General features: G+C 40.4%; 4 protein-coding genes across 6 annotated transcripts; 1 reads left to right on the top strand and 3 right to left on the bottom strand.

Annotated features, from left to right (window-relative positions):
- Positions 1–24,885: 24,885 nt before the first annotated feature.
- Positions 24,886–39,974, bottom strand: MTG2 (mitochondrial ribosome associated GTPase 2). Of its 2 annotated transcripts, none has more exons than XM_060771992.2 (7): positions 39,835–39,974; positions 36,268–36,456; positions 33,638–33,785; positions 31,207–31,322; positions 30,816–31,034; positions 29,053–29,191; positions 24,886–26,359 (listed from the first exon to the last, which is right to left on the bottom strand). In XM_060771992.2, exons 1-7 carry the CDS (start codon positions 39,841–39,843, stop codon positions 25,965–25,967), a joined length of 1,215 nt encoding a protein of 404 aa, XP_060627975.1. In that variant the 5' UTR covers positions 39,844–39,974; the 3' UTR covers positions 24,886–25,964. The 2 variants fall into 2 exon arrangements, with proteins under 2 accessions (XP_060627975.1, XP_060627977.1); XM_060771994.2 differs by having other exon boundaries at positions 36,268–36,452; positions 39,835–39,959.
- An 8,157-nt stretch (positions 39,975–48,131) lies between these two features.
- On the bottom strand, positions 48,132–86,967 carry SS18L1 (SS18L1 subunit of BAF chromatin remodeling complex). The gene is made up of 11 exons (XM_067468217.1): positions 86,571–86,967; positions 72,299–72,375; positions 66,790–66,874; positions 65,226–65,370; positions 62,328–62,525; positions 60,625–60,789; positions 57,505–57,606; positions 54,611–54,703; positions 52,592–52,711; positions 52,278–52,405; positions 48,132–50,658 (listed from the first exon to the last, which is right to left on the bottom strand). Exons 1-11 carry the CDS (start codon positions 86,637–86,639, stop codon positions 50,632–50,634), a joined length of 1,209 nt encoding a protein of 402 aa, XP_067324318.1. The 5' UTR covers positions 86,640–86,967; the 3' UTR covers positions 48,132–50,631.
- A 3,140-nt stretch (positions 86,968–90,107) lies between these two features.
- PSMA7 (proteasome 20S subunit alpha 7) lies at positions 90,108–101,947 on the top strand. Its single transcript, XM_060771996.2, has 7 exons — positions 90,108–90,295; positions 96,421–96,547; positions 97,078–97,202; positions 98,337–98,459; positions 99,346–99,465; positions 99,810–99,872; positions 101,400–101,947. The coding sequence occupies exons 1-7, from the start codon at positions 90,200–90,202 to the stop codon at positions 101,493–101,495; spliced, it is 750 nt and encodes a 249-aa protein (XP_060627979.1). The 5' UTR covers positions 90,108–90,199; the 3' UTR covers positions 101,496–101,947.
- Positions 101,948–108,420: 6,473 nt separating this feature from the next.
- LSM14B (LSM family member 14B) lies at positions 108,421–135,345 on the bottom strand. Of its 2 annotated transcripts, XM_060771997.2 has the most exons (10): positions 134,964–135,336; positions 121,530–121,693; positions 119,709–119,844; positions 118,778–118,894; positions 116,052–116,222; positions 114,281–114,358; positions 113,453–113,614; positions 113,185–113,338; positions 111,210–111,390; positions 108,421–109,763 (listed from the first exon to the last, which is right to left on the bottom strand). In XM_060771997.2, the coding sequence occupies exons 1-9, from the start codon at positions 135,082–135,084 to the stop codon at positions 111,219–111,221; spliced, it is 1,275 nt and encodes a 424-aa protein (XP_060627980.2). In that variant the 5' UTR covers positions 135,085–135,336; the 3' UTR covers positions 108,421–109,763; positions 111,210–111,218. The 2 variants fall into 2 exon arrangements, with proteins under 2 accessions (XP_060627980.2, XP_060627982.2); XM_060771999.2 differs by lacking the exon at positions 114,281–114,358 and having other exon boundaries at positions 134,964–135,345.
- Positions 135,346–144,179: the final 8,834 nt, after the last annotated feature.

Below are 144,179 nucleotides of genomic sequence, written 5' to 3'. Positions count from 1 at the left end.
GTATGTGTACTGTGATCCACCCTAAGTCCTTTTCGGGGTGAGAAGGGTGGAATAGAAATAAAGTGTTGTTATTATTATTATTATTATTATCATCATCATCTGCCAGTCTGTCTATCTGTTTTAGAGCACTCACCCCACCAGCCAAAAGGTTCCCCACCCTCAGACTTACAAATGTAAATAAGACAAAAGGCTTAAGAAAAAGGAATGGCAATTGAGGAAGGGAGTCAATATAATCCAATGGATATTATCACTTCTTCTCTCCTTCTGAGGCCAGGGCAGTGGCAATTTGGATGGAGAAGAGACCCTTTCATCAGCCTCTGGATCTAAGCCTGATGACATTCCCCTCTGGTGGGATGCAGAAAAAGCCTTCTCCATTAGACTACTTGTGGTCTGGCATATATGGAAAGAAATGGTACTTCAAGTATCAAGACAAAACTCATGATGCTAGCTACCCAACTCCAACTGGACATGCTGGCTGGAGATAACAGATCTTGGGGCTCAAAATCATGGCCCTAGGTTGTTGACGTTGCCATATGTACTAAATATCACTTGTTCTCAGAAGAAGGTACACTATCAGGAACTATAAACTTACACAGACTTTGCATTTTAATATTTGTGAATGTAAGTGGCCATTCTGATCTCTATACGAGAGTGCATTTTCTTGATTGTGAAGGACAGAAAAACACGTCTTTTCTTGATTCTTTTCATTAATCCTTTTCTTTCTTTTTTTTTCCAAAAACCAACCCAAAGCCCATGACCTACTCTTAAGGATGAAAAATAAATTCAGATGAACCCAGTAAAAGGTCATTTGGTTTAATAAAATGACATTTCACTAGTTAATTTTAAAATAGGTGATAAATGATCAGTCTGCTCAAGCAAACGACCATAGCAGCCAGGCGTAGGTTTCTGATTTATATTATACAGGAAACAAGAGGAAATGAATGGTCACAAAACAGTATGATTTTATGAATAAGATAATCAAAACATGGATATTTTGCCTGTAATATTGCAGATGTCTCCTCCCCAACCACTGCTTTAGCAATTATATTGTCTTATGCAAATAACACTTCTTTCCACTTGTGCGAAATTTGACTGCATTTAGGGAAAAGATTGACTCATCTGGATTTAAACCGCAAATAGCGAATACTTCCGTCAATGGCTAATTAACAATACATGGACAAGAGATGGTTGGGATGTATTTGTATGTCCTTCTAAAACAAATTGACTTAGAGGAGGGTGGGGAAGTAATTTTGCTTTAAAAGTCATTCATGCTGTCCTTGAGAAGTCAAACCTGGCCAGATGGTCATTGAGCTCTTGTTTGCATCCAGATTAAATTACTGCACAGAGATACCTTTGAAAGATTAAGTTAAAGAATTATGGAATCACAGAGCTGGAAGTGATCAGAAGGATAATCTGTTTCAGTGTCTTTCCATGCAAGAATGCATAACTTACGTAGATGATCCCTCATTGGCCTTCCAAGTGTAGTGCCTTGGTGGTGGATACATAGGTGTCTGTGGAGCCCTACTCTTGATCATAGAATCATAGAATCAAAGAGTTGGAAGAGACCTCATGGGCCATCCAGTCCAACCCCCTGCCAAGAAGCAGGAATATTGCATTTAAATCACCTCTGACAGATGGCCATCCATCCTCTGTTTAAAAGCTTCCAAAGAAGAAGACTCCACCACATTCCAGGGCAGAGAGTTCCACTGCTGAATGGCTCTCACAGTCAGGAAGTTCTTCCTCCTGTTCAGATGGAATCTCCTTTCTTGTAGTTTGAAGCCATTGATCCGCATGTTCTTCCACATTGAGGGGATCGGTTTGCAGGTGGAAAGCGGTCCCTCTCAAGGTTGGCTTGATGTGCCTTCCTCTTGGCATGTTTCTCCCCTTCATCCTCAATTTGTGCCTCTTCAAATTCCACAGCACTTCTTGTCATAACTAAAGCACTCTGGAAAGACATCTATCCAATTTCTGTTTAAAGGCCTCCAAAGGTCTACTGTCAACCAGCTCTTACAGTCAATAAATTCTTCCTCATGTTTAGGTTGAATCCTTTTTCTTGTAATTTCAATTCATTAATTTGTGTTCTAGTTTCTGGAGAAGTAAAAAAAAAAGTCTTGCTCCATCTTTACATTACTTCCCATCAGATATTTATATCACCTCCCAAGTCTTCTCTTCTCCAAGCAAAACATAGCCAGATCCCTAAGTTGTTCTTCATAAGGCTTGATTTCTGGGCCTTGGATCATCTTGGTCACCCTTCTCTGAACATTTTCCAGGTTGTCAATATCATTCTTGAACTCTGAGGTCTAAGGAAAATGGTTTAGAAACTACTGCTAAAGCAAGATGAAATCGTGAGACAGTTAACTGAAGATCTTCAGACTGCAACATATCAATGCAGATCGTCAGTTTGTTCTTGCTCCCAGTTCAAAGAATCCGATACCATTCTAAAAATAACATTGAATCCAAGATATCTCAATTAATTATTCTTCCCACATATGTTTTTTAGCAGAGGACTGCAGGAATTCCTTGATCAAAAGCAGAAGTCTGTATCACGTCCCTCCCAATACCAGAGAGGTGGTAAGAAATGGGAAAGGAGGGGAGAACGTTATGGACACCTGACTACTAAAATGATCAAGGGTCTGGAGAACAAGCCCTATGACGAGCGACTTAAGGAGCTGGGCATGTTTAGCCTGAAGAAGAGAAGGCTGAGAGGAGATATGATAGCCATGTATAAATATGTGAGAGGAAGCCACAGGGAGGAGGGAGCAAGCTTGTTTTCTGCTTCCCTGGAGACTAGGACGCAATGGAACAATGGCTTCAAAGTACAAGAGAGGAGATTCCATCTGAACATGAGGAAGAACTTCCTGACTGTGAGAGCTGTTCAGCAGTGGAACTCTCTGTCCTGGAGTGTGGTGGAGGCTTCTTCTTTGGAAGCTTTTAAACAGAGGCTGGATGGCCGTCTGTCAGGGGTGATTTGAATGCAACATTCCTGCTTCTTGGCAGGGGGTTGGACTGGATGGCCCATGAGGTCTCTTCCAACTCTTTGATTCTATGATTCTAAGAAGGAATAATAAAATAATCTTATCTCATTATATTTTGTCAAATCCTGATTCTCATTTCTAAGAGTTCCATACCTCCCAAACACAATAATCCTCGGAATTGAAGTGATAAAAAAGTTCCAGTGCAGAGGAGGAAAGCAAAGAGTTGTGGTGGGCTGGTGGGAGGCAAGAAACTACGTGTAGATCATTATTCATGCAACTGGACACTTTTAAGAATTTATTGTTGTTCTTTTAATACATCCAAGAAAATCCAGCATTTTTACCCGCAAACTAGTCATGTTGAAAGAAAAGCCATCCATCTGTCTTACTCCTACTACACAACCACTATTTTCAAATCAGTCATGATATAAGTTCTCTGAGTGAAGTAAAAGTTGAAAACATTATTAATAATGTTAAAAGCAAGAAAACAATAAAACATCAGATAAAAAAGCAACAGCAAACCAATGGCAGGCAACCAGGATCCCGTGATAGGGAAGGTGATTAATTAATTCTGTGGGTGGTGATTTGTTGTTTATTCATTCAGTTGCTGCTGACCATTTGTGACCTCATGGACCAGTCCACACCAGAGATCTCTGTCAACCGTCGCCACCCCCAGCTCCTTCAAGGTCAAGCCAGTCACTTCAAGGATGACATCCATCCATTTTGCCCTTGGTCAGCCCCTCTTTCTTTTTCATAGAATCATAGAATCAAAGAGTTGGAAGAGACCTCATGGGCCATCCAGTCCAACCCCCTGCCAAGAAGCAGAAATATTGCATTCAAATCACCCCTGACAGATGGCCATCCAGCCTCTGTTTAAAAGCTTCCAAAGAAGGGGCCTCCACCACACTCTGGGGCAGAGAGTTCCACTGCTGAACGGCTCTCACAGTCAGGAAGTTCTTCCTCTTTCCTTCCATTTTTCCCAGCACTCCAGGGCAGAGAGTTCCACTGCTGAACGGCTCTCACAGTCAGGAAGTTCTTCCTCTTTCCTTCCATTTTTCCCAGCATCATTATCTGCCATGTGTGTTTGAGAACCAGGACATCCATAGGGAGACCAAGGTGCTGGTTTATAAAGCAATTGTCCTCCCAACCTGCTATATGCCTGCGAAATGTCAACTGACTACAGACATCATACGCAACTCCTGGAACAATTCTGTTAGAGCTGCCTCTGAAAAATCCTGCAAATATCTTGGGAAGACAGGCGGACAAATGTTAGCATGCTGGAAGAAGCAATTGAAGCAATGCTCCTCCGACATCAACTCCTCTGAACTGACCACATTGTCCAAATGCCTGATCATCGACTCCCAAAGCAGTTACTCTACTCTGAACTCAAGAATGGGAAATGTAATGTTGGTGGACTGGAAAAGAGATTTGAAGATGGTCTTAAAGCCAACCTTAAAAACTGTGGCATAGACACCGAGGCCCTTGAGTGCTCTAACTGGAGGTCAGCTGTGACCAGCAGTGCTGCAGAATTTGAAGAGGCATGAATGAAGGGCAAAAGGGAGAAACATGCCAAAAGGAAGACATGTCAAACCAACCCTGACCAGGGCTGCCTTCCATCTGGAAATCGATGTCCTCACTGTGGGTGAAGATGCAGATCAAGAATAGGGCTCCACACTCACCTATGGACCCACCGCCAAGACACCACATCTGGAAGAACAATAATCCTCGAGCTACAAGGGATAACCTAAGAAATTGTATTTGTCATGGCATTCCCGTCTTGGGTGTCCTTTTGCAGTTTCGCTCATGGCATCATTGAGGTGCTCAAGCTCCAGCACTGCGACAAGGTAACGGTCCTTTGCAGGTGACCGTAATTAAATTTAAAAAAATTATAATAATTACATTTTGGATCAGTAATAGAAGCTATTTCACAGTAAACATCTGATGTGAGTCTTAAGTGAACCAGTCTTCATCTTTGTTCGTAAAGGGGCAAACACCCTGGGAATCTATTCCAGTCCAACAGAACCAGTTAACTTAGATATTTGAAGAGGCGTCTGCCTGCTATTTACAGAAATCTTCCATCAAATGTGTTCAATATATAACACTAGAAAATTCCGGCACAGTTGGGTTTCCTTCAAGGGAACATGCAGTGGAATCTTTCAGTGTCTGGGTGAAAATAAATGTATTCACACCTCTGCGCAATGGAAAGGATAAAGTGCAGGACACTTAGACGCAAAAGCAAAGTGAATGATGTCAAATGTTTTTGAGCTTCATCATGTTCAGGTTGCTAGAATCCATGACCAATTTACTTACTGGGCAATTTTATTGATTCCAACCAATTTACTGCATCCAGGGATGTATCTGCGGAGGGGACAAAATGAAAACTTGTCTATCAAAGAAGAATGCTCCCCTCCCATGATTTCACTTCTGAATTTCTAATATTGCAGTAATATTGAGCATTTAGAAATACAGTTTAGACATTCAAAGAAAAATGGCAGACAGAAGTGACTGGGTGAATGACAGCACAGCTAATGTGGAGGGTCTAGAAGTGAAACATTTTCACCCTCTGCAGTGCTAGAAACTTAGGACTTCATTGCAGGCAATCTTCCTCTCCCCAGTTTCTAAATACCTCTAAAAGAGTTCCCTGATGAAGCATCACGGAGCCCATCAAATGATGCAAATGAGCCCATCAAACAATGCCTTGTGGACATGAGCCAAGTTAAACATGAGCCAACAATGCGATGTGGTGGCAAAAAAAGCCAACGGGATTTTGGCCTGCATTAATAGGAGCTTAGTGTCTAGATCTAGGGAAGTAATGCTGCCCCTCTATTCTGCTTTGGTTAGACCACACCTGGAATACTGTGTCCAATTCTGGGCACCACAATTCAAGAGAGATATTGACAAGCTGGAATGTGTTCAGAGGAGAACGACTAAAATTATCAAGGGTCTGGAGAACAAGCCCTATGAGGAGTGGCTTAAGGAGCTGGGCATGTTTAGCCTGAAGAAGAGAAGGCTGAGAGGGGATATGATAGCCATGTATAAATATGTGAGAGGAAGCCACAGGGAGGAGGGAGCAAGCTTGTTTTCTGCTTCCCTGGAGACTAGGACGCGGAACAATGGCTTCAAACTACAAGAGAGGAGATTCCATCTGAACATAAGGAAGAACTTCCTGACTGTGAGAGCCGTTCAGCAGTGGAACTCTCTGCCCCGGAGTGTGGTGGAGGCTCCTTCTTTGGAGGCTTTTAAACAGAGGCTGGATGGCCATCTGTCAGGGGTGATTTGAATGCAATATTCCTGCTTCTTGGCAGGGGGGTGGACTGGATGGCCCATGAGGTCTCTTCCAACTCTTTGATTTTATGATTCTATGATTCGTGATGCCTCATCAGGGAGTTGTTTTAGAAGTGTTTAGAAATGAAGGGGACAGGACACAGGGAGAAATCATTTTCTGAGCTCGTGATTCATGTGGAAATTGGAGAAAATGGGGGGAAACATGTGAGATGAAAACTATCAAATTTGCCTGTCTTGAATTGGTTCATTGATGTGAAGTAATGGGTGTTCCTATGGGTGGTCTCCCACCAAGGACTAACATTTCTCTCTAAAAATCCTGCTTCATGAGCTCAGCATGATAATGTCTTTGAAATAAATTAAATAGTAGGAATACCACAGTTTCATATTATCACCACTTTGTTTTCCCTGTCATTTCTCCTTTATTGTAATTTTGGATTTTGAAATTGAACTACTGCTAGCATTTTAACTTTGTTTTCCCTTCTTTAAAACCAACTACAATATGTTCTAATGCCTAGTGGGTTTGGGCATCCACGATTGAGACTAAGTAGATTGAGAAAGAAAGGAGAGGAGCCCAGAGAAGGGCTGTCTACCTTAACAACAATGCCTTCTGTCTCCTCTATGGATGGTTGAGCTAGAAGTGGGAGGAGGCGATCTTTTGTGATGGAGTAAGTAAATTCTTCATCGGGTTGTTGTAGGTTTTTTCGGGCTGTATGGCCATGGTCTAGAGGCATTCTCTCCTGACATTTCACCTGCATCTATGGCAAGCATCCTCAGAGGTAGTGAGGTCTGTTGGAACTAGGAAAAGGGGTTTATATATCTGTGGAATGACCAGGGTGAAACAAAGGACTCTTGTCTGCTGGAGCTAGGTGTGAATGTTTCTTTTCCACCTTGATTAGCATACTGGCCCTGCCTGGAGCAAACTTTTGTTGAGAGGTAATTCTTCATCTTCTTTAAAGACGGAATCCCACACAAAGAAGCCAGTTCTACACACAAAGAAGACAATTTCTCCCACTTTCCACCATTTTCCCCATTTTCCCCAGCTCTGTCTGATGAAATCCTTAGAGGCTAAAGGAAAAAAAATCATTTTGAGACCAGATTTCTTCCATGGGATGGCAATGCCCTCATTTTGCCTCTTACTATAGCTTCAACCCCCGATGGCAGCCTTAATTCAAAGCCTGACAGCCTCCAGTATTGTGGTATTACAAATGCCATCATCTCCACACAGCAGGTCACTGGTGGTTGTCCATGCTGTCTGTGGGTAACCAGAGTTGGAGTTCAGCACATTTGTAGGGCACTAGGCTGTAGAAAAATTACTGACTTATCACTCTGCTCTCCATGTCTATCACCCATAGCTGTACTTTTCCTTTGTTGATACTGTGAAAGCTAGGTGTTTTCAGTAGCATAAGGTGGGAATGTGAACTTAGGTTTACTTGTTTTTAGAACTTGCAAAATTTTGCTTTGGGCTATAACTCTCAGAATGCACTTTTTTATCACGTTAGGCTCTGCAAAGAGAGAATGAGAAAATATGTCATGAGAAGACAGAGTTTATTTATTTATTTATTTATGACATTTATCTTCTTCCCCTTCTCATCATGAAGGGGATTCAGAGCAGAGCACAACATACAAATGGCAAACATTCAATGCTGGGACATATATAGATTATACACATACATAAACATTAAAATCATTTATCTAGACATTAAAATCCACTGTTTAAAACCGTCTTGATCATCTGCATCGAATCTAGTTGGCATGGTAAAGTTTTCTATCGCTGCTTTATTGCACACAGGGACATAAACAGATTCACCCTGCATTATGGATTAGAAGTCCTGAGGTACCATCCAGGAATAACATCTTGGTCAGTGTGGGCTATATAATCCATGCAGACCAGTGATTCCCAATCTTTTTTTGACCAGGGACCACTCTGAACAGGGACTACTCTCCAACATTAGTACAAAAAGGGTTGCAAATTAGGTTATGGTCAACTTTAGATTCAGTTTGGTTATTTGGGGTGCTGATTCACAAATTGCATTGGATAAACCACATCAGCTCTAGTTTCTGATACAGAACATATCACATTCAATCTGCTCGCCCACAGAAAACCATATTTGATAATCTAGAACTGATGTGGTCTATCCAATGCAATTTTCTAAATCAGCACCTCAAATAACCCTGGGAACATGCCTAAAAGCAAAGACACCAAGGCACTTTCGCTTCCAAGCTTTGCTCAGGGAAAGGTAGGAGGAGGAGAAGCAGCAGTCAGGAGGCTTATTGTCACGTCTTTCATGGGTAGTCAGCCTCTCCTCTATCGACATCCCCGTTGCCTCAGCACTATGAGATAGTTTTGCAAGACCCGTTGCTCTCACTACAACAGTGTAGTAATGGTGAGGCCACGGATCATATTTTAGTTCTTGGGGACAACTGGTGGTCCATGGACCACAGGTTGGGAACCACTGATGTAGACAAGCCTGGCATTTCTCATCATGTTGCATTTCTCAACCTGGCATTTCTCAACATTTATAAAATGTGTTGATGACCACAAACTAGGATAATTTGAAAGGCAGATAGAACAAATTCATAAAGGGTAAAGCTATCAATGGCTAGTAGTCACAACAGCTCGGTGCCTCCTCCATAATTAGAGGCAGCGTGATAACAGTTGCTAGGGAGCAATTGGAGAAAAAGAGCTTTTGCAGTTATGTTCTGTGCAGTGATTTGAAATCACCTTCTGGCCAGAGTTTGGACAAGGATATTGACAAGCTGGAACGTGTATAGAGAAAGGTGAACCAAGGGGTAAAAGGTCTGGAAGCCAAGCCTAGTGAGGAATGGCTTAGGGAGCCAGGTATGTTTAGCCTGAAGAAGAAAAGGTTGAGAAGGGGCAAGATGATTATGTTTAAATAGTTGAAATGAGGACATATTCATAGAATCATAAAATAATAGAGCTGGAAGAGACTACGTGGGCCATCTAGTCCAATACCGCGCCATGCAGGAAAATCATCGAAGGTGGAGCAAGCTTGTTTTCTGCTTCTCCAGAGACAAGGACACCGAGCCGTGGATTCAAACTACAGAGAAAGTATCTAGTTCAAGGGAAGTAATCATACCACTATATTCTGCTTTGGTCATGCTTTACCTGGAATACTGTGTCCAGTTTTGGTAATCACAATTCAGGAAGGATATTGACAGGTTGTAATATGTTCAGAAGGGGAAAGCCAACCTAATCAAAAATCTGAAAGCCTTGCTCTGAAGGAGCTGGATATCCTTTGCCTGGAGAAGAGAAGGTTATGAGGTGACATGATAGTAATTTTTAAATATTACAAATAATTTCATATTGAAGATGGAAGAAGCTTGTTTTCTGCTGTTCTAGAGACTAGAACATGGAGCAATGGATTCAAACATCAAGAAAAAAGAAGTTCCATCTAAACACTGGAAAGAACATTCTTATAATAAGAACTGTTTGGCAGTAGAATTTACTTCTTCCAAGTGTGGTGTAGTCTCCTCTGGAGGTTGCAAACAGAAGCTTGATGGTCATCCATCAGGAGTGCTTTGATTCTGTGTTCTTGCAAGGCAAGGGATTGGACCGGATGACACTTTTGGTCTCTTTTATACAATCTATGTTTCTATTATTCTAAATTATTCTTTTGGATTACAGCTCCCCAAATCCCACATCAGCAGTAAGGTTCTTGGAGTTTGGGTTTAAAGAACTCATTTCTCCAAGCTTTGCATCTGTTGGGAAGAAACAGAACACTGAGCTGCAAAAGCTTTTGGTTTGTCTCAGCATGTCTCTTTTTAATTTCTTGTTTCTCAACTAACATGTTTTTGTCCTTCTGAAATTGGCCTGATTTACAATGCATTTAATTTTTTTGTAAGTTGATTACTTTGTACTTAATTACTGGCAGCTGAAAATGGGAACTTATTTCAAATGCAAAATAATGAGCTTGAAGTGTATTTCCTGTGGAATTAAATCTTTGATGACCTATTTTCTCCCATGAAATTCGCCATTTGATGCTTCAGCCATTAAATGATGAATGGTCAGGTGTCAGTTGCAGAATCTTGTGGTTTTCCGCTCCAGGCTTCCTCCTTTGAAGCATAGCCGTGGAGGATGACTCTGAGAGCACAGTTTCCTGAACATTACTGATCCACTTAACTGTGTTCCAATCTAAGTCCATATTTAATTACGTTACTAACAAAAACATTATGAGGAACCTTTTCAAATTCCTTACTGAAACCCAGATAAATGACATCACAGCATTCCCACTATCTACTTAGCTACTAACCTGATTGAAAACTGATATAGTTTTGTAGGAGTCATTCTTGAAAAACCTATGCCGATTTCTTAGAAATTATAGCGTATGGTTCATCAGTAATAATAATAATCTTTATTTTGTACCCTGCCACCATCTCGCCAAAGGGACTCGAGGCAGCTCACAGAAGGACTCCAAGTGCCACATGCAGACAACAATACATAAGTATAAATACAATGGCAGAAGTATAATCAACAATACATAAAATTATAGAAATTTGAAAATTATAAAATTCCTAAAACGCAGTGGAGCCTGCCAGCTATTTGTCACAACAATCAATCAAAGCGCGAGCCAGTACTATCAATGATTCATCACATTAGCCATGGATTACTCAAGTTCAAACTTTAATACCTTGGGATGTAGTTAATCTCACCCTACTGATTTGGACTTATTTAGGTTAGTTAAGGCCCTTTCTACACTGCCATATAATCCAGATTATCAAAGCAGATGATCCATAATATCTGCTTTGAACTGGATTATATGAGTCTACACTGCCACATAATCCAATTCAAAGCAGAAAATCTGGATTTTATATGGCAGTGTAAAGGGGCTTGAGTGATTCCTGACTATCCATCTTATTTTGCAATACAGACCCCTTGACAAGATCTCTGCTGCTGCATGGAAGCACACAGTTGTCTTTTTCAAAGAAACCTGAAGCAAAATAGGTATTGAATAGTTCTGCCTTTTCACTGTGAAGTATTAGCATTTTACCATCCTTACTGAGCAATAGCCCCATTGTCTCCTTTGTCATGCTTTTGCCATACATGGATCTGAACCACATAACCATCTACAACCAAATACAAGCACGCTTTTTCATTTTCCTTGACAATCTTGGGCTCATGTATACCAGGCAAGTCCACACAGTTACCCTGGACCATTCTCAGACCTACAAGAAGAATTGCTGAATATCAAGCAAAAAGTGGGCGCTAGAAACAATATCATACAAAAGCTGACTGGCACAACCTGAGGGCCACAACCAGATACAGTGAAGACATCTGCCCTTGCACTTTGCTACTGTGCTGCTGAGTTTGCATGCCCAGTGTGGAACACATCTCACCACACTAAAACAGTGGATGTGGCTCTTAATGAGACATGCTGCATTATCATGGGGTGTCTGCACCCTACACCACTGGAAAGATAACACTGTTTACCTGGTATTGCACCACTTGACATCCACTGGGAAGTAGCAACCAATAGTGAAGTGACCAAGGCAGTTTTCTAAGATCTACAGAGACACTTGCTGGAGCACCTCAGCAAGCTAGAGTCCAAAAGTGGCAGGCTCAAACCCAGAACCTCAATCAATGGCTGATACCAAATGAGAGACCCCCTCCTGCTTAATCTGGGACCATTGTCCGGGTAGCATCAGCCTGCTGGACTGTCAGCTTCTCTATCACGGTTCCTGGTCAGCCACAGAGCTCTCTTTGACTTCCTGGCAATTGTGGTTGCCTCTATTGATGCCAGAACAGAGCACACCCACAACCAGCAAGGAGGAGGAAGTTGATCTACTCCTCATTCTTTCTGGTTGGGTGGGCACCCTCTTCATTGATCACAGATTGACAGGTAGTGGCCAGATGTTTGAACAAGTTTTGTGGCCAGCTAGGAGTGGCACTGGCAATGACATGAGCATGCACCATCTTTTTCCCCCCTGCAGTAATCACAATGATAGTGGTGATGTCTGTCTGGACACCAGAGTAGGCCAAATTGGACCTGATCCAGCTATCCAGACTGCCCCAAAGCCAAACTTCACAATATCCTCCAAAGCAGGGCAAAGTTGGAGTATAGCCCTGAAACCCAGGAAGACTTCCCAATTGAGACAATTCTGATTCTAACATAATGAGCCACAAGTACATAGCACATTACCCATCACTAGGCCTTTCCCTTCCTTCTCAGAATATGATTAATGTATCCCCACTGCACATTATTAGTTCATGGAGCAATGGTCTGAAAATGTGAGCTGACTAAGGAAAGCACACACACCTGAGAAAGGCACACTGAAGAAGAGAAAAAAAGAAGCAGGCGAATCGGATGAGGAAATATTGGTGGCTTATATGATTAAACTTGGGCAATCTCATTTCACACCCGGGGACTGAATTTCTTGAGTGGCAAAAAGAAGGAAGGCCAGGACATGACTGGTCTCATTTGCACAAGGAAGGTGGCGGAGTACTTGTGAATATTTTTGTAATGCTGTTGGCACTGAACCTTACAGAAGAAAGAGTTACTGAATCATGACCCAATGGGATGAAAGAAGATTTGGGTGACATGAAACAGGCGTGTTTACTAAGAACAGCCAAGGCAGGCACCTGAAACCTGCTGCTCTGACCTTGCTTAGTCTTCTGGTTTGCCTGTAGATCAATGCTTGCCATTTGGCCAATCCGGGAGAAATGAGAAGGAGCCAGGAGAAATGACGTGGTTTGCTTGGCAACCACGCAATATTTGGCAACTCAGCAGTCACCTTCCTGCAGCTGGATTGTTTTTTCCAGCTTTGCTGTAGTAATAAACACTTGTGTTTAGTACAGAGGTCTAGGGTGTCCTGCTAGGATCAAAATTAGTTGCAATCAGCTTAGCTGTTGGTTTTGCTCAGCCACACATGCCCTGGTTTTCACCTGTGACATGTTGGAGAATATGCTTTTATCGTGTCACAGGAAGATTCTATTAACATCATTAAGCATTCATTAAGCACTGGTCATAGTTATAAAGAATATGCCATTTCAACAAAACACACACGTTGCAATGTTCTTGTCTTGAGATTTCTTCCCATTGCCTTTAGGACTGGAGAAAAGAGTCCAGGTCTCGAGACATATTTTCCCCCTTTTCATTCCACGAAATTATCATATGGATCCCATCTCCTCCAACTGTCTTGATTTGACAAGGGTAATCCCAATTAATCTTCTATTGTCCTACTTTTTCAGTTCTTTTACAAATGTTCTGATGGTTTCTTTCTCCTCCTATTTCCTCCCTTTATCCTTAGATGACCCCAGTTGCTGCAAGATGAGTTCAAAGTGCAAATGTTTGTCTTTCCCAGAGGACTCAGGCAAAAGCAAACCACTGCAAGCTCTCTGTCTTACCAAACTTGTCATCATGATTCTGTTTAGCTGCATGTGCCTAAGGAGATTATCACACTACACTGCTAAAGTGTTTCTATTCCACTTTAAATCCTATGGCTGTCTCCTGCAGAATCCTGGGATTTGTTATTCTCAATCAGAGATGTCCTGGGCCCAACTAAACTACAACATATATGGCTTCCTCCACAGGAGGTAGCCTGTGCCGTCATGCCTGGGGGCTATAGCTCTTAGTGAAAGAGGCATGGACATGACATCTTTCCCCAGGGATTGCTTCTTGCCCTCCTTTAGGGAAACTGGAACTCTCAAAGAGCCAAACACTATAGATAACTCAAAATAGGTTTTATTGTTCACAAAGAGTTATCTCTTTAAGGCAATAAGCTGGAAGTTTCAAAGGGGTGAAGGAAAACATACATTACAGTCTCTGGTTGTCTTGGGTCCAAGGAGTTTTGCAGCTGAGAAGCTTTTCCAGGTCCCTTTTTCTCAATGGCTGTGAATGCCAAATGGCCTATATTTGAAGACACAAAGTTTTCCTCTGGTGCCAAAGGAACTGGTTTGAAGGTGCTTCCCAATGTTGTTCAGGTTGATCTGAACATGAAGCATAAGTCTCAGAATTGGTGCTGAGAGGTAACTTAATCAGGGGCTTTTAGAGCCAAGTCCATCTGGTAGAAAATCTGATGGTGGAATGAAAAAGGGAAGCACTCCCCTCCTCCAGGAAGAGGTGGAGCCAAACAATTGAGCTGAGAAAGCAATTCAACTGGTGCAAACAACATTGATTGACAGCTATAAATAACCAATCAATCCAACTATACATAGGCAGGGTAAAAAGGCAGGATTAAGCATGATACAACAGTTTAAATCTTGCAACTAACAGTTATACATATAGGTGGCGTCACTCGCGCCGTCACATAGCCATATAGGAATAGCAACACTTTAATACAACAGTGTGATAATTTCCCAGTTTTTATCTGTGGTGTGTTGGGATCTCCCTCCTATTCCAAACTACAAGCTGTACAATTATTATTATTTGATACACAAGATAGGTACACAGCAAACAAGATCACTATGCTGGCTTCTGTATTCGATCACACGTCGGATACTTCCCAAGACTGTGTGATGTATCAGTAAATAATGCATGCAGAACCAAGCAGGGTGGCCTTTTGCAGCTGACAGATGGCCATTCTGTCAGCGCTGATTGTTTTTAAGTGCAGGCCAAAGTCTTTAGGCACTGCAGTATGTGTGCCAATTACGACTAGGACTACCTTGAATGGCTTATGCCAGAATCTTTGCAATAACAATTATTATCACCATCACCATCACCATTATATTTATACCCTACTTTTCTCTCCTCAAATTTATAAGAAAACCTCCCTCACAAATCACAACTTTTTTTAAAAAAATGCCAAAAATGCCATGGAAAACTCAAGTGTAGAAATTAGATCCTGTTTTTGTCTCCTCCGAGTAAAACCCCTGGTCCAAAAAAGTAAATGAAACTACACTTCTCGGTTGCAGAAAATGGTGTAGGGATCAGAACTGTGTGTGCATGGCCAAAGACAAACCATAGACATATGCAGTCTGGTCTTTGTTTGTGTGGAAGATAGTTAGCAATTAGGTGTATCATTACAATCAGTGCAAAGAAGCTATTTATAAGTGGGAACATGATACTTAGTGGCTGATGGCAGTAGATTGCATTTAGTTCAGAAAATTAGAAGAAAAGAAGCTTTAGTTTGAAAGAGAGAAATATTTATTTAAGTTTCAACACATCCCGATATATTTGCTATCGGATGGAACAAAGCCAATATCCTGATTCAATGGATGCACGGTATTGGTTATCGAAACGTCAAATGCAATGGCTGTTCCAATTCTGATATGATGTTTAATAATCTAGTAAGAGTGGAAGGATTCCCATCATTGAAATGTAAAATTTCTTCATAACACCAACACACACAAACACTTTTGGGATTAGTTGATAGAGACTGATACTGGGATGTAATTGTGGCATTTGCCACAGTGACAATGCTATGGAGAGACCAGAGTAATAAGTACAAGCAAATGTCATTTTCTTTGGCTTTAAGAGTCAATAATTATTTCAAATATCTATAGATTTCATCATTTTTACTGCATTGGTGGTCATTTGCTATCAATTGACTTCCTGTCTGTTCCTTATCTGCAGTCTTGACCACCTCTAACCATTCAGCTTGATGCTTAACTATAGTATGGATCTCTACAGTGGTCCAAAAACTGACCCTTCCCATAAATCCCATCCATCTTGGAATTCTGGGAGCTGAAGTCCAAATAATTTGGGGGACCGAAGTCCTGTTGACAATAGCAAACCGCCTCCAAATTAATCTATCAACAAAAACCCTATTATCGGCTGACTATAAGTTGGTGGTGACTTGAAGGCATATGAAAACAGGATATCAGGATATTCCTAGGTAGGCATGTAGCCGGGGGGGGGGGGGGTCTTGAGGGGCTTCACCCCCCCCCCCAAATTCTCAGGGTGGTTCACGAGAAGGCCTTACTGGTACTTTATTTAAACTGTTATGTTCATTCATATCATGATCTGATCACCATGCTCAATATATCCCATATGCACGGGGCTATTGGGATAACGATACAAAAGGTTTGCTAGGGTAGATCCTCACCCCCCCCCCTTTGAATCAAACTCAGCCCCCCCTCTCCGAATCAAACTCAGCACCCCACAAATCAAAATCCTGGCTACGGGCCTATTCCTAGGGAAATTATACTGATATGCATGGAATGGTAATATTCAATAAGATCTTGCTATTTTTGGTCCCACCCATATTGGCTTTGTCCCTGGGATGTAGACTTCAATCAGAACTCTGAAACTGAATTTGGTTTTGGGGTGAAGCTGTGACACTCCATCTGAGAGGAAAGTGGCCATAGGCTGTTTTCGTTCTCACTTTTTGACAGGAGAGATTGCTCAGCTAGCTGTCTGACCTCACAACTTCTCTGCTAGCTGCTAAACAACCTTCCACAACTGTTGTCTAACTTAATGTCAGGAGTCCAACAGAAATAAAAATGGGCAACTTCTGCAAAGGTATTGCAAGAAGACATGGATCATTTGGAGCCTTTCCATTCCTTCTTCATGACCTGGGGCATGTGTCCAAGAACCCCAGAGTTGACACATAGAGCTCTTCCCACTTTCTACCAATGAGAGACATATATATATATAGAGAGAGAGAGAGAGAGAGAGAGAGAGAGAGATGTCGAGAAGAGAACATCAAACACTATGCTTCGACCCCTTCCACCTTCCTGGCAGAGCTTTAGTGATGACTGTTCCTCCACGCTGAATCTCCCCTGCAGATTGTTTGGTAACTTTCCTCCAGCAACCACAATGAGCAAATTATTTCAAAGACCTGATTGAAGAACACTAGTTCGTCCAAATAATAAAGCCCCAGCGCTGTCGGTTTCTGCTGTCTCATGGAACCGTCTACAAAAAAAGAAGAAAAATATCTAGAAACTGTCAAAGCACATCCGGCTTCAGAGCTAAATGAGACAAGCAACGATGACTTTCTTTCTCTTCTTCTCATTAGCATTCCCAGTTTACACACTCCTGTATCTTTATTCAGGTCTTGCAAAATGAGACAACCAAAGCTGCCAAAGTGCATAATTATTTTTATATACTCCTAATCCAGAATTAATTAATTAATTAATTAATTAATTAACATGACATACCACCACTGTGTCATAAACAAAAATAGTCCTCTAATGATAAGATTGCAATGATGGAAAGTGAATTAAAAGGCTCTGATTTAACATTCTTTGTGACAACTCTCCACAGTGTTCATACATCTCTCTATTATAGAGTCATATCAGAGGACCTATCAGTTTCCTAGAGGGATACCTAGAGAAATGTTTACATCCTCTAGGGAGACTATAGTCGTTTCCAGCAGAAGTTGTCCATTTCAGTAGGGTGACATCTCCAGCTCATCCCGTTTGGATATTAGTCAGCATGTCAACGACTTAAATCAAGAAATAGTCTTCTAAGATCTACAGAGACACTCGCTGGAACACCCAAGCAAGCGAGAGTCCAAAAGTGGCAGGCTCAAACCCTGAATCTCAATCAATGGCTGATAACAAATGAGAGACTCCCCCCTGGGCACACAGAAAACTGGGCGACTTGAAAGGCGCTGAACAGACTGTGCTCTGGCACCACGAGATGCAGAGCCAATCTTAAGAAATGGGGCTACGAAGTGGAATCCACGACATGTGAGTGTGGAGAAGAGCAAACCACTGACTACCTGCTGCAATGCAACCTGAGCCCTGCTACAAGCACAATGGAGGACCTCCTTGCGGCAACACCAGAGGCACTCCAAGTGACCAGATACTGGTCAAAGGACATTTAATCAACTACCAAGCTTGCAAACTTTGTGTTTTGTCTGTTCATTTGTTTGTTTTGTTTAAAATGCAATACAAATGTCTGGTTGCTCCTGACACGATAAATAAATAAATTTCAGTAGGGTTCATTATAATCAGTAAGTAGAGCACTGCTTGACTATCAAGCAAAAAGTCATTGCTAGAAATAATATATGAAAGCTGACTGGCACAACCTGGGGATCACAACCAAACACAGTAAAGACATCTGGCCTTGCATTTTGCTACTCTGCTGAATATGCATGCCTAGTGTGGAATACATCTCACTACGTTAAAACAGTGGATGTGGTTCTTAATGAGACATAAGATGTCTATGCCCAACACCACTGGAGAAATTATACTGTTTAGCTTGTATTGCACCACCTGACATCCACCAGGAAGTAGCAGCCAACAAGGAAAGCACCAAGGCAGTGACATCTCCGGCCCATCTTCTGTTTGGATATCAGTCAGCAAGCCAACACCTCAAATCAAGAAATCATAAGATCTACAGAGATACTCACAGAAATACCTCAGCAAGCGAGAGTCCAAAAGTGGCAGGCTAAAATCCAGAACCTCAATCCATGGCTGATAACAAATGAGAGACTCCCTCCTGGGTGCACAGAAGACTGGGAGACTTGGAAGGTGCTGAACAGACTGCGCTCTGGCACCACGAGATGCTGAGCTAGCCTTAACAAATGGGGCTACAAAGTGGAGTCCACGACATGCGAATGTGGAGAAGAGCAAACCACAGACCACTTACTACAATGCGGTCTGAGCCCTGCCAGATGCACAATGGGGGACCTTCTTACAACGACACCAGGGACACTCTAAGTGGCCAGCTTCTGGTCAAAAGAAATTTAGTATAATGCCTAATTTTTAATTTTGTTTGTAGTTCTTCTATACATTACAACTGTTTTCTCAATTGGCTTCTGACATGATAAATAAGTAAGTAGTGCCCCACAAGTTAGGCAGGATACTGTATTTTGTTTTTCTACTTACACTCTTAGCTGCCTTGAGTCCCCTAAGGGTGAAAGGCTGGATATAATTAAAACAACCAATCAAATAATGCTGACTTTTTCTGTTGTCTGTCAGCTGAAGTGGAACAGAAACCAGATAAATAGACTTATATCTGTAATTACTTAGGCTTTCTGCACTTTTTGTTTCATTAAAAACAGCTCAATACTAATTAATATGCAAGGAGGTTTGTTCTAGTGGCATGTAATGTTTTATTATTGCAAAAGATTAATCATTTCCTCTCTGAGCTCCTCAACAACACAATGACTGTTCGGTTCTAATTTATCAATTCACCCTCAAGCATCTTTTCTTGTGACCTCTAGCAGACAGGTTCGGGCTTGGCTATCTGGTCAACAGCATCCTCAGCAAGGACTAATGCAAAGAAATACTTTCTCATAGCTTTTCAATAATCTTCTGCACCTTTGTTGTCCATAACCAAATGGAGGATCCAAATGGCAAAATGACCCGAAATGATACTGTACATTATATAGATTGAGAATACAAAGACTAGTCATTGAAAGGGTCTTATTGAATACGCTAAAAATACAAGTGGTTATCATTACCTTCATTATTATGGTCAAGCATAAAGAATAACCATCAAACGCACGATATACCATCTTTGACAGCCTTCTTTTCTCCAATCATTCAAGTTGGTAGTTCACTGGGTGCATGTAAAGGTAAATGAGGGACAGTCAACAGGATCACTGCCGCAACTCAATGAGATGTGTATGCTTGATGAAATCTATTTGAAAGCTTAGCAACAACTACAGAGATAAGTGTACTTATTGTGAATGGTTTCCTGCAAATTGTAGAGACACCGCTTGTTATGGTGACTTCTAAAGAGGATCTAAATGATTAGTTTGAATCTCTTCTCCGGTGCCTAGAAGACTGGAAGGGTTGTGTTTTTTTGTACAAGAAATATCATAAAGTCCATTCTGATAACAGTAGCAACATTTGCTTCCTGCTCAATCATTTGTATAGCCACTAATTTGTGCTATCCAGGTAACACACTTAGACAACCTTTAAGATCACCCCATGGGTCAAAAATATTTCATTGAGATATTTGTGACTATTTATTTAAAAAGAGAGCGGTATTTGTTGCCACCCTGCTATATAATAAATGACGTATAAGGGGTTTTCTATCAGCCCAGTGTTTAGGAACACATGTTTTGGATAATGGGTTGTGGATGGGTTACGAGATTTTGGCATGTTTGCTCAAAAATTTCAAACTGAAATAAAACCAAATGAAACTGGAGTGTGGTTTGGAGGCTTTTAAGCAGAGGCTGGATGGCCATCTGTCAGGGGTTGTGAAGTCTTAGTTCTGCCTTTTCCTCTCCTTTGCTTCAGTTCCCCATTTATAGATTTTTCCAATAGTGTAGATACCTTCCTTTGAATTAGTTTTTGGTTGGAGCATTAAAAAAACCCTAAAGGCCAGCGTTAATTGGCCTATTCTATTCGCCTGTATAGAGCTCCTTTGATGAACTTCCTTCCTTCCTTCCTTCCTTCCTTCCTTCCTTCCTTCCATCCATCCATCCATCCATCCATCCATCCATCCTTCCTTCCTTCCTTCCTTCCTTCCTTCCTTTTTTGCAACAGAGCTACAGAGAATAGAGGCCTGGGAATTGTCTGGTAGTCCTAGGCCCAAGCAATTCAAAAACAGCCACCCTTAGCACCTACATTCAGCAGTATTCTTATACCATCAATCCCAGAGACAACAGAAGCTTTTGACCAGCTTAGCTTCACAAGAAAGAAGACTAAGACAGTTTATAACCACTGCTTTGCACCAAAGGCGAGAGACTTTCAAAGACTTCAGAGATGACTGTTAGCCCCAGCTTCTGCCAACCTAGCAGTCTGAAAACATGCAAATGTCAGTATATCAATAGGTACTGCTTCCACGGGAAGGTAATGGTGCGCCATGCAGTCATGCTGGCCAGATGACCTCGGAGGTGTCTATGGACGACAGCTCTTTGGCTTAGAAATGGAGATGAGCACCACCCCGAGTCAGACATGACTAGACTTAATGTCAGGGGAAACCTTTACAAACTCCATATTTATAGTCTCCCCTTGCCTCCATCGTTTGAAGCCCGTTCGTTATCTAGCTATTCCCAGCATACCTCACCACCTGCTATACTTGCAAGGTCTGATGGGAATTCTAAATTTCTCCTCAAATATAGAGCCTTCTCAGTTGCAAACCTCCAACTTTGGCACATTCAGCTCAGGGAGGATGCCTTGGCCTTTTTCCAAACTTTAAATGGTAGATGAAAGCTGAAATAAACTAAATTTTGTTTGGGATGTTTTTCTTTTCCAGCCAAAGTCTTTGATGCTTTGTTTTAAAAACACCTTTGCCTGGCCTTCCATTGCATTTTATTAGAAACATACAAACAAAATAAAATTTGATGAATGAAGGCAATCTTTCGGTAGAATAGGAAACTGACAAGACATTAGTATATAGCAGGGAGGAGAGAGCTAGTTCTATGGCTCCTTAAGAAGCTTTCATAACTTACACAATCCATCCTTCATCTTCTTTTCATCTTAATCAATTGTCATGTTTCAATCAGAGAACAAAACTGATGACTCATTTACACTCTCCCGCAGAAGATGAATGGGTCTCAGTCATTCAAAACGTCTTCCAAGTTAATTTGATTAGAGAGCATCCTGTTGGGGTTTGAAGATTATATGCTTTGAAGACACCAGTGAGATGCTTAGTCGCATCTCTTGCTACACTATTTAGCAGCTTCTCAGACAAACACAACATTGAAAATAAAGAACCAGATGGCTGCTGAAAGGTGAAGGCTGAGGCTTCTTGCAAGGCGCACAAACAAAAAACTCCCACTTGTTTCTAAGACAGTGTGTTCTCTTCTGGTTGTTCGTTCTACCAGGGTGCCCTGCTTCACTCTCGACTAAAGCAGCCTTTGAAAGAATTAGCACCAATGCCATATAAAAGGGATCTAGTCCTGGTGTTGATTAAGGGCCAAACAAAGTGAGTCACTTTGGACAACAGGAGAAGTCTGAGATCCACAGGAACCTCTGCTTATCGGTTATGAACAGAGCGCTGGTAATATACCACCCAACCGTTCATGTTTGTAAAGGAATGGCTGGGTGCAGAGCCTTTGTTGCACGGCTTTCGAAACGCAAATGCTTTTTATATCTGCAATTTCTTTCCCGACAAATCAAAGAGAAAGTGCAAATACTTGAACATCACAATAACCAAAGCACAAAGAAAGGTTCGCACCAATTTCTAAAGCTACCCATGGTGCAAAATTACAACAGCACAACAGAGAGGAAACGAACAAGGACATCTAATCACCTCTCTACAAAAGTTTGCTCTAGGCAATGCCAGGCCATTATATGCTAACCAAGGTGGTCAGTTGAAACATTCACACCTAGCTCCAGCAGACAAGAGTCCTTTGTCCCACCCTGGTCATTCCACAGATATATAAACCCTTTTTCCTAGTTCCAACAGACCTCACTACCTTTGAGGATGCTTTGAGGATGCAGGTGAAACATCAGGAGAGAATGCCTCTAGACCATGGCCATACAGCCTGAAAAAACCTACAACAACCCAGTGATTCCGGCCATTAAAGCCTTTGACAATACATTACCACTATTCATTTTTCCATACAATCACCAGACAATTGGATACATTTCTGCCAACAATGAACAAGTTTTCGAAAGCCGTCACAGAAGTCTGTGCGTTTTCATTCCAGGTGTCAGCATCCTGGGTACCCATCGTGCAGATCTTCCAATAGCCAAGCAAAGCAATAATGTGATCCACACATTCTTGTAAAACGTCGATTATGCTTGAAATTTCTCTGAGTGATACAATGACGATCGTCCTGACTCAATCTGTCAACCTTTTGCTTGTGAAACTTGGTGGATGCCGTCACAGGACATCCAACTCTTTGTTTGTCACGCAAGTCAGATGTTCCCACCTCAACATCTTTAAATTTACTCGCACAATGATGTACAATACTCATATCAACACAATCACCATAAACAGCTTGCATTCTCTGCTGAATCTCCTTTGGGATGACACCTTCTGCTGTCAAAAATTCAATGTCTTCACGTTGCTTAAGTCACATTGACCGACCGTCTGCGCAGGGTTCCATATTTCACACTTTAACAACACAACTGTTCAATGCTAAGGCTTCCCGCCAAAATAGAACTGTTAAGGAGAGGCTACTGAACAAACCACTATCTGTCACATACCAGTACTGCCATCTGTTGAGGAGTTACGAAGATGGAGGCATTACTTTTCATTCAACCCTCGTATATAAAGTGGCTTGTGACCAACAGTCAGAGTTCTCTTGTGTCGCCGTCTTATGTTGTTTGAACCAGGACAGTTAAAATGCACCTTTGCATTTCAAGTGGCTGTTGCTTAAAGCGGCACCTCAGGTAAAAACTGGGTGCATGGATACAAGGCAGTTTGAACATTTCCTGTGAAATGAACAAAATCTAGCTATCAGGTTTTTTTTAAAAAAAAAACTCTAAAATCAGGACAGTAAATAAAAGCAACACTCAAAAAATAGGGGAATTCCAGGCAAAAATCAATCAGGGCTAGCTAACACCTCAAAAAAAAATTCCCCCGGGCAGCAATCCGCCAGGCTTTGAAGCTGCAAGACCATTCAGTGCTAATCAAGGTGGCCAATTGCAACATTCACACTTGCCTCAAGCAGACAAGAGTTCTTTCTCCCACCCTGGACATCATTCCACAGATATATAAACCTCACTTGCCTCAATTCCAGTAGATACTTCAACCTCTATGGATGCCTGCCACAGATGTGGGTGAAACATCAGGAGATAATGCTTCTGGAACATGGCCATACAGCCCAGAAAACTCACAGCAACCCAGTGATTCCAGCCATGAAAGCCTTTGACAACACATTTCCTGTGGTCCTGATGAAAGTCATCCTCAACCTACCATTTGTACTGGAAGTGGTTGTTTCCAGGAGTCACTGGTTCCTGAATTATGCCTTCCCGCTTGCTACTCAGATATCAGGGTAAAGAGGAAAGGAATAAATAAGCTTTTATTTTCCAGTAATTATATCTTTTGTAAAAAGGGGATTTTTCCTCCACACAACTTATTCTAATTTGTTCTGTAATTAATATACACATACAATAGGCCTGCTTATTATGTAAGCGAACTAAACAGTTTCATCTATATGCGAAGACCTACGAATACAACAAAATCACTCTGGCAGACCTAGAAAATGTTTAGAAAAAACAGTTCTCTAGGTTGCTGTGAGTTTTCCGGGCTGTACGGCCATGTGCCAGAAGCATTCTCTCCTGATATTTTGCCCACATCTATGGAAGACATCCTCAGAGGTTGCAAGATCTGTTGGAAACAAGACAAGTAGGATTGTGGAGTGTGAATGCTGCAATTGATCACTTTGATTATCATTGAATAGCCTTCTAGCTTCAAGGCTTGGCTGCTTTCAGCTCATGGGAATCATTTGTTGGGAGGTCATTAGCTGGCCCTAATTTGTTTCTTGTCTGGAATTCCCCTATGTTGAGTATTGTGTTTTCTTTACTGTCCTGATTTTAGAGTTTTTAAATAATGGTAGCCAGTATTTAAAAAATTCTTTTAAAAACCTCTAAAATCAGGACAGTAAAAAAAATAAAGGGTTCTAGAAGACATAAAAATGTATTACATAAATATCTGATCCCACATATGATATGTGGGCCTGTGTGTGTGTGTGGATGAATGGATAGATATATAGGAATATTGGGGGGCAGGGCAGACCAAATTGAATTTGAGTGTATCTTTAAATGGCTCACTGATTTCCTCTAGCTAGTTCTCAAACCAAAACCGGCCGACAATGAGGCCTTTGAGAAGAATGTCTTAAAGGTCATGTGAACAGATCCTGAGAAAAACATAAATTGCATCCGAGGATATGGTTTTACTATTATTCCACTATGCAGAGTGAAGCATCCTACTAATTCATCTAAATCCTCCCAATTTATCATTTCTCTCCATTAAGAAACTGAAGACAGAGAACAAAAGCAGGATTTTCTTGCAAAATAAAAGAGAAGAAATACGACATCCATGGTTAATGACTTGTACATTCTTATTATCCCTTCCTAGCTATGTAGCATTTTAATGGGTAACCATGGTCCACAAAGAAAGAAATGTGGCCAAAAGGATTAAATCTCTCTTTTTTTTAGCAATATGCTACAGCAAGCCAATCATGGTGTTTTTATGCACATCTTCAACACAATATATGCATTTTCTAAAACTGGCATTCTCTGTTCTTTTTGTGCCCTGGAAATTGATTGTGGCCATAATCCAACACAAATGTAAGCACGATTCAGACCAGTAAAATCAGTTAGCTTTTCATAGCACTGTTTCAAATGATTTATCACTTGTCATACTGCCTCCCCTATTACAGATGGTCATTCATTCTTGCCTATTTCTCAAATAAAATAGAAATAAAGCAAGCGGAGTTGTTTTGAGTTTTCCGGGCTGTATGGCTATGTTCCAGAAGCATTCTCTCCTGACCTCACAACCTCTGAGGATGCCTGCCACAGATGCAGGTGAAACATCAGGAGAGAATGCTTCTGGAACATGGCCATATAGCCCAGAAAACTCACAATAGTCCACTGATTTCAGCCATGAAAGCCTTCGACAGTACAAAGCAAGAAGATTCAAGGAAAAGTCTAGGCATATTGATAGAATGCGAGTTTCTGTATTATACCCATTGGCCCTAGTATTAGTTTCCACATTTGTATAAAAACATATATAATCAGATTAACCAGAGCCAACAGACTATTCCTTATGTCTTTAAGAGCCCAATTAAGCAATGGGGGGAAAGGAAGTCACTGGTATGTTTCTACAGCTTTTGTGGGAAAGTGTCTTTAATTTTGGGTGTGTTCAAGACCTGTTGTTTCACAAACATTGGGTATTTTGTTCTTCATCCCCTTTCTACCTAGATGTGACCAAAAAGGAGCTTTCCTGCTAGCTACCACTTCATGGGCTTACAGCTCTGTCGTTCTTCTGTCTTTACATAATGATCATAAAGGTCTTTCAGGTGCAACAATAATTCCTCCAGATTGTCTCCTGTCAGGGCAGACAGAGGGATGACTCTCTGTTCCACTTGCTCCTTAAGGAGAGGCAAATTGCTCTTCGCCTGCGGAAGATCAAACTTGTTCCCGATGATGGCGTGAGGTCTCTTGGACAAGCCTTGTTCATACTGTTCCAGTTCGTATTTTAAGTCTCGCAGCTGCGTCCATGGCTCAGGCACAGAGAGATCCAACACATACAAAAGAAACCGGCAGCGTTCTATGTGCTTTAGGAAAGCTAAGCCAAGTCCTCTGTTCTGATGGGCTCCTTTTATTATGCCAGGGACATCCGCAACTGCAAAAAGAAGGCAAAAAGACAGCAGAGCAATCAATAGAGTGCTGGTTTTTGAGTAATTTCAGAAAAATGTATCCAATGTTTCTTCACCAAATTCAGCAAAGACAAGAGGAGCTAGCAGGCAGGAAGGGGAAGAGATGGGACCTATTTTGTTCACAAATATCTCACCACAGGCGTGCACAACTATTGTCTTGCAATAGGAGGGTGTGAAGAACGTGCTCTGGGTTTTAGTGGGAACCTTAAAGGAGTTTTTCAAAGTGCTGAACCAATTTGAAGGGAAGCTTTTCTACAGATTGAGCTAAAACCTGGAGAGGATTCTCCAGTAGCCCCAGTTTGCTCAGACATATCTTTAGAGGACAGATGGTTTATATTGTTATGTATACTTGAACTGTCACCTTGGTGGATATTGGTGGTGGACCCTCAAACAGAAGTATCTTTCTGGCAGCTGTTTTCCCCAGATTCCACAAATACCAGCTCTGCCTCTGCCTTTCCTTTAGCACAGGCATGGGAAACTTCGGCTCTCCGGGTGTTTTGGACTTCACCTCCCACAATTCCTAGGAATTGTGGGAGTTGAAGTCCAAAGCATCTGGAGGACCAAAGTTGCTCATGCCTGCTTTAGCATGTGCATAAGGTTTTTTTTATTGTTCCTGCTGCAGAACCAAAGATAACAATCAACAAGCTCTCTTGAACGGGTCTTGCTTTCTTCAAATTTCTCCACAAGTAACAGGATGCTGTTTCCATCTCAAGCCCTCTATAGCAAATATAAAGGGCTTGAGGAGAAGGCAGTCTTGAATTCTTTGCCAAGACATTTAGGTAAGAACAAATAATAACAAACTCTTGTTTAGACTTCTCATATATAAACTGCAGCACACAAAGGGCCCCCCAGTGGCGCAATGGGTTAACCCTTTGTGTTGGCAGGACTGCTGACTGAAAGGTTGGCGTGGTTCGAATCCAGGGAGTAGGATGAGCTCCCATCTGTCACCTCCAGCTTCTCATGCAGGCACATGACAGAAGCCTCCCATATGATGGTAAAACATCTGAGCATGCAGATGGCCAATTCCCTCACACCAGAAGCAACTTGCAGTTTCTCAAATCGCTCCTGACACACACAAATGTGTTAAATCTAGCCAGGAGGTCTTCTTGCTACAGAGCCAGGGCACATGTTAAGGTTAAAAATATGCCTTATCTGCAATATCATCAACTAGTTTCTATGGAAATGAAGTATCCTAATTAGAATGGCCACATCTCTTTGCCTTTAATGTAAATTAATGACACTGATTGTAGAAATTTTACCCCCTGGGATTGATTAAAACATACAGTTTGGTTGAATGCTGATTATGTTGTGCATCTAGATTATTATTATATTGAAATGTGATCCTTTATTATGGAATCTTACACAGAGCTATGAGGCAAAAAAGGACATAAAATTTTGTAAGACTGGTGTAATATATGAATTATTTTTCATTGCTTTTACTAAATATATTAAAACATGAATGCTCTGGGAATTGTACAATGGATTAAAATACAACACCATTGTCACAAAACATTAAATTTGATACAGATTAGAGTCTAAACACCCATTAAGAACGGAAACTCTTTTACTCAACTAAAAGTAAAAGATTTAAAATGCCCATGGGAATGTACGAGCTGTGGGAGAGAAAAACAACTGGATTTTCTCCTCTCCTGGGACATCTACTCCCCATCTGCCCTATGGAAAAGACTCCTCTGTATTTGGGAGCATCTGATCTCAACTGTCCTGCAGAAGAAATCGCACAATATAGGGAAGCGAGTGAGGAAAGCAGCAGGCTTTGGATCCTGTTCCAGATGGGCTCTCCCTCCCTTCACTTGGTCATCTGCTACAAGTGAAAAAAAGATCCTAATGATTCTTTAAAGGCTAATATTTTTCACTGTGATTTCATAAACATATATTGATGTTATTTGAAACTGCCCTACAAATGTCTGTTTCCTGAAAGGCAGCATATAATTGTAAAACATAATAATAAGGGAATTAAGAGCAAAGGCATTTTTCTTTTGTCAGGAAGATGCAGTCTGGAGCGGTCTGAACTGCTTCTTTCCATCCTGAAAGACAAACAAAGGGTAGCAACGGTGACAGATCTTTTTTTGGAAAGACAGGGACCAGAGCAGCTTCTCTTTTTGCAAGCATCATAACTCCTTTTCATGGCTGCCCACTCCAATTTCATAGCATCATATCATACAATGACTAGCAAGAGTCTATCCCAATGTCAATCCCACTTTCAACTAGGATGGGCAGCAGCCAACGTTACAGACATCTCCTTCTCCTACTGTTGTCTTTGGTGGATACGACTAATATGAGGATTGGAGCTTAGAAAAAAATACTATCGATATGGCCAGACCAAAAAAATAACTCCTCCAAGTTCAGTCCAGAACAATGTGTTCCTAGTTTGTTTACAGCCAACATACAGCAAAGTATTTCAAAGACAGACCACTTATGACAGTAGAGTGAATTATTTCAATGTATTTCAAGTCAAAGAATACTGTGTAATTATCTTTACTTTTAGGTCTGTTTGTTCTAAGAATATCCAGCTATTATAGACGATAGATGAGAGCAACATGCCTTTTAAAAAGAGTACTCAGGCTATGACATTTTTAATGCATTAAAAAGCTCAACTGAAGCTAATAAGCAGCACAAAGGGATTCTTATAAAGCCATACCTGCAACTTGCTCATAGCCTTCGTAGTGGACAATGCCCACGTGCGGATTTAAGGTTGTGAAGGGGTAAGAAGCCACGGCTGGTTTTGCATTGGAGATTGCGCGCAACAGCGAAGACTTCCCGGCATTAGGGAATCCCACCTGGAAGGACCAACCCAAAATGTAATATGTAAAAAAGTAGCCAACTCTGGTAAAACTGCCCTCACTAAACCACAATATTGGCATTTTAATACATCATCCTGCAAATACTTGGTTTGTGAAGCAGCAGCAAGCACAAGCATCTTCCATTCATATATTTAATTCTGCATGACATGGTGGATCCAATATTTAGCGGATCTGTTCCTTCTACTACCACGATCTGCAGAATCAGAAAACGATCTGCATAATACCTACCAATGAAGAAATTTGAGATAATTGTGCTGGAATATTATTACTATTAAGATAAAATGGGCAGAGCATACCTAAAATGTGGTGAAATGGCCTTGCAGAATGTTTTTTGGGAGGCCAAAAAAAAAAAAAAACACCTTACAGGGGCTATAAAACAACTCTGGGGACAGACATGGGATATAAGTCACACTTTGCCCACCACTCCTTTTGAATGGGTGAATTATAGTCAGTCTGACCTTTAGGAAAGAAAAATTGAAGCCAACCTCCCTGCTTCTGAAATGGCCACAAAGAACTGTCTTATAGATCTTCCAACCTGTTTTCTTACTAAAGGACTTTTTAAACTATGCTGTATGCTGCCTTGAGCCATAAGAAGAGGCAGAGAACAAATAATAATAATAATAATAATAATAATAATAATAATAATAATAATAATTTATAGCCTGCTCTTTTCCCAGGACTGGGACGCAAAGGGGATTAAAAACTATACAATTTAAAAATCTACAAATAATAACAACAACAACGAGATCTATATGCTGGATTTCATATCACAAAATCACAAGTTGAATACTTCCCAAGCGTCTAGGACTGTGTGATGTATTTTCGAATGATGCGTGCAGATCCAAGTAAGGTGGCCTTTTGCAGTTGACAGATCGTGATTTTGTCAGCGTTTTAAATAATAAATAATACTTTATTTATATCCTGCCACCATCTCTCCGAAGGAACTTGGGGCAGCTCAGAAAAGCACTCCACAGTGCTGCACACATAGAATACACAATGCATAAGCAATTAAAACCACAATATAAAATTTACACCGCAATTTACATTAAAACATCACATAAATCCTAGTTAATAAAATCCAAAATTCATATGCCACAGTTCCTGTAGATAAAATAAGCTTGCTTCAAGTAGCAATCCAAAGTGCCAAAGTGAAGCAAATCACTAAGTCCTCGAGTTTGACCATTAAAATTCTAATCAAGGTCAAAGGCCTGTTTAAGTCATGTTTACAGATTTATTTATTTACTATATTTATATACAGCCTAAAGGAATTATATATTACACTTATTAAAACAATAATCAAAATAAGTTTTTAAAACCCTGTTTAAAACCATTCCTAATCCCATAAAGCACTCCCTTGGCCAAGAAAAATAAACCTACACTTTTCAGGTTCTTACTCTTTCATGTTCCCACAGACTTAGCAATTCAAGTAAGTATCATAAAGCAAAATAAAACAACAATGAAGAATCCAAAACAATCTAGTACAAATCATTTCATGTAAAATCTCATCCAACTTCCTTTCTCCCTTCCTTTTCCACACCCAGAATTAATGGGATTCCCCTCACATTGTTCCTCCCAAATACGCTGCTGAAAAAGTACGTACCAGGCCTGCATGGGCCATCGTCTTGAGCTCCAAACTAAGAACTTTCTCTTCTCCTGGCTCTCCTTCAGTAGCCGTTTCTGGTGCTCGATTATCATTGGCCAGAAAGAAACGATTACCTTTGCCACCAGTTCCACCATAGACTGCAACATATTCCTCACCATGCTGGTTGAGGTCAGCGATAATTTCATTGTCCTCCTTAACCACAGTACCAATGGGGACCTTAGAAACAAAGACAAATTGGAGCCAAATTAAGACTAGGGCTTTGCATCATGAACACACCTGGCTGCAAAACAAGCTTTATTTTCTGCATATAATAAACCAACTGACAAGTCATTCATACTGGTACGCATTTAAAAGAACGAATATTTAAGCACAAATATTAATTGCCTACCTTAAGATAAATAGATTTACCAGCAGCTCCATAGCAGTTTTTACTCCCTCCCTTTTCGCCATCGAAACCTCGATACAGTGGGAGAAGTGATGCTAAGGATTTGACTTGCTGATCCACTATAAAACATTGAGTTAAGGTTACTGTTATTGTTATTCACTTTGCAAACAGAAAATGAATGATTCTTGGAGGAGAACACACCATGAATGTCAGAAACTGTTCTTGCACATCAGTTAGTGCTGCTTGGACATAGGTATTTATTTATTTATCTATTTAGTATATTTATATACCACCTTTCTCTCTCCTGGGGGAAATCAAGGCAGTTTACAACATATTAATGGCAAGAATGCAATGCCAACATACATATAACTAAACACTGGCATATAACTATAAATTAAAATCATTTAATTTATCTAATCTAATGATCTTACTCATCTAAACAACATTAAAGAGAGGGGGGCTAGAAAGATAGTTCCACCTTGTCTCCTGTGCTATGCTAATAATATACTATTTATAATATTACAATGTAATACAATACTACTAAAAATAATACGATATTATAATTATATATTTTATATTACATGTAATCTTACTAATAACATTACAAGATAATAGCATAGTACAATATAGTAATATAAAATACTGATATTGTGCTATGCTAATAATATAATATATTGTATGTATATATATCTTGTAAGCATTGAATATTTGCCATTGTTATGTTGGAATCCGCCCTGAGTCCGCCTTGGGGAGATAGGGTGGAATACAAATAAAAGTTTATTATTATTATTATTATTATTATTATTATTATTACTTGCATAGATAAGCTTGTTTATCAAGTAGCTGTTACAGCTAAAATTCAAACATTCTCCTCTTCCTCCTCCAGTTGCAATTACAGTCAGCCATCCACATTTGCTGGGATTAGAGGCACAGGACCACTACAGAAATTGTATAATTGCATATATAAAAACACTGTATTTTTTGTATTGTCGAAGGCTTTCATGGCCGGAATCACTAGGTTGTTGTAGGTTTTTTCGGGCTATATGGCCATGTTCTAGAGGCATTCTCTCCTGACGTTTCGCCTGCATCTATGGCAAGCATCCTCAGAGGTTGTGAGGTGATCTCACAACCTCTGAGAATGCTTGGCATAGATGCAGGCGAAACATCAGGAGAGAATGCTTCTCTAGGAATCCCTAACTCTTCCCACATGGCTCTATAGCCAACTTTCCAGGAAGGTGATCATAAAAGCCAATTAGAGGGCCTATAGATTCTTAGAAATGACATTTTAATCAAATCTGTCAATAATCAAATCCCCAAAAGTCAAAGTCACAAATGTAGAGGGATGATTGTATTTTTCTTTACCTCTATAAGAACACATGTACATTTAGGGAAGACTGCTTTCTCAAGTGTCCTATCTTTAAAAAGTATTTATTGGTACTCAAATTATTATAATTAGCACCTCAAGGCAGCATTTTACAACTATGTTTAATTGTATTGTAATGGTGTTTTGAAGTTGCAAATTGTTAATAGTCAAAAGGCACTTCTACTAATATGATCAATCAATGTATAAACTGCCTCTTGGGATTGTAATTTGCTGTTATTTTGACTACCAAGCACTAAAAAAGCTGCCTCCCCTCCCTCCCCCAATTATTTTCTCAGATGCTGAAACAATATGCACTTGCAAGGTTTTCATTTGAAAAGTATCTTCAATATTGAATATTATTATATTCAATTCTACTCAGGTTCCTATGGCACTTCCTCATCAAAATAATGGAATGTATTCTAGAAGCATAATGTAAGATGTGATAAAGCTAGTGTTTGCTTTCAGGAGAGACAGCGTTACACACTGCCACATATAAAAGCAATTTAGGGGAATCTTGCATCCACCATCTAGTGTCTATATGCCCATGGCAAATGCAAACAATAGAAATCAAATTGACTCAAGCTGTCATTTAGGTGAACTGTCTCCTCTGTACTGTGATGCTTTGCACACTCGCTGTCTCTCTGTGAACTGGAAGGGAGATAAAGAGAGTTTTTGAGAGATAAGCAGCATTGAATAAAACTCTGCTACTCCCCTCTATGAATTCTAGAGATAATTATATGCTTTGTTTCTGAATCATGTTCTCCTATCTCAAAAGAGAGGCTTTGTGTACCAAATAAGTCACTGTGATGAACAACACAAGTGAGATGCACAAGCAATGTAAAACTTATGTATTTGGAGAAAGTATAGAGTCAGAAAAAGGGTTGAAAATAACTATAGCAGTAGGGAGGTACACATGATGGCATGTGTCAAACATGTATTTTTAAGAATTTGTGGACACATACACATTTATGATTTATGTTCCCAAGCCCCAATTTGGGTTTGGGAAACAGTCAGGAAATAGTTCAATTGTATACAAATACAGAACAATTTTAAAATATACAACTCTCTTACCTTTCAGTATTATATGTCCCCCATCTCCTCCATCTCCACCATCTGGGCCACCATACATTTTTCTTGGTTCACTATGAAAACAGCTAATGCCATCACCTCCTTTGCCCGCTGTCAGTCGCACCTTTCGATGATCTACAAAGCAGCGAGACTGAAATGGAACAAACACTATTCTGAATACCTCCAAGAAGCAAACCATTAAAAAAAATCAAACACACTAGTAATTCAATCTCCATGTGAAAGATAATCATGCTTCATATATGGCTCTGGTTAGATCTACTTTTAAACACACCAAGAACAAAGCCACAGTGGGAGAAAGGACAATTGTGGTCATCTCATTCAACCATGGGTATTTCCAAAAATTCTGAAGCCATGCAAAAAGCCATAATTCCTCCCTTTGTGAGGAGGGAAAACTCAAGCTATGTAAAATGTATTAATTACTGTATTACTGCTTTAGCCAAATAAAATGTTTCATTCATAATCCAGTCAACAAATAAAATTGTGCCATTTGACATATCAATGCAAATACAGAAAAGCTTTGTTTTATACAAGCAAAATTGTGAATACAGCCTATACATGTTGATTATCCCTTATCTGGAATTCCGAAATCCAAAATACTTCAAAATCCAAAACTGAGATAGTGACATCTTTGCTTTTTGATGGGTCAAAGTACACATTTTGTTTCATACCCAAGTTGATTAAAAGTATTTATATACATTTCCCCACATAATAGGTTTGTTTTTTTTACATATCTTTAAAATATCTTGCATCTCTAATCTGGAATAAGCAAATCTTGTCATAAAAAGCACTTCACTAATAACAGTACAACAAATGTAAAACTTCATCTTTCTGTTTTCTTCAAGGTTTCCCATTTCTTCTATTTAAAAAAGGGAAAACTTGTCCTTGGGAAAAATGCCATCCTCTTTTATGGCATTTCCCCCTGATGCTTCACATCTAGGTCAAGAAACATTAAAACAATAATCAACCTTTCATGAAAAATATGTAATAGCCTGTCTCTCCATCATGAAAATACCAATTCGCAGTAACTTCCATGAGAGTTTATATTTAATTAGTTTTGATTTTACTTTCAGTGTTTCAGACAGTTTTCATATTATTAAAAATAGTCATGCCCTCTGCACTCGTTAAGATTCGCATCTTAACATCAATATAAAATATTATGTAGTTTTATACTAACAAACAGCTCCAGAATGTTTTCAAGGCTCAAACAGTTGAATGGTTTTGTCTAATAAACAGAGCTGTTAGACAAACACTACTGCAAAAGTCCACATTTTGAACATGAAAATTACACAGGCTAAATGTGTGAACAAAAAGCAAATGCCCAACAATGTGCATAAACTGGGACACCATGTAGGAAATACAACTTTTAAAAATTTACATAGCATCACCAAGTGGTTACAGCTGCAAACTGCTCCTCTAAATTACTTTGAAACAATGCAACAAATCACTTGTCTTTCCTGAATGTTGAATTCTTGCCAAAAGGTTTTATAAAGCAGTCTCTGGAACATAAACAAATAAGGTCAATAAGAGGTCCCTCTTCTCTCATAGATGGGACAAAAATATCTTGTGCTACCAGATGGCTTCTTTCACCCCCCAGCAGGTGTCAACATGTGCTCTGCTGTTCTGAAACATAAGCCAATTCTTACTAGAAAAGCTTGAGATGGGGTATGATAGCCAAGTTTAAATATTTGAAAGGACATCATGTGTCACATCTCCTGCTGGCAAGAAGTAGGAGGTAGTGGCAGCGAAGGGGGAGCCCTGGTGGGAAAGCAACCAAGGGAGCCAAGTAGCTTTGTATTGCCACCGCTGCCGGCACCAACAGGGTGCCATTGTGAGGCGAGTGGGAAGTGTTTAAAGCACAGAAGTATCAACACTTGTATATAGAGCAATCGGGAACAAAGGGAACCCTGTGGTGCACACCTACTCTCTGATTTTCCCATTTCTTAGAACTATGTAGCTCAAGGTGTTTTGTTTCCTGCCTGCATGAAGAGGTCACTTCCACCCTTCTTCCCAAAAGTCTTCTGTATGCTTTACTGTCTTGTTTGATGAGAAGGGAGCATCACGAGGTTTCTCTCTGCCTCAAGATGCCTTGAGGCAGAGAGACATGACATGAGGGTCAGAATTAGGGACTCATCTAGCAAAGTTAGGTAACTTTCATTTGTCTATCTACTCTTTTATCTGAGCTGTATTACATGCAATAATAAAAGTAAGTTTTTATCAGAGCATCCAGCGTATTTTCTCCCGTTTTCTACCATAAGGTAATATACATACATACATACATACATACACACACACACAGGCTACACTGCACTCTGCTGCACTAAAGATACCAAACATTCTTGCAGGAAGATCCTCTTTTCACCAACAATGGTATGTGACTTCATGGGATGCCACCACAATGATGATGAGAGTGGGGCAGAGATGAAGGAAATGATGCTGGTGGCTGTAGCAACAAGGAAGAGGGAGACCTTCCTTCCTTGATCCTGGTAACATGTGTCGGAGGAGGGGGAAGGAAGGTGGCTGGGTGGAGGAGGGTTTTGGAACTTTTTGGATTTCCAGATCAGGTATGTTCAACCTGCATTTGCAATTAATTTGATCAATTGTTTAAACTTTACCAGCTTCTTTTCTGAAAGGTTCCTTTTACGTTCCAGCCTTTTGGACTTTGAACATATTGAGCAGGTTGTGCTAAGATTCTTGTGCCAGCTTTTAACCTTCTGTGGAAAAAGTGAACACCGTTGATGTGAATCTGCCCAAATCCACTGGCTTTCCAACCAAGCTCTGATTGTTATTCGCATCATCTCTGCCTAGGAAAGGGCGAAAAAGTGATTAATGGGTAAAATAAGTCAGACATACAAAAGATACATGCTATTAAGAGCAAGAGAAACAAGGTTATAACAAAATTGAGCACTTGTGCAAAGACCAATCAAGCACAGCTGCATCCATTTCTGATTTGCGGTGGTTGCAAATGAACTACAAAATCAAGTACACTTAACAACTCTGATGAATTGCTGCCCTCATAGGTTCATTCTCACAATTGCTTTTGTTACTCTAGAATTCCCCCAAATCAAGCCTGCTATTCTATACACACAATAAACTATCTCATCCAAATGGTTATCCTTGTCACCCTACTCAAGATCAAACTGTCATGTTGACAATATGGGTTTAGGACAATCAGACTTCAACAGATTGTGAAATAACTTCTTAGTTGCTTCAAACTTCTGTAATGTATCTTATTCTTATAGGAGCCCCTGGTGGCACAATGGCTTAAACCTTGCAGTTTGTCAAGCCACTCCTGACACAAAATGGAAAAAAAATATCATTCTTATATAAAAGTCAGGACCACAATATTCTGTACCTTTTAGCAGGCTAAAGAACCCATTAAGGGCTGATGGTAAAAAAATCAGGGTGGCTCCTAATTTGCAAGGCTCAGAGGAAAAGGAAAGTTGAGCCACTCATTATTTGATGGGGGGTAAACTTGTCTTCATTATTTGATCATGCATTATCACCTGAAAAGCATAGTACATTTTAAGCGAAACTAGTTCATATAGTGCTTTCCTAAGGCCTCTGAGGGTTCAGTTAAATTATTCCAGAATTCTTTACACAATATTGGCCTGTTTTAGAAGTCATCAAACTTCCCTTACCATACCAGGGGAAAAACAGAAATATGTGCCACACAAGAAGAGGAGGAAGAACTAGCACCTTTTCCTCTATGTGCTGCTAATCTCTGTTTCACCCAAGCAAAGGAAGGGATGGCCCAGGCAAAACAAACACAGAGCACACAGGAAGAGGAGGAAAACACAATCATGCACATGCTTCCAGATCCTGCTCCCTTTCCTCTTCCTGCACATTGCCTATTTCTGTTTCTCCAAGTTTCTCCTTTATCTGGATGAAACAGATACTCCCAGGATTCGGGAAGAAGAAAAGGAACCAGATCCACAAGGTACATGGAGTGGCACATGGGGCCTGCTCTTTTTCTTACTGCACATTGTGAGTCTCTGGTTTCTCTCTGAGAAAGGATGGGAGGTACTGTACCAAACTGAAACAATGTGAATGTTCACACAACAGCCCCACCTTCAGGAAGCAAGAGTGGTTCGGGAAGTCATTCCTTCCCGTCTGTCCATGCTCACCTCTTAGAGACAAACCATTATTAGATGCTTTAATAGACATGTGTGTTCCAATCCAAATGAATCTGGGTTAGTTATAACACGGCGCGAGGTATAAAAGCCATTCTACACATCATCTAAAAGCAAGCACAGATTCCCCTAACATATGAACACTTCACACAGAACTGTTGTTTTCCTTTTGAGAAGGAGCGGATTTGGGTACTAAATTATTTAGTAGTGCATTATGTTTCATGGAATACCTATGAGATAAGGTTTGAATCCAAGAAACAAATGTTTGCAAACAAGAATAAAAGGTATGCACATTTCACAAGATTAATTTGATTTAAATTAAATTGGTTTCAGCATTATTGAAGGCACTAATCTGAAGGACTCAGTTTTAATCATTTAATCACAGTTTAAATCACTTGCAAGGATTAAACTTAATGACTTTAGAAGTATATTGTTTGATATAATCGTAACAGCCCAACAACAACAACAACAAAATTCTTGGTGTTTTGGTTTTTATAGCTGTCCCTGGGGTTATTTGGGGCACTGATTCAGAGAATCAGTGCCTGGAATACCTGGCTGCTCTTAACGAGTTCAAGTCCCCAGGGCCAGATCAACTACACCCCAGAGTATTGAAGGAACTAGCGGAAGTCATTTCGGAACCATTGGCAACCATCTTTGAGAGTTCTTGGAGAACGGGAGAAGTTCCAGCAGATTGGAGGAGGGCCAATGTGGTCCCAATCTTCAAGAAGGGAAAAAAGGATGACCCAAACAACTACCGTCCGGTCAGCCTCACGTCGATACCGGGCAAGATTCTGGAAAAGATTGTTAAGGAAGCGGTCTGCAAACGCTTAGAAACAAATGCAGTCATCGCTAATAGTCAACATGGATTTATCAAAAACAAGTCATGCCAGACTAATCTGATCTCTTTCTTCGATAGAGTTACAAGCTGGGTAGATGCGGGGAATGCCGTGGATGTAGAGTACCTGGATTTCAGTAAGGCCTTCGACAAGGTCCCCCATGACCTTCTGGCAAGGAAACTAGTCCAATGTGGGCTAGGCAAGACTACGGTGAGGTGGATCTGTAATTGGTTAAGTGGACGAACACAGAGAGTGCTCACTAATGCTTCCTCTTCATCTTGGAAAGAAGTGACAAGTGGAGTGCCGCAGGGTTCCGTCCTGGGCCCGGTCCTGTTCAACATCTTTATTAATGACTTAGATGAAGGGCTAGAAGGCATGATCATCAAGTTTGCAGACGACACCAAATTGGGAGGGATAGCCAATACTCCAGAGGACAGGAGCTTCCTGACTGTGAGAGCCGTTCAGCAATTAATTAGACAGCAAACATCAATACATCAGTATAACAGATCCATCACGTCTCATCAATGAAATCAGAATCCAGTTTTATTGTCCAGTATTCCTCGTTCCAATAATCAATTACACTCAATCACACTGCTTGGTTGAATGCCTGTTCGAAGAGCCAGGTCTTCACTCTCCTCCGGAATGCCAATAGGGAGGGGGCCGATCTGATATCTGTAGGAAGGGCGTTCCACAGCCGAGGGGCTACCACTGAGAAAGCCCTGTCTCTCGTCCCCGCCAGGCGTACTTGTGAAGCCGGCGGGACCGAGAGCAGGGCCTCACCTGACGATCTTAATGTCCTAACTGGTTCATAGGAGGAGATGCGTTCGGACAGGTAGGTCGGGCCAGAACCGTTTAGGGCTTCCTCTCACATATTTATACATGGCTATCATATCTCCTCTCAGCCTTCTCTTCTTCAGGCGAAACATGCCCAGCTCCTTAAGCCGCTCCTCATAGGGCTTGTTCTGCAGACCCTTGATCATTTGAGTCGCCCTCCTCTGGACACATTCCAGCTTGTCAACATCTCTCTTGAATTGTGGCGCCCAGAATTGGACACAATATTCCAGGTGTGGTCTAACCAAAGCAGAATAGAGGGGTAGCATGACTTCCCTGGACCTAGACACTAGGCTCCTATTGGTGGATTTCAACTCCCACAATTCCTAACAGCCTCAGGCCCTTTCCCTTTTAATATATATAGAAAGAAATGATATCTCACCTTTTTCATCCCACAGCGGCCATTTTCTAGCAGGCCTTGCCCTTTCGAAGGCTTCAGGAAGCCTCGTGACGTCACAACCGCGCGCCACAGGAGGAGGGAAAGGAAGGAAGTGTCGAAAGCCGCAAAAAGAATGGAGAGGCTGGCGTCACTTATTGCGCATACGCACCTCGGGGGGAAAAAGGCGGAGGCGGTTGCATACTCCCGTGCAAGTACGCCTGCGCGGTATGAGTTGAATGCGACTGGAGGAAAGGAAAGGAAGGAGCAGCAGCGTTCCCATTGGTTCAAAATGTTTGGAGAGGCGGAGCTTGGGAGGCTCAAGCCTCTTTCCTGATTGAAACGTTTTGAACTTCATTTCCCAGAATTCCTGGCCATCTGTCACGTTGGTTGAGGTTTCTGGGAGTTGAAGTCCATAACCGCTGGATGAGGCATTGTGTTAAGGGGAAATGCTTTCACTTGCCAATACTGAGCACCCTAAGATCTGAAAAAACATTATATATAATACTGGTAGTGTATTATATATATTGTGGTATAATAATATAGAATCATAGACTCAAAGAGTTGGAAGAGACCTCATGGGCCATCCAGTCCAACCCCCTGCCAAGAAGCAGGAATATTGCATTCAAATCACCCGACAGATGGCCATCTAGCCTCTGTTTAAACACCTCCAAAGAAGGAGTCTCCACCACACTCCGGGGCAGAGAGTTCCACTGCTGAACGGCTCTCACAGTCAGGAAGCTCTTCCTCATGTTCAGATAGAATCTCCTCTCTTGTAGTTTGAAGCCATTGTTCCATTGTGTCCTAGTCTCCAAGGAAGCAAAGAACAAGCTTGCTCCCTCCTCCTCCCTGTGGCTTCCTCTCACATATTTATACATGGCTATCATGTCTCCTCTCAGCCTTCTCTTCTTCAGGCTAAACATGCCCAGCTCCTTAAGCCGCTCCTCATAGGGCTTGTTCTCCAGACCCTTGATCATTTTAGTCACCCTCCTCTTGTGGAGCCCCCAGTGGCGCAGTGGGTTAAACCCCTATGCTGGCAGGACTGAAGACCGACAGGTCACAGGTTCGAATCCCTCTATTAGCTCCAGCTCCTCATGCGGGGACATGAGAGAAGCCTCCCACAAGGATGATAAAAACATCAAATCATCCCGGCGTCCCCTGGGCAACGCCCTTGCAGACGGCCAATTCTCTCACACCAGAAGCAACTTGCAGTTTCTCAAGTCACTCCTGACACAACCAAAAAAAAACCCTCCTCTTGTACAATATAATATATAATAATATAATAATGATTGGATATTATATATTACATATTACATTACTAATAATATTACAGCATAGTGGTATAGTACAATATAATATATACCATTGTGCTATGCAAATAATATATTGTATTTAGACATATAAATATTATAATGTAATACAATATAGTAATAATACTATATAATAATATTGTAATATAATAATATTAATTTATTAAATATAATACTAATGACAATATATAACATTATATTATTATGTAATATATTATATGGGCTGGTCTGTGAGGTCATGAAGAGTCGGAAGCGACTCAATGAATAAACAACATATAATGATATTCAGTTTTATTGTTATATACTTGTATATTTTGTTGTAATGTTTTTGATTGCGAGCCGCTTTGAATCTCCCTATGGAGAGATAAAGCGGGATATAAATAATAAATAAATAGGTTCTTGTAGGTTTTTTCGGGCTATAGGGCCATGTTCTAGAGGCATTTCTCCTGACGTTTCGCCTGCATCTATGGCAAGCATCCTCAGAGGTAGTGAAGTCTGTTGGAATTAGGACAATGGGTTTATATATCTGTGGAATGACTGGGGTGGGGCAAAGAGCCCTCTGCTGAAGCTAGGTGTGAATGTTTCAGCTGACCACCTTCATTAGCATTTGAAGGCTTGGCTGAGCCTGGGAAAATGTTCTGTTGAGAGGTGTTAAGATGTGCCTGGTTGTTTCCTCTCTGCTGTTTTGCTGTAGTAATTTTAGAGTTTTTTAATACTGGTAGCCAGATTTTGTTCATTTTCATGGTCTCCTCCTTTCTGTTGAAATTGTCCACATGCTTGTGGATTTCAATGGCTTCTCTGTGTAGTCTGACATGGTGGTTGTAAGAGTGGTCCAGCTTTTCTGTCTTCTCAAATAATATGCTGTGTCCAGGCTGGTTCATCAGGTGCTCTGCTATGGCTGACTTCTCTGGTTGAAGTAGTCTGCAGTACCAAGAACAAGCCACGAGAGTCAAGATGAAGATCCACCCAGAGGAAAAGTGTTCCTGCCATACATCAAGGGAACCACTGACCGCATAGGGAAGCTGATGAGGAAACATAACATACAAACAATCTACAAACCCACCAAGAAAATCCAACAAATGCTACGTTCAGCAAAGGACAAGAGAGATCCTCTCACCTCTGCAGGAGTCTACCGTGTACCATGCAGCTGTGGACAAGTCTACATAGGGACCAACAAACGCAGCGCCCAAACACGAATCAAGGAACATGAAAGGCACTGCATGTGGTCTCTTCCAACTCTATGATTCTATGATCTCATCAAATGAAGGAAAGTGGAGGAAACCATATCCTTTCGTTCCCTGCCTATCCATCTTCCGGGATGGCAGCCGTCCCACATTCTTTCCCCCCTTCTTCTCATCTTCTGACGTTTGGAGTCATGTTCAAGTAACCTAAAGAGAGCACTGAAGAGCTTTGTCTTTAACACGTAAAGGTCCGTCTCTCAGGCTGCCAGGTATGGATCTCTGCGTATACCTGAACGGCACTTAGAACAAAGGTGGGTAAAGTGTAATTTCTGGGCAATGTGTGGTCTCCAAATCCAGTTTTTGTGTCCGTTTTCCTAGAAGACCTCTAGGAAACCAGGATTCAAATCTGTGGAAATTCACTAAATGAGCAAATCACAGACTTCTCGGCCTCAGTGAAAGCAAAGGCATACATCCTCTGAAGAAATTTGCCAAGGAAATCCTCTATCACAGTGTTTCTCAACCTGGGCGTCGGGACCCCTAAGGAGGTCGCAAGGGGGTGACAGAGGGGTCACCAAAGACTATAAGAAAACACAGTATTTTCTGATGGTCATGGGGATTCCATGTGGGAAGTTTCATTACAATCAAAGAACATTCTGAACTCCGCTGAGCTGCTGAGTTTGTTGACCAAAAGATCGCAGGCTCGATTCCGGGGAGCAGCGTGAGCTCCTGCTGTTAGCCCCAGCTTCTGCCAACCTGGCAGTTTAAAAACATGCAAATGTGAGTAGATCAATAGGCGGGAAGGTAACGGCGCTCCATGCAGTCATGCCAGCCACATGAACTTGGAGGTGGCTATGGACAACGCCGGCTCTTTGGCTTAGAAATGGAGATGAGTACCATCCCCGAGTCAGACATGTCTGGACTTAATGTCATGGAACAACCTTTACCTTTACCTAGGATTTTAATGGTGTATTTTATGTTGTATTTAATAATCTGGTTTTCATGTATTTATTAGTTTGCCTTATATGTTAAAAACCTATGGTCTATGCATCGAATAAACTTGACTTGACTTGATATAGAGGGATCCCTCATGCCCAACAACTTTGTATTTGCGGGTCTGGGGAAAGAGAGGATTTAATACACTATCTGTTACATTGCCCTAGAAACAATCTTCTGGGAGCCCTTTTGGAAGAAAGGGCAGCATGGAAACAATCAGCCATTGTCTGTGACTTCTTTGCGGATTATTCAAAAATATTAAAGGTTGCCACATTTGCAGTCGCGGCCCAAAAAATCTGAGCTAAATTAGTAAAGTCCACAGCAGAGGCTAGAAGTGGAAATGGAGAAAGCTTGGGATAATACGTATCAGACATTTGTTATTGTTATTATGTCACTGCTGCTACATATAATTTTAAATAGCCAGTAAATGGAATAAGTTTTAATGTTTATATTGAAAAGTGCTTATTGTACTTTTAAAGGTTGTATATTATTTGATGTCATCACCTATGGCTGGTACAATAAATAATTCATTCATTCAAATTGTCTATATCTATTGTGTCACTGAACACAATACTCAGTGAGGCCTAACCAGCACACAATACAGTGGGACTATTACGTACTTGATTTTGAAATTCGAAGATGATTTGACATTTTGAAAACTGAGATGAGCATTTTTGTTTTCTCATGCAATTATCTTTACTGGAAATATTTTCAGATTATAAATGGCGTGTGACTGATGCATCATTTTCACTCAACCGGCAATTAAATTAAGAAAAACAGACTTCAAACATGATTACACCAGTCCTTTTAAAAGTCTTTCCATCATACGAAAAAAGGTACCATTACTTGGCTTCACAATCAGTTCATTTTAACCTAAAACATGTTTAAACATTCTGTATTACAAAACAGAAAATATGGTACAGGTAATGAAAAAAGTCAAAATGCTGGCATCACCTTTTTTTTCTCGTTTCCACATCAATACATAAATATGGACAACACATTTAAATATCCGTTATTAACAGTTAGAAATATTAACACTAAAAATCATGTATAAATTAGGAAATAATGTACAAACTATTTCCAAAGCGCTCTTTCAAATACAGTGTATATATATGTACAACATTCAAGAAATTCTTAATGTAAGACATTTCCAACTGAAGTGATGTTCTTGTTAAAATGCTTGTGGTCTTTCAAAAAATTATTTTCAACAATGCTAAAAAAAAACACAGGAGAAGCAAATGTCAAAGCTGGTAAGGAGCAATGCAGAGTGCATTTTTTCTCTCTCATTCTTTGTAAATGTACTGATGCGACCCTTTCCTCCAAATCACCACAAAGAGCCAAGATCTGGCGTTTGGAGTAAGAAAACTGACCCCACAACTGGAAATGTCACCAACAAAGAACTAGATCCATTGCGTTCGTTGTTGGTGAGAGAATTGGGTACAAGGGGCTTCTGGATTCCTGCCAAAAGCCTTTTCAAATATTCTCCATAGACACATTTGCCAATTATATTGTATAGCATACAAATTAGATAGTCTCCTTCTGCAGATACATCAGAAGGATCAAGAGCCACCCAACCATAGTGCTACATGTAGCTGGAGTTTGGGATAGGATCCAGGCTAACACATTGGAGGATTTAGGAAAAGGAAGACAAAAATGACGACTAAGGAAAAAATATTCCACTTAATGAGCAGCTATACTAGGATAGTATACCATGAAAGCCTTCGACAACACAATATACCAGGATACTTTTTGTTTTGAGAGGCCTCTGTTGCCTTTCACTTTCTACAAACAGCACACACTTGTGGTATCATGCTGAAGATTTTATTATTTATTATCATAATACAGTTTTGCTTTTTTCCATCACTGTTTGCAAACTGCTTTGAATATATTCTAAGAATAGTAGGATAATTCTTAAAGGTTTTCATTGAGACTCAGCTTATCTTTCTTTGAAAACCCTATCCTAGTTTACCCTACCTTGTTTATGCCCAGCATTTTAAATTTTAATTTTACATTCGGCCTGGCCATAGGTTTTTAAATGCTGCATGTTATTGTTATTGTTTATTGCTTGTTGTGTATTTTTGTTTTTGAGTTTTTATTTTAACTGTTTTGTATTGATTATTTGTTATCACTTTTGTTTATTGATGTGCGGTGGGCTTGGCCTCATGTAAGCCGCACCGAGTCCCTTGGGGAGATGGTAGTGGGGTACAAATAAAGTTGTTGTTGTTGTTGTTATTATTATTATTATTATTATTGGGCCCTTTACATTTGTAGAGGTTGGGCCAAAAGTCACAAAGGCATCTGATGTTTTAATATCATTTTTGTAAACGTTTTTTAAAAGACTTTGTGAAGTAATGTAATATTGTATATGATGTTATAGCAGTGTAAATTAAAAACAAAAACAAAAAAGAAGTTATTACAGATTGAAACCAGTTTGTGCCTGTTTGCCCACTCCATTTATTGTACATTGCCAATGCCATCACTGTGTTGTCGAAGGCTTTCATAAGCGGAATCACTGGGTTGCTGTGAGTTTTCCAGGCTGTATGGCCATGTTCCAGACCTCACAACCTTTGAGGATGCCTGCCATATATGTGGGTGAAATGTCAGGAGAGAATTCTTCTGGAACATGGCCATACAGCCCGGAAAACTCACAGCAACCCAATGCCATCACTACTCTAATCTGTAGACAACTATCTAACACTGGATTGTTTCTGACCTAGAACATCTCATATTTACACTCTTAGGCTCGTTGTTGTCGTTTTAATTCTTCTGGTGGCCTATAGTTTTTAGAAGGTGATACTTCAACATGAAAATTCTTTGAAGTTTGAAAAGTGGTATTTTGAAAATATTCCTTAAGGAGTACCATGAACTCTACATCCTTCTTCTACTTATAGGTCTGTTTTGGAAACAGGTTTTTGGATGGTATCTGCTGTAATAGGGGGATAAAAGCTTTCAGTACTAGAGGCAAACAAGATGTAGCCTGCAGCAGAAAGCTTGCATAAATCGCACGGATCTCTCCATACTGAATGCATGGCACTATGTAACTTTGGCCACAGTATCATATAGATGGGCAAAACACTTACTACTAGACAATGTTCACATTCATCTTAATTTAAGAAACCCTTCAACTACTGAATTGGAAAAAAATATTAAATTATTTGGTCCAAAAATTGAATGACAGACAAGCTATCGGCACCTTGCCAAACTTAAAAAGTCAAAACAATAAATAAATATTTGATATAAAATTATCTTTGCTTAATATATTTGTTTCTCCTTCATAAGATAGCCAGCCTGGGCTTACTTTCAGAGCTGAGCAGTGTATAGGGCTAGACGATGTGGGGAAAGGGCTTGGGTTTTGGGCAGAGAGAAAAGAAACCAGAAAGTGAAGTTGCCTCTGACTTATCAATATTCTTTAAGGGCAGGATTATAAGAAAAGAAAGAAAAAAAAAACAACTCCAAATACACACTTAGAAAAAAAAGGGGGCTATAGCAGAAACAGAAGCCAACGAAATACAGGTTGCAAACAATATACAGTGCAGATTATAAACTGAACATTCAGTTCTTATAAGACCGTAAACTTAGAAGTCCTCCAGATGAGAAGAAAAGTCTCTCAAAGTTCCAGGATTCGTTCCGGTACAAAACCAATTCTATTTTGGACATCAACGTGTTTTCTTCATCCCAAAGTATTTCCAGGGAATTTTGTATTCCTAGTTCCCAGATCCATTGCAAGTAATTCAGCATTTTCTGAAATAAAGTGGCTGTCTATTTGTATTATTTCAGGGCCCTCCCACACAGCCATATAACCCAGAATATCAAAACAGAAAATCCCACAATATCTACTTTGAACTAGGTTATGTGAGTCCACACTGCCATATATTACAGTTCAAAGCAGATATTGTGGGATTTTCTGCCTTGATATTCTGGGTTATATGGCTGTGTGGAAGGGCCCTAAGACAGTCACCACCAATAAAGATGGCTACCTAAAATTGTCACCATCAAGTTATTGTTTCCAGGACACAGAATCATCATAACAGTATGTTTTGCACCAAAACAAAATGATCCAAATCCTTAACTAGAGTACTATCGATAGAGTACCTTAGAACTCTGACCATAATACCTGAATAATAATCATATAGAAGGGGGATTGGAAACCGGTAAACAATAATATCTGAAATATTGCAGAAGTCTAGATGTAACACATAATCGGTTGGAGGGGGGAAAGGAAGGCATGGGGGATTGATGGAAACCTGGGAATATACAGCTAAAATCAAAACAAGGAACTGGAAATTTCTTGTATTTCCAAAGACATTTTTTCCCTTCTGGATGAGCCCACAATCAGGAATAGAATAACAATATTGTGGTAAAACTAATATACAAACATCTTCAGATTCCATATCATCTTCTTTTTTTTCATTCACAGTTAAAATAATAATAATAATAATAACAACAATAACAATAATAAATATACAATATCATCACATAAAATGTACAGGCAACATTCATCCATCACTTATTTATATCCCACCTTTCATCCAAAAGCGAGAACCATCATCCCAGAGGGTAACAAATGGCTAATAATATCAACACTATGTTATGTAATCTGTAAAGTTGTTTTGCAACACGTTAATTATAGCTACATTTAACTTTTGTGCCCCTTATCAAAGCTGCTGCTTTGCAAGTGAAGGATGGCCTCTATTTGCAGTTGGTAACATGGACCTATTTTTATCTTATCTGTTATGAATGTTGTGGTATGCAAGCTCTGTTGAATGGTCTTCTGTATGCGATATATCCATTTTTACCATGAATGTGCATTTGGGGGGGGGGGGGGGGGGGTTACATGAATTTTAGTTCATGTGAGATAGCACCAAGGCTATGAGAATGGCTATAAACAACGTGAGCAACCTCCATCCAGAGATGGTGCTAGATGGTTGGTGTTTAATGAGGCATCTACACCATAGAATTAACACAGTTTGACACCTCTTTCACTGCCATGACTCAACACTGTAGAATCCTGGGAGTTGTACTTTGGCGAGGCAATCAAACTCTTTGACAGAGAAGGCCAAGGACCTTGTAAAACTATGGTTCCCATGATTCCATAGTATTGAGTCGTAACTGTTAAAGTGGTGTCAAACTGTATTAATTCTACAGTATAGATGCAGCCTGTGAAGGAGATGAAGGGAGCCAAACATAGCTCAAGGAAGAACTGCCAAATAAAAACCAGAGGCACGTCTCTGTAAGATGCCCAGATAGGGAAATGCTGTAGATAGGAGGCAGGAAGGACTGTAATAGAGACAGTCATTGCGGACTAGTGACTCTGGTTTTGGGAAGCTGTGAGTGAACAGAAACTCAGCAGCAGTCTTACGTTGTGTCTTTAAAAACTGGCTGCATTTATCAACCCTGAGTAAGAACCAGGTCAAACCTAGCACAATGAGCCCACCAATGAACACAGCTATTGGTCCACATGTAGAGCATTACATAAGTTCCAAGTATGTAATCCAGGGAGGGAGCAAATGGGAAACTACAAGGCTAATCTAGGAGAAGGAATCTGTCACAGGATCCGACTCCCTTTCCTCCTCTGCTCCCTGTTGTGGGCCAGATACCTGTGATGTTCATGTATTGTCACAGCAGTTCTGTGCCATCAGGAGAACCCTTGTGAACTAGCAAAGACAGTGCATTTACAATACCACTATTCTTGCATTTCCTTAAGGTAGGACCCCTGATGGCACAATGTGCTGGCAGGACTGCTGACCAAAAGGATGGTAGTTCGAATCAGGGGAGCGGGGTGAGCTCCTATCTGTCAGCTCCAACTTCTCAGGTGGAGACATGAGAGAAGCCTCCCACAAGATGGTAAAATATCCATGCATCCCCTGGGCAACATCCTTGCAGACGGCCAATTTTCTCACACCAGAATCTTACTCTCCCTCTCAGGCTCTTTTTGGGAGGGCTCCACTCCACGAAACACAAAGAAACAGTCCACAGTTAGTTCGGGTTATTGGAAGTACAGAAACGATTTCAGAACTGCTATAGCTGCAACAGCACGGAAGAACGATAGGAGCAGAGATGTGCTGCTTCTATTTTGTTTGTAGCTGCAAAATCTGAAGTGGAAGAACTTTTAAGAATATGACTGGACAATTAACCAGATGCTTGAGGAAGTTGCACAATTGCTTTTGGAGCAATCTGGATTGTGATTCGAGCTTCCCTTGAACTTGACCTGACTTCTGAAATCCACAGTCATGGAAAACTAGAGGAAAAGGGGAGGAGCAATGCTCTAATTTGGCTAAGACCATTGCCACTCTGTAGCTACACACCTGGCTAAAACTAATCCTAGTTTCTGTAGAAATGTATAGTTGCATATAAAATATGTACATCGGAGGTGGGGTGTGTGTGTCTCCAACCACAGCAGGTACTCGCTTCCATGAGCATTACAGGAAACAAATAAATTAGCATTTCCTCTTACCAATGTAAATATCCCTTATCCGTACCCAGGCTAAACCCACTATGACATTTCCGGGCTCTCTAAAATGTAATGTATCACAATTCAATGCTTCTTTGGTATTGACCTATTATGGGACATGTAAATATATGGGCATAACAAGGTCACTTCCCATGTTAATTAACTGGCAGCAGGAAATAACCAGAGGGAAGGCATGCAGTTTAGGAAAGGCCTAATCACTGCTGCATAAAATTACTGCTGCACGATAAAGGGATGTGACAAATCAAATTTACATCCATCCATTTCATTATGTGCAATTTGGAAAAGGAATGAGTTACAGGTAAACAAACAAAATAAACCTATCCTACTCTGGACCAATTAAGATTTATGGGTTTCAGGGGGGAGTACATACAAAAGAAATTACAAGGCAGCTGAGCTGGTATTTCGTATTAGAAACCAGTGTTACCTTACCTATGTGACTAGAGAATGGAGACAAACTGAATTACACATTAGATGTGTTTTGGAATATTGTCGTTTTCAAAGGGGGGGATTGGATACATAGAACTCTGATCATCAGGCAACCTCTAAAACTAGTTTAAAACATCAAAAGGGCTTGTGGGTAAAGAAGGAAGAATCTCTGCATTGTATCAACATACAATAACTATACACAGCACCAAAATATACCAAACCATCAAAGCATTGCCTTGTTACCAGTAGTGCTCTGCTTCATATCCAGCATGAAATGAATACTATTTCACATACAGATGCTCCTTTTGTGCTAATGGGGGAACCAACATATTACAGTGAATTTTAAAAAAATGTCCGTACATCCAGGATTGAAAGACGGACATAAATATTGAAACAAATTTTGACACAGGTGCTCCTCCTTTTATTGCTGATAGTTTCCATACTGGCCCTGTTAAGAAACATTGAGAGAGAGGGGGAGAGAATAAATATAATCATTTTTTTCCAAATATATAGGAGTTAAATTCAATTGTTCAATTAGAAGAGATCCACTGAATCAACAGCTGAATTGGTGAGGTCACACCTATGTAAATTACACTGAATTGATTAGCCTACCCTAGACAGCATTAGCTTTTATTCTAATCCTCTGCATATTATCATTCCAGCTACATTAATTTTGCATATAAGCTTTATCCTGGTCTTCTCCATCAAGGGATCCAGGAAGAAACGAAATGATGATTGTAAAAGTTGCAATCCAATCCATTTCTACCTCTGGGTTCATCTTTCTCTTTCTATAAACATCAAAGTATGTACCCGTATATACTTGAGTATAAGGCGACCCAAATATAAGCTGTGGCACCTAGTTTTACCACAAAAAACTAGGAAAACATATTGACTTGAGTGTAAGCTGAGGATGGGAAGTGAAGGAATTTCAAAATAAAAATAGATACCAATAAAATTACATTAATTGAGGCATCAGTAGGTTAAATGTTTTCGAATATTTACATAAAACTGTAATTTAAGATAAGACTGTCCAACTCTGATCAAACCATTATTCTAACCTTCTTTGATGTAAATGTACTTATGTATCCTTCCAATAATAATGAAGAGAGTAAAATAATAAATGTAACAAAAATAATAATAGAGTAAAATAATGGAGATGTAATAATGACAATAATAAATAGAGTAAAATAATAATTTATAATAACAATAATAAAGTAAAATAATAAATGTAACAAAATAATAATAGAGTAAAATAATATAAATGTAATAATAACAATAATAGAATAAAATAATAAATGTAATAAAAATAATAATAACAGAGTAAAATAATAAATAACCTTGACTTGAGTATAAGCCAAGAGGGCCCTTTTCAGCCTTCAAAAGGCTGAAAAACTCAGCTTATACTCGCGTTTATATGGTATGTTTGTTTGTACCACAAAGATAGTTGCTAGGTGAAGTGGCTCTCTATGATGTCACTGGGAAAGAAAGGGGACATGTGTATGAGGGGAAGGGAGTAAGGAAGGAAAGGGCCACAAAGACAGCCTGCCTACCATTGCCAGTGTTGCAATGGAGACATTGTGAGGTAGGCCTTCTCAGAGCTGGAGAAGGGAGAAAGGGGAAGGGGAAAGGGAAGGGGAAGGGGAAAGGAAGAAACTGCTCTGTGGGGAATCACCATCACAAGTATTTTATATCATATTTCTTCGACTCTAAAACACACTTTCCCTCCCATATATACATCTTACAATTGATGGGATCATAGAATCAAAGAGATGTGGTACTTGTAAGGCAGGGGTGGCAACAGTTCAAGACCAATTGCCTTGGTCCCTCCTTCTGTAGACAGCTGTATCCACCTCTCTGTGTACCAAAATGCAAGTTTTCTCGGATGTACATACACTAATATTTTCTGTGGGCATGTGGGGTTCTTTGGAATACTTAGGATGATCTGTGAATCTGCTCTTTAAAATAGGAATGTGAGGAGATGCAAAACAGGCTTTTGGGGTCACTTGAGATGTATCTCTTGCACTCCACTTCCATCTTTTTAGGGGGTCAGGCATCTTTCCAGCTCACCTGCTCATAGCCATAAGGCCTCTGTTGCTGTGCAGATGGTCCTGTCTGAGAAGCTCTGTAACTCCCATACTGTTGCCCCTGGCCCTGTTGGTAACTGGAATATTGTGATGAAGCTCCTTGGGCAGGACCTGGGAAAATGACAATATTTAGGCAGAACCATGAGAAACAGAGACCACAAAACACACTGATGACACCCTACTTCAATGATGATAGATGTTGCCCAAGTAAATTGTTTTCACAAAAAAAAAAAAATGAATCCACAATTATGTGCAGATTATCAACAAAGCAAAACATGACAGTGCAAGTTTTCTCACCATATCCTTGCTGTTGTCCTGGGTAGCTCTGTTGATTTGGGTATTGCTGCTGTGAATAGGTCTGCTGCTGGGCAGCTCCCTGTTGGTATCCCGCTTGCTGCTGAGTGTATTGGGAATTCCCTAAGGAGAGAAAATCATAATGACCACCACCACCATCATCATCATCATTATTATCCTCATCCCATTTTCTCTCTCTTAAAGGAATGACATTATTTGGTTGTCAATAAAAATGACAGATCCACGTATCATTTTGGGAAAATGGAATTCTCAATAACCTTTTGGAGATTTTATAATCTTTGGAAAGGCATGACCTTGTTAGAAGTCACGATCTTTTAAAAATGGTGCCATAGCCTTCTGGGGAAATGACATTCATGCAAGGCAATTAGGTTTGTCAGCTATTAAATTGATGTACTTAGGCATGTTTTTGAACTGTTAGGGACATAGATATGCCAATGCACAAAAACACATTTATATGTACAGCAGAGTTTCAGAAGTCTCCTTTTTAGTTGCCCAGAAACATCTACTCTCCCTTAAAATATATCTGCCTTTAAATCATGCTCTCAAGAGACAAAAATAAGTAGACTTCTTTAAAAGTAACACAGTTGGTTTACTCACAAACTTCATGTATTCAGCATACAAGTACTTTGCTTATCAATCCAGTTACAAATAGATTTGAAGTAGTTTCCCTGTGTAAGTAACACGGGGCATCTTTCTTATAATCAACAGTCCAAAGTTCTGAGAGTCTAATACGAGTCTCTGTCTAGTCTGAAAGTCTAATAGTCTCTAAGCATACTGTTCCTACATTGAAGTCTAAAGCATACTGTTTCTGCTGGTGTCTGAAAGCAAACCGTTTCTAATATGGAGTCTGAGTCCTGAACAAGCCCAGACCTGAACACATGGTCTGTAGCCCCTCTCACAATAAAGAGTTAAAGAAAAACTGCAAACCAATGCATACACATACAACACAGTAAGCAATCAGAATTATAAACACAACAAATAACTAGTGGAGGCTTGCAACTAAAGAAATAGCAACTATTTCCAGCATATCATCGGTTCACATTCTGGAGCTCCATGCTCTCGTAACCGCTTGTTTCAATTTCGCCAATGTGTTGTACATCAGCAATAGACTGATAATTGTTTTCAATACCTTTTACAGTCACTAGTGCCTCTTTAGTTGATGTTAATAGTATATTTCTGCTGGGTTTATCTCATTTATTCAATTTATCCCATACGAGATTTTAATTTCTAAATTATTATTAAATATTTATATCCTGCTCTTCCTTTAAAGATCTCAAGTAGCGTATAATAAAATCAACACAATCAGCTTAAAACAAGGTAAACAATAAAATGATGTCTTAATTCAAAACCAGAGAATGTGGATCTGTATAAAATAAGTTGGGCACCAAATGTTTTTGTAAACAACCAGGTTTCCACTTGCTGTCAGAATAACAGTAATGCAGCTCCCAGGGAGGGTATCCTGCATCTTTCTATTTTATCTATTGTTGTGAAAGGTAAACAGTGAAGAAAGCTAACCGGAAGAAATCCACACATTTTCAAATATGGTGATAAAGGAGAAAGACCTATAGTCACTGCAAGCTGCTAAAAATACAAATGAATGCGCCCTAGAGAAAATCAAGCTCAAATTCTTAATCAAATCAAATTCTCAATCAATAAACATTATTTTTTAGAAAAAGGATGCGTCAGTTCGATCAAGGAAGCCACAATCTTGACTTTGCAACATTCAAGCAGGGCAGTTGATGGCAGAAGATCTTGGAGCTCTCTCTTTCATAGTGTTGTCAAAGGTTGAACTCAATTTGGCAGCAAATAACATCAACAAATTCCATATCTAATTTTAAATGCCCAGAGGACTATGTTGAGTGGGTGATGTGCATGCTGAAAATATGATAAACTCAATAGACATTGGAAGGAAGTACTATCATCTGGAGAATAAGTAACTGGGAGGTAAATATCCTGATTTTGCCCCCATTTGAGAAACCCTTCTGCCCTGTGTCTCCTTACCGCCTTCATAGTAGTGCTGTGTGGAATCGTCAAATGTTCTGTCATAGCTTTGTTCGGAATAGGATGACTGCTGGTACGCATAGTCCCCGTGGCCTAAAAACAGGAAAGAACAGAACATTAGAAATGGAGATTAAGAAGGAAAGGTATATATGCATTTTAAATGTATGACAATGACTTTAAAACCAAAAGAGAATGTATAAAGTGTGTGTGTGTGTGTGCATATATATATATATATATGGGACAACTATGGCTTTTTTCCGGGAGCCCCTGGTGGCGCAATGGGACTGCGGGCTGAAAGTTAGGGGGTTCAAATCTGGGAACTGGGGTGAGCTCCTGTCTGTCAGCTCCAGCTTCTCATGCAGGGACATGAGAGAAGCTTCCCACAGGATGATAAAACATCCAGGCGCCCCTGGGTAACATCCTTGCAGACGACCAATTTTCTCATATCAGTAACGACTTGCAATTTCTCAAGTTACTCCTGACACAAAAAAGGCTTTTCTGCAAGAATTCTAGAAACTGATGTGTGTGCTCAAGGGCTGAGCACTATGACTGTAGATTTGCCCGGCCCCACCCTATGGAAATGTAGATCCTATTAGAAGAATATGGGGAAAGTATTAAAACTGTTTAGATTTGTAGTGTTAAAAATGACTAAATTGCAATGGGTAAAAAGAGAGAAGTGCTTCATTTCCAAAACAGAGGCAAGAGATAAAACTGCAGGGTAAATTTCCTTAATTTTAAAGTTGTAAAAGTTCTGCCTGTGAGAAGCAGTCTCCCTCGAAACACTTCTTGGCGAATTAATTTCTTTTTACATTGGTCACCTTTGTTTTCTTGAATATTTATTATAGTTGTTGAAGGCTTTCATGGCTGGAATCTCTGAGTTGCTGTGAGTTTTCCGGGCTGTATGGCCATGTTCCAGAAGTATTCTGTCCTGACGTTTCACCCACATCTATGGCAGGCATCCTCAGAGGTTGAGGGATCTGTTGGAAACTAGGCATGTAAGGTGTATATATCTGTGGAATGTCCAGAGTGGAAGAAAGAACTTTTGTCTGCTTTAGGCAAGTATGAATGTTGCAAATGGTCACCTTGATTTAATGGCCTTGCAGCTTCAAAGCGTGGCTGCTTCCTACCTGGGGGAATCCTTTGTTGGGAGGTGTTACCTGATGTTAACTCTAAAATCAGAGCAGTAAATAAAGAGCAACACTCAAAAAGCAGGGGGATTCCAGACAAGAAACAATCAGGGACAGCTTACAACTCCCAACAAAGGATAGCCCCAGGCAGAAAGCAGCCAGGCGGCAAAAAAAGCCAATGGGATTTTGGCCTGCATCAATAGGAGCATAGTGTCTAGATCTAGGAAAGTAATGCTACCCCTCTATTCTGCTTTGGTTAGACCACACCTGGAATATTGTGTCCAATTCTGGGCACCACAATTCAAGAGAGATATTGACAAGCTGGAATGTGTCCAGAGGAGGGCGACTAAAATGATCAAGGCTCTAAAATGAACAAGCCCTATAAGGAGCGGCTTAAGGAGCTGGGCATGTTGAGCTTGAAGAAGAGAAGGCTGAGGGGAGATATGATAGCTATGTATAAATATGTGAGAGGAAGCCACAGGGAGGAGGGAGCAAGCTTGTTTTCTGCTGCCCTGGAGACTAGGACGCGAAACAATTGCTTCAAACTACAAGAGAGGAGATTCCATCTGAACATGAGGAAGAACTTCCTGACTGTGAGAGCCGTTCAGCAGTGGAACTCTCTGCCCCGGAGTGTGGTGGAGGCTCCTTCTTTGGAAGCTTTTAAACAGACGCTGGATGGCCATCTGTCAGGGGTGATTTGAATGCAATATTCCTGCTTCTTGGCAGGGGGTTGGACTGGATGGCCCATGAGGTCTCTTCCAACTCTTTGATTCTATGATTCTATGAAGCTGCAAGGCCATTAAATGCTAATCAAGGTGACCATCTGCAACATTCATACTTGCCTCAACCAGACAAGAGTTCTTTGTCCCATCCTGGACATTCCACAGATATATAAACCTCACTTGCCTAGTTTCCAACAGACCGCTCAACCTGTGAGGATGCCTGCCATAGATGTGGGTGAAATGTCAGAAAAGAACACTTCTAGAACACGGCTATCTAGCCCGGAAAACTCACAGCAACCCAATTTTATAGCTGTTTGATGCCTCTTGTTGCTTTGCCTTATGCCATCTTCCCCATTCGACAAAACAAAACTATTGTTTTCATTTTGCTTTAATGTCTGTAATATTGATGTCATATTGATGTTGGAAACCGGCCTGAGTCCCTCGATAGAGGTGAGAAGACCGGTATACAAAACTGTTACATAAATAAATAAATAAATACATGCCACGCTTCCTCATAATAGCATAAGAACTGGGATACTCTTTTGAAAATATCTTTTGTGTTGGCAAAAAACTTAATATCTCAGTGTTAGGATAATGGACCTTAAGAGAAACATGGGATAATACTATACAGTTGCTGGCATGACTCCCTAAAAGGTTTTCTCCAGTTTGCCACACTTGCTATTTAATTTTTTAAATTAAAAAAAATACCTTTCACACAAAGGTGAACTGAATGAATGATGTCACATGCATGGTGGCACTTTACAGGCTCCTTCTTGGATGCTTCACCCATCTTTACGAATTGGTTTTTCCCTCATTCAACTACTGTGGCACATGCAATTTGACCTCCTAACAGCTGTGATGTTAACTTTCTAATCTGCTGGAAAATAACCCCTATTATCATCAGTGGCTGTAGTTTCCAGAACAAAAGGCTTAGGAGCATAGGTCTGTGAACGTGTTTCCACTTCCTAATTCCAATCTGGATCCCCAAAACTCTCTTGCACTTCAATGGATTTAGAAACATATGACAGACTGCTCAGCAAATTACCGTCAGGATAATATTGCTGGTTCATGGGCTCTGATGAACTTTGTCCGTGACTGTATTGTTCACTGTAGTATTCCTCCTGGCCCATATACTGCTGAGAGGAGCCTACAAAGCAGAGCAAACGGATCTTAAATCAATCTACAGTGATGTTAAAAAAGAAACAAAAAAAAATAGTTCTTTAAACGCAAATAATTCCCATACACCCTGCTTCTACCTATACCTTGTGTAGAACGTCAAGAATGAGATTCTGGTTTGAGTCTAGTCTCTGTTCTGTACTATCAAAACAACAGCCAGTTTCATGGAGTGCAGGGAGGGAGTGGCCCATGGAATGAATACAGATATAGATATAGCACCGAGACTGTGGCGCAGCTGGCTAGAAGTCAGCTGCATTAAGATCACTACTGACCGAAAGGTCATGAGTTCGAAGCCAACACGGGTCGGAGTGAGCTTCCGACCAATTTGTGTAGCTTGCTGTCAACCTTTGCAGCCCAAAAGACAGTTGCATCTGTCAAGTAGGAAATTTAGGTACCGCTTATGTGGGGAGGCTAATTTAACTAATTTACGAGGCCATAAACATCTCCAGTAAGCATGCAAAGAATGAGGAAGTACTTAATCAGTGTCACAAATGGATGGTGAAGCGACAGCTCCCCTGGTGGCCAGAATACCCTCATGAAAAGCTGGAATATTAAATAGCCTCTGAGTGTCTGTCTATATATGTTGTGTGTCTATGACATTGAATGTTTTCCATGTATATGTACACTGTAATTCGCCCTGAGTCCCCTGCGGGGTGAGAAGGGCGGAATATAAATACTGTAAACAAACAAACAAACAAACAAACAAATAAATAAATAGCCTTTAAGGCTGCTTTTGTGGCCCCTTCTGAGGTCATTTTTCAAAAAGTTTCCACCCACTAATTTTCTTTAAGGGTCAATGAGGTCAGTTTCTATGCATATTTGCCTGCCAGGTCATTTTCAAACCTAGAATGGACTTTTCCAAAAATGTGAAGTGAAAAGGAAGTGGCCCAGAGAAGCATTAAAACATGATTAAATGCCCACCATGCTCCCTAGAGGACAACTGAGGGTAGAAATAGATATTTATGGGATTAAACAGTAGGGGAATTCAGTCCTCCTAGGATTCTTGAAGGCTAATGTGGCCCCCTGGCCTCCCAGTTGCCCACTCCTGTTGTAATGGTTAGGATGTTAGTAAAAAGATAGGGGGGATCCATTTTCAAATCCTTCATGAGCAATGAAACTCACTGAATCACCATTGTCCTATACAGATCTCTGCTTGCTCAAATATATCATCAGTATCATCAGCATCATAGGAGACCCCAGTGGCGCAATGGGTTAAACCCTTTTGCCGGAGTGGGGTAAGCTCCCATCTGTCAGCTCCAGCTTCTCACACGGGGACATGAGAGAAGCCTCCCACAGGATGGTAAAACATCTGGCCATCCCCTGGACAATGTCCTTGCAGACAGCCAATACTGTCACACCAGAAGCGACTTGCAGTTTCTCAAGTCTCTCCTGATACGGGGGGGGGGGGGGGGGGAAGCATCATCACTATCACTACTACCCAAGACTATAGGGCAAAGTTGTATTTGAGATGAAGATATGTCCATAAGCTGTGTTTACTCCCTCACTTCTCAAAGCTTCTCATTCTAGGACGGCATTCCAAACTTTATTTAATTGCAGACAAGCACCATATAGGGCTTCGTATATACATGCAGTGAATGTGGGTTTGCTTTATCCTGCTTTGGAATGCATGGTACACTCTTAAAGATCCTAAATTATAGACATATCCATGACAACATAAACAATTTTATCCCTCAAAAAAAAAAACCAAACAAAAGCTTGCAAGGAGCTTATCATTTAGTCTACTTCATAGAGGTGTTAGAATAAAATCAGTGGGAACCAAATTATTAGTTAACTTAGTTAAGTATTTTCCTGTGGAATTAACCTAATGTCATCTGAATAAATTACAGAATGTACATGTCTTTGGCTCAAATCCAAAACTTCAGACTTTCCAACATCTTGTTTAGTCTATAAAACGGGGAAAAAACTTGCTAACCCTCTAATAGGGGACAACTTTTATAATAAAAAACACCTGCTAACACTATAAGGGACGAGATTTCTCACCCTTAAATAAGGGGAGATTCTACAATAAAAGGCATCTGGCAACCCTACAGTACCATAGCTCTTTCTTTCCAACCAACTGCAACAAGAATTCATCTTCTGTCTCTTCTGCTGATTACATCCCAAATGCAAACTGCTCTCCCTTTTCTGGCATGCACATAAAGAACATGCTGACAGACCCTTCCACACCACCTTCGTTTCCCAAAGGCAATTTTACTACTCCTTGTACATTGCTTCAGGGTGGGAGAATTTAGTAGCCAAGTAACCCCTGTTACTTCTCTGGAATCAGAAGCAAGGAAGTCAGGATTGCAGCTGCTATGGCAGGAAATGAGAAGGAACAGAGAAAGGGGGAGAGAGAAAGAAGTACGCCAAAGCACAAATAATCCTGGTCATGTATAAAGTTGCATTTTGCCACCCAGCATGAATAAAAAAATATGGGTCTAGGAATGGTAATACGGGTAAAGATGCATACCGATTAAGGCTAAAATTTTGTACTTTGGTAAATGTACATTGAAGGATGCAGGCTGATTTCTCTTTTGGGGAATAAGACCTATTAAACGTAGTGCGGTTTACTTCCAAGTGAACATGTTTAGGATTATGCTGTAACTTTTCTTTGTTTTATGAAGATATGATCCAGGAGAAGACATCTAAGCTCTGAAATTTTGGTCCAAGAAACTGTGAAGCAGGGAGGCCAATATGGATGCGATCAAGGTGCTGTAAGAGAGCTGCTCCAAGTCATTTCTCCAGTGTGGTTCTCTTTGTCCACTTGCCTCTACTCTAGAGTTATTATTCAACCCAGAAGTAAAAAAGGTAAATGTTAACTACTATTCCACAATGAAATGTTTTTGATCCCTTTTCCTAGACACTTTTCCACAGAAAAATCCTAGATGGAAACTAAACTGCAAAAATCCTGTCTCTATGACAGGAAAACTGCAAAATTCCTGTCTCATAGCTGCAATCCAGCACTGCTCAGACAGTATTAAGGTGTTACCTTGCTGTGAAGGTCGGTAGGGGCCCATCGGCCGCTGTCCCATCATGCTGTTGCCTTGGTTACTCTGACTCATCATTGCAATGGAAGACTGCCCTTGGTAATGCTGGGTTCCTGCTTGCGCAGAATTGTAATGCGACGTTGCCGCTTGCTGGTGCATCATGGACACTGTAATGTACACAAGTGCATACGATGACCCTCAAATTCTACATCCATATCTGAGGGGGATAAGGTGTGACCCATAGATATGCAACCTACCCAAGACTCAGAAACTGTCAACAATTCTTTGGCCCCCATTTGTCACCTAGGTATAGTTGAGGACACTTTTGACATGTTTTTGGGAATTATCCAGGCCAAGTTAATATCAGAAGCCTTTTTCAAAACAGAAGGTAAAGAATAAGTGACCGACAATCACTTCCTGTTAGAAAAGCTCTCTCCTGGACCTATAATAATTTAAGGTAGTGGTTCTCAACCTGTGGATCCCCAGATGTTTTGGCCTTCAACTCCCAGAAATCCTAACAGCTGGTAAACTAACTGAGATTTCTAGAAGTTGTAGGCCAAAACACCTTTGGACCCAAAGGTTGACAACCACTGATCTAAGGGAACCAAAATGCCTACCTAGGAAATCATGAAGCCCACAGACTGCACATAGCAATCAAGACTATCTTCGAATTCCTGGTTTGCTTTTAGATATGTCAGCTTACTGAATAAATGGGAAAAGGAGGGATGCCCCTCCCAAAAGGCAAATTAGCTCCATGAGTGGCAATTCATCTCTAAAATAAGATGAAGGGTCTCCCTTTAAGGAAGGAGTGTTAATTGGACACCCTCCAGATACTGATCAACTATAACACTCAGCAGAACTAGAAAATAATATAAGCTATAATGAATGCTAAGGACTACAGCTCAGCAACATCTAGATCAGTGGTTCTCAACCTGTGGGTCCCCAGATGTTTTGGCCTATAACTCCCAGAAATCCCAGCCAGTTTACCAGCTGTTAGGATTTCTGAGAGTTGAAGGCCCAAGCATCTGGGGACCCACAGGTTGAGAATCACTGATCTAGATGGTCACATAATTCTCACTCCTGCTTTAGGATCACGTCTGGATTTTAAAATGCATATGGGAAGGATGCAACCTGCAGAAAGTCATAGTGGACAAAACTAGCTCCCAGAACTCTGTCTTACAGCCATTAATCTTTAAAAACCCCATGTGTGTATTCCACCTCAATTTATTTCCCTTTTCTCTGTTTATTTTTATATATACTGTAAGCCCCACAGTGCTGAGAGAACTCTAAAAAGAGATGTTCTCAACTAATGAATCATTAAGGCCAAAACCAAGCAACCTCAGAGTTGCACAAGAACGGCAGCCCAATTCTGAATTCGCTTCCCTAAGCACTTACACCTTACACAATTATAGCATTATGATCCCATACCATAGTTCCATCCTATGGAACCCACAGAGGAATGTTGAAAATTCTCAGCCAGAAAACTCGAATGCCTTGTCAGACTACACACTCCCGGATTCTACAGCCATGGCTGCAGAAGTGGACTCATAGTGCTATGTCAACTGTGGCGTGTGAAATAACCTCTTTCTTCAAGCTACCTCCTCAGCCCTCGATGAGTAATAAGTGCTCCCAAGTCCAACAAAGCTGCGATGCTTTATACAAATGACATATTTTTCCAAGAACAAGAAGACCTAGGCAATCATACCTGGGTTGGACTGCATGTTGATATTTGTCCGTGAGACGTAGTTGCCTATTGACCCTTGGCCTTGCATTGGTACATTCTGAGAAGCAGGCACCGTATGGCTATAGCCGGGCCCAGTTCCGTGGCTGCTGACAGTCATGCTCAGGGAAGTCGTGGGCATTGTGTTCTGGCCTGACTGTTGCATAGACACATGATTGGGACCTGCACAGAAAGCAAAGAGGAAATGACAACAAGAAATGATGCCACTGAAGACTATTCAGACTTCACCTTCCTTTAGTCTTGAACAGGAAGGGCATGAGGTAGGATTAGGGTACCTACTCACACGGCCCTTGAGGATTCTGACCCAAATAAGAAATCTTCCTTCAGTCCTCAAATTTCTAGCACAGCAGTGAGACGCCAAAAATAGTTCACACTTAGAACTCTAACATTTGCTGTGCCTGCAGTCTCTTGGGAACTTCTGTCCCTTTTCTTATAATACCTAAAATTTATTTCTGAATGTTTTACTGAAGTTTTAAGTTACTGCAAAGCTCGACATTTGGAAATTGAAGGTGAATTTCATGTGGAAGCAGATTCTGACTCCAGACAATATATTTTCTGGAGCAATAATAATAATAACACATTTTTATTTATACCCTGCCTCCTCTCCTGGAAGGGACTCAGGATGGCTTACAACAATTAGAATGTAATAATTAGAAAGGGCTCCTGTACCTTTAATGTTCGCATTTCTGCAGGTGTACTTGCTACCTGTTTGTGTGACAAGCAACACCTAGTAAAATTCCAGAAGAGGGAGTTTCAGTAGGTGTCGCTTAGTCTTTGGGAGGCCGGGGTTTGAATCTCTCATCAGCCACAGAAAGTCACTGGATGACTTTTGGAATCTCATCTCCCCCTATGAACCAGCACGGGCTCCGTCGGGGAAGCCCTCCTCTCACTCCCACCACTGTCACAAGTACGAGCATTCTTGGTGGTGGCCCCCTAACTTTGGAACTCCCTCCCAAAGATTAGGCAAGCCCCCACTTTGACCTCCTTTCGCAGGGATTTGAACACCTGGATGTTTCAGTTTGCATTTGAGAACGCTTAGTCCTTAGTTATGAATGCCCAGTCCCCAGGTTCCCTAATAATATTTTGTTCTCTGCACTTCATCCAATACCTGGCCCTATTATACACTGCTTGCACTATCCTATGCCTGGCCCTTTTAAAGCCTGGTCACACCCATTGTACTACTGGCAACTGGCTTTGTTGAGTATTGTTTTGACTGAGTTTTTACGCTGCTGTTTTATACTCTTATGTTTTATTATGTGTGCTTTTATCTGGATTGTTATATTTAACTATGTTCTTATGTTAATTGTGTTTTTGCTTTGATGAATTGTTTTGTAGTTGTGTCTGTGGGCATTTCGTCCCATTTGTAAGCCGCCCCGAGTCCCTTCAGGGAGATGGTGGCAGGGAATAAGAATAAAGTTGTTGTTGTTGTTATCATCATCATCATCATCATCATCATCATCATCATCAGAAACACAACAAGATTAGTACACAGCAAACAAGATCGCTATGCTGGTTGTTGTATTGGATCACACGTCGGACACTTCCCAAGTGTCTAGGACTGTGTGATGTATTGGTGAATAATGTTTGCAGATCTGAGTAGGGTGACCTTTTGCAGTTGACAGATGGTCATTTTTTCAGTGCTGATTGTGCTTAAGTACAGGCCAATGTCTTTAGGCGCTGCACCTAATGTGCCAATCACCATTGGGACCACCTATAACAACAACAAAAACAACAACAACTTTAGGTTCTTGTGGGGTTTTTCGGGCTATAGGGCCATGTTCCAGAGGCATTTCTCCTGACGTTTCGCCTGCATCTATGGCAAGCATCCTCAGAGGTACCTCTGAGGATGCTTGCCATAGATGCAGGCGAAACGTCAGGAGAAATGCCTCTAGAACATGGCCCTATAGCCCAAAAAAACCCACAAGAACCTAGTGATTCCAGCCATGAAAGCCTTCGACAATACAACAACAACTTTATTTTTATACCTTGCAACCATCTTCCCAAAGGGACTTGGGCCGGCTTACAAGGGGACAAAACCAAAAAATACAGATTAAAACACACACAATAAAATAAAATAAAACAAGACCAAATAAAATCAACCGCAACATCATTACTGGCTTGTTGTTGTTGTTGTTGTTATTTCAAACTCTTTCAGACTTAGAAGAAAGCAACAGCAAATCTCTAAATAAATCTTGCAAAGAAAAGCTTACAATAGGACAGAGTCAACTTGAAGCTACATGGCAACAAACAAAGAAATGCATAAGGTAACCAAGAAGTTTATTTTTGTTAAATGTATATTTGTTTACCTTTAGTTCCCAATCCAAATTCCTAGATACAAAAACCCTTAAATCTCAGGGGTTTTCCATGGTCTCCAAAATGCTTAAATTATGGGGAACATTGATACGGAATATAGATAAGGGGAAAGAATAAAGTTTGACGCCCTAAGAAAATTTCCAAAGGAATGAGGTTTACAAACGTACAGAGGGAATGTGTACCTATTAACCATTTTCAAGATCTCACATTATGCAATGCCAGCAATTGAAAATTTTCACTTGGCATAATTCTTATGGGTGACATCCCTGGCGTTTATACAATTTACTTCACAAGCCACTGAAGTCAATGCTTTACAGGATCAATGATGTCAAACTTCATGGCCTTGGCTTTCAACTATCGATTGATCAGGAAGCCCACGCTGGGGAGCATGGTAGCAACAACCTTTACAAGCTGCAGACCCGACAACGTGTGTGTACATTTGAGATTCCCCACGTGCCCAAGAGGCTAGTTAAACAGCCATAAAAGGCAGCTTCTGAAACAAACCCGGGTTTTTGCGATGGAGTTGCCAGGCAACCTCGGAAAGCTCACCGTTACTAATCTGACTCTGCATGAGGGAGGAAGGCGGAAGGCCGGTCCCGATTGCATCACTGAGGTTGCTCTGTGGATGGAGAGCCTGGTTGGATGCGCTCTGATTCATCCCTCCGGGGCCCAGGGACATGTTTTGCGTCGGTGGCTGGAGATGGCAACAAGGAGAAGAAAGATTCAGAGAGAGATGTCTCTTTGGAGAGCCTGCTGCCGCTGATGCTGTTGTTGTTTTTTGAACGTTTGATCCAGCAGATTTTCTCCCATTATTATGATTTATTGTTAGCCGTGATGAATAATGAATCACATCATGAATAAGGATTTTCAATCAGGAGCAAACCAACAGCTATTATTATAGTACGTGTGATCTTCTCTTTCGAATCTAAACAACCCAAGAAGAATCCAAGCACATATTTTGGAGGTTGGAAGAGATAAAGCATATTTTTTTGGATTAAAAACATACACACAGAGAGATATATTTACAGAAGATTAGCGTGAAATTAGAAGGTTAACTGATGGGAGCAGGAAAAACACTAAGATGTGTCGGGTAATGGCAGCTCTGTATATTTTGTAATCCATTTTAATTAGCAGTCAGTTAATTAGAAAACACACACGCGGGCTGAGACTATATTTATCACTTACAGATGGGAGGCCTGCCAGAACAGCACACAACATATCCATACATCTTCACTATCCAGAAATACTCCAGTTTTCAGCGCACAAAGAGGAAAGACAACATGAAATGAAGATTTGGATTTGGGTTGAACAATGCTTTCTTTGAAGTCAAAAGGGAATTTGCCCTCTGTTATCAGAAAAATAGGGGCAGCTATTTCACACAGACAGATTCAATCTTGGTTAGCCCCAGTTTCATAATATGTATGGGGGCATATAGAGTATTAAAATGCTAGTTCTTTTGACTGCTATTTCCAAAATCCCCCACCTAGGATGGGATTCTGGACACTGAAGACCACAAAATAATTTTCCCTAGCTTCAGCCATCTTCCAAAAGCACATGACCTCTTGCGAGGTGGACAGTAATGTTTATTCTGGATATGCAGAGACAGTATATTATTATTCATTTTTATATAGAGAGAATGCATTGCTGTTTTACCTAATTTTACTGGGTAGCCCACTAACTGTACATTAATGAATGTTAGGAAGAGACAGACTCTGAGACAGGAACACAATGATATAAAAAGGGCATTGTAGGCTTCTCATACTGACCTAAAATAATCCCCATACCATTAGACACTATGAGTGCATATACACTATAGAATCAATGCAGACTGAAAGCACTCAATGCTATGGAATCGTGTGAGTTCTAGTTTTACAAAGTCTGTAGCCTTCTCTGCCCAAGAGTGCTGGTGTCTCACTAAACTACAAATCCTGTGGTTCTATAGCAATTGAGCCACAACAGTTAAAGTGGAGCCAAGCTGCATTAATTCTACAGCGTGCATGCGCCCTAAGTCTTTTCTCCTCTTCCCAAAAATATTTCATATCCTGTAGGAAATCTCAATCAAAGCATTTCACTCAAAATAATGGACTAGACTCAGTGTCAAGCAGGTACTTACAGCAGGAAGCAATGACTGCATATTCTGGTTTGAGTCTGCTATTGTTGCCAAGTACACCAGATTTCTGTGCAAGATTTGTTGGTATCTATAGGCAAAAGAAAAATAATTAATATCTGATTCAGATTAACTATGCAATAAAAGTGCAATGTCGACCTTTAGAGTGGGTGCATCTAATTAAACTCAACTTTATGAACTTGGCAAGATAATACACCAAATTTGGTCAAAAGATATTTAGCCACCTGCATACCTTCTATTTTATCAGTTTTATACTAATTTATGCAATACTTTTGATACGAAATAAATAATAACTCATCTTAAGTACTGATGTGAGCAGGTATATGAGCACCTACAAGATCATACTTCCAATATTTCTCAGATGAAAATAACAGATTCACTTGCAACATCTCTGACTTGCACCAGGCTGCTGTCTGAGTATTGTTGTTGTGTGTCTTCCCTTTATTTCTAACTTATGGCAACTTTATCAAAGGATTTTCTTGGCAAGATTTGTGCAGAACAGGTGTGCCATTGCCTTCCTCTAACCCCAACCATATTTTGATGTATTATTTATTATGAACACGTACAACTTGCCTTTCCTCCAATGAGCTCAAGGTGGTGCCTGTCTCTTTTTTCTCTTTATGTTGTCCTGACAAAATCCCTGTGAAATAGGTCAGACTGAGTGTGACTGAATCAAGGTCACACGGTGAACATCATGGTTCAGTTGGGGTTTGAACCTGGAACTCTTTAGGTCCCAGTCCAGCACTCCAACTACTGGCGCATAATACTGGTTGAGGATTTTCCTCGCTTGGCTCTGTCCATTTACCCAGAAAACAACCTGTTCTATGCTGCATTCAAAATAGGAAAGATCAAATTCGTTGGTCCATCTAGGTTAGAACTGCCTACATCCCCTGTCAAAATTCTCATAGCTTTCAGAAAGGGTCTTTCCATCCCAAAGGTGGCCAAGGTGTGACCCTCTAGGGGGCCCCTTACAGACAGGCCCTATATCCCAGGTTTTCTGATTTAATCTGAATTATACGAGTCTATGCTGCCAGACAATCTGGGATAAACAGAAAGCCTGGGTTCAGATCCCGGAATATAGAACCTGTCTGGAAGGGCCTTAGATCTCATTGAACTGCACCTTTCCTCTTCCACACCAGTGGCTCTGTTGGGTATCACTTATGGATACTGCAGTCCAGCCAATTCTGGAGAGCCACATATTTTCTACCCCTGTTCTAGTCTGATGTGGAAACGCAAGAGATTTAAGGTGGGATATCTTCTGCATGAATCAAAAACTATATATCTGAGCTATAATCCTTATGAAAATGTATGGCAGGTTCATGAGAAACCTGAGCATCTGCAGCGTGGCAAATAGAGAACTAGGCATTATGGCTCATACCAGGGCAGGAGTACTGTAGGTCCCACCTGATAGAATTAGCTAATCCTACAATGTACTTGCTCCGGCAAAGAAGAAATATATCCAACGCCCCTCTAGAGGACTAGGAAGCATGACTCTGACATTCCTTGACCCTTGGGGAGCATTTTGAATAGAAATTTGTTATGGAAAAATGCATTTTTACCACTAGCATAGCCTTTAGACCTTCAGGTGTTTTGGACTCCAAATCCCAGAAGTCCTTGCCAGCTTGTCTAATGGTCAGGAATTCTGGGAGCCGATGTTCAAAACACCTGGAGGATACAAAACTAAATTCTACTGTTGGAGAGTCTAGGTGGGATAGGTTGCACTTTGCCCACCCCTTAACTAGAGAATGGAACCCTAAACAACCTGAAAGTGGGGAGGATTGTCCATTGAAGTCACTGAGATTTTCTCTATCAGAGTTTGATGACGAGTCAGAAAAGTTCACTAGAAGAGATTTTTGAAGTTTAAGGAATGGGCAAAGATTTCGATCTAATTTGCACTATGTCAGTAAACCAGGGGTGGAAATCATGTAGCTTTCCAGATGCTTCAAACTGCAACTCTCAGCCTTCCTAATCTCTGGCTATGGTGACCGTGGTTTGTAGTACAAACATATCTAGAGAGCTTTAGTCCTGCAGTAAACTTATATCTGGGCTGTAACCCATCTGTATGCATTTGACTGACTCTTCCCCATATTCCACCTGATAGAAAACCAGAGGTCGGGTCATATGGTTCCCCATTTACAGTCTACAATGGGACTAGCCAAACATGGGTTTGCCAGGTCAGTGAGCCTTGGGCCAAAGACAGTGGAAGCAGACTTAAAGGTAAAGGTAAAAGATTCCCCTGACATTAAGTCTAGTTGTGTCTGTCTCTCAAGGGTGGTGCTCATCTTCATTTCTAAGCAGAAGAGCCAGCGTTGCCCGTAGACACCTCCAAGGTCATGTAGCTGGCATGAATGAATGGAGCGCCATTACCTTCCCGCAGAAGCGGTACCTATTAATCTACTCATATTTGCACGTTTCTAAATTGCTAGGTTGGAAGAAGCTGTGGCTAACAGCAGGAGCTCACCCTGCTTCCCGGATTTAAACTGCCAATCTTTCGATCAGCAAGATCAGCAGATCAGCGGTTTAGCCAGTTGCACCACCAAGGGGTTAGAAGGATCGAAAGATGAAGAAGATTTACTACAGAATGGTGTAATCAAATCTGTGAATACTAAATCAGCAAAAGTCGTAAGTGTGGATGGAGGGAACACTGTAACTAAGTATATCAGGAAAGATTTCTGGTAACATTTGGAAAAAGCTCTCCTGCTCACAACCCAAAATAGGTCCACCCTGATGGAGCCTGAATCAGCTCACTGGGCCCATTCGAGGATTCTGCAATTTGATTAGCTGTGGTTCTGGCTAAAAGAAGGAAGGGAAGGCTGCCTCGGCATGTCCTTCAGAGCTATACATAGGCCTGCCAACTAATACATTAACCACTCATTGAAGTACAACATGCTTGTGTGCATTTTTAGACATAAACATTTTAGCTGGCAGCATTTCCTTATGCGTAACTTGAAACCACCACAACAAAGGAACTCGTGCTCGTATTTACCTGCCAATGGCAGGAAACCAAAAGATATGTCTGAGCTTTTGTTAACAGTGTCAGAGACCACAGGCTACATCCTGGAAGAGAAGAAAAGTGTGCCATCGGCAGGTCACAAACATCTCTCACGTACAATTTTAAAAATTAGGTAAATAATGAACTACAGATTGTTAAAAGTCCTATATAAATGCATTTGTTTTGTTTTATCAGCCTCCTCAATCCCCAGAACAGAAAAAAAATTAATAGCTGTCAACTGGGTGAAAATAAGTATTAAACTGGAGGCAATTTGTGTCCAGGTTGAACAATGTACTTATGGGCAGGGTGAAAGCTGTCTCCTGCCCATGCAGTTATTCATCTCTGGAGAGATGCAAAATTTCTGCTTCTTTTTCCTCTCGAGAAAAAAACTTACAAATTTGCAGGGAAAGATTAAAATGCAATGTTTATAATATACAAATATAACAAATGCAACAAATGTGCTGTAGATTAGGCTTGTGCATTTCTGCTGAACCTCAATCCGTTTCTCCTGGCTGGATTCCAGTAGATCCCCATATCCATTATCATGCGCCTCCTGAAAACGGGCAAGGAGATGGATAGCTGTTTTTGTTCCGCAGCCGAAAAATACGGCTAGATCTGGCCCACTAGCGGCAATGGGGAACTTACGAGACCCACCTTTCCGTTTCTGGAACCCTTTTCATTTCTTCCCTTCAAGGGAGCCTGGGTTTCAGCAATGGCGTTAAGGAAGTATCCTTCATGGGACCCATTCCTTTTTCCCTTCAAGGGAGCCTGTGTTTCAGCAGTGGAGTTAAGGTAGACACAGGTTGCATAAGGCATGTCACGGCATTCTTCTACTCCAATTGGCCCAATAGGTAGGGCTCACAGGGAAACCCCATGTGAGGAGGATCACACGGCAGTCTCTTTGCGTGCCGTGTGCTCCCGAACAGGTCAGAAGGAGCCATGATTGGCTGCCACATGGTCCCATTACAGATGGGAAACCGTGATAGCTGGGCTCTTGCTGTTATGACCATACGACCAAGCCAAAAAACCGAACTGACCAAAGGAAAATAGCTAAAAGGGATCAACGCACAAGCCTACTGTAGATGAAATTTCAGAGGAAGGAACTAACAAAACCACCTTTGAGAATTCCTTGCCTAAGAGTCGCCAATTAAAGGCTGAGAAAGGCGGTATACAAATACAGTAAGTAAATAAATAAATAAATAAGAAAACTCCATGAAATTTCACAATAAGTTGAAGTTGACTTGACGGCTGTTGACAACAAATTTCTCCATAGTGTCAAGCAGACATAATGAATCAATTTCCATAAAATGGACTGAAAAAAGGAAACCAAGGCAATGAATAAATAGAGAATGAACACTGTATATAGTCTTGGTTAAAAGCCTTCCTCTTATTTAGTTTTCGGAAATAATAGTGTGAGCACTTTGTCCAAAACATTTATCTTTGAAAAAGAAAATATAATCCAATTTTTGATTTTTTTAATGGAAAATTTCCCCTCATTCTATGTTTTCCTCTGTCCCTCCTCAAAGCCTCCACATATCTATCTCTGGATCTGATAAGTCTGTTGGAGCTCCCGGTGGCGCAGTGGGTTAAACCCCTGTGCCAGCAGGACTGAAGACCGACAGGTCGCAGGTTCGAATCTGGGGAGAGGCGGATAAGCTCCCTCTATCAGCTCCAGCTCCTCATGCGGGGACATGAGAGAAACCTCCCACAAGGATGATAAAAACATCAAATCATCTGGGCGTCCCCTGGGCAACGTCCTTGCAGACGGCCAATTCTCTCACATCAGAAGTGACTTGCAGTTTCTCAAGTCGCTCCTGACATGACAAAAAATATATATAAGTCTGTTATAAAAATCTCAATGTGAATTTCTCTTCCACCTTTTTTCGCAAGAAAAGGCATCCACAGCTTCTATTACAACACGAATCTTTCTTTCATGTGAGTGAGGAACCTATGGCTCTCTAAACACTGTTGGACTCCAACTTCCATAAACAACAGTTAGCAAGACCTACGGTCAGGGAAGATGGAGGTTGTAATCCTACAACACCTGAAAGAATAGGACATCCCACCCCTGCTATAGTATTCTCCACCTCGAAAACAAAAATGCTTTCACTTTCAAATAAATACCACACCAAATTATAAAGCCCAGGATTCTGCTGAATGGAGTTCAGGTCGTATTGCACTGCTATAACAGCACAGTGTAGACACATCTTGGGGCAAAGTCAATCTGTCACAATATTTACCGATAAGTGCAATGTCATCCCATGGTTCTTATTTCCTCTGAAGGTTTGTGCTAAGTCACACTTCTCAACATAATTATCCTGGAGTTAAAGTCCTCAAGCACAAGAGGACTACTTTAAATTCTGCGGCCAGTGGAGAGTGGCTTGAAAAGCCTTACAGATATTCTCAGTTTTGCAGCAATGAAAGAGCTCTTTTCAACTGCTGACAATTAGCAAAGAAAGAAGACAGCCAAGATAAATCAACACAAATAAAGATCATACTCACTGAGTACATTCTGCTGTTTTTCCTTTGCTCTGATAGTCCATAATGCACTGTATTAGATGGTGATTTTCATCCAGCATCTGGGTGGAAAACACAAAGGTATTATTAACCAAATATTAATTTGAGATGTTGTGGTTGGCACACACATTTGTTTCTTGCATTATCTTTATATTTTTATTACTGGGGGAAACCCCTTGCTATTCTGTAAGTTATCACTGAAGTAGCATTCAACTGAGTCAGGCCATTGGCCCGGAATGTCCTCTTACAATGATAAGATGCTTGTTTTCCAAAATCATCTCCCATGGATTCAGTATTCTTGGAAATATTGACATCTCAGGTAAGAACAAACACGTGTTTGAATATTCCAAAGAATATTCCAAAGAAATGAATAATAATGGAGAACAGACTTGTCCAACCTGTGGTCCAGAGGCCATATACCACCCAGGACACCTATGAATGTGACCTAACACAAAATCATAAACTTACGAATGGCCCTTGAGTGCTCTAGCTGGAAGTCAGCTGTGACCAGCAGTACTGTAGAATTTGAAGAGGTACGAATGAAGGGCAAAAGAAAGAAACGTGCCAAGAGGAAGGTGCGTCAAGCCAACCCCGACCGGGACCACCTTCCACCTGAAAACTGATGCTCTCACTGCGGGAGAACATGCAGGTCAAGAATAGGGCTCCACAGTCACCTATGTACCCACCACCAGGACACCGAACTTGGAGGATAATCTTACTTGGACAACGAGGGATCACCTAAGTAAGTAAGTAAAACAGTACAAGATTGTGTGGCTCTTGGGCATAAACTTTGTAGACGACAACAGAATGGAACTGAATAATCAGAGTGTGTTACATCTACAAATACAGGAGTATTATCCATAATTTGCATAATAATTGCAAACAGTTATACCCGAAGGTCTGCTCGACAATTTTAAAAGACCCTTCAAATGAAGTGGCACATACATAAGATTATTATGTGAGGACTTCTTTTGCTTATCTATGGTGGCAGATATCACAAAAGCGTTGCTCAGCGTTTGTTTGTGTGTTTTATGTGTGGCCCAAAACAATTTTTCTTCTTTCAATGTGGCTCAGGGAAAGCAAAATATTGGACATCCTTGGTCTAGAATTCTTCACCTAACATATTTTTCATGCTAGGTCATGAAGAATAGTCTAGTGATGAATAATCTAGAATTCTTCACATGAAGACTAGTCTAGAATTCCTCACCTAGGATCTCGTTTTCTAGTAAAAAATATTTGTTTTATTGGGTAGGAAAGTCAGGGTTCAATTATGCTCAACCCACAATCCAAAGTTGTATATTGGGACCACTATTAAAACTAGGGCAGGAAGAATATTTGGAACTGGCTATTTATATACAAGGATATGTGCATACACAAAATTAATCAGAGCATCAGAACAGCAATTTGGGCTCTGCAATTATCAGCTCTCTAAACTCTAGAGAGGGATGTTTTCAATATCACTAGGACTATTCCACAATCAGCAAGCAGGGATAGAGGCCCGAGAAGCTGGAGTGGGAAATGCGGTTTGAAATCTGCTTCACTGACTAGACTGAATCAGCAATCAAAAAGAGAATTACATCCCCAATGCATTCTTCCTCCACAGAGACATTTCTCTTTGGAGAGAGGAAAAAGATTTTGTGTAGGCACGCATCAGCGAAATGGCATTTAGGAGCAAATCAAAAGCGATGATTGACTGATCTATGCCTTAAGCCAAATTCTGGAATGAGACTCTCTGTTTCCAGGGAGTACGGCTGGGTGAGAAATAGAAGGAGAACCAAAGGAAATGGAGCAAGAATATTTCTTTATTTAATTCGTGTGAGAGCACGCAGCAGCCCTGAAATAAATTCGTGCCGCTGCCGCATACGTTATAATGTAAAGCATGACACAATTTCAGACAGTGAAGTCCTTCCAGGGTTTAATAGGACTTTACATTTGTATATTAATAATCGCCACAAAGAATGATGAAATAATTAGTCAGTGGAAAGGATGTCACATTTATTTGATATGCTTCTTGCAGTTCAAGCCCTCAGGAAGGCTCAAGCTATTCAACAAGGGGAGCTTATTTATTGGATTTATATTCCTGATCTTCTCCCCCTCCAAAAATGGAACTCATGGTAGTGAAAATATAACCTCTTTTCTCTCTTTTGCTACACAAACGTTTCAGGGTAAGGAATGGAATAGAAAATGGAGACAATTCATAGACATTAATAGACTACTTCCTATAAATTCCCATTGGACAAAGTCAACCAGCTGCAGTATGGGACAAAACCATGCAAAGGTTAAGGCTTTTTTTCCTTCACATGTCAGTGGGGTATGAAGCAGGTTACTTTTGATGGCTGCCATGATCATGCCACCTGTTTCAAGTCAGCTCATATAAGCTATTCATCCTTATGGAGAACTGTATTTGAGGATACTGTCCATCTATTTCAGGTATTCTATGTGTCTGACCACTGGGTTGGGGTTTGGGCGAGATACTCTGAAGGGGCACGCTTCATCCTCAACTGTTGTTCTCCATTTGGGCACAATTATTAGAGCCAATGTTGGACTAGGAATCTGGGAGACCAGGGTTTCAAATCCTCCTCAGCCAGGAGAACCCATGAGGAGAAAGAGCAAGCTCTAGAACAGGCATGAGCAAACTTCATCCCTCCCTCCAGGTGTTTTGGACTTCAACTCCCACAATTTCTAACATCCAGTAAACTTGCTGGGATTTCTAGGAGTTAAAATCCAAAACACCCAGAGGGCTGAAATTTGCCCACGCCTGCTCTATAAGCTGGCAGTGATGCCCCTGTTCAGGTCTCATCCTTGGCAGGTGCCCAACAAGCCCAGCCATTGGCACCAACCTCCAAAAAGTAATGTTTCCAAGCTGTAGTTCAGATCTTTGACAAGAGATCTCAAAAAAGGAGGAAGTCAAAAGGAATGTGCCAAAAAGATGTCAGAAAAGGGGGGGATAGGCATGCACAGAAAAAGGCTAGACATGTTCACTATTGCACCAGTTCTATCCAATTTCCCCCAACATTCACTACTGGGACCCCTTTCTCACATTTGATGAAAAGGACACAGATACTGTTGAAAATACAGAATCACAGAGTTAGAAGGGGCCCCATGGACCATTGGGTCCAACCTTCTTCTTACTGCAGAAACTCCATCTAAATCAGCGATTCCCAACCTGTGGGTCTCCAGGTGTTTTGGCCTACAACTCCCAGAAATCCCAGTTTATCAGCTGTTAGGATTTCTGGGAGAAGAAGGCCAAAATATCTGGAGACCTATAGGTTGAGAACCACTGATCTAAAGCATCCCCTCCAGGGAGCTGTCCACTCTATTTTGGACAGCATCTAGAGTAGGAGATCCCATCACGCCTCTAGGTTCCGTTGCCTAAATATTTTCACTGTCAAGACACCCTTGTAACATTCACTCAAACTCTATCATACTGTAACTTAAAACCATTAGACCTCATCATATCTCTGGGGCAGCAGAGAACAAGCCTGCCCACCTCTCTCTGTAACAATCCTTTATAGATATTTAAAGAAGGCAGTCATGTCCCCCTTAGTCTTCCTTTCACCAGGCTAAACATGTCCAACTCCCTCAACTTTTCTTCATGTCTTCTGTCTCTATGCCCATTTTCATCCTTTTGACTCTCTGCCCCAGACTGTGGTGGAGGCACTTTCTTTGGAGGCTTTTGAACAGAGGCTGGATGCCCACCTGTTGGGGGTGCTTTGAATGCGATTTTCCTGATTCTTGGCAGAAAGTTGGACTGGATGGCCCACGGTCTCTTCTAACACTAGGATCCTATAAGTCTACTCCAACTTGTCTTTATTTTTCTTCATATGAAACAAATCACCATACATGTTATATTCAATATGGGAAAAAGCTGTGATTCAGTGAGAGAATGTCTTCTTTGCCCCAAACAATGACTCTGGTTCAATTCTGCAATATCTCTGGACAAGGCTACTACAGGGATGTTGCTTTGGGTGAACAAAATTATGGCTTCCCAAAAATTATTCTGACCCTGCAATGATTTTGGCTCCACCAAAATTAGTCTACATCCACAGTCCTCAAATATATAGCATTGCAGTAATTTCAAACTTCAGTTGGACATTGAGAAATACATGAAGGAAATATATACGGGGAAGAATTCTTATTTGGAGGAGCACTGCTCTCTTCCCACCCCACCCTTGTAGCAACTCCTCAAGAGTAGGAAAGAAATCATCCTGACACCCATTAGAGACAGAGAGTGAAAAAGCCATTGCCAGTCAGTGCCAACAGTAGTGGACTAGATGGACCAACTTGAGAAAAATATGTTCTGAAGGTTCTCAAGTGGTATTGCCAGTGTTAAGTATTCCTTTAACAGCACTTGAGCCACTCAAACATTCCAGAAATAAAGCGGAGACTGAAGAGTGAGCTCAATTTCTAGTTATTTTTGCAACAATAAACCCTGCAAACAGCCTCGTGCCTCTCGAAAGAACATATACAAAAGGGGAATCAGAAGATGAAGGCACAGAAAAGAGAGACGTAGTACTTCTCACACATTTCCCTTTTGTCCATTGGTAAGTGGCCAAGACAAAGCCAATGTAGTATAATGGTTTCAGTACTGGACGAGGACACTGAGAGACCAGGATTTGAATCAACGCTCAATCATGGAAACCCAGTGAGTGATCTTGAACAAGTTACATCCTTTCAGCCACAGAGGAAGGCAATGTCAAGCCACCTCTGAACAAATTGTGCCAAGAAAACCCCATGGTAGGTTCACCATATGTCAGAAATAACGTGAAGGCACACACGGCAGAATACATAATTTGTATACACAATGGCTGAACTGGAGGCAGTTTAGAGATCCTTCACATATATTTCTGCATGGTACTTACTAAATGACTTGCTACTAAAAAGAAGACAGAAAGTATGTGTCCTGCTTCTGTGTCTCTACAAGTTGTTGTTTGTTTCAGAGCTAAATTATGAAGAGCTATCAATATACCAATGGTATTGATACAACGAAAAATTCTCGCTCTATTTTGGCAATATAATGTTGAATATACCCATCACACAATTTGGATTTAACTGTACAATTATTCAGGCAATTTGAAATTAAGAAACACGTCTGCCATTTTTCTCAACTTTGGTCTTCAAATTACAATAGGCAGAGGCTCACCAAATGATGAACTACTACTCCGGGCTTTAGCACAGCAGGTTAATCACCAAGATGAAATAAATCTTGCCAACCGGAAGGATGACAGTTCAAAGCTTGGGTCAGGGTGAGCGCCCGACTTTTAGCCCAGATTCTGCCTACCTAGCAGTTCGAAAACAAATGTGAGTAGATAAACAGGGACCACATTAAAGTGGGGAGGCATTTAGGCACAGTGTTTGGATCAGAAAAAGGAAGACATTTATGAACAAAGAAAGCTCTTTGGCAAGGAGATGAAGCAACCCCAACCCCCCGATTATAGTAAGATTAAAAGACCCGATTATAGTAAGATATGTGCCATAAAAGCATCAGATCCTTTCTTATCTTGGAAGCTAAGCAGGGTCAGCCCTGGTTAGTAGTTGGACGAGAGACTACCAATGAACAACAGGTGCTGAAGGCTATATTTTAGGGGAAAGAACTGGCAAAATCATTTCTGAGTACCCTTCCCTCAAAAAGTTCCTATAAAATTAATGGGGCGGCTATATGGTTTGTTTGTTTGTGTGTGTGTGTGTGTCAAGAGCGACTTGAGAGAATGCACGTTGCTTCTGGTGTGAGAGCATTGGCAGTCTGCAAGGACATTGCCCAGGGGACGACCGGATGTTTTTGATGTTTTACCATCCTTGTGGAAGGCTTCTCTCATGTCCCCATATAGGGAGCTGGAGCTAACAGAGGGAACTCAATCTGCTGTCCCTGGATTCGAACCACTGACCTATAAGTCAGCAGTCCTGCCAGCACAAAGGTTTAACTCGTTGTGCCGCTGGGGGCTCCCGGCTATAGGTTAACAGGCAACTTGAAGGCACATACACACATACATCATTATCAATCCTAATGATCAGACAGATCTTTCATAGGCATTATTAAAAGGATTGTAAATATGTTTGGAAGACAACACATGCAAGCTCAGTTTCTCTCACATCTTTGACACCTGTTTCAACATGCCAACAATTTTTAGAACTGAAACGCTCCATGAAGTTTATTTGAGGTGTAAGATCAACTTCCCAGTATTGTGCCAGCTTCCTAAGTAGCTTTGGCGGCTAAGCTCCACCATAATCCGGTACCAATGAACAACCTGTAACAAAAGGTAACCCAGGACGAAGTGCAGCTGAGCGGTAAGCACGTTAAAGTGCCACCCGTTTCAGGAGGAGAAATGCTCAAGTCCCCTTTTATACTAAACTCCTTGGAGCAAGATGATCTTGTTCTTGTACTAGGAAATAACATCACAATGTTGTTGGCAGGGCATGGATCACAACCTCTCCCACGACAGTCAAGATGACTTGTTTAAGGTTTAGATAGAGTCCATGACTTTTGCTTGCAATCGTGCTTAACTACCTATGGTGGACACAGAACTTCAGTTTCTAACTGTCCCTTAGTTTTGGTGATTTGAAAGATCATGCATAAACAAACGCTGACTTCGGGTGTATCTACACCAGGCATGGGCAAACTTTGGCCCTCCAGGTGTTTTGGACTTCAACTCCCACCATTCCTAACAGCCGGTAGGCTGTTAGGAATGGTGGGAGTTGAAGTCCAAAACACCTGGAGGGCCAAAGTTTGCCCATGCCTGCTTTAACATCCCCGTAAGTTGTAAACGAGTTGAAGGCACAGAACAACAACAAATGGCATCGTTTTTGTCTTGTGTAGGCTGGGAAGCAAATGTCTGTCACCTGTATCTAAATGTAGTCATTCTCAGATCTGAGCACACTGGGATGATGTGTGATGATGTTTATTTTTCTGAATCTGCCCCCGGTTTCCTCTCTTCTGCGTTTTGCAAAGCAGGAGGAAGGAAGTCAAGGAAGATGTGTCTCAGACCCCCATCACCATCAGCTCAGGCTGTCAAATAAAGGGTCTGGCATTCCCAACACTTCCATCACCACTGCAACCACTATAACCCCATAAAAAGACCTTTCTTTCCTTCCCCCCTTCTTCCCAAGATCCTCCCCTGCCCTATCAGCAGAACTCCTTAGCGATTCTAACAGCAAAGCTGGAAGGCTGGCGCAGCAAATCAGAGGGAAGGGAGGGACTCAGTGGGAAGCAGGCCTGATGAAAGAAAAACAAATCTTGGGCATTGTTTAAGCATTAACCCATCAATTACTCATCAGTGACATCTCCCCACCTCTTCCATTATTTACGGAGGGGAAAGGGGGAAAGTGGGAGGGAGGTGTGTGAGAGCGGGAGGGGTGTGACAGTATTTGGATGGTACACCCCCTTCTTTTCTCTCCCCCCCCCCCCCCACCCCTGTGCACCTACACTGCAGAATTAATGCAGCTTGATACAATTTCAACTGCTATGTAATGATGGAACTTGTAATTTTCCAAGCTCTTTCGCCTTCTCTGCCAAAGATTGGTGGCATCTCAACCATCATTAATGTCTTTAAAAATACAGCATTACTACTCAATACTACACTTGGTGCTTGGACACGTACAGGCAGTCCCTGAGTTACAAACATCACATTACAACAACAACAACAACAATAATAACAATTGTCGAAGGCTTTCATGGCCGGGATCACTCAGTTCTTGTGGGTTTTTTCGGGCTATATGGCCATGTTCTAGAGGCATTTCTCCTGACGTTTCGCCTGCATCTATGGCAAGCTTCCTCAGAGGGTGAGGTCCTCACCCTCTGAGGAAGCTTGCCATAGATGCAGGCGAAACGTCAGGAGAAATGCCTCTAGAACATGGCCATATAGCCCGAAAAAAACCCACAAGAACTGAATAATAACAATAATAATCTTTATTTATACCCCGCCACCATCTCCCCCAATGGGGACTTGGGGTGGCTTACATATGGCCAAGCCCAAACAACAAATTACAATAAAATAAAATGCAAATTACAATAAAATAAACAACATATACAATAAACAATATCATCATCATATTTAATTACTTATTGATCGCCCTCTATCTGAGAATGCTCTAGGAGATTTACAGCTAAATTGTAAAAGTTAAAAGACATACATACAGAATTATAAAATTAACAGAGATCGAATGCTCTAGTAAAAAGCCAGGTCTTAAGTGCTAGAGTAAAAGGCCCTAAGTCACGCATGGCTTCCATATAGGGAGGCAAAGAATTCCATAAGGCAGGGGCAGAAATAGAAAAAGCCCTGCGTCTGGTCCTTTCCAAGTGCACTTCTAGGACCCGGTTTATAGAGTAAGTTGCATTGGGCTGGTCATTGCAACCACCGATGATGGGAGAAGGAGAGGCTAAGGTACGATGGCCCCTGGCCATAAAGAATTTTAAAGGTCAGAACGAACAACTTATACAGGCCACGGTACTCAGTTGGAAGCCAATGTAAATGTTGCAGCACTGGTGTTATATGGCATACACCAGTGCTGCAATATACACAAAACATTTTTTTAAAGCAGTAAACCAAACATAGTGACAGTGAGCGGGCCGCATGTACATAAAATGATTTTAAAATGATTCATAGTTAAGAATGGGGGTGATACACCAGAAAGTGAGAGGAATCTGCCCCTAGGAAGGGAAATTCACTCCTGGAAGAGTTATCATGGGGAAAAGGTGTCTTCACTGAAGCTTTATCATCACTCCTTGTTTCCACAACAAGCCCAACTTTTCAAAATTGAATTATCACAGGAACAGAAAGTGAGCTGAAATCTTCCGAAAAGGAGCACAGATAGCAAAATAAATGTTACAGCCGTGTTAACCCATCCTTTTGATATACAAAGATATACAAATAGATAGCTAGAGAGCTATAACAACAACAACAACAACAACAACAACAACTTTCTTTATAACAACAGCAAAAACTCTTGCTGTTATCAAGACTTCAAAATCGAACTATAAAAACCCTGGGATAAACCAGTACAGGTGGTCCCAGTGTAATCAACACACTGGGTGACGAGCTAAAAGATCTCAGCTGGCATTTGGAAACAATAAACATTGACAAAATCACGATCTGTCAACTGCAAAAGGCCACTTTACTTGGATCTGCGCGCATCATTCGAAAATACATCACACAGTCCTAGACTCTTGGGAAGTGTTCTACTTGTGATTTTGTGATACGAAATCCAGCATATATATCTCGTTTGCTGTGACATACTGTGTTTTTGTGTCAGTAAAATAATAACAACAACAACAATTTTCTTTATATATCGCCCTATCTCCCCGAGAGAACTCAGGGCGGTTTCCAACAAAAGGCAAAACTTTCAATTGCCAGAAAAGAAAACCATACAGCAAAATTAAACATCATAAAGCATAGACATAAAACCCTACTAAACAATCAACCAAATTTTAAAATCCAGTTTCAATTTTACTTCATCAGATGGGTTCAAGATACCAATGGCCAAAATTACAGAATGGACATGGCCAACTATGAAAAGACTGGGCAAGGGCTAGTGCAACAGTGTATCACAGGGCCAGGATAAAGTGAAGAGCAGTGTCCTAGCTGATGGCCAAAGAAAGGACTTAGGGACTAAAAATACAGCATTACTACTCAATACTACACTTGGTGCTTGGAAATGTACAGGCAGTCCCTGAGTTACAAACATCACATTATAATAATAATAATCATAATAATAATAATCATCATCATCACCATCATCTTTATTTATACCCCACCACCATCTCCCCCAATGGAGATTCGGGGTGGCTTACATATGGCCAAGCCCAAACAACAAATTACAATAAAATAAAATGCAAATTGAAATACATAAACAACAGCATGAAACAAAATAAAAACAGTAGGTTGTTGTGAATTTTTCAGGCTGTATGACCATGTTCCAGAAGCATTCTCTCCTGACCTCACAAACTCTAAGGATGCTTGTCGTAGATGCAAAACATCAGAAAAGAATGCTTCTGAAACATGGTCATACAGCCCGAAAAACTCACAACAACCTACTGTTTTTATTTTGTTTCATGCTGTTGTTTATGTATTTCAATGTGTTATATTTTTAATTATGTTGCTTGGGCTTGTTCCCCTTCGGAGAGATGGAGGCAGGGTATAAAAATAAAATTATTATTAAAGTTATTATTAAGATCTATAAAATAAAGTAAGGCATTTATTGACATACACAAAATAGTGTTTAAATTACAGTGTTAAATAATAATAATTATAATAATGATAACAATTTAATGTAAGCACTCTGGTCTATGTATAAATAAAAAATTAAAAGACTTATGAAACTTATAAAACTATAAATCACAGGATTCTATAGTATCAACTCATGGTTGTTAAAGTGGTGTCAAACTACATTCATTCCACAATGTAGATCAGGCATGGGCAAACTTTGGCCTTCCCTCCAGGTATTTTGGACTTCAGCTCCCACAATTCCTAAAAGCCTACCGGCTGTTAGGAATTGTGGGAGTTGAAGTCCAAAACACCTGAAGGGAGGGCCAACGTTTGCTCATGCCTGATGTAGATGCACCATCTGACTTCTCCTGCTGAGAAAGCCGCATTGCAAACTTGCCCTCAAGGTAACACCTGCCTTGTTTTTCCATACGAAGGTTAAGGTGGGCTCACAATAGATTTATTTTTTAAAAACCCAAATTTATATATAGATTTCCCTTTCATGCATATATGAAATATCTGATGACAGAACCATCCAATTTTTTATGTGTCAGGAGTGACTTGAGAAACTGCAAGTCGGTTCTGGTGTGAGAGAATTGGCCGCCTGCAAGGACATTGCCCAGGGGACGCCCGGATGTTTTGATGTTTTACCATCCTTGTGGGAGGCTTCTCTCATGATAGAGACACCGGGCATCAATGAAAGCATTGCTGAACAGCTTTTATCATCACCACTATCGCCATCGGGACCTTTAAGACAATCAGCAGAGGGGGGGAGATCTGTCACCATGCTACGCAAGCCTCCCTCCCCTTAAATGTGCAGAGAAATACAAAAGATCACAACGCACAGCCCTTTCGATGGAGGGCTTTGGACTTCTTTTGATTCATTCTCCTCTAATGCAACCTCCTGCTTGCGGCTTGTGCTTTCTGCAATGCACCCCTCTGAGCATTGCAAGCATTTTCCTTGCAAGGGATGGGAATAAAGCAGCAAGCCAGGCGTAAGATTCTGCCCATCTCCCCCTTTGATCCTTTCTATCTCTCTCTTTTGCCATCCTCTCAACACCTTTGCTTTGTTCCTCCTCCTCTTTCTTCCACCGGTCCATCCATCCATCCTTCCTACATCCTTTGCAGATCAGGAGCATCTTAAAGAATTAAAGCCTCCTCCTTCTCTTCCTCCTCCTCCCAAACCTTTCAAGACTTCTTTCCCCACCATATAGAATATAGATAGGCACACATTTAATTTATTTATTAATTATTTATTTACAACATTTATATGCCGCCCTTCTCACCCCGAAGGGGACACAAGAGCGGCTTACAAGTTATATGTGTATACAATATATTATATTATATTATTACCACAGCACAATATTATTATTATATCTTACTATATTGTACTATACCGCTATACTGTAATATTATTAGTAATATTACATGTAATATGAAATATACAATTATATGTATTATATTGTATCACATTATAATATTATCAATATTATATGTGTATACAATATATTATATTATTAGCACAGCACAATATTAGTATTATAGATTAATATATTGTACTATACCTCTATACTGTAATATTATTAGTAATATTACATGTAATATGAAATACACATTATATTATGTTAAATTATATTATTATATTGCATTACATTATAATAATATCAGTGTTATATGTGTATACAATATATTATTAGCACAGAACAATATTAGCATTATATAGTACTATATTATACTATACCACTATACTTTAATATTATTAGTAATATTACATGTCATATGAAATATACATTATATTGTAGTATTATTAGTGTTATATTGCATTACATTATAATATTATCAATATTATATGTGTATACAATATATTATATTATTAGCACAGCACAATATTAGTGTTATATATTACTATAGTGTACTATACCACTATACTGTAATATTATTTGTAATATTGCAAGTAATATGAAATATACATTGTATTGTCTTATTATTAGAATTATATTGCATTACATTATAATATTATCAATATTATATGTGTATACAATATATTATATTATTAACACAGCACAGTATTAGTATTATATATTACTATATTGCACTATACCACTATACTGTAATAATATATGTGTATACAATATATTATATTATTAGCACAGCACAATATTAGTATTATATATTACTATATTGCACTATACCACTATACTGTAATATTATTAGTAATATTACATGTCATATGAAATATACATTATATTGTCTTATTATTATAATTATATCGTATGAAATTATATTATCCGTATTATATGTGTATACAATATATTATTGGAACAGGACAATATTAGTATTATATATTACTATATTGTAGTATACCGCTATACTGTAATATTCTTTGTAATATTACAAATATAAAATTATTCTATTGTATTATTATTAGTAGTACATTGTATTACATTATTATATTATCAATATTATATGTGTATACAATATATTATATTATTAGTACAGCACCTTATAATATACTATAATAATATATTATTAGAGTATTAAATTATTATATTATCAATATTATATGTGTATACAATATATATTATTAGCACAGCACCTTATAATATACTATAATAATATATTATATTATTACACACACACAGTACTAAATTATAACATTATCAATATTATAATGGTATACAATATATTATATTATTAGCACAGCACCTTATAATATACGATAATAATATATTATATTATTACACATAGAGTATTAAATTATAACCTTATCAATATTATATGTGTATACAATATATATTATTAGCACAGCACCTTATGATATAATAAGAATTATATTAGCACAGTACAATATTGGTATTATATATTACTATATTGTACTATACCGGTATACTGTAATATTCTTTGTAATATTACAAATATAAAATTATTCTATTGTATTATTATTAGTATTACATTGTATTACATTATTATATTATCAATATTATATGTGTATACAATATATTATATTATTAGTAGAGCACCTTATAATATACTATAATAATATATTATTAGAGTATTAAATTATTATATTATCAATATTATATGTGTATACAATATATATTATTAGCACAGCACCTTATAATATACTATAATAATATATTATATTATTACACACACACAGTACTAAATTATAACATTATCAATATTATAATGGTATACAATATATTATATTATTAGCACAGCACCTTATAATATACGATAATAATATATTATATTATTACACATAGAGTATTAAATTATAACCTTATCAATATTATATGTGTATACAATATATATTATTAGCACAGCACCTTATGATATAATAAGAATTATATTAGCACAGTACAATATTGGTATTATATATTACTATATTGTACTATACCGGTATACTGTAATATTCTTTGTAATATTACAAATATAAAATTATTCTATTGTATTATTATTAGTATTACATTGTATTACATTATTATATTATCAATATTATATGTGTATACAATATATTATATTATTAGTAGAGCACCTTATAATATACTATAATAATATATTATTAGAGTATTAAATTATTATATTATCAATATTATATGTGTATACAATATATATTATTAGCACAGCACCTTATAATATACTATAATAATATATTATATTATTTCACACACACAGTACTAAATTATAACATTATCAATATTATATGTGTATACAATATATATTATTAGCATATCACCTTATAATATACTATAATAATATATTATTACACACAGAGTATTAAATTATAATATTATCAAGATTATATGTGTATACAATATATTATATTATTAGTACAGCACCTTATAATATACTATAATAATATATTATTACACACAGAGTATTAAATTATAATATTATCAAGATTATATGTGTATACAATATATTATATTATTAGTAGAGCACCTTATAATATACTATAATAATATATTATATTATTACACACACACATAGACAGATAGAGATGTGTAGAGCTCTGTGATGAGATGGCACAAAAGCAGTGCCCTGGATGACAGCCTTACCTTCTGGATAGTTTGCTGGGTGACCTCTCCTTTCCCTCTCGGGCGAGCAGAAGCAAAGGCCACCGACATGATGGTGGGATGCTCTCCCTCTCCCTCTCCCTCGCTGTGCTGGTTCCCTCCTTATTGCCTGTTTCCTGGAGAGGACGTGTCAATACAAGGGCGCCGTGCGGTGGGAAGAGATGTGGAGGGGAGACCTGGGCAGAGATATTGTTATGCTCTCCCTCTCTCCTTCCCTCTCTCCCTCTCTCTCGCCTCCGCCGCCGCAGTGCATGGGGAGGGGAGTCCGGGCAGATGGTACGTTCCGCGCCTGGCCAGGAGCGCCGGGCTCCGCTCCAGCCGGCCCCTCCCCGTCCCTCGCGCGCCCTCCCTCCACCTGGGCGCCCCTCCGCTCCCCAGGGAGCCGCGCCAGGCAGCCGAGAGCCACCTGCGCCGCCTGGCCCCGCCCCCTCCCCGCACCCCTCCCCTCCCCGCCCGCCCAACATGGTCCAGCCCAGGCGATGCTGCCTCTCCCCTCGCGAGCCAATCGCTGCTCTCCCCGCCTTGTGCCAAGCTTAGCAGCGCCTCCGTGAGACAACTGCGTAAACGGAAGCGGCTCCGCTACGCCAACTGCGTGCGGGGTGGCAGGTGGAAACTGAGGCGGGACCACCCCGCCATCCCAGCCGGCGCTGCGTTCTCTCAGCTCTCCTCAACTGCGCCGTTAGCGTAACGCCACTCAACCGCGAATCAGTCAACTCTCAGCTGCGCTATTAGCGTAACGCCGCTCAATTCCCCTCAGCTGCGCCGTTGGCGTAGCGTCACTCATCGCTCCATTGGCGCTACACCACTCAAGTCTCCGCAGCCGCGCCATTAGCGTAACGTCACTTAACTATCCTCAGCCGTGAGTCAGACAACTCGCATCTGCGCTATTAGCGTAACGTCTCTCAATTCTCCTCAGCTGCGCCGTTAGCGTATTGTCACTCATGGCTCCATTAGCGCAACGTAGCTCGACTCTCCTCAGCCGCGCCGTTAGCGTAACTCCACTTAAGTCTCTTGAGCTGCGCCATTAGAATCATAGAATGAAAGAGTTGGAAGAGACCTCATGGGCCATCCAGTCCAACCCCATTCTGCCAAGAAGCAGGAATATTGCATTCAAATCACCCCTGGCAGATGGCCATCCAGCCTCTGTTTAAAAGCTTCCAAAGAAGGAGCCTCCACCACACTCCGGGGCAGAGAGTTCCACTGCTGAACGGCTCTCACAGGAAGTTCTTCCTCATGTTCAGATGGAATCTCCTCTCTTGTATTTTGAAGCCATTGTTCTGCGTCCTAGTCTCCAAGGAAGCAGAAAACAAGCTTGCTCCCTCCTCCCTGTGGCTTCCTCTCACATATTTATACATGGCTATCATGTCTCCTCTCAGCCTTCTCTTCTTCAGGCTAAACATGCCCAGTTCCTTAAGCCGCTCCTCATAGGGCTTGTTCTCCAGACCCTTGATCATTTTAGTCGCCCTCCTCTGGACACATTCCAGCTTGTCAATATCTCTCTTGAATTGTGGTGCCCAGAATTGGACACAATATTCCAGATGTGGTCTAACCAAAGCAGAATAGAGGGGTAGCATTACTTCCTTAGATCTAGACACTATGCTCCTATTGATGCAGGCCAAAATCCCATTGGCTTTTTTTGCCGCCACATCACATTGTTGGCTCATGTTTAACATGTTGTCCACGAGGACTCAAAGATCTTTTTTGCACGTACTGCTCTCGAGCCAGGCATTGTCCCCCATTCTGTATCTTTGCATTTCATTTTTTCTGCCAAAGTGGAGTATCTTGCATTTGTCACTGTTGAACTTCATTTTGTTAGTTTTGGCCCATCTCTCTAATCTGTCAAGATCGTTTTGGATCCTGCTCCTGTCCTCTGGACTATTGGCTATCCCTCCCAATTTGGTGTCGTCTGCAAACTTGATGATCATGCCTTCTAGCCCTTCATCTAAGTCATTAATAAAGATGTTGAACAGGACCGGGCCCAGGACGGAACCCTGTGGCACTCCACTTGTCACTTCTTTCCAAGATGAAGAGGAAGCATTAGTGAGCACTCTCTGTGTTCGTCCACTTAACCAATTACAGATCCACCTCACCGTAGTTTTGCCTAGCCCACATTGGACTAGTTTCCTTGCCAGAAGGTCATGGGGGACCTTGTCGAAGGCCTTACTGAAATCCAGGTACGCTACATCCACGGCATTCCCCGCATCTACCCAGCTTGTAACTCTATCGAAGAAAGAGATCAGATTAGTCTGGCATGACTTGTTTTTGATAAATCCATGTTGACTATTAGCGATGACTGCATTTGTTTCTAAGTGTTTGCAGACCGCTTCCTTAACAATCTTTTCCAAAATCTTGCCCGGTATCGACGTGAGGCTGACCGGACATTAGCGCTACATCACTCAACTATCCTCAACTGCGAGTCAGTCATCTCTTAGATGCGCTATTAGTGCAGCGTCGCTCAATTCGTCTCTTCCAACTCTTTGATTCTATGATTCTATGAATTCTCCTCAGCTGCGTCGTTAGCGTAACGTCACTCATCGCTCCATTAGCGCAACGTCGCTCAACTCTTCTCAGCCGCGCCATTAGTGTAACGCCATTCAAATCTCCGCACCTGCGCCATTAGCGTAACGTCATTCATCGCTCCATTAGCGCAACGGCGCTCAACTATCCTCAGCTGCGCCATTAGCGTAACGCCACTCAACTCTCCTCAGCCGCTCCGTTAGCGTAACTCCACTTAAGTCTCTAGAGCTGCACCATTAGCGCTACATCACTCAACTATTCTCAACCGCGCGTCAGTCAACTCTCAGCTGCGCTATTAGCGTAACGTCGCCCAATTCTCCTCAGCTGCGTCGTTAGTGAATTGTCACTCATCGCTGCATTAGCGCAACGTCGCTCAACTCTCCTCAGCTGCGCCATTAGCGTACCGCCACTCAACTCCCCTCAGCTGCGCCGTTAGCGTAACGTCATTCATCGCTCCATTAGCGCAACGTCGCTCAACTCTCCTCAGCCGCGCTGTTAGCGTAACTCCACTTAAATCTCTTCAGCTGCGCCATTAGCGTAACTCCAGTCAAGTGTCCTCAGCCGCGCCGTTAGCACAATGTCGCTCAACTCTCCTCAGTTGCGCCGTTAGCGTAACTCCAGTCAACTCTCCTCAGCTGCGCCATTAGAGTACCGTCACTCTACTCTCAACCGCACTATTAACATAACGTCACTCAATTCTCCTTAGCGTAGCAAGATGCCCTCTCGCCGCGATTCCCAACCTAACAGGTGTTTTGGACTCCAACTCCCAGAAGCCTCAGCTGCCTCAACTCACGACCAGGGACTGTGGGAATCGAAGTCCCAAACCACAGTGGCTTTCGAAAGGCTGAGGCGAAAAGGGGGCGGGGCCTGCTCGTTCTCCGTCTGGCCAATCCCATTAGCCGCTATGACGGCGAGCGAACGGGATTGGTCGAGCCGGCGGCGTGTGGGGGAGAAGGGGGGTTACGTTCCCGACGCACGTCTAAGGCGTCATCCTGTGGCGAGAGCGAAGGCGCCCGCGCCTGCGCAGTGGGGGAAGGTGACGGTGCTGTTTCGAGGGCTGGCTGCTTCTCCTCCTTCTCCTGAGGCCTGTCGCCATGAGCTACGACCGGGCCATCACCGTGTTCTCCCCGGATGGGCACCTCTTCCAAGTCGAGTACGCGCAGGAGGCCGTGAAGAAAGGCTCCACCGCGGTAAGGAGCGGGTCCTGAGGGAAAGGAAGGCGGGAGGGAAGGAAGGGGAAGGCCTCAACTCTGCAGCCATGTTGGAAAAGACGGCCGCTTTCTCCACTGTTTACCTTCCACCGCAATGGATAGAAAGGCATCCTTTAGAGCAGTCATGGGCAAGCTTGGGCCCTCCCTCCAGGTGTTTTGGACTTCAACTCCCACAATTCCTAACAGCCTACCGGCTGTTAGGAATTGTGGGAGTTGAAGTCCAAAACACCTGGAGGGCCCAAGTTGGCCGAGGCCCTTCTCACCCCGAAGGGGACTCAGAGCTTACAAGATATATATGTTGTTGTTGTTGTTCATTCGTTCAGTCGTCTCCGACTCTTCGTGACCTCATGGACCAGCCTACGCCAGAGCTCCCTGTCGGCCGTTACCACCCCCAGCTCCCTCAAGGTCAGTCCAGTCACTTCAAGGATGCCATCCATCCATCTTGCCCTTGGTCGGCCCCTCTTCCTTTTGCCTTCCACTTTCCCCAGCATAATTGTCTTCTCTAGGCTTTCTTGTCTCCTCATGATGTGGCCAAAGTACTTCAGCTTTGTCTCTAGTATCTTTCCCTCCAGTGAGCAGTCGGGCTTTATTTCCTGGAGGATGGACTGGTTGGATCTTCTCGCAGTCCAAGGCACTCTCAGAACTTTCCTCCAACACCACAGCTCAAAAGCATCGATCTTCCTTCGCTCAGCCTTCCCTAAGGTCCAGCTCTCACATCCGTAGGTGACTACAGGGAATACCATGGCTTTGACTAGGCGGATCTTCGTTGCAAGTCTGATGTCTCTACTCTTCACTATTTTATCGAGACTGGACATTGCTCTCCTCCCAAGAAGTAAGCGTCTTCTGATTTCCTGGCTACAGTCTGCATCTGCAGAAATCTTTGCACCTAGAAATACAAAGTCTGTCACGGCCTCCACGGTTTCTCCCTCTATTTTCCAGTTGTCAATCATTCTTGTTGCCATAATCTTGGTTTTTTTGACGTTTAGCTGCAACCCGGCTTTTGCGCTTTCTTCTTTCACCTTGATTAGAAGGCTCCTCAGCTCCTCCTCGCTTTCGGCCATCAGAGTGGTGTCATCTGCATATCTGAGGTTGTTAATGTTTCTTCCAGCAATTTTCACCCCAGCTTTGCATTCATCCAGCCCCGCACATCGCATGATGTGTTCTGCATACAAGTTAAAAAGGTTGGGTGAGAGGATGCAGCCTTGCCGTACGCCTTTCCCAATCTTGAACCAGTCTGTTGTTCCGTGGTCAGTTCTGACTGTTGCTACTTGGTCCTTGTACAGATTCCTCAGGAGAGAGACAAGGTGGCTTGGTATGCCCATCCCACCAAGAACTTGCCACAATTTATTATGATCCACACAGTCAAAGGCTTTAGAATAGTCAATGAAGCAGAAGTAGATGTTTTTCTGAAACTCCCTGCCTTTCTCCATTATCCAGCGGATATTGGCAATCTGGTCTCTCGTTCCTCTGCCTTTTCTAAACCCAGCTTGAACATCTGGCAACTCTCGCTCCATGTATTGCTGGAGTCTTCCTTGCAGGATCTTGAGCATTACCTTACTGGCATGAGAAATAAGGGCAACTGTACGGAAGTTTGAGCAGTCTTTCGCATTTCCCTTTTTTGGTATGGGGATATAAGTTGATTTTTTCCAGTCTGATGGCCATTCTTGTGTTTTCCATATTTGCTGGCAAATGGCATGCATCACCTTGACAGCATCATCTTTTAAGATTTTAAACAGTTCAGCTGGGATCCCATCATCTCCTGCTGCCTTGTTGTTAGCAATGCTTCTTAAGGCCCATTCAACCTCACTCCTCAGGATGTCTGGTTCGAATTCATTCACCACACCGTCAAAGCTATCCTCGATATTGTTATCCTTCCTATACAGATCTTCTGTATAGTCTCGCCACCTTCTCTTGATCTCTTCAGCTTCTGTTAGGTCCCTGCCATCTTTGTTTCTTATCATACCAATTTTTGCCTGAAATTTACCTCCAATGTTTCTAATTTTCTGGAAGAGGTCTCTTGTCCTTCCTATTCCTAAGATATATATACATACAATATATTATATTAATAGCATAATACAATATCAGTATTAATTATTACTATATTTTATTTATTTATTTATTTAGCAGTTTTGTATACCGGTCTTCTCACCTCCATTCGAGGGACTCAGGCCGGTTTCCAACATCAATATTACAGACAGTCATTAAAACATCCAATTCTAAATCACACTAAAACATTAAAATAGCAAAATACCATCATATAATTACAGTGGTCAGTCGTTATCAAAAATCATTATTCGTCGTCATCCATCCATGTCACAGGATCATGGCTCATTCGTCGGATGCCAATCCCCAAAGCCAAGTTTTCACCTGTTTCCTGAACGTTAAGATAGAAGGGGCAGTTCTGATCTCCAGTGGAAGGGAGTTCCAGAGTCGAGGGGCCACCACCGAGAAGGGCCTGTCTCTCGTCCACACCAGCCGCGCCACAATTACAGAAATCCAGCACTTGTCTGAGGTTTTTTTATTTATCGTGTCAGGAGCAAACTAAACAGTTGTATTGCATTTTTTAACAAACAAACATACATACAAAACACAAAGTTTGCAAGCTTGGTAGTTGATTAAATGTCCTTTAACCAGTAGCTGGCCACTTGGAGTGCCTCTGGTGTTGCTATAAGAAGGTCCTCCAATGTGCATGTGACAGGACTCAGACTGCATTGTAATAGGTGGTCTGAAGTTTGCTCTTCTCCACACTTGCATGTCATGGATTCCACTTTGTAGCCCCATTTCTTAAGATTGGCTCTGCATCTCGTGGCATCAGAGTGCAGTCTGTTCAGCGCCTTCCAAATCACCCAGTTTTCTGTGTGCCCAGGGGGTAGGTGTGGTGGGCCTATACACAATCAATCATCAAATTCCTGTTAAACAATAAAAATGGGTTGTTGTAGGATTTTTCGGGATATATGGCCATAGCCTAGAGGCATTCTCTCCTGATGTTTCACCTGCATCTATGGCAAGCATCCTGAGAGGTAGTGAGGTCTGTTGGAACTAGGAAAAGGGGTTTATATATCTGTGGAATGACCAGGGTGAGACAAAGGACTCTTGTCTGCTGGAGCTAGGTGTGAATGTTTCAACTGATCACCTTGATTAGCATTTGATTGCCTGGCAGTGCCTGGAGCAAACTTTTGTTGAGAGGTGATTAGATGTCCTTGTAAATAAAAAAATGTCTGTTCAAAGAAAATAGAGAGGGTAGCAGTCTTAACACTTGTGAGAAGAGAGTTCCAGAACCTAGGGACAACCTCTGAGAATGCCCTTTCCCATATTCCCACCAGATGCACTTGTGGGGATGACAGATTCACCAGTAAGAATAGAGTCCAAATAATAATAGGCCTTTACAGGTCAAGACTAGCACTCTGAATTGTGCCTGGAAGTGGAACATCAGCCAGCAGAGCTACCGCAATGAGGATTGTAACAAGAGAGTATGTTGGTGGATCTTATTTTTCCAGCCTCATATTAAATCTGTTAATGACCCTACTGTAGGTGGTTATGTTAAAATGTTTAAGCATCACCTCTTTAAACTTTGGTGAGAATTGCAGGACCTACTTGGCATTTGAGAAGAGTGATAGGCAGTTTAGTCTTTAAAGTCAACCAAGTCAAAAGATAAGAATTTTATTATTACCCACCCCTCCTGCATGCAGAGTATAACAGGTATAAAGCGTACAGGAGGAGAGGGTTTGACAGTGATTTCTCAACCATGAGCTCATTAGTCTGTATATCCAGTGGAATAATATGGTAAAATGCTGACTTTGTAGAGTGATTTGAAGTCTTTGTAGAGTAGGAGATTCCATCTGAACATGAGGAAGAACTTCCTGACTGTGAGAGCCATTCAGCAGTGGAACTCTCTGCCCCAGAGTGTGGTGGAGGCTCTGTTTTTAGAGGCTTTTAAACAGAGGTTGGATGGCCATCTGTCAGGGGTGCTTTGAATGCAATGTTCCTGATTCTTGGGAGGGGGTTGGATTGGATGGCCCATGAGGTCTCTTCCAACTCTGATTCTATGAGTGGACTGATCCAGTTTGTGGTGTGGGTCAGTTTGCTCTCCAGTTAAAATGTCCCACAAACCAAAAGTGGAATGTTTGGTAAGAATTTGTCATTATTTGCTCTTTGACTTATTTGAGGAAAATAGTATTCAAGGCTGTGAAGTCACCTATTTATAGATCACAACTGTACAGTCATGTACAATAGGCAAATCTTTGCTTGGGATGTGTCTTGTCCTCTCCCTTCCCTTTTAGATATTTACTACTACTACTTTCATTTTCAGATTGCAACATACACATCAGAATCTGTTTGTAGATTATGTAAACTGCTTGTGAAAATTAACCGAGTACAGTAAGGGATGGTTGAGATGAATTCAAATAGTGTATTAGCTGAATAGAACGATGAAATGGAAACTTTCTGGTGTTCATTAACATACCTTATTTGAAACATGGAGATCACTGAACTGTCCAGTAAGAAAGAGTAGTATTATTGTGAGAAAGCGTGATTGGGAAAGAAATGAGTTATGTTATTTGATGCTACATACTGTAGTCTTATAACTCTACTTAAATTGGATAGAAGGGTGTAGCAAAGAGATAGCGAAGCACTTTGTCTACAGTTGCTATAGAAACAGTAGAGTGGGATTGAGATTGGATGTGGTTAACTACAAGGTTAACTCAGAAGACAAAGGAAAAGATGATTGTGCAGGACTAAAATGTTTTTTTGTTTATTTATTTACTACATTTAGATCCCTCCCTTCTCACCCCAAAAGGGGGACTCAAAACGGCCTTACAAAAAGGCAGCAATTTGATGCCATACACATACGTACATACAGTAAAAAAAAAAACATATACATTAAAACAAAAAATGAACAGCAATATTAAAACAATTATTAAAATCACATAATCCAGAATCAAATCCAAGGACATTCCATTAGTCATTTCACAATTCCACATACTTATATTGCACTAACTTGCTAGCCAAAAGCTTGGTCCCATGAGCAAGTTTTTATTTTCTTCCTGAAGGTCAGGGGGGAGGGTTTTGTTCTGATTTCACTGGGGAAGGAGTTCCATAGCTGAGGAGCCACCACTGAGAAGGCCCTGTCTCTCGTCTCCACCAGAATGCTTCATATTGTCTTCATCTGTACTGGGCTGCATATTCATATATAAATGTTATTTTCTTAATATTTTGTGAAATTTTATCCTAATTAGACTATGGTATCTTAGGTATAAACTTGATTTCATATGTATGACTATAAAATGACAAAAACTTTATTGTGTATTTTTTGTAAAGACAGCAGACAGAAATTGTCAGTTGTCTAGCTATTAAAGTACATCAGAACTTAGTCTTGAACCAGCTAATAGTTGAACCTATAGCATGGGAACAGTTGGAAAACATCTGCCACATTTTTTAAAAAAAAACATGTATCTTTCTAGCTCCCCTTACCATATTTCTGTAGCACTGTGAATAATGTGATTTGCTGTTTCTTTAGAAAAAATCAGTACATTCTTAAAGTAAATACATGTCAGCATTCATTATTAACATTTTATTTAATTATTTTGAGTCCTGAAAAAATGTATTCTCAAAGCAACTTTTTTCAGAAAAAAACAAAAATTATCAGAACATGATAGGCTCTCTTTAACTCAAAACTGTTTTTAACGTATGTGGAAATTCAGTGTCATAAAACATGCTTGCTTTTTGTTTGCCCTCAAGTCATTTCTGACTTATGGCAACCCTTAGGGCAAGATATGTTCATGAGGTGTAGCCTTTTTCTCCCCTTGAAGCTAGGAGAGAGTAACTTGCCCAAGACCACCTAGTGAGATTCTATCTCTGAGTGAGGATTTGAACTTTGAACATTCAAAGCACTATGCCGCCTAGCTCTCATCATATTATTGTTTAAAGATATAGCTGCTTAGATTATGTGGCATTTAATGCATAAATATCCTGTTGATGTTTAAACTTGGAATACAAATTTAAGTGTTACTCACGTTTTTGTTCTTGATGCTTTTTAAATATATTAAATACACGAGGGCAGCATTTTAAGTTGATCTGAAAATTATCTAATTTGTGTAATATCAAAGGTTGGAGTGCGTGGAAAAGATATTGTTGTCCTTGGTGTGGAGAAGAAATCTGTGGCAAAACTTCAGGATGAAAGAACTGTCCGAAAGATCTGTGCTCTTGACGACAATGTCTGCATGGCTTTTGCAGGTACTCTTAGAACTAATTCATGGGAAATCAAACTATGATTTGTTAGAAAACTGCTACAATACAGAAAATTATGCAGTCTTAAAGCCTTTTTGTCTTAAAGCCTTTTTTTCAGTTTTGCAAATGTCTTAATTGCAAAGAAGATTGCATATTAATAAATTGAGAAAGGAGAAACTAAACTAATATTTCTCCTTGCTTTGGTTCGGAATGTTTTGAAGACTGTTTAGCAAAGAGACTAATGTGTCAATTTGCACACTTTTGTTTTGGACAAAAATAAAATAGAATTTATTTCAGTACTCTTATTGTCAAGTAATCTAATTCCCTCTGATTAGTTTCTTATATTAAAATGGAAATTGTTTTCCCAACCTGTAGATTGCTTCTTTACATTTTGAATGACTTACATGTACCTGTAACTTTAAGAATAACGGTGTGTGTTTGTTGGATGAGGTACCATGAGGATAATGGGCATATTCTGGTCCAGCAGTGAAATGCCGTGTCCAGTACGTTAAATGACATTTTACCAATCTTTACAGGACTCACAGCAGATGCCAGGATAGTTATAAATAGAGCACGAGTGGAATGTCAAAGCCATAGACTTACAGTGGAGGATCCTGTCACTGTGGAGTATATTACACGTTATATTGCTAGCCTGAAACAGGTATGTATAAATACAGTGTAGTAACAAGAAACGAAGTGGGTCGATAAAAACTTGACAATTGGGGCAAACTGTTCTTGGTCCATCAGTGAATTCCAAAAACAGGATATATGGCAGCTGCTGGAGGTAGGGGCTAAAATGATTTAGGGGATAGTGTGTAGGATGTCTGGTTTCTTTCAAAGATAGTGAAAAAGAATATGAAGTAGTGGGTTTCTGTGAGTTTTCCAGGCTGTATGGCCATGTTCCAGAAGCATTCTCTCTTGACGTTTCGCCCACATCTATGGCAGGCATACTCAGAGGTTGTGAAGTAGTATTTGTCTGTTGTTAGTACCTGGAATTATTTTTGTGGTTTCTGGAGTACAATATATTTGCTCCTAGTTTTATGTAGTGACTTTGTCTTACCTGAGTCATACCTGGAGATCCATAATGACTTTTGTGAATGCAGGTTCCAGAATTGCATGTGAAAAAATGTCTTACATTAACAAAACTAGAAGTCCACAGTCTTCTCAGATTTCCTATACTTTGATGTTGTAAAATTCAGTAATCAGGAAGAATCAATGATATCAGCCGTAATACACTGATTATTTGATGTATTTTGGTTGCTTCTGGCATTTCTATTTAATATGCATCATAGTTTCTGACTTTATTTAATATGCATCACAGTTCTGACTTTATATCCGTGCAAATGTATGTGTCTGTCTGAATTCAAGGTATAAATCAAGGAAATTCCACTGATCTTCAGAGAAAATCCCAGATGAATGCATACAGGATCATAGCAGTAGTATGTCACTTAGTCCAAAATCATGACTTTAAAACACATAGCTATGAGACAGAATTACACAATTATTATTGCTGTGACTAGCCTGTAGCTTTCTTTTAAGTGGCTTGTTAGAAGATTATGACCGTGTTTCTTCAATTATCAACCACTTTAGGAGAATATTTATTATTTATTTATTTACATCATTTATATCCCGCCCATATCAGCCCGCAGGCGACTCAGGGATTGTCCAAGTTATATTCCATGCAGTTGTCCAAGAATTGTCCGAGTTATATTCCATGCAGTTGTTTCAGGCGTTATTTCTCTGTGCCTCCATGCATATCTTTCTGCTAATAAGAAATGTTACTGTTCCTTCTCAGCGGTACACCCAGAGTAATGGACGCAGGCCTTTTGGTATTTCTGCCCTTATTGTGGGATTTGACTTTGATGGAACTCCAAGGCTGTATCAGACTGACCCTTCTGGTACATACCATGCCTGGAAGGTGAGCTGAGCTTGATTATTTTGATTGGATGAAAGGCGTAGAAGCGTTCTCTTTATATAGCTAGATCCTATCTACGTGTTAACCTCCTTTCCTGCAACCTATTAGAAAGCATCATGCCCATCTTTCTGTTAACAACGTAGAGTCAACATCATTTTCTGACAGCCTATATTATCAACAGTTCTGTTAGATCTTGCAGACTCGGCTGTGGCTTCCTTGATTGAGTTTGTCCATTTGCAATGTGGTCTTCCTCTTTTCCTACTGCATTCAGGCTTACCAAGTATAATGGTCTTTTCTAGTGAGTCATGTCTCGTAATATGTCCAAAGTATGATGGTTTCTACCCATCTTGCTTTTCCTTGTTTCTTCATCTCCCACTGTCCTTTGTTTCCCATTCTAAAGAAAATAGTGCTTCATGAGTGTTCTTGCATATATGAATAAATGGAGATACATATTTGTTTATCTCGTATTTGTACTATTCCAGTTTTCAAATGTCATCTCTGTTCTAAAGATAGTGTAAACAGAGTAGCTGCTGTTGCTCTCCTTTGGGCGAGATGCAGTGGGGTATAAGGTAAAGATTTCCCCTCGACATTAAGTCTACCGTCGAAGTGGTACCTATTGATCTACTCACCTTTGCATATTTTCGAACTGCTAGGTTGGTAGAAGCTGGGGCTAACAGCAGGAGCTCACCCTGCTCCCTGGATTCGAACCACCAACCTTTCAGATAGCACGTTCCACAGTTCAGTGGTTTAACCCGCTGTGCCACCTGTGGCTCGTAAAGCGGGGTATAAATAATAATTATAATAATAATCAGTTGCATAAATGAAAAATGCAATGTCTTGCTTAAATGTATAACTTGCAAACATTTTTAAATGAACTTTTTAATTTTAGGCTAATGCAATTGGCAGAGGAGCAAAATCTGTGCGTGAATTTTTGGAAAAAAACTACACCGATGAAGCTATTGAAACAGATGATTTGACAATTAAGCTTGTTATCAAAGCTCTACTTGAAGTAAGTGAATGCTCTTACTGTTTCAATTTTAAATTTGACTTTTCTGCCAGTTAACCATCTGGGTTGCCCTATAGAATATCTTGTAAGGTTAGATCTCTGGTTATAGAATTGATCTCACAAATGAGGACTGTACATTTCAATTTGTCTTAATATTATTTGTCATAAATATCTTTTATTTACTTTCATATTTGTCCTAAAATGCAGTTTTGCATTTGTACTGTTAGGCTGCACTTTAGTTCCTAGGAAGGCATCTTGGGGGCATTTTTTTTAAAGTAGATTGCTTTGCAGGTTTACTAGATTGAAGAAACCTCATGAAAACTTTTTTTTAATTTTCCATATTTAAGGTTGTGCAGTCTGGTGGCAAAAATATTGAGCTGGCTGTTATGAGAAGAAACCAGCCTCTGAAGGTAATGTCTCTTTAATAATGCTACATTTCTGAAAGCCCCCCCCCCCCCCCCCAAAAAAAAATTCTGCTTTCAGTGTTCAAATTTGACAAATAGGACAGACATTCAGTAGTTAGATGTGACACTCTAAAGCAAGTGAGCAACCCAACTATTTTCAAACCAGTTTCCTACATTCATATCACCATTTCAGTCACTTGCGTGACAGCATTTCTTGATTTCTTTACTGAAATCAGCAAGAGTAATACCACTAGTGCTTGCCGAACAGCGTTAAATGACTTCAGAGGATTGAAAACATCAAACTTCTGGATTTTATTCAACACTTAGGGAATCTTTATGCCTTAATTGTGTTCCAGAACGGTTACTGATAAGAATTCATACAACTTTTGTTCCTCTGCTGGCCTTCCAGGCTGACTCTCCTGTTTGATAAGCTATCTGTCACTGCAGTTTGATAAATGGTAGCTGGGAGATAAGAGACCAGGATTCCAGTGGCCTCATGAATATATTAACAGTATTTCAGTGCATGCCTGGGAGATTAGAAGAGGTCACTTGTTCTATATTTGTGGACTACCCTTCTTAATTGGAGTACAATAAACCAGTTAACACTAACAGACAAATGAAATTATTGCCGTAATACCCCTTGAAAGTAGAAGGGGGGAAAAACAACCCATACTATATTTTTATTGCTTTTTATGTTTTGGAATACAGATACATAATCTTCCTTGTTGGTGATTGACATCTCAGTCAAACATCTTGGAACTATTTTTTTATTGTTACTGTATAAGGTGACCATTAATTTACTCGAGCTCTATGCTCTGAAGGATTTTTTACAGGTCAAAATCAACACCCTGAATTAAGCTGCAACAATAACTTGAATGGGCCTCTCAGAAAAGGTGAGATGTGATCTCATTCAATCCTGAGATAGGTATCCTGCATATTTTCAGGCAATAGTGCCTTCCAATCTGGAGTCAATAATAATAATAATAATAATAATGTATTGTCGAAGGCTTTCATGGCCAGAATCACTGGGTTGTTGTAGGTTTTTCCGGGCTATATGGCCATGTTCTAGAGGCATTTTCTCCTGACGTTTCGCCTGCATCTATGGCAAGCATCCTCAGAGGTAGTGAGGTCTCCTCACTACCTCTGAGGATGTTTGCCATAGATGCAGGAGAAAATGCTTGCCATAGATGCAGGAGAAAATGCCTCTAGAACATGGCCATATAGCCCGGAAAAACCTACAACAACCCAATAATAATAATAATATAAATAAACAAACTTTATTTATACCCTGCCACCATTTCCCCAAAGGGACTTGGGGTGGCTAACATGAGGCCAAGCCCAAAAATCACAGTAAGGCAAAATAAATACATACAATGGACAATAACATCAAATAAAATGCATAACATCAAATAAATACTAAATATCAAAATAATACAATAAAATAAACACAAAATATAAAGTGATAAAAGGATTAAACACAGTAAGCTGGGCTATGGGGGTAATTTCTACTGAAATTTTGCATTTTTGTTTCAGATCCTGAGCCCTGATGAAATTGAGAAGTATGTTGCTGAAATTGAAAAGGAAAAGGAAGAAAATGAGAAGAAGAAACAGAAGAAAACAACAACATGATGCATACAATGTATTGTCTAGTCTGGATTTTTAAATCAGCCATGAATCTGTATAGACATAGAGGCATTCCATTTCCCTGTGCTGTTTCAAGAGGCCCTTTTTAAGAGGCCTGTAATAAACCACCCATTTTTTAAAGATTGTTACTTTAAGACTCTGTTCTTCAATGTGTACTGCAACGTGGTCATAATATTGTTTTTCTTTTTCTATAGTAAGTGGAAAGATGTTTTGCTTGAGATCAACAACCCAAAGTTTGACATGGAAAATGCCTTTTATTACTAAATCATGCTCTATAATTGTTAATGGCCATTGTAACTGTGTATGTTCTGATATTTTGCAGGTTATCTCTTGTTTTCATTTCTCACATCAGAGCTCTATATTTGCTGGAAAAAAATGCAGCATAATACAAGGTGGTGCAGAAAGGTTGCACTTGGGTATTAAAGTTAAAATTTAAACTTGCTGTCTCTGGAAGTTTTGAACTACATTCATAGATGTGAGCTGGCTTTATAACTGCATGACGACTTTCTAGTCTCAAAAGTAAACAACGATTGGAAGATCTTCCACTTTTATCAGGTTTGCTTTTTATCAGTTATGCTTTTTTTCTAGCTTTACAGTTCAAAACTGGAAATGTGAAAATATCATAGCTTTCCATCTCTTGTGTCACTAAAATATGACACTAAATCATTTTATGACATATTAGCTTTTCTCTTGGGTATGCCTTCCCCAATACTTGATAAATAGGCTCAATTGTTAATTTTCCTATCGGGATCTAAGTAGGGGTTTGTTGGGGAGGGGTGCAACCAATAGTCTACAGATGGCCCCTCAAGATCTTCCAATACCTAACAGCACATCCATATTTTTTTTTAATGAGCCCAAAATGTCCCCAGAGACTGTGATTTGCAGTACTATATTTTTGTCTTAAGTTCAACTATTCTTTTTTTAGAACAGTAAAGCAATCAATGAGGTTCCTTTAAAAAAAAAATCTGTTTGAGGCTGGGAGGTGGTAAAAACCTTTCCCCGTGCAGCCATTCTGGGTTCAGAGTGAAAATCAATTTAAACTATCAGAGTTGGTGTTGTAGCCTTCAGAGATTCCATGCACGGGCAATGTGTCCCTTGAACCTTTTGCAACTTAACGCCTTCATAGTAGTAGAAGAATAACTGGGGAATTACACCTTCATGAGCTCAGCTATAGTTTTCTTTAAATTTGTGCTCAGTTGAAAAGAGTCGTCACGCTATGAAGCTTTACTGAAGAGCAAGATTTTGTCATTACAATGCACATAACCAGGGAGAGCTTGGAATTAACTTATTGTTAAATTTGTTTAACTTGGTGGCACAGCAGGCTAAACCGCTGAGCTGCTGAACTTGCTGACCGAAAGGTCGGCAGTTTGAATCCGGGGAGTGGGATGAGCTCCTGCTGTTAGCCTTAGCTTCTCCCAACCTAGCAGTGGGAAGGTAATGATGCTCCATGCAGTCATGCTGGCCACATGACCTTGGAAGTGTCTACGGACAACACCAGCTCTTTGGCTTAGAAATGGAGATAAGCACCACTCCCCAGAGTTGGACATGACTAGACTTAATGTCAGTGGAAACATTTACCTTAAAACTTGTTAAATAATCAATTTGTTTATTGTATTTTCTCGTGATTTCACCTAGTTTTCTAGAGTCCCTAAAAAAAGAGAATTTTAAAATATGCTTCAGTCCATTAAGTTATTAGTATTCCTTAGACTGGGTCCCCCACTTTTGTCATAAAGCAAGGGGATTATAAATCGGAGTAAATGTGTAGTTAGGCAGCTTAATCTGATTGATTTGAGGTGACGGCAGAGAGAACAATTTTCAGAAGTGCAAGTTTGGAAGACAAAGGAATAGAAAAAGTTGGAAAGGAATGGTAGAAGGGCGATTTGTTTCAGCCAGAGACGGGCCTTTTTGCAATGCTTCCCTTTGCGGAAAGCAAAGAAATACAAATGAAAGAAACTGAAGAGACTGTAAGATAGAATCATAGAATCAAAGATTTGGAAGAGACCTCCTGGGCCATCCAGTCCAACCCCCTGCCAAGAAGCAGGAATATTGCATTCAAACCACCCCTGACAAATGGCCACCCAGCCTCTGCTTAAAAGCTTCCAAAGAAGGAGCCTCCACCACACTCCGGGGCAGAGAGTTCCACTGCTGAACGGCTCTCACAGTCAGGAAGTTCTTCCTAATGTTCAGATGGAATCTCCTCTCTTGTAGTTTGAAGCCATTGTTCTGCGTCCTAGTCTCCAAGGAAGCAGAAAACAAGCTTGCTCCCTCCTCCTCCCTGTGGCTTCCTCTCACATATTTATACATGGCTATCATATCTCCTCTCAGCTTTCTCTTCTTCAGGCTAAACATGCCCTGTTCCCTAAGCCGCTCCTCATAGGGCTTGTTCTCCAGACCCTTGATCATTTTAGTCGCCCTCCTCTGGACACATTCCAGCTTGTCAATATCTCTCTCGAATTGTGATGCCCAGAATTGGACACAATATTCCAGATGTGGTCTAACCAAGGCAGAATAGAGGGGTAGCATGACTTCCCTGTATCTAGATACTATGCTCCTATTGATGCAGGCCAAAATCCCATTGGCTTTTTTTGCCGCCACATCACATTGTTGGCTCATGTTTAACTTGTTGTCCACGAGGACTCCAAGATCTTTTTCACACGTACTGCTCTCGAGCCAGGCGTCACCCATTCTGTATCTTTGCATTTCATTTTTTCTGCCAAAGTGGAGTATCTTGCATTTGTCACTGTTGAACTTCATTTTGTTAGTTTTGGCCCATCTCTGGGATTTCATGCTTTAGGACAGCCTTTTCTAGCCTTACAAGGGACACAGAACTCCCACTATTCCTAGGCAACAGTCCTGTCATGGTCTGTGTTGGCCATATGTGTGGAAAAAGTTTGTAGGAAGGAAACGAGTAATAAATGATGCTCCAATTAGTTCAGTGGTGGCGATCTTTGTAAATGATTATCTGTAAATATTTCACCAAACAATTTTAATAGAATAGTGAATTTTTGTTTCCAGGAATCCCACCTCACCCCTATGGTTACCAAAACTGGCTGTTCAGTTTCCATTATATGTCATAGTAAACCAACATCTGTTATATGAAACAGCCAACAAATACTAAATGGAGCCTGAGGATCTTTGAAATGATAGCTACAATAGGGTATATGAACACATCAGCTACTAGTGCTCAGTGCAAAGAAAAAAACTGGACTTTTAATATATTATTATTATTATTATAACTTTATTTGTACCCCGCTAGCATCTCCGCAAGGGATTCGATGCGGCTTACACAGGCCGAAGCCCCAAAAAACAATACAACAATACAATACCCAAAGCAAATTAAAAACAGTTAAGCAGAAAACAATAATGGTAAACAATACAACAAGACACTATTAAAACTGGGCCGGCCGGAGTAGGGGTACTGGGTTAAAAAGTGCTGGCATGGCAGGAGGGATGTAGGATTAAATATAAGTGTGATGTGCAGTGATCTTGGTTCTACTAAGGTGCTTCTAGGATTTGGTGCTGGAGGTTCCTAATCTGAAAAGGCACATCGGAACAGCCAGGTTTTCAATTCCTTTCTGAAGACTGCCAATGTAGGGGCTTGTCTGAAATCTTTTGGGAGGGCGTTCCAGAGTCAGGGGGCCACCACAGAAAAGGCCCTGTCCCGTGTCCCCACCAAGCACGCTTGCGACGCGGGCGGGATCACGAGCAGGGCCTCTCCAGATGACCGGAGTGAGCGTGTGGGTTTGTAGACAGCGATACTAGGGTTCGTAGACAGCGATACTAGGGTTCGTAGACAGCGATACTATATACTAGCCGTCCCCTGCTGTGGCCCACTCTGGTGGTCATGGGGGTTCTGTGTGGGAGGTTTGTCCCAATTCTATCGGTGGGGTTTGGAATGCTCTGTGATTGTAGGTGAACTATAAATCCCAGCAACTACAACTCCCAAATGTCAAGATTCTATTTTCCCCAAACTCCACCAGTGTTCACATTTGGGCATATTGAGTATTCGTGTAGAGTTTGGTCCAGATCCATCATTGTTTGAGTCCACAGTGCTCTCTGGATGTGGGTGAACTACAACTCCAAAACCAAAGGACACTGCCCACCAAACCCTTCCAGTATTTTCTGTTAGTCATGGGAGAACTATGTGCCAAGTTTGGTTCAATTCCACCATTGGTGGGGTTGAGAATGCTCTTTGATTGTAGATGAACTATAAATCCCAGCAACTACAACTCCCAAATGACAAAATCAATTTTTTGAGTGAAGAACATACATTGGGTTGTTAGGTGCCTTGTGTCCAAATTTGGTGTCAATTTGTCCACTGGTTTTTGAGTTCTGTTAATCTCACAAACAAACATTGCATTTTTATTTATATAGATTTATTTTCACACTATGGATACAGAACCCAGGGATAAGGGCCAACTGTATTTGAAACCACTTCAATAAAAAGAAAACCTAGAAATGACAGCCTTACATATCCTGTTAATTTGTACTGCAGAGTGTTGTGTCCAAGTCCGTTCTTGATATAACCATTGTAAAGCAATACCAGCCCATTACACCAGGCCTTGCCTCCTTTTCTGTAGGCATTGTTCAGTCAGTCACAGCTGGTCTGTGGGCACAGACGCAGATGCCAAAGTGTGCAGAGGTTCCACTACACTCTAGATAGGTAGGACTAACAACTATATTCAGCTGTCATAGTCAACTGCATCAGCAAGCCTATATCTTGAAATATAGGAAACTCAGAGGGAAGGGTTGAGGCCATATATGGAGAAGAAACACTTAGGAATATTACAATCAGGTTGTTGTTGTTTTTAATGGTTTAATGCTCTGGTATTGTCGAAGGCTTTCATGGCCAGAATCACTGGGTTGTTTTTTTCGGGCTATAGAACATGAACAGCCTCTAGAACATGGCCATATAGCCCGAAAAAACCTACAACAACCCTGCTCTGGTGCTTTTACACTGATTGTCCAGCTCTTTGGACGCTTTAAAGAAATTGCTTCTTACATAATGGTTGGATAGCACGAGTATTTCAAGAAAAAATAGTGTATTTTTGTTACAAGAATAGCTATTCAAGGAAAAAGTCTGGAACACTGACCGTCAATGATGGAGTTGTATACTCTGTAACATTACATCTTTTCACAGATTTGTCAAGTCCTTGCACTTCTTCTGAACCTCTCATAGAATCGGCTGGTGCCTTGTCCCTCTCATATTAGTTGGAGAAAAGCTACAAGGGGCCAAGCTCCTAAACTATACAATGTTCCTATACTAGAAAGTACAGAATCCTTGTGTATGTTGGGGGGAAAACTTGTGTTGACTCTGCACAGTGCAAAAAGGCTTTCTATATCATTTGTATAATAGCAGCATGAACTTTACAAATTTAGAATGCAACGTACACTATAGAAATCCATTCCTTCATATTTGTATTTACTTGGTCTCTTCAGATTTCATTTGGTGGAAGGAAACCTTATGCATTAGATCCAGATTAAGTTGGCAGTACTTTGGACTCTTTGAAGATTTATCTGTTCCTTTCTCTGCATGGCAGCTACTCTCCCCATCTGCCATAAATATACTTGTATTGAGGCTCACAGCACCCAGCTAAATGAGGTCAGCTGCAGCACATAACCTGAAAATCAAGCCCTTCCACTGAGCATTTGAATCTGCAGAGGGCAGGATCCTGACTGCAGCCTCGTAATCCAGCAGGGCTGTGCCCCATTTCTAGAGGCTGAGAAGTATTGTTTAATGAAGTAGATGAAAAAGGCCAGAATGTCAAGCTTTGCTCCCTAGGTCCTACTTACTGCTTCAGTAGACAATTCCCAAACTCCAAGTCACTACTAGTATAATTTAGAAGACTTTCTAAACAGGACAAAGATATATGAATTCTGCACCACCTTTGACACAGAGGAAAAAATATGCTTGGATAAAGGTTTCGTGGATCTCAGTCTACTTCACTGGATGTACGGTAGTATTTTTTTTGCTATACGCTTTACTTCAAGGATGTAATGTGTATGTATGCATGGAACTTCTGGTGGTGCAGTGGGTTAGACTGCTGAGCTGCTGAACTTGCTGACTGAAAGGTCAGTGGTTTGAATCTGGGGAGCAGGGTGAGTTCCCACTGTTAGCCCCAGCTTCTAATAACCTAGCAGTTCAAAAACATGCAAATGTGAGTAGATTAATAGGTGCCGCTCCGGCAGGAAGGTAATGGCACTCCATGCAGTCATGCCGGCCACATGACCTAGGTGGTCTCTCCGGACAACGCTGGCTCTTCGGCTTAGAAATGGAGATGAGCATCACCCCCAAAGTTGGACATGACTAGACTCAACGTCAAAGGGAAACCTTTACCTTTTTAAACAGGTATGTGTATGTAGCATAAGCTGCATGCAAATCTAAGAGCACCGCATCTGAAACTGTGGGTCCCAGCCCCAAATGGAGTCCCCTTAGCCCAATGTTGGGATCCTGAAAAAGGTTTATTAGCTTTGGGCCATTCTAGACATTGACATGGATCTGTTGTGCAGTGTTGAGAGTGGACTCTGCAGAAGATACTTCAACTGTACTTCATAAAAGGAAAGCCAGCTTGCAAATGCTGATTTGGAAATGTTTGATTTTATACCTATTTTACATAACTATATACCTGAGGCCACGGGTCAAAAGGGTCACAAGAGGAAAAGGTTTAAGAACCCCTGATACAGAGCACTGTATGTTTACATGCTAAAATGCACCAGGATGGAAAATTACATCATTTTGATGGTTCTACCTTTAGCTGGCATGAAATCAAACACAGAAATCAACTCTCGTCCAACATTCATAAATTTTCCCAACACTTCAAGTCTTTTGGGATCATTTCTATCCATTTTGGGTCCCAACAAGAAAGCTTACAGGAAACAGCTAGGCAACAAAACAAAACGAGAAGAGCCAAACATTGTATATGTTTATTTATAGTTACGATTTACATGACTCCATAAAGCAGCCTCACCACAACGTGTACTTCAATGATGAAGGCCTACAAAACTAAAGCCTTTACAGCAACTTAAATCAATGCATGACCTAGTGGGGGAGGAACTGAAAACGCTAGTCATGAAGGAGGTGGGGGAAACGCTCCTGTAGCTACAAAAGAGACACATGCCTATTACTAAAGGCTTAACCCACTTTCATGCAAAAGTTTATAATCCCCACACACCCAACTTTCAAACCCTGCCCCAAGTCCTTTTAAAAACAACAAGAAAAAAACAACAACAACCCAGAACTATTTATAGTGTTTGCTTGGGGAGAGGGGATTGGAAGGAACTGACTATGCTTTGCCCGCGTTTCATTTGGCTCCTCCGTGTTCCCCATCCCGAGGATTAAATATCCTACCCAGCTTCCAAGCACAAAAGCACATACTGCTCTTTTCCTCAAGGGAGCTTGAAACCAGAAAACTTAAATTTTCCCCTTTAAATAAAAGACAGAGAGAAAGAAAGGAAAGACGGAGGGATCTCAGTCAGTTAAGAATTGTTGAAAGAACATCACACGATCTTAAGCCTTCTCCAAACACTGAATGAAGTGCCAGAAAATGGAAGTTTACCATCAAGAAGGCTGGAGAACGGCACTTATTATCATCAGCCATACCCAATCCTTTGCATCTCTTTTGGAGGTGTGACCAGCACTCCAAGTACATCTGTTGTACAGCTCCGCAGAGAAGCTGTGTGCATCTGAAGCCGGGAACCCGGAATTACAAACACATGATCAGCAACAATTCCCCATCGCCACAAAATACACAACGTTTTGCACTAGAACTTGTTTCTGTACATCAAAATAGTCCGTGTGAACCAAGGGGTGAGTGTGAAAAAGCAAGAGAAGAAGGCTGAAGAGCAGGAGACTGGCAAAACTGTGGCTCCTCAAATAAGGAAAGTTGCTGGTTTCGATGACTTTGGTTTGTTTTGGAAGAATTTCAAATTGTGTTCTCCTCTTCAGGAACAGAACAGGTATTCTGTGAATTCAGTTACTGCAGCCTTTGGAAATTTAAAAGCAGCACAAATTCCTTGCACTACTTTAAAAAGAAAGAAAGAAAGGAAAGTCTCCTTGAAGAGGTGGTTTGTGGACTTACTCGTTTTCAAGTAACTCCGGTGTCCCATTCCTGCTTTGACACACAAGCAGCAGTGCTGGGAGTTTAAGCTTGTGAACATAATGCTCCATTCACCCATGTTTTTAAGTGCAGCAGTCCGATTGTTCCCTCCTTCCTATATACACACACGTCTTTGCAGCAAAATATGCTTGAGAACCTTAAGAGAAAGAAAAGTTGGCACATTTTACATTTGCAAAAGAATTACTCAAGTGTGTTAGTTCTGAAAAAATGCAAAGGATAAAAGGGGGGGGGGGGCGGGAAGAGAAGGGACGAGATTCAATACCAAATATCACCTTGTGCTTCTCAAGAGTTAAAATACACGACCTTAGGGAAAATGGGATATATATTGGGGAACTTGAGGAAACTTTTTAATGTTATGTGTCCTCTGCATCCCAACTAGCTCACCATGAAATGATAAGTTAGTAGCTATTTTTTACTTTTTATCGGACAGAAATCACGTGTTCACATTGGGAGAAATGGTATGTCAGTGTTTCTCAACCGGGGGAGGGGGGCGGTTGCAAGGGGGGGTTTCAGAGGGGTCGCCAAAGATCATCAGAAGACACATATTTCTAATGGTCTTAGGAATCCTTTTGGCAGAGAAGGCTGAAAATCTCTCCACCTGTCCTTCTCTTCCTTTTAGGTGTTGATGAACTACAACTCCTAGAATTCAAAAACAGGCAACCCCCACCCAACCCTGCCAGTATTCTGTGTTGTCTATGTAGGTAACTTTGCCAAGTTTGGTGCAGATCCATTGTGGGCTGAGTTCAGAGTGCTCTTTGATTGTAAGTGAACTATAAATCCCAGGAACTACAACTCCCATATGCCAAGAACCATTTTCCCCAAATCCCACCAGTGTTCACATTTCGGCATATTGAGTATTCATGCCAAGTTTGGTCCAGATCCATCATTGTTTCAGTCCACAGTGCATTCTGGATGTATGTGAACTACAACTCCAAAACTCAAGGTCAATGCCCACAAACCCTTTTTCTCTTGGTCGTGTGCCAAGTTTGGTTCAATTCCATTGTTGGTGGAATTCAGAATGCTCTCTGATTGTAGGCTAACTATAAATCCCAGCAACTACAACTCTCAAATGGCAAAATCAATCCCCCTCAACCCCACCAATATTCAAATTTGGGCATATCGGGTATTTGTGCCAAATTTGGTCCAGTGAATGAAAATACATCCTTCATATCAGATATTTACATTATGATTTATAACAGTAGCAAAATTACAGTTATGAAGTAACAACGCAAATAATTTTATGGTTGGGGTTCACCACAACATGAGGAACTATATTAAGTGGCTGCGGCATTAAGAAGGTTGAGAAACACTGCTGTATGTGATGAACTTGGTTCATTTTGCTTGCTGTAAGAGTGCAAATAGTTTCGTAAGTTTCAGGGGAAAAACTTGGCATGGGCAAACTTGGGTCCTCCAGGTGATTTCGACTTCCGGTTGTTAGGAATTGTTGGGGGTGAAGTCCAAAACACCTGGAAGGCCCAGGTTTGCCCATGCCTGGGATAAAATCATTTTGTGTGGGCAATGTGGTTTCCTTGGGGAGTTCCTTAAATCTCCCAGTCCCCAAAATATGCTAATAATGGCTTGCCTTAGAGGTTCACACTCTTCCGGTGCCCACTCTGGGAGGAGCCTGAGTCCGTCGCACGGCTCCGGACCCCCTTCCACCACGGAAACCACCGCGGAAACTGCGGCCACGAAGAAAGCGTCCCGACACACCAAAGGTCTCCGTGTTGAGCTTCCGCTCCTCTGCCCATGTTGTACGCCTTGAACTAAAGAACAAGTTATCATTTTTCACCTTCTGTTACCATCAAATTCTTCACGTTGATGTCACAAACCCGTGCTTCAGAAAGAAGAACAAGGCAGATCCCTAACCTAGAAAAAACATCACCTACCAAGTTTACACATACTGTTAAACTTTTGCATTCATCTATTGTACAGAGAAACTACAGAAATCGAGTTCCAATAGAAAGTGAACTAATTTCCTATTAACCTCCAGAAGCTGTAGTTCAATATAAGCAGGCATGCCTGTAGCTTAGTAGTCTCAATCTGTGAGAGAGGCCTCAGTGTGTTAATAATAATAATAATAATAATAATAATAATAATACTTTATTTTTACCCCGCTACCATCTCCCCAAGGGACTCGGTGTGGCTTACATGAGGCTGAGCCCAAATACAACAATACAAGCAATAATAACAACAATACAAGCAATTAAAATTAGAAACATAGACAATAAAATATGCAACAATTAACAATAAGACAACACACAATTAAAAACAGTGGGAAGGCCAAATGTAAAGTTAAAATTGGAAATGATGTCGGGACATGGGCGAAAAGGTGAAAGTGGCGTTTGAGGAAAACGTACAAGCAGACCTAATATGTAAAGTGCTTTGGAGGACAAAGTGCTATAGGATCATTATTCTGGGAAGGCACACTGGAACAACCACGTCTTCAAACTCCTCCTAAAGACTGCCAAAGTTGGGGCCTGCCTGATGTCCTTAGGGAGTGAGTTCCAGAGTCAAGGGGCCACCACCGAAAAGGCCCTCTCTCTCGTCCCCACCAATCGCGCCTGCAATGCAGGTGGGATCGAGAGCAGGGCCTCTCCAGATGATCGAAGAGATTGTGTGGGTTCGTATACAGAGATGCGGTCAGTGTTAGTTCGAGGGAGCCTCAGTGTTAGCAGACCTCAGTGAGAGAAGCCTCAGTATGATAGGCCTCCGTCTGAGGTAGCCCTCAGTCTGTAAGAAGTCTCAGTATGAGAAAGGTTTCAATGTGTTAGTAGGCCTCAGTCTGAGAAGGCCTCAGTGTTCGTTTGCCTCAATCGGAGAAAGATCTCAGTCTGAGAGAACCCTCTGTGTGAGTGGGTCTCTGTGGGAGAAAGGTCTCAATGTAAGGTAGGCCTCAGTATGAGGAAGGCCTGGTATGAGAAGTTTTAGCAAGAGAAGGCCCAAGTTGAAGGCCATTGTGTGTGAAGCTCCAATGTGAAGGCTGCTATGTGTAAAAAGCTACTGTGTGAAGCTCCTGTGTAACTTCGATGTGAGAAGACGCACTGTGAGAGCGAAGCTGTTTATCTGCATGAGAAAGCAGCACTGCGTATAAGCAAAGGAAGAAGTATACAGAATTTTATTTATGTTATGGAAACCTTGTTATTGTAATATGCAACTATATTATTTTGCTATAAAGAAAAGCCTCCTATGGAAGAGATAACATTGGTCTATGTGATTTTGTTTTTTTTATCACTTTGGGCTGCTGGTACTGGGCCACGCTTTTATTAATAAGTTACTCTGCTGTACATTTATGAGGAGGGTCTTTTTTATTAAGCCCACTTGCCCAACAAATTTCACTTAAACTATGCAAAGGATCAGCAGAAGATGAGCTTAAGGACACTGGTTTGTTAACAAATAACATTTTGTTTGGCATTGGAATTCAAAAATCATGTATATAAAAAGTAGCTTTATTTTTTAAAGTATGATTAAGTATGAATCTAATAACTGGGGGGATTTTGAAACTATTTTCTAAACACTAACAATATCAAGAACAGCAGCAAATCCTAAATTTCAGCTACCTGGACTTAAGCTCTGAGGAGATGTTGTCAAAGAAGGACTTTGTTTTGTCATAATAGCAGTTGGGTCCGAGGAGATCTTCGTCTGTGGCGCCATCACAGTTCTCAGCAGTCACCGTGGGCTCCCCCTTTTCTTCACCTGTCTCAACTTTTTCATCTGAAGAGGAATACGGAAAACCCCAATCTTTAGAACAACACTCAACCATTCGTTTTCTTTTCAGAGAAGTCGCTGGCATCCGTATGAATGAATGAGGTAGCAATGCTTACAAACCTTTAAAGTTAAGTTTCTTCTTGAATTCTTTATCCAGCTCTTCTCTATTGAATTGTGCATTTGCACTTTCAAAATCAAAGTCACCTTCAAACTTTATTGTATTCTCTTTGGAGGTAGCAGGTCGATTTTGCCCTCTGGAACGATTCCTGGTCCTCCTATTCCCTGCAACGAAGAAGAGATGAATCCTTTAACTAAGTCATCTGGTACTGGACAAGTCACGACAGAATGCACTAGTTCTTTGCTTGTGACAACATACAAAATTGTGACACAATTTTAATTCCCTTCCAGAGGAAATTCTAGCAGGCCGGGTATGCCTTAAAATCTAATGGTTATAGTAGTGGGATTTATGGTGAAGGTTTCCTCAATCAATCTCCTCCTCTTAGCCCAAACATGTTTACTATGACACACATGGCTTCTAGCTGCCCCTTATGTCTTTCGTTCCAATTTACAAAGTCTTGGCTATTCTACTCAATTAAGTGCTCATTCTCTTGAAATCTATTGAAAACAGCAGAAATCTCAAGTAAACTAATTAACACAACTCAAGTTGTTTCTGCTTCGATTATGAAAAGTTCCAATGCAGCATCTCAAGTTTTGCCATTTAAATCGCTTTACTGTGCCAATTTTTAGGCCTTATCCATAGATATGCTTCCACCATGATCCATAGCTTTTAGTTTCTAAATGCTTAAAGTCAGATATCATTTCATTGTAATCCCTAGGATTCGGTAATTCATTAAACCATTATCGTTGCCCCAGTCTTATAATCTTACACTACAGAGGTAACGCACAGGAAGGTACTTCAATGTGGAGAATTTAAGTCAGGTAACATACCTGATCTCCTCCTCTGGGGCCTTCTATTCTCATCATTCACCTGCCCTTGTGTTTGTACAGGTGTTGGCTCAACTGTATCTAAGGCAAAATAGGAAAGTCTGTTCATATAATCAACATGCTGAAAGGTAACTGCAGATGTTAACTCATGCCAATTCCAATTATACAGGGTGTTTCAAAATGATGGACCCAATTTCAAAGCTCATGACGACAACATATTATAATTACACAAAATGTTACAAATAGCTTAATGGGTTATCAAGTTTTACTAATTATTTTGAACCAAAAAGAAATCTAAGCATTAACATCAATGAAGAACAACTCATTAGGCCTATGCTGTGGGGCTGCTGTTGAGCGAGTGGGCTTATTAACAAAAGACCCTCCTCATAAATGTACAGCAGAGTAACTCAGCAGTAGCAATGTAACCCAGCACCACTAGTCCAAAGTGATAAAAAGAACAAAAACACACAGATTAATGTTATCTCTTCCATAGGAGGCTTTTCGGTGTAGTAAAACAATATGGTTAAGCTATTTATTTCATTATTATTTTATTTAAAGCTTTTATATTCCACCCTTCTCACCCCACAGGGGACTCAGGGCGGATTACAGTGTACACATATATGGCAAACATTCAATGCCAATTTTCAGTCAGTCAGTCAGTCAGACTGACTGGCTGAATTTTGACATACAACATATACAGACATAGACAGAGGCTATTTAACTTTTTCTGGCTGCATCTGCGACACTGATGAAGTACTTCCACATTCCCCGCATACTTTTTGATGGAGTCTTTTTTATGGCCTCATAAATTAGTTAATTTAGCCTCCAAACAGTTTAAGGTGGTACCTTATTTTCCTACTTGACAGATGCAACTGTCTTTCGGGTTGCAAAGGTCGACAACAGGCTACACAATTGGTTGGAAACCCACTCCAACCCAGGCTGGCTTCGAACTCATGACCTTTTGGTCAGAGTGATCTTAATGCAGCTGACACTTAGCCAGCTGTGCCACAATCGCCACAAACAAGGTTTCCATAACACAAATAAATACATTGTAGCTTTACACACAGCGGCCTCCACACTGGTGCTTTCTCACATGAAGCTTCTCTCACACCGAGTCTTATCTCACACTCCTTAGAACACTAGCTTTGGCCCACTAACTCTAATGGGCTTTGGTCTACTCACTGTCTTCAGGACGACACTAACTTTGGCCCATTGGCTCTAAAGGCTTCGTCCTACTAACTCTTTCAGTGCTTGACTCACACTTTTGTAATCAAAATCAAAATCAGGTTGCAGGTTCGAATCTGGGGAGAGGTGGATGAGCTCCCTCTATCAGTTCTAGCTCCTCATGCAGGGACATGAAAGAAGCCTCCCACAAGGATGATAAAAACATCAAATGTGTGTCCCCTGGGCAACGTCCTTGCAGATGGCCAATTCTCTTACATCAAAGCAACTTGCAGTTTCTCAAGTCGCTCCTGACACAACAAAAAAAATAAAATAATCAAAAATACCTAGTTAATATTTCTGACAGTTGCCACCTCGTGAATGACTGAGGCCATGGGCTGTTTGTGTCCTGGGAGAAGCATTTAGCAGTAATCATTTGCAATCTCCCTGGCCCACCTTTAAAGTGATAAATGAGTTCCATTCATGGGCAGTTTGTGGTTGCAAAGATATATCGGTTTCTAATAGGGTCCATCTTTTTGAAACAACTTTATTATCATTATCATTGTTATTATTGCAAGAGTGCTGTAATGTTTCTGAAAGAAAGCCCCATTACCACTTGTCTTGTTATTCTGCTGAATCTGACGTGTGTTGCGTTGGATCGCTTGAGTGGCTTTGACTGGTGGGATCTTTTTGGGATTAAGATTGCTGTCAATCGGTCCTGTCTGGACAGCTTGCTCCACCATGGGACTTTTACGTACTGAATGACCTAATGGAAAAGCAGCACCTGAGGGAAAACCAGTAAACCATCAGAAACCACCGTGTTAGTTCTACCTCCAAGACAGACTAGAGTTTGCAGACCACTGATTTCTGCATACTGATACACACGTGGAACAGAAAGCTCTGAAGGAAGGTTTTATCTGGATAGCATGTTCTTGGAATTGAGACATCATTTCAAAAGAGGCAGAAATTTAGTTTTTCTATAGGTCAGAGAAGAAACCTAATAGTCTTTAGATATTTTCAAGATCCTCTTAGTTGACACTGGCCATATTAAGAAACCCTCAAATGCAACAAAGTATTACTCAACTTTTGTCAAAGATGAAGTGCAACACTGCAAAACATTGGTACGCATCACTACCATATACATTTCCACTATAATATAGGCTACTACACTCACTCCGCTCCATCTCTTTGGGAACTATGTTTAAGTGAAGAGGCTAAAGATCTTCTGGATTTACTTGTGGCCAACAATATGGTGGTCAAATCAGATGAAGACAGATATGCTCTTCACTGGAGTCTTCCATATGCCCACATTTATCAAGTCTGGAGACCACGGCCTTGAAATTTGACTCCCAAGTCAAAACACATGCCTTAAGAAAAGCAACTGGTGATCCACGCCCATATTAAGTCAGTACACCTGTGCTCACAGTTGCATAGCAATGTTTATTTATATGCCCTCTGGTTATTCACCTGTCTTGTGTCTTTTAACAATGATTTGAAAAACTGATAAATTGATCAGTTTTCTCTACAACAGAGGAATGAAGCAACAACTCAACAAGTTCCACAATTGACAGAATGTAGCTTTTCCTGGCAAAGAAATGAGCCAAATATCATCTTGGTTCAGGAGAATATTTGGACCTCTACCACCTTCCTTTCAAGGAAATTAGCTTTCCACACCATGGAATACGATTTGAAATCCCACTAATATAAACAGATCTGGAATCTCTGTGGTAAATATTAGAAGAAAACTCAGCCAGACCTCCAAAAGTAGGCAAAGATTCACTATTCACACAGCGTCACTCAGGCCCCTTCTATACTCCCATATAATCCAGATGATCAAAGATCATCCACATTATCTGATTTGGATTACATGAGTCTTCACTGCCATATAATCCAGTTCAAAGCAAATAATCTGGACTTTATGTGACAGTGTAGATATGGCCTCAGTCAGTGTGAAAGCTCTGTGTTCATTATTTTCCTTACCCACCTCTAACTCTAGATAGCAAAAAATCAAACGAAGAGATTATAGTTACTACAGCTTTCACCAAAAACACAGCACTTGGCACTGTGTTTCACAAATCTAATTCATATTTACTCCTAATTGTATTACAGCAATATTATGCAGCTGGTTCGCAAAGTGGGCAAGTGAACACAGTAGATCGAAACTGCTACTCATTTCAACATGATATAAACCCACTACATCTTCATGAAGTTCATTCTGTCTCATTAAGATGACTGTACTAAATATAGATCTCAACCCAGAATTCCTGTTGTGGACCCAGACACATTCACTTAACAAATCAGACAATAGGTGAGATTTATTTATGATAAATTAAGGCCCTTACATTCTTCGCTGAAGCAACACTAGAGGAAAAATGTTTGCCAGGGCTAGCTGACCTCTACTTACTCCTTGTATGTGGCAATAAATTGCAGCCCTCTTCCCCAGAATAAGCACCGCAAGATATTCAGAAGCCTTTAAGTATTAGTCTCAAAGCACCCATAAAGCTCCTGCAGATTTCTCTTATTTATCAAAGCAATTTGGCTAGGTCTGCAACCTTGAAAGAAACTTTTACTTATATGTCTGCTCCAAAAAACATGCAAAAGAAATGCAACCTGTCTAGTAAGCATCAAAAGCCTTCTTAAGCCGAACAGTGGCCATGCACAACTGAATCCAGGTAAAAATAAGCAAGTTTAGTCGCCAGAGAAACCAAACATGCATCACAGCTCTCACAAGCAAATGCAACCAAAATATTTTGTTCTACGTCATGTGAAGCAAGTTCTACATATACAAACAAGCACTTTAATCTGCTCCTCTGGAGCCCTGTATTTGCAACAGGATATTAAGCAGGTTAACAGTGCAAAAACAACAAGTTCCACGACTAAAGCTGTACTGGATTTATCTAGAACTTGCATTTTGAGAGGTCACAGGCCAGCCAGTCCGCCCTGTTAGCTGTCAATATTTTAGCTTCACCTGATTTGAGTTTGGATCCTAAAAGTTGTGAAGGCAGCCTTTTGAAATTCGACACCTAGGGAAAAGGCTTGTGATCCTACAACTTGACCATTCTCCATGCATTTGAGTCCCCAAACATATCTGGCCTGTACTATAGCTTCCTACTCTCTAAATGGTTTAGCCTCCATGCTTGAAATTACTGTGCAGAATTTCTGGTCATCCACCAATCCAATACCTGGAGCAGAAGCACCAAGGGTTTCTGAAATAGACTACTGCTGTAATCTTTGTAGACGTAACTCTGTTCAGGAACAAGAAGGGGGTTAAAAGACAAAATCGTTTTGCAAACACCATGCAGTTCTTCCAAATACTTGGAATCCTCAAGCTGCTGTTACCCTTAGAAGACAGCAAGTGTGGCTCTGATGACAAGTCAGGCTCTGAAACTGGCTGAGGAGATGAAGAAGTGCTAGGACTGGAAGCAGCTGCTGATGTTGGAGGGCTTACCAGTTTCTCTAGAAAGAGAGGGAGGAAGAGAGAAGACAAAGCAAAGAGGGATACCAATGAGACACAAGGCAATAGAGACATCCAGAAATTTTGGAGAAGAAAGTTGGCTCAACATCTGTGTATTTTTACAGCTTTAGAACCAGGAAGAATTGAACCAGAAATGAGATATACCTTGGTCAAGTCATTTAGTTTTAGACCATCAGGAATCAGAATTTTAGATCAATACATCTTAAGAGGCAGATAAAAACAATATAAAAGCATAAAATATTTGAAATCATAGCCTGCCCCTTCTTCCCCATTACCTGTCAATCCAAGTGCACAATTTCCTCAAGAGTCTCAATAAACTATTTACCTCCCATAGTCCAACCACACCACTGCAATCATTTTACAACTAAGGAACCGAGAATGAGAAATAGCAATGGCAGGATGTCCATACTTTCGCTTGCATTAGCACCAAGCTTTCAGCTTCAAGTCAAGCCCTTTCCCTTGCACTACAGCTTGAACAGCCAGCATAAAATTGGATTACTTGTACAAGCTTCACTTTATATCCATAGGAGCTATGTTCCTTAATTCATATCTCTAACAGTTGAGGAATGATGAAAAATCCATATTATCTCTGAGCTACTACAACTGAAAGCTTTGTGGAAGAATACTTTCCTAAAGGAACAAAAACCAAACACATCTTCAGCTCAGAAAGGAAGAAACGAGGCCTCTTCTCTCCAATCAATATTAAAAACGTTTTCCACACAATACTCGAAACCCCCACCTGCTGTTTGAACAGATTTAGAACTATAATGAAAACTAGGGAATTGTTTTACTCACCTAAACCAAGCGAGGCTGCATACTGTTGGCCAATTAAAGAATTGGCAGCAAGCTGGCTGTAGGGTGGCATGCCTCTGAAGGGACTGTAAGGCACATGTGACTGAAAAGAGGATGCTGAAGCAGAACTCAGGGACGACTGCAAAAGAAAAGCGCTATCAGGTTATGCTTTTAATAGTAAAAAGTTGCAAAAAATCAATAAAGTAAAACATGTTCAACACATTCATGCTTGTTCTCCCAAAACATAGGATGCTAGTAAACACCAGTCTAGACAACAATCTGCCTACTGGGTTGAGAAAAATCACTATCTGACCACTCATTTTATTTTTTATCCAAAGATAAACAGTTAAGAAACAGCCTAACTGGCAACAAAGTGACTATTATGATTCTAAACCATATATTTCTATAGTTATGTGTTGAAGGTCAATTGCTACTTCACTTAGACAGGAAAAATGAAACGCAAGGATACAGAATTGGGGGGATGCCTGGCTCAACAGCAGCATGTGTGAAAAAGATCTTGGGCATGAGCCAACAATACCATGCAGCAAAATCTTTCTAGTCTAGTGTCTAGATCCACGGAAGTCATGCTACCGCTCTATTCTGCCTTGGTCAGACCACACCTTGAATACTGTGTCCAGTTCTGGGCACCACAATTGAAGGAAAATGTCAACAAGCTGGCATGTGTCCGGGGGGGGGGGGGCAACTAAAATGATCAAGGGTCTGGAGAATAAGACTTATGAGGAGCAGCTTAAAGAGTTGGGCATGTTTAGCCTGCAGAAGAAAAGGCTGAGAGAAGACATGATGAGGGCCAGGTATAAAGATGTGAGAGGAAGTCATAGGGAGGAGGGAGCAAGCTTGTTTTCTGCTGCCCTGGATACTAGGACACGGAACAATGGCTTCAAACTACAAGAAAGGAAATTCCACCTTAACATTAGGAAGAAATTCCTAACTTTTAGAGCTGTTCGGCAGTGGAACTCTCTGTCCCAGAGTGTGGTGGAGGCTCCTTCTTTGGAAGCTTTTAAACAGAGGCTGGATGGCCATCTGTCGGGGGTGCTTTGAATGTGATTTTCCTGCTTTTTGGCAGGGGTTGGACTGGATAGCCCACAAGGTCTCTTCCAACTCTAGGATTCTATGATAGATAGATCTGGATAGCTGGCCTACTAGCCCTAGGTCTGTGATGGCAAGCGGAGAAATTATGAAGGACAGCTGAGAAACAGATGAGAATATTTAGACACATGCTTTAAGTTCAGTGTACATACAAAATCAGCATAAGACAGTGAAAAATATGGTGAGACCAAAGATATAGAGACCTTACAGTTAAGTAGTTTTAGTTACCAGAGAGACAAAGGAGATCACCCAATTGTGCAACCAAAACTTTCTCTGTACAACTAGTGAGATGAAATTTGAACTATTCTACCTGGGGACCAGAGATTCTTGGCTTGGCTCCACCATCAAGGTACATTCTCTGCCTTGGGCTGAGGCTTTGCCTGACTCCCTTCTTCAAAAGCCCAATAGGATCTTTGTGCTAGATGTATGGGACAGGGGTATTTGTCAGAGGAGGGAAGCTTGTTGCTCGCAACTGCATTTACAAAATCTAATTTTAAGTACAGATATAGTAAATCGGCTTCCATTTATACCTGGATCATTTCATAAAGGCAGACACTCCTTGTTCTTACTGGATGAGACCCAATCAGCTACACCCAGATGGAATTAGAACCCAGCTAAGTATCACTTTCATTTTGCTAGTAATCCCCAAAAGAACCATAGCGATCCAAGCTTATGTCAATAGAAGCTACCAATGACATTTCAGACAAAAGCACTTACTTGGACAATAGCAGGATCCTGGGGCAGATTATGCTGCGCTTTTGGAGGCTCACATACAGTAATATCTTTGATATCACTCCCTCGGAAGATGATATACTCATAAACCTCTTCCCTCGGGGGTGCCGGACGGTCTGTGGGTCGATCTTCCGTTCCAAAGGAGCGCACTTGTAGCATTTGAAGAAAAGCAAAGTGTTACTTGGCTTGAACAGAATAGACTATTTTATTGCCTTTATACAGACACCTTCTAGGACTGTTTGAATTGCAATTTTAATTCTAAAAGTACAACAGGAGCATTTTTTAAAAACTTAGAATTTCTGCTGACCTTGCCGGGTGTCATTTTTAAAATGACCTGGACATACCAAAATAACATAGAAATGTTATTTCAAAGCGTGATTTTGGCAACATTACTATTTTTAATCCAATTTCATTAGAGTTCTACATACATTCACATGGCCACAAAAACAGCACAGATGCAACATACTTCAAAAATTAACAGGACTACCAACTATTTTCTCTTCAGTTAGGTATCAATTCCTAATCTTCTACTTCTTCTCTCTTAATCTAAATTGTGACACTTCATTGAAGTATACAAGGGATCTTGTAGCATCTTAGAAACTGAGAGAATGAAGTTGGTAGCATAAGTTTTCATAGACTACATCTATGTAGTATCTGTATCTGAAGAAAGGAGGGTTAGTTTACAAAAGCTTATGCTATCAACTTCATTCTCTCAGACTTTAAAATGCTACAAGATGCCTTTGTCTCCTGATATTCCAGACTAATGTGAGTACGTCTTTGATTTTGTCTATCATTTCAACATATTACTATTCAAAACCAATAATCTTATTACCTTTGTTCTTTCTCAAAATATTTATTAGGGGCTTCTCCAAAAACTTGCTAACAACTTCTCTCTAATCAACCTAATCAGCTTATCCATCTGTGACAATTCATTCATCTTTAATAGGTATAATGATACTCTTCCATTTGTGAGAGTATCATAATCTTGCTGCCAGTCTGGTCAGCAAAATCATCAAAGCACTATATGTACTGTAGAAGTCAGTTAAAATCATCCACCCCAGATTTTGTCTCTACTTCTCAAATAAGCAGCATCTTTATTGTTTAGGATAATTACAAACTCTGTCCCTCCTCCTTCCACAGTGTAACTTGACTTGAAGCACTGAGGTCATAACACAGGAGTCAAGGGAATGCACTTCATTAAGAGTCAAAAGTTGCAAAAAGAGTGTTGCAAGGGAGAACTAAATCATGCCTAAAGGAAGCAGTTAATATTGTACAAGACTACTGTATTAAAAAAAGAACCCTCTCTGGATACTGCTTTATTGGACAATTACCACCCATTTCCAGACAATTCCTAACATTCTAGTTTTGGGCAAAACATGGGGAGATGTGGCTGTCAACTAGCTAGAGCAGTGGTTCTCAACCTGTGGGTCCCCAGATCTTTTGGCCTTCAACTCCCAGAAATCCTAACAGCTGGTAAATTGATTTCTGAGAGTTGTAGGCCAAAACACCTGGGGACTCACAGGTTGAGAACCACTAAGCTGGAGGGATTTCAGCACAGAATTATCTAGATCCATTTCAGGCCTGACTGTGGGATAGAGATGACTTTGGTCATCTTGATGAATAGAAAATGGATCTCCATTGGGAAGAGGAAATTTGTTCCACTGTATCTCTAAGCAATTTTCAATACCATCAACCATAGTATCCTTCTGAGATATCTTCATGCGATGGGACATGCATGCATTGTTTCCATTCCTTCCTGGGAAAATGCAGAAGGCGGTGAGGAAGGACTCCCACTTGACCCCTTGACTGTTGGTCTGTAGTGTCCCTAAAAGTTTAAGTTTGTTATTCATGCTATTTAACATATTCATGAAACCCTGAGAGTTCAATACAGAATTCTAGGACCTAGTGCCATCAGTATGCACCTGAAACCCAGTTTTGCTACCCTTTTCTACCATAATCAAAAGAAATTATAAGTTTTAAATCAGTGTTCATTATCAGTAATGGACTAGATGAGGAGGAACTTAATCCAGACAAAGGTGCTCCTGGTTAGTCAAAAGACAGATCAAGGAACAGCTTCAACTAGCACTGGCCGAAGTCACGCTCCTGAGGACTCAACATTTATCACACACAATCTATGTCAATGTATGCTTCTGGAATATGGACATACAGCCTGGAAAACTCACTACAACCCTAGGCCTAACTATGCCCTCTAACTGGGTGTTCGTGGTTTAAGCATATGCCTGGACTCAAACATGGAAGCTCAGAAGCCAGCAGTAGCTAGGAATGCATTTGCAAAGTTAAGGCTTGTGTTCCAGCTGGATCTGTTCCTAGAAATGTCGACCTAGTCAAGGTGACACATGTCTCTGCTCCACCATTGTTTGCATCACTGTGCTGTATTGTCTATTTTTGGTTTCTTTTGAATGGCCTTGCTTTCATCTGTTTTTAATTTTCTTGTTAGCTTGATTAAATTTAATTTTTTGAATGATTTCAATTTTAAAACTGTATCTGTTTTAGGTTTTGTAAGTCACCTGGAGTGCTAGACTAGGAAAAGGAGAGAGAAAGATAAATGGAATCGGGTTCCTTTGTAGCAGGGGATGGGAGTGGATGACCCTTCTGGTCTCTTCCAACTCCAGGATTCTATGATGCTATTCGACACACAAACACCCTATGTTCCCTTGACTCACTCAACAAGGATTAGTCAGTACAGACCAGTCTTGACCAATAAATGCAATAAATGGTTATTTTCACTTATTAAGATATGCCACAAGCGATTTTTTAAAAAAAGTTTTCCAACTAATCTATAAAGCACAGGATCATCTTCAAAAAGTTGTGGCCTGCTATGTGTGGAAAGTATAAAGGAAAACCATTGGCCAGCTGCGCCCGTATCTTGGGAAGCCTGACTTGGCCACGGTGGTACACGCTTTGGTCACATCCCGCCTCGACTACTGCAACGCTCTCTACGTGGGGCTGCCCTTGAAGACGGCCCGGAAGCTCCAGCTAGTCCAGCGCGCGGCAGCCATGTTGTTAACCGGAGCGCACAACGCCCTTGCTGTCCCAGCTCCACTGGCTGCCGATCAGCTACCGGGCCCAATTCAAGGTGCTGGTACTAACCTACAAAGCCCTAAACGGTTCCGGCCCAAAATACCTTGAGTACCGCATCTCGGCCTACGAGCCCACGAGGACCTTGAGATCATCCGGGGAGGCCCTTCTCTCGGTCCCGCCTGCCTCACAGGCACGCTTGGCGGGGACTAGAGAGCGGGCCTTCTCGGTGGTGGCCCCCCGGCTGTGGAACTCCCTCCCTGCTGAAATTAGACAGGCGCCTTCCCTCATGGCCTTCCACAAGGGCCTGAAGACCTGGCTCTTCGAAAAAGCCTTCAATTAAGTGCTATGCTTTGGAATGACCACCGGATTGGACTAGGACGATGAGATTGAGTATGACCCAAACAGGACGAAGCGGATTTTTAGCTTAATTATCTGTGTGTCGGTAAGATGTATGTTATGGCCTTGAATCTACTGTAATTGTTGTCTCTATGTTCTATGTTCTGTACACCGCCACGAGTCGCCTCCGGGCTGAGAGTGGCGGTTAACAAATGCAAATAATAAATAATAAATCAAGTAGGTGTTTCTTTGCAGCCAACAAATATATATGGTTGTCCCTTTTCATAAAGTGTAAAGTATATTTTCTGCTGGGATGAACTGAAGTAACTTATTTCAACTGCTATTGACAAGCAAATCTATTTTTCCAAGTACAGTACTATAATGAAAATAGTGAGAACTCCAGTTCATGATACCACTATATCTGCAACATACAGGAACACGCTTAAGTAGTATGACTGAATATCTACCAGCTTTTTTGCTAGTCTGAACAGACACAAAAATCATACTATTTCTTCTAGGGCCAGTGGCATTGTAGTTTTAATGTCCATCATTACAAAAGGGCAGGGAGTGGGAACATCATACTCAGCAAAGATCAGAATGTCACAAATGGACAAAGTACACTCTGCTCTGTTGCTGCTGGACAAAAATAAGGTCACCACGAACTTTACTAGCCACAACACAGCTGCATCCCCACATCAGCTACCATCAGAAATTCCAGCATTCTTATGGGGAAAATATTTTTACGAGGACTAATCAAAGCTCACAAAATGTACAAGATTCGATATCTCAAAATCTATTTCTCAGGCATATTACAAAAAGCAGGAGGTGGTGGTCAGAAATAAGTATGTATGTGTGGAGGTAGTTGGATATCATAATGTTCATATCATTTGCATCACCAGCTTTCTTTTCTCTCCTCTCCACCAACCTTTTTGGTAACATCTTGAAAATTTGCAGATTTGTGATCTCTTAGTTGGCCTAGTGAAAGTATTACCTTAATATGGAATGTATTACAGTGAACTTCTGCATCAGAACTTATTCTCCTGTTTCCAGCTTCCTAAGGATGTGTAAGAATAGGGCAGATAAGGGTTAGCTGCAGGACAGTGCTATCCAAGGTGGTGGTCTCTGGATCAGTGCTGGTCCTTGGCAGGTTTCCAGAAAAGAAATGAACAACTGCAGCTATTGGGACCAATACATCGCCAGTCCCTGGCACACTGGAAACAATATCTGTTCCCACATATCAGATAGTCTGAAAAGCAGTGTTGTAGAAAATGAGGTACTAAACAGAAGAATGAAACATACTGAGTGATCAAGGGGGAAAAGAAATCACAGGCACTACTCTATGCAGCAATGAAACTCAGACAGTCATAAAACTGTCCTCCTTTTCTCGTCAGCACCTGAGTGTTAACAAGCTGTCGTCCCTCTATTTAATTGCAGGGAGAGCAGTAACTCTGTAAAAAGACCAGCTTCAACTTGCGCTCTCCTTAATCAACATGGGGGTCCTGAAATTAAGAGGTGCAGCATTCCTCAACAGAGTGCGGTTCACATCATTTGGACCAAACTACAAGCATTCATAACCATGGCCCATTTTGGCTGTGGGTATATAGGAGGTGCAATCCAAGTAGGAGGTATAAGCTGCTAAAATTATCTTTCAGGTGATAAGATTCCAGCAGACAACATGTTGCCTTCTACTGGGTCAGATCATTTATACATCTTCTACAGGGGAAGCAATCTCCGGCTACAGAGCTTAATCAGTTTCCATGTCCAGGTTGTAGAAATAAGTGGCAGGCTGTATACTCCTAGAGGCAATCCTAGAGGGAACCCTACTATCTCCTATCAGAAATCTGAGACAGGAGGGATTCTCTTTTTGACTTCAATCCTGCTTTCTCTGCAAGGGGAATAACAGCAAATCCAGCCAGGCAGATGACAGAACTTTGCTTCATCTCTGCCTTCTCCATCCAGGCGGGAAGGAAAAAAAGCAAGGCAAGTCCCTAAGCACCATTTGGAAAAGCTCTACTTTCCACTACAGTTAGGGACTTGATTATGCCAGGGAAGGGGCACAGTCCCCAATGTCTTCTAACCAGTGAGTGGGAAAAGCCTAATATTAATCTTATTTTACCTCAGAAATTCCCCAAATTTGTAAGACAAGCAGATATCCTCCATAGTGTCTATTACATTATGCCTTAACTTGCAGTATCATGGTTATGCATATAGAACTTTCTGCATAGAAAGATAGTGTTTACCACCAGCACTGGGCCACAGTCCATCCATAAGCAACTTGTATTTACGTTGCATGGAGAACTGTACAGTAAAGCTAATCAACCAAAGATTAGCTTTACTGGTAAATACTTCTTTTTTCTGGACAAACTTCTTTTGCTATAGTCCCTGGCAGAGTTCTTGCTTTAATCACCTTAGCTGTTCTTTCCTATCTGCCCTGAATTAATGGCAAGTACAGAGCAAAGCTTCTTTGTCTGTTCACACTATGAAGGAAAACAGCTCAAAAGCCCTTCGCCATCTCACAGCTTGCTCAGAAAAATATTCATGTGGAAGCAAATATGTGGCTCGTCACTCTTTTCTCCATTCAAGTATATCACCTGTAAGAAATGAGATGCTAACCTCACCCACATAAACCAATTATGTTATAAGACTTCTTTGTAACAGAATAACAACTGTGCAACTCTTCAGGTACTGAAATGTACCTCTCAGCATTACTCATCATCGGCTAAACTGACTAGAGATGCTCAGAGCTGCAATTCTGAAGGTTGCATAATCTCTGTCCTACTCTACATTTGTGTTTGAAGGAAAGCTGAGAGGCCAATTTTCTGAACTCTCATTTTCAGGCATATGGCCTCTTGCTCTTTTAAAAATACATACTGGCCTTTAGATACCCAGTTTATATTATTATTATTATGTTTATGTATACACTGCTTGATCTCAAAGCGGCTTGCATTATAAGTATGACCACACAATTTAAAATATACAAATATTTTAAGAGCCCAAACCTGGGCTAGAAGTATTTTTAACAAGGTAAATATTGGGGAAATGGGGGGGGGGGGGGTAGAAACAGTTAGCTGACTCGGGCTTATACACTCTAAGTATAAGCACAAGACAACAATGTATTACCAAACATATATCAACCAAATCTAAAAAGGAAACCAAAATCAAGACATAACTGCACTTTATGTAAATATCTGCCATGAGAAAAAATGAGGGCAAAATAACAAGACTGGCATAGAACTCAAGGGGCTTGTTCAGAAGATAAGGAGGCCAGAAAAGACAAAAAAATCCTGCAAAATTACAGGTGACCTGCTGCTGTCACTGACTTCTGAATCAAGCAGAATGTGATTAGACACAAAAGGTTTATTTTCCCACCTCCTTATACAGCCCTGCTGCTGAGCTTTACAATTGTTTTGAAGGGCATACAGGTTTTAAACTTTTCCTTAACTTTGTATAGAAACTGCAGTTCTAACATCTAATCTACCATCTTTTTTAAAATTAAGAGACTACTTTATTCCAAGATGTTGATAGAAAAAATGAACTTGAATAGAGACCCCCCCCCCCTCATAATTCAATACACTTAACCACTGTGCAGCTACGTATTCAGCAATTACTAATTCTAAACTTTTTGGTGTCAAGTTAGCAGCATTCTCCCTCAGATGTCACCACACAGCCATACAGCAGGAGCTGACTCATGGAAAGGGTAAACCATCACTGAATTCATGCCCAAAAGGCTGACTTCATTCTTTCCCCCAATCCAATGACTGAGTACTTTTCAGTAACATCACACTTGTCTTCTTTTATACAGAATGTTGCTTTTTCTTGAATGCAGAATATCACTATAATAGAAGACATGGACAGGTAAGCACTGCTCCCATGGATATTCCAAGGCAAAATGGATGAAGGAAATTGGACACATCCATGTCTTTTACAGAACTTGGAGGTGAGAAGAAGAAAAACTATCACTGAAGTTTCCATGTAAAACAAAAATAGCAGGTAGCTAGTGTACTTTTAAAATTCTAATTACACAGATCCCACCCTCAGATCCAGTCGACAAAATCAAAACACATGTAGCATGTCTGTCCTTCCCCTGCAAGAAACCAATTAAAAGATAGAAGGAAAGAGTGGTAGTAGTAGAACTCTGAAGCACAACACTCAGTTCAGTACTACTCTATATATGTAAGAGTACTCATAAATACTTGCATGGTATAGTCTGCATTTACAGCCTCCAAAAGCTAGGAGTTAAGTTTTTATGAGAAAGTCCCTGAGGTCACATCACTTGCAGGAATCTAGGTCATTTCCACAATTATCAAGGCAAAGGCACTAGAAAAATCAGTCTTGTACTTCCACACAATTAGCCTTCAAATTAGAGAAATTCAGGAATATTGCTCCCCCACCCCCTCTTAGGCTGCAAGCGAAAGAAGGGAATACAATCCTAGTTCTCAAAATAATGTGATGGGAAAAACGGATGAACCATACCTACTGCTTCCTAATTGTAAGGAATAAATATTTCATTTGCCACTGAAGCCAGCAGGTGCTGAGCACTTTCTGTTACACTATTATTCCTAACCTATTCCTAGTATCAGATTTATCTGCAAGAGTGCTGGACCTTTTCCATTTTCATCTCAGAAATTCAAATAGTCTTGTGATCAAAGCTCACAGAACAGCTGCATTCCCCGCCCCCTCCAATATTTGAGGGATCTGTTTGCAATGGGGAAAAGGCAATCTTATATCAGGAGATTTATTAAACTTTACCCTCTGATCAGAAAACATGCAAAGAATCCACTGCACACGTTTCTTGGAAGTATGTGAAAGATGTACACACACACTGTATACAAAAACATAGCCTGCAGCACCTGGTGATTAATTTCTTGAATTTTCCATTAGGAGAAAGTACAGTCCATATTCTGATTCTGCATTCACAGGCCCCTTCTATACTGCTATACAAAATCCAGATTATCTGCTTTGAACTGGATTATGTGACAATGTAGACTAATATAATCCAGTTCAAAGCAGATGTGGATTATCTGCTCTGATAATCCAAATTATATGGCAGTATAGAAGGGGTCACAAATTAACCATCCAGGGCTTGAAGGGTAGAAAAAATCCAGAATGCAAACCTCGATTCTGCTATCTTACATCATTTGGCTATACCACTGTGCATAATGGGACACGAGTATCCATGAAGGTCCTGGACCCCCCTGTATGGTGTGTATTTTCTCTTCCTTTAATACCACTGGGTATATTTAAAGGGGCACTGTATGTATGTGTGTATGTATATGTGTGTGTGTGTGTGTATAGACATGCAACCTCCTATATATCATCTCTCCATGGAAAAAAGTTGGGGAGGATGAGGAAAAAATAACAAAGAGAATATTTGAAGCTTCTGAACTGTATAATCTCCCTCACCCACAAAATAAATGCACTCCTGACAGATGGTCATCCAGCCTCTGTTAAAGCTCTCCAGAGAAGGAGACTTTGTCACACTCTAAGACAGTCATGAAGTTCTTCCTAATGTTTATGTGGAATCTCTTTTCTGGCAGTGTGAATCCACTGGTCCATGTTCTAGGCTCTCGAGCAGCAGAAAACAAGCTTATCCCCTCCTCAATGTGAATTTATAACATAATTAAAGATCTATCTATCTCTCCTGGAAGGCCTACACGATCAATTGTAAGACATGAATTTTACATTCATATTTTATTAGTATTGGTATTTTAATCTTTATGCTTTTCTAAATATATACATTGCATGGTCTTAGATTTATTCGTGTTATGTCAAATTAAACATATTGTGGAGCAGGATAACACATAAACGTTGTTGTTTTATTCCCGCCCTACCTCAGGGCAACTATCATTGGGATTTTGAACAAAACCATGAACAATTGTAACCTTACCTTTTATTAGCATTGATGCCAATCTTTGTTATGTGTATTGTAATATATGGATTTTAATAGTATATTTTATCTGTGTGTTTTAAACATGTTCTGCCCCACATCAAGCTGTGAAGAGAGGCTGAAACAAATAAATATAATTATTTTACTCCCGCCCTACCACTGGGCATCCTTCACAGCAGGTCATTCTACCTCGTCTCCTAAGACAAGCAGCCACTTCCAATTACAGGCCCAAATTTACATCTCATTTTTAACAAGACCTCAGTGAACAAAAAACAAATGTAACCTTACATTTTATTAGTACTAGTGTCAATTTTTGTTCTGTGTATTTTAACATGCATTTTAGAAGTAAGTAATAAGGAGTCAGTTAGGAATTGTGGGAGAGGAAGTCCAAAACACCTGGAGGGAGGGCTAAAGTTCTGTCTATCATGTCTGGTTCTCTAACATGGGGTTTTACGGAATGTATTTCAACATTATGATGTATTTAAACTTTGTTGTGGTCTACCTCGAGCTGTAAGAAGAGGTGGATAATACCTAAATAATAATTGTATATAATTATAACATTATTATAACATTATTATAAATATTACTGAATGCCTTTCAATATTATGATGTATTTTAACTATCTTGAGCACAGCCTTCAACCATAAGGAGGCAGGTAAAACATAAATAATAATGTTATTATATAATTATTATACATAACATAATATTATTATATTATTATAGATAATATTACTGAATGTCTTTCAATATTAGGATGTATTTTAACTATATTGTACCCTGTCTCCAGTTGTAAGGAGAGGTAGATAGTACATAAATAACAATATAAAAATTCTAGGTAAGATTCTGCAGAAGCACTGCAGGCAGTTATCACACGAGTTGTACAAATATAATCTTCCAAAAAGAAAATATTGCCTCTCCTGCTGTAGTTCAAAGACTGACACAAGCCAGTAAAGGCGGTCCCAGTGGTGATCAGCACACTGGATGCAGTGCCTAAAGACCTTCGCCTGCACTTAAAAACAACTGGTGCCGACAAAATGTCCATCTATCAGCTGCAAAAGGCCACCCTATTCAGATCTGCACACATTATTCGCTCATACATCACACAATCCTAGACACTTGGGAAGTGTCCGACATGTGATCAAATACAAAAGCCAGCATAGTGATCTTGCTTCCTGTGTACTAATCTTGTTATGTATCAAATAATAATATAATATTAAAATTTTATTATTGAATGTATTTCAATATTATGATGTTGTGCCCTGCCTCCAGCCATAAGGAGGTGGGTAATACATTTATTACTAATATATAATGTATGCATTTTATAATATCATATCAATATATAATAATTATAAATAACATATTACTAAATGTTGTAATATATTAATTATATTACATTATTATGTACAGTATTATATATTATATATATATACATATATTACATAATATATTATATTTATAATTATTATGTATAAATATATTACCATATATTACATAAAATATATGCAGTTATTATTATAATTATTATTTCTGCAAGATGCATTTGAAAATTTACATTTTGGGCTGCACTTCTTGGATTCCTCTCACCTGTATGGCCACAATCCGTGCACGTGGCAGGGAGATTTTGAGAAATGTAATCCAAAAGAAAAAGAAAAAGGAACCTGCCTGAGAAAATGGGCAGGGATGCCTCATTTGTTCCATGCTACATCCCTGCAAGTTCTTAGGGACCTTTCTCTCTTTTTGTGCCTTTTCTTCCAAATACTGAGTGATACGTCATTTTCCTGCCAATTTAGGAACATATGCAGCCCATGTGAAGGTGTTGAGCGTTTTGCTTCGTTTCGGCTTCCCTACTTCTGAGACTTAGACTGGAGCTGATTTTTTCCAGTCTATTTCAACAGAACTCAATATCTTTTTGGGATTTATTATTATTTTTAAAATATTAATATTATATTACTAGCCATCCCCTGCCATGCATTGCTGTGGCCCAATCTGTGTATATGTGTGTATGCATATATATATGTGTGTGTGTGTGTGTGTGTGTGTGATTTTGCACATGTGTTGTAATGTATGTTTTATTTTATTTTTTGCTTTTTAAGTCCCTTCTGTGTTTTCTAATGTTTTTATGAGTGATGGTCACTCGTTGGCCTGATATGTGGATTGTATCCAAATTTGGTGTCCATTCGTCCAGTGGTTTTTGAGTTATGCTAATTCCACAAACGAACATTACACTTTTATTTACACTTTTTGTGTGTTTTGTATGTGCATATATGTGTGTATGTATTTCTGTATATATTTGTGTATATGCGTATATATGTGTTTGTATGTGTGTGTGTGTGGTTTTGCACATGCGTTGTAATATATATTTGTTTTTTGGCTTTTTTAGTCCTTTCTGTTGTATTTTTCAGTGTTTTTATGAGTGATGGTCACTCATTGGCCTGATAGGTGTCTTGTGTCCAAATTTGAAGTCAATTTGCCCAGTGGTTTCGGTGTAATATTAATCCCACAACTAACATTACATTTTTATTTATATAGACTAGCTGTGCCCTGCTAGGGCTTGCTGTGGACCAGTCTGTGTATATGTGTTTTCTGTGTGTATATATTTGTGTATATGTATATATGTGTGTGTTTGTGTACAAACACACACGGAGTGTGGTTGAGGCTCCTTCTTTGGAAGCTTTTAAACAGAGGCTGGCTGGCCCTCTGTCAGGGGTGATTTGAATGCAATATTCCTGCTTCTTGGCAGGGGGTTGGACTGGATGGCCCATGAGGTTTCTTCCAACTCTTTGATTCTATATGTGGCTTTGCACATGCGTTGTAATTTTTTTGTTTTTTAAAGCCTCTTCCATTGTGTTTTTATGAATGATGGTCACTCGTTGGCCTGAGAGGTGTCTTGTGTCCAAATTTTGTGTCAATTCTCCCAGTGGTTTCTGAGTAATGTTAATCCCACAACTAACATTACGTTTTTATTTATATAGACTACCCGTGCCCTGCCAGGGCTTGCTGTGGACCAGTCTGTGTATATGTGTTTTCTGTGTGTATATGTATGTGTGTTTTTGTATATATATGTGGCTTTGTGTGATTTTGTATATATATGTGGCTTTGCATGCGTTGAATTTTTTTTGGTCTTTTTAAGTCTATTTTGTTGTGTTTTTAGTGGTTTCATGAGTGATGGTCACTCATTGGCCTGAGAGGTGTCTTGTGTCCAAATTTTGTGTCAATTCTCCCAGTGGTTTCTGAGTAATGTTAATCCCACAACTAACATTACATTTTTTATTTATATAGACTAGCCGTGCCCTGCCAGGGCTTGCTGTGGACCAGTCTGTGTATATATGTGTTTTCTGTGTGTATATATTTGTGTATATTGGACTACTGTAATGCGCTCTACGTGGGGCTGCCCTTGAAAACGGCTCGGAAATTTCAACTGGTCCAACGGGGGGCGGCCAGGATGTTAACTGGTGCTCCTTACAGGGAGAGGTCAACCCTTCTGTTCAAGGAGCTCCACTGGCTGCCGTTTACCTACCGAGCCCAATTCAAGGTGCAGGTGCTTACCTACAAAGCCCTGAACGGTTTGGGACCATCCTACCTGCGTGACCTGTTTTTTGTCTTTTTAAGTCTATTTCGTTGTGTTTTTAGTGGTTTCATGAGTGATGGTCACTCATTGGCCTGAGAGGTGTCTTGTGTCCAAATTTGGTGTCAATTCGCCCAGTGGTTTTTGAGTTATGTTAATCCCACAAATGAACAAGACATTTTTATTTATATAGATATTATTATTATTATTATTATTATTATTATAACATGCCGGCCCTACCCCTCAAGGCCTCCTCCTCCCCACTAGGCCTCCCTCCTTCCATCTCCTAAGAGGAGCCAATGACAGGAAACGCTGGCCTCAATCCAGCCATCCTTCTGAAGGAGTCTCTCCCAGGGTCCCTCGGATACAATGGGCTTCAAGGCGAGGGAAAGACGGGGGAGAGGAGGAGGAGGAGCTTCGCGGGCTGTGGAGGGAATCACGCCCCCTTTCTTTCCACTGGGGCTGGAGGGCGAGGGGAGAAGGAAGAAAGGGAGGCCTTCCCTCGCGCAAACGCGCCTCCCCCGGCCTCACTGCCACACAGCGCTTCGTTGCGGCCTAGTAAACAGCCTAGTAAACAGCCTCGACTCACCCTTAGCGAGGGCGACGGTGGAGTTGTCGGTGTCGATGGTGTAGAGAATGCCCTCGTAGCGGATCTGCGCCTTGGAGATGAGGCTGATTTTGCTCCCAATGTACGGAGTGCCCGAACTCATGGCGCCGCCGGAGAAGGAACCAGAGGCGTCACAACCGGACAAGGCCCAGAGACCACAAATCGAGCGGCGCTCCTCTCCCTCCCACTCGCAGCCACCCGCGTCTACTGCGGACTGAGAAAGGAAACCCCGCCGGCGGCTCCTTTTATATGCCACGGGCAGGCGACGGCGGGCGGGGAGGGGAAAAATAGACGGAGAGAGAAAGAACGCGAGAGAGAGAGAGAAAAAAGGGCGGTGTTGCGCATGCGTACTCAGCTCTGCGCGAGCCAGACGGCTGGCTGGATGGGGAAGTGGGGAAGAGTATTGAGAAGGAAGGTCAGGTTGAGGGAAAGGGAGGAGGGAGGGGGGAGGAGGAGGGAGGAGGACACAGGGAGGGGCGGGGCTTCCGCGGAGGAGGCGGAGTCACGTGACGCTGGCTCAGCTGCTGCCACTCAAAACAGCAAAACAAATTATGAAATGGAAATAACCTTCCTTGATTAAAGGAAATCTGCTTCTGCGGCACACAATGTGCAGGTTTTGAAATAAGAGTAATATTTATGTCATATATATATATATACATATATATATGACTGATTTTTTAACAGTTATTTTTTATATTAGTTTGGTTCTTTAACAGTTATTTATATTATTTATATCATATTATTTATTATGTATAATAATATTTTTAACAATTATATTAGTTTAGTTCTTTAATAGTTATTATTATTTATATTATTTATACCATTATTTATTTATTATTTATAATATTATGTCATATATATATATATATGAATTATAATTTATATTAGTTTGGTTCTTTAATAGTTATTATTATTTATATTATTTATATCATAATTTATTATTTATAATAATATTATTATGTCATATATATATATATGTGAATTTGATTTTAACCGTTATTATTTATATTAGTTTGGTTCTTTAATAGTTATTTATATTATATGTATCATATTATTTATTATGTATAATATTTTTAACAATTATTATTATATTTAGTTCTTTAATAGTTGTTATTATTTATATCATAATTTATTATTTATAATAATATTATTATGTCATATATATATATTACTTTGATTTATTAACAGTTATTATTATTTATATTAGTTTGGTTCTTTAATAGTTATTATTATTTATATCATATTATTTATTATGTATAATAATATTTTAACAATTATTATAATAGTTTAGTTCTTTAATAGTTATTATTATTTATATTATTTATATCATATTATTTATTATTATGTGTAATAATACTTTTAACAATTATATTAGTTTAGTTATTTAATAGTTATTACTATTTATATTATTTATATCATTATTTATTATTTATAATAATATTATTATGTCATATATATATATATATAACTTTGATTTTTAACAGTTATTGTTATTTATATTAGTTTGGTTCTTTAATAGTTATTATTATTATATTATTTATATCATATTATTTATTATTATGTATAATAATATTTTTAACAATTATTATATTTAGTTCTTTAATAGTTATTACTATTTATATTATTTATATCATTATTTATTATTTATAATATTATTATGTCATATATATGTGTATATATATATATATATTAATTTTATTTATTAACAGTTATTAGTATTTATACTAGTTTGGTTCTTTAATAGTTATTATTATTTATATTATTTATATCATATTATTTACTTATTTATAATAGTATTATCGCATATATATGAATTTTATTTATTAACAGTTATTCGTATTTATATTAGTTTGGTCCTTTAATAGTTATTATTTATATTATATTATTTATAATAATAGATTATTATTATGTCCCTGGTGGCTCAGCAGGTTGCTCATCAAAAGTTGATGAGCTTTGATGAACTTGCCCATCAAAAGTTGATGAACTTGCTCATCAAAAGGTTAACAGTTTGATACCAAGACGTGGGGTAAGCTCCAGCTGTTAGTTGCTCCAGCTGTTAGTTCTGGCTTCTGCCAACCTAGCAGTTTCGAAAACATGCAATTATGAGTAGATCAATAGGTACCACTCCAATAGAAAGGTAACGGCTCTCCATGCCACATGACCTTGGAGACGTCTACAGACAATGCCGTCTCATCAGCTTAGACATGGGAGAACCACCCCATAGGGTCAGACACAACTGGACTTAATGTCAGGGGAAAAACTTTAGCTTTACTATATTGCATTTATTAGTTTGGTTTTTTAACAGTTAAAAAGGGCCCTAGAGTGTTTCCTGCTGACACTCTAGGTCTCTTCCATTTGCCATCTCTCCCTCAAGGGATGATGATGATTATTATTTATTTTATTTTATTTAAACCCCACCTTTCTCCCCGAGAGAACTAAAGGTGGCTAACAACCACACACGTGAATCAATTCAAAACAAAACAGATATATTTTTTACAACCAATTAAATAGTACTGTGTGTGTTGGGTTAAAATACAATTGAAATATAATAGAAGCAAATTAAAATACATTTTAAAATGCCCACAATCTCCCGCAAAAAAAAATCCCACCCACAACCTTGTTGGAGCATGCTTATTTACTTAGACATGGCCTCATTGTCCGATAGTCTCCCAAGATCAGTGTTCTGGCGGTGGGTCCGTAGGTGACTGTGGAGCCCTATTCTTGATCTGCATCTTCTCCTGCAGTGAGGGCATTGGTTTCTAGGTGGAAGGCGGTCCCGGTCAGGGTTGACTTGATGCACCTTCCTCTTGGCACATTTCTCTCTTTCGCCCTCTATTTGTGCCTCTTCAAATTCTACAGCACTGCTGGTCACAGCTGACTTCTAGTTAGAGCGCTCAAGGGCCAGGGTTTCCCAGTTCTCAGTGTCTATGCCACAGTTTTTAAGGTTGGCTTTGAGTCCATCTTTCAATCTCTTTTCCTGTCCACCAACATTCCGTTTTCCGTTCTTGAGTTCGGAATAGAGCAACTGCTTTGGGAGACAGTGGTCAGGCATCCAGACAATGTGGGTGGTCCAGCAAAGTTGATGGCGGAGGACCATCGCTTCAGTGCTGGTGGTCTTTGCTTCTTCCAGCACGCTGACATTTGTCTGCTTGTCTTCACAAGAGATTTGCAGGATTTTTCGGAGGTAACACTGATGGAATCATTCTAGGAGTTGCATGTGATGTCTGTAGACAGTCCACGTCTCACAGGCGTATAGCAGGGTTGGGAGGACAATAGCTTTATAAACAAGCATCTTGGTATCCCTATGGATGTCCTGGTCCTCAAACACTCTCTGCTTCATTTGGAAAAATGCTGCACTCGCAGAGCTCAGGCGGTGTTGTATTTCGGCGTCTATGTTAACTTTGGTGGAGAGGTGGCTGCCAAGGTAGTGGGAATGGTCAACATTTTCTAATGTTACACCATTAAGCTGTATTTCTGGCACTGTAGAGGGATTGGCTGGTGACTGCTGGAAGAACACTTTGATTTTCTCAATGTTCAATGGCAGGCTGAGCTTCTCATATGCTTCTGCAGAGATGTTTACAGTGGGTGGTAGGTCTTCTTCTGAATGCACACAGACGACGTTGTTATCAGCATATTGGAGTTCTATAACAGATGTTGTTGTAACCTTGGTTTTGGCTTTCAGTCTGCTGAGGTTAAATAGCTTGCCATCAGTCCGATAGATGATTTCCACTCTGGAGGGAAGTTTCCTGTCAACAAGATGAAGTATCATAGCAATGAAGATGGAAAATAAAGTTGGGGCAAAAACATGTCCCTGTTTGACACCTTATTCCACCTTAAATGGGTCACTTTGGGAGCCATTGCCGTCCAAGTCTGTTGGAGCATGCAAGGAATCAGTGAGTGAGCGTGTGTGTAAAATAAGATACATGAAGTGAGCGTGTGTAAAACTGTAAAATAAGATACATGAAGCGGATTGGTCAGGCCACGCCTGGGGAGGATACTGTTACATTTTTCAGTCTTGAAATATTGCAGGTGCTTGCAGAGGGAAGCAGAGAGAGTTTGGAGCGTGCTCTCGCTTCATGAACTACTGGAGGAGTTTATCTACATGGACAATGAAAGATTTATTTTAAATCTCTCATAAAAAGACATTATGTGAGTTGATGCAACTGATCACATATTGTACATATGTTGTTCTGAACTAAGAAGAGTAAACTACTTGTTTTTTACTGTTCATCTGCGTGGCATATTTTCTTTCTCTGGCAAGACAGTGTGTGGGTAGATGAAATGTGAAGTACACGTGGTTTATTTTACATTACGCCACAAACCTCCCCAGCAGCGTTCCCCTTATCCTTCCCTAAATGCCTGCTGCCAGAGGAAGGTCTTGACCAGTTTGCAGGAAGCCAGAACTTTAAAAATGTAGGGTGCCAAACAAAAGGGGTGAATTTTCAGTTTAAACTCTGACAGTATTTTAAGCTGGATTATGAAGGGTATATGTACCAAGTTTGGTCCAGATCCACCCAGCCATGTAGGTTTTGCCGAACAGATAGATAGATAGATAGATATTGTTTTTCATTCGTTCAGTCGTTTCTGTCTCTTCGTGGCTTCATGGACCAGCCCATGCCAGAGCTCCCTGTCGGCCATCACCACCCCCAGCTCCTTCAAGGTCAGTCCAGTCACTTCAAGGATACCATCCATCCATCTTGCCCTTGGTCGGCCCCTCTTCCTTTTTCCTTCCATTTTCCCCAGCATCATTGTCTTCTCTAAGCTTTCATTTCTTCTCATGATGTGGCCAAAGTACTTCATCTTGGCCTCTACTATATATAGATGTGTGTATATATGTGTGTATATATATGTGTATGTATATATTAAAAACAATATTAAATATTAATTATATGTGTGTTTACATTTCTAAGTTGCCAACATGAAAATTAAGTCAAGATTTTGAGTATCCATAATTTGTGGTCATTTTATCTAATAATAATAATAATAATAATAATAACACTTTATTTGTACCCTGCTACCATCTCCCCAAGGGACTCGGTGCGGCTTACATGAGGCCGAACCCAATACAACAATACAAGCAATAATAACAATACAAGCAATTAAAAATAAAAACATAGACAATAAAATATGCAACAATTAACAATAAGGCAACACACAATTAACACTGTGGGAAAGCCAAATGTAAAGTTAAAATTGGAAGTAATGCCGGGGCATGGGCGAAAAGGTGAAAGTGGTGTTTGTGGAAAACATACAAGCAGACCTAAAATGTAAAGTGCTTTGGAGGACAAAGTGCTATGGGATCATTATTCTGGGAAGGCACACTGGAACAACCACGTCTTCAAACTCCTCCTAAAGACTGCCGGAGTTGGGGCCTGCCTGATGTCCTTAGGGAGTGAGTTCCAGGGTCAAGGGGCCACCACCGAAAAGGCCCTCTCTCTCATCCCCACCAATTGCGCCTGCGATGCAGGTGGGATCAAGAGCAGGGCCTCTCCAGATGATCGAAGAGATCGTGTGGATTCGTATACAGAGATGCAGTCAGTGTGTTAGTAGCCATCAGTTCGAGGGAGTCTCAGTGTTAGCAGACCTCAGTGAGAGAAGCCTCAGTATGATAGGCCTCCATCTGAGGTAGCCCTCAGTCTGTAAGAAGTCTCAGTATGAGAAAGGTTTCAGTGTGTTAGTAGGCCTCAGTCTGAGAAGGCCTCAGTGTTCATTTGCCTCAATTGGAGAAAGGTCTCAGTCTGAGAGAACCCTCTGTGTGAGAAGGTCTCAGTGGGAGAAAGGTCTCAATGTGAGGTAGGCCTCAGTATGAGGAAGGCCTGGTATGAGAAGTTTTAGCGAGAGAAGCCCCAAGTTGAAGGCCATTGTGTGTGAAGCTCCAATGTGAAGGCTGCTGTATGTAAAAAGCTACTGTGTGAAGCTCCTGCCAGAGTTGGGGCCTGCCTGATGTCCTTAGGAAATGAGTTCCAGAGTCGAGGGGCCACCACCGAAAAGGCCCTCTCTCTCGTCCCCATCGCACCAACTCTTTCTGGTCTTTCTGCAGTCAAAGCAAAAGGAGCTGCTTTGTGTTACATAATCATTGGAATCACTCAGAAAAAAACGGGACCAGTTCTTCAAGAGAGTTCCCATTTCTGTCAGCAAGGTTTCCAGAAATCTCTGGAGTATCGATGCAAGGGACAGATTAGATTGTAATGCATAACAACAACAGCAATGACAGCAACACATTTTGTTGCTACATATAAAATATGAGATATTTTTGTCTAGAATGTACTGTACTTTTAAAGCTCTTTCTTGTGGCCTTTGCTAGTACAATACATTAGTTGCTTAAGATGGAGAAACAGTGCTAGAAAGCATGCTGCCCTCCAGATGTTTTGGACCATAATTTCCAGCACTCCTCACTTTGATAAAGCAGCTACTGGGACTTCCATCTGGACTGCAGCATCATTCCCATCTATGGAGCAAAGAAACCTGGAATTAATTTCCATTTTTCAAATGTATTTGCTTGGATGGAGGCATTGTTATGCTTAGAACAAACCCACCATAATCAACAGAGCTTGTTAGTTTTGACTAACCCGTCTTATTGATTTTAATGAGCCCACTCCAAGCAGAACTAAATCTGGATCCAACTATTTCGGTATACTTTACAATAGATGCTGAGTCAGCTCCTCGGCCCTAACATAGGACATTTTGTCTTTTCTGATAATATATCACCATAAGCAGAATGTGGAAGAATTATTTCAAGTACTTGCAAATCCTCCAGCCACAATAGTATCCATGCAGACTGGGAAGATTTAGGAGTTGTTATCCAAAAAGTAATTTTCCCAAGTTCTGATGGAGAAAACATCAACTGGATTGATGCCACAAAATAGGTTTCCTAAAAGCATGAGCTGTATACACAAACTAAGGAGATGACTGTATTTACCACAAGCTATTTTCTCTGTGATATCATAGACAACTAATTACAGTAAACTGAATTTATCTGAGAAAAAGACATCTTTAGCCATTTGATGGGGGTCATTTCACAAATGCTAGATGGAAGGAAAAGCTTTCTCTGTTGATAGCACTACCATTTAGTCTGTTGATGTGCTGTGAACTGTTAATATTGGAAGAAGTCAATTGTCACTCACACTGAGATAATCTTCCCTCCCAGCCCTGCCATCTCAGATCCTACATAACTCTAATATGGTTTTGCAGTGATTGTGCTGGTATGGTTGTACCAGGAGCTCCAACTTTATTTGCTTTGTATTAAATGTTTGCTTGCAGTCCAAGGTTTCAGGGATTCTGCAGAAAGGTGGCTTCCTTTAGTTGCAGTCGTAGGGCAAGTCACCTGTCCATCATCGTTAAGTTTTGATTCCGCCCCTTGTTCAGGGCAATTGGGAAGGGAAAGGAGCCATTTTTAGTTAGTCTCAGTAAGGAAAGCTAATTTAGAGGATGTGTACAAGCTTCTCCTGTACAAAAGCTTCAACCTTTAAGACTTTCCGGGGGAGAACAGTTTTAAGAGCATCCAAATATTTCCAGGGAAACGGCCCTAAAGCTTTGAGGAATTTCGGAGGGTAAACAGTTTGGAAGACCAAAGAACTCCAGCTGGAGAATCTGCTGGCCTTACTGGTATGTCCACTCACTGCTCGAGATGCAGTTCGACCCGGTAGTGGAGCCCACATCAGTAAGGCTTAGATTACAGTCAGCCTGGGAGAAGTTAAAAAGGGATATTCCTTTAAAGTAAAGAAACAGTTATTGAAGACAATTGCCTGTCCCTCGTGGACAAGATTAGGAAGCCACCAGTTGCATAAAAGCCTGGAAGCATTTGTTTAACTTTATTGAAGACTAGAGAAGTTTCTGTTTGATTGTTCATTAATAAAGGACTTTGTTATACTTCACAAGCCATCTAAAGACCTTTTGTGGTGGAAAATCTTTGAGAACTTCTCTTTGGGGGGCCCTGGCTTCCCGCTGGGCTCAAGTTGCACATCCTATTTTAAAGACAATTCTTTACAGGCCCAGCACATGACAGAACAGTGATGGAAGATGTTATATCCTGCTAACATATCAGGAAACCAAACCAACTTTTTGTTCATCATTCAAACTTCAGTTGTCAACAGTCAAGTGTATCCACACTGGGCAGTTATAGCAGTATGAAAGCACTTTAACTCCCATGGCTTTATATCAGTGGTTCCCAACCTGGGGTCTATGGACCACTAATGATACGCAAGAATTAAAATACGGTCTGTGGCCTCACCGTTACTACACTGTTGCAACGAAAGCATCTGGTGTTGCAAAGCCCTCTTATAGTGCCAAGGCTTATTCAATATGGTTTTCTGTGAGCAAGCAGATGGTGACTACTTGATGGCATATGTTCTGTATCAGAAACTAGAGCTGATGTGGTCCAATGCAGTTTTCTGCATCAGCACCCCATATAACCAAACCAAATCTAAAGTTGACCAAAAACTGATTCGTAACCCATTTGGTACTAATGTTGGAGAGTGGTTCCTGGTAAAAAAAAAAGGTTCTATCCTATGAAATCCTGGAATTGTTGATTAGTAAGAATTCCCTATTGGAAAGCACTTGTGCTGTGGTTCAAGTACAATAAAGTTTTCTATCTGAGAACAGAGGGTGCCTCACCAAACTAGAAGTCTTTGTAGGATACAGCCATGACAATTAAAGTGGTATCAAACTGATGCAGTTGTGCAATTTGCCAACCCAACTTGTACAGTCATTGAAATGAAGAACTTCCGGCCCAAGAATATCATAGAATTGCACTGGAGGATCTAGAAAATGCATAGAGATTTTTTTTTTTCAAATGTGGATAAATGAAGCTGCCAATAGTGATCCTACAGATAATAATAAATAATAATAAACCTTTATTTATATCCCGCTAACATCTCCCGAAGGACTCGGTACAGTTTACAAGAGACCGAGGCCAAATACATCAGCAAAACAACAACATAACAAATACAACAATAAATAAACTTATAAAACAAAGCAATAAACATTAAACGATAGCAATAAACATTAAACAATAACACCACGACGCAATTAAAAACTATGGCCGGGCCAAATGTAATGATTAAAATTTTTAAAAATGCTGGACATGACCAGGTGAAATTGATGAGTTTGGCGATAGGTGCAGTGTGCAAACAATCTTAAATCTCTGGTAAAGTGCATTGGGACATGATGCTTGGAGTTTCCTATTCTGGGAAGGCACAC

Source organism: Anolis sagrei, chromosome 4, assembly GCF_037176765.1.
Source record: "Anolis sagrei isolate rAnoSag1 chromosome 4, rAnoSag1.mat, whole genome shotgun sequence".
Lineage (NCBI taxonomy): Eukaryota > Metazoa > Chordata > Lepidosauria > Squamata > Dactyloidae > Anolis > Anolis sagrei.
This window is presented reverse-complemented; position numbering and strand designations above follow the sequence as displayed.

Excerpts from the sequence above, each read along its gene's own strand:
- PSMA7 (XM_060771996.2), top strand. The coding sequence starts at position 90,200 with ATGAGCTACGACCGGGCCATCACCGTGTTCTCCCCGGATGGGCACCTC. Across the intron at positions 96,548-97,077 it reads TGTCTGCATGGCTTTTGCAG|GACTCACAGCAGATGCCAGG; the intron begins GTACTCTTAGAA and ends CAATCTTTACAG. Across the intron at positions 99,466-99,809 it reads TTATCAAAGCTCTACTTGAA|GTTGTGCAGTCTGGTGGCAA; the intron begins GTAAGTGAATGC and ends TCCATATTTAAG.
- SS18L1 (XM_067468217.1), bottom strand. The coding sequence starts at position 86,639 with ATGTCGGTGGCCTTTGCTTCTGCTCGCCCGAGAGGGAAAGGAGAGGTC. Across the intron at positions 57,607-60,624 it reads CTACCGACCTTCACAGCAAG|GCTCCTCTCAGCAGTATATG; the intron begins GTAACACCTTAA and ends TCTGCTTTGTAG. Across the intron at positions 52,406-52,591 it reads AGGACAACAGCAAGGATATG|GTCCTGCCCAAGGAGCTTCA; the intron begins GTGAGAAAACTT and ends TCATTTTCCCAG.
- LSM14B (XM_060771997.2), bottom strand. The coding sequence starts at position 135,084 with ATGAGTTCGGGCACTCCGTACATTGGGAGCAAAATCAGCCTCATCTCC. Across the intron at positions 118,895-119,708 it reads TGCAGCCTCGCTTGGTTTAG|AGAAACTGGTAAGCCCTCCA; the intron begins GTGAGTAAAACA and ends CTCTCTTTCTAG. Across the intron at positions 114,359-116,051 it reads GCAGAATAACAAGACAAGTG|ATACAGTTGAGCCAACACCT; the intron begins GTAATGGGGCTT and ends ATTTTGCCTTAG.
- MTG2 (XM_060771992.2), bottom strand. Across the intron at positions 33,786-36,267 it reads ACCTTTCAGAAAAGAAGCTG|TCTCGCTGCTTTGTAGATCA; the intron begins GTAAAGTTTAAA and ends GTTCCATTTCAG. Across the intron at positions 26,360-29,052 it reads AGGCTATGAGCAAGTTGCAG|TTGCGGATGTCCCTGGCATA; the intron begins GTATGGCTTTAT and ends TTCTTTTTGCAG.